This window comes from Bos indicus x Bos taurus, chromosome 5 (assembly GCF_003369695.1).
Source record: "Bos indicus x Bos taurus breed Angus x Brahman F1 hybrid chromosome 5, Bos_hybrid_MaternalHap_v2.0, whole genome shotgun sequence".
Classification (NCBI taxonomy): domain Eukaryota; kingdom Metazoa; phylum Chordata; class Mammalia; order Artiodactyla; family Bovidae; genus Bos; species Bos indicus x Bos taurus.
Window position 1 is genome coordinate 53,948,631 of NC_040080.1, and position 144,179 is coordinate 54,092,809.

Genomic DNA, 144,179 nt, shown 5'->3' on the forward strand with positions numbered 1-144,179 from the left:
AGAGTACATCATGAGAAACACTGGGCTGGAGAAAGCACAAGCTGGAATCAAGATTGCCAAGAGAAATATCAATAACCACAGATATGCAGATGACACCACTCTTATGGCAGAAAGTGAAGAGGAACTAAAAAGCCTTTTGTTGAAAGTGAAAGAGGAGAGTGAAAAAATTGGCTTAAAGCTCAACATTCAGAAAACGAAGATCATGGCATCTGGTCCCATCACTTCATGGCAAATAGATGGGGAAACAGTGGGAACAGTGTCAGACTTCATTTTTTTTGGGCTCCAAAATCACTGCAGATGGTGACTGCAGCCATGAAATTAAGACACTTACTCCTTGGAAGGAAAGTTATGACCAACCTAGATAGCATATTAGAAAGCAGAGCACTACTTTGCCAACAAAGGTCCGTCTAGTCAAGGCTATGGTTTTTCCAGTGGTCATGTATGGATGTGAGAGTTGGACTGTGAAGAAGGCTGAGCACCGAAGAATTGATGCTTTTGAACTGTGGTGTTGGAGAAGACTCTTGAGAGTCCCTTGAACTGCAAGGAGACCCAACCAGTCCATTCTGAAGGAGATCAGCCCTGGGATTTCTTTGGAAGGAATGATGCTGAAGCTGAAACTCCAGTAATTTGGCCACCTCATGCGAAGAGTTGACTCATTGGAAAAGACCCGGATGCTGGGAGGGATTGGGGGCAGGAGGAGAAGGGGTTGACAGAGGATGAGATGGCTGGATGGCATCACTGACTCATGTACATGAGTTTGGGTGAACTCCGGGAGTTGGTGATGGACAGGGAGGCCTGGAGTGCTGTGATTCATGGGGTCGCGAAGAGTCGGACATGACTGAGCAACTGAACTGAACTGAACAGAACTGAATGAGTCTCAAGTGGTATCAGAAAAAAAAAATGAATAAAATGTTTTGAAACTGGAGGAAAGAATTTCTATATTAGGTAGAGGCAGAAAATTTGACAAGTCAGTCATCTTGCTTCTTCTTAATGCTGATGATAAAATGTGAGAGGAGAGAGATAAGCTGAAGAATATACGTACAAATGAGCCAGGGTTTGCCAGGTTTGAAAAATAAAATCACTTCTCATTGCTGGCCTTTCTGAGATTTTCAAATCTATAAACAGTTTTGAGCCAAAGATAGTTAAAGAAAGGGTGTGATAATTGTTTAAGTTGTGACCTTTCACTAACACTTCAGGAACAGTTAAGGTGGCATCTCAGAGATCCTTTCAGATAAAAAAAACTATGAAGGATATGAAGAGGCTTCCCCATTGGCTCAGATGGTAAGGAATCTGCCTGAAATGCAAGAGACCCAGGTTTGATTCCTGGGTTGGGAGGATCCCCTGGAAAAGGAAATGGCAACCTACTCCAGTATTCAATGCCATGACATGACTGAGTGACTAACGCACACACACAAGGATATGAGGGTCATGTATCTCAGACAGTCTCATTAAATGACAGGCCTTCCAATAATCTTAAGGGCAATATCCTTCAGAAGACTTCAATTCAGTTCAGTGGCTCAGTCGTATCCAATTCTTTGCAACCCCATGAATCGCAGCACACCAGGCCTCCCTGTCCATCACCAACTCCTGGAGTTCATCCAAACTCATGTGCATGAGTCAGTGATGCCATCCAACCATCTCATCCTCTGTCGACCCCTTCTCTTCCTGCCCTTAATCCCTCCCAGCATCAGGGTCTTTTCCAGTGAGTCAACTCTTCGCATGAGGTGGCCAAAGTATTGGAGTTTCAGCCTCAACATCAGTGCTTCCAATGACCAGGACTGGTCTCCTTTAGGATGGACTGGTTGGGTCTCCTTGCAGTCCAAGGGACTCTCAAGAGTCTTCTCCAACACCACAGTTCAAAAGCATCAATTCTTCGGTGCTCAGCCTTCTTCACAGTCCAACTCTCACATCCATACATGACCACTGGAAAAACCATAGCCTTAACTAGACGGACCTTTGTTGGCAAAGTAATGTCTCTGCTTTCTAATATGCTATCTAGGTTGGTCATAACTTTCCTTCCAAGGAGTAAGCGTCTTTTAATTTCATGACTGCAGTCACCATCTGCAGTGATTTTGGAGCCCAAAAAAATGAAGTCTGACACTGTTCCCTCTGTTTCCTCATCTATTTGCCATGAAGTGATGGGACCAGATGCCATGATCTTAGTTTTCTGAATGTTAGAGGGAGCCAAAGATTAAGCACCTGTCTAAAATGGGTTTTTAGTGTAACTTTCGTCTAGTGGGTAAACATTAATGTGATTCATGGAAAATCCACAGTGTATTTATGATAATTTTTCTGGTGGAAGCATTGCTAAAAAGGACAGTAACTATATAAAATTAAAAGACACTTTTGGACTGGGATGTGGACTAAGAAAATGACTCAGCCATATACATGGGCTACAGTTTACAGAAGATAAAGGGTAATTCAGAAGGTGGAACCAAGAGTCAGAGGGTAGACCCAAGTGCTGTGGAAAATCATTCCAGGAAGAAGGATGAACCTTAATCAAGGATCTAAGAATATGACTCTGACTGGATTCCAGAATTATTATGACCCCAAACAGTTATATGTCTCTTATTTTTCTCACTCTTTGAATGGAAATATCTATGAGGTTGTTCGATGCCTTCCAAAATTGTATGCTCAATGCCTGTCCCAAATTATACTTGCTTTAGTCACAGGTCTTCAGAATGGTACTCAGATGGTTGCACCCAATGCCATAATGGGATAAGACTTGGATTCTGAGTAAGGGGTATAAGAATATTCTGCATAAAGGATGAATATGAATCATATTGTACCTAAAAGCTAGATTATGGAAGATTGTATTTTCCCAAAAAAGCCCTAATAATAGCTCCAATTTCACTTTTTCTTTTACAGTGTAGCATTGCCATCCTCTATCAAAATGTGATAATCTGTGGCTTCTGAAGCTAGGTTGTTAAAGCAGATAGATCTTCTGCCTAGTTATTTTGAAAAACTCCTCCTGGGTATCCAACCGCCATTGTATAAGGAAGCCCACACTTCCCAGTGGAGAGTTCCATGCTGAAATTTTTAGCCATGTAAGTGAGCCATTTTGGAAATGGCACTTTCAACCTTAGATGGGCCACCCCAGCTAACACCATGTACCGCAGAACCAAGCTGTCCCCACTGACTGCTACCAACCTGGCAGATATGTGCTATAAATAAATGATGGTTGCTTTTGAAGCCATTAAGTTTGGGAGTAGTTTCAGGGAACTCAAAACTGGTGCTCTGTGACAACCTGGGGAGGGGAATGGGTAGGGAGGTGAAAGGGAGGTTTAAGAGGGAGGGGACAATGTATATCTATGGCTTATTCATGTTTATGAATGGCAGAAACCATCACAATATAATAAAGTAATTATCTTCCAATTAAAAATAAAATTAAAGAAAATTCAGAGGTGGTCTGTCATATAGCAACAGATCATTGGAACACTTAGCAAATGATGGAGCTCACATTTGAACCCAGGCTCAGATGGCTAACAAATACATGAAAAGATGTTCAGCATCACTCATTATTAGAGAAATACAAATCAAAACTACAATGAGATATCACCTCACACCAGTCAGAATGGCCATCATCAAAAAGTCTACAAGCAATAAATGCTGGAGAGGGTGTGGAGAAAAGGGACCGCTCTTGCACTGTTGGTGGGAGTGTAAATTGATGTTACACCCTGCCCAGATCACCTGACAGGACTGAAAGGTATATTCACTCCAATGCTGGGAGTGTTTCCCACCAACAGCTCTCAGCTCTTAGGCCTCTAAAGGAATTGTCTTTGGCTAAAAATAGTCACCTTCCCCAAGGTCATGACTCCCTCCTTGGGCAGCCTGCATGCAACATCTGGCTTATGCAGGGATATAAAACCTCAGCCTCCTTCCCTCAACTTGGGCCAACTCTAAAGGGCCACCCCAGCTTCAGGACTCCCTCTGGGGTCATTTAAGGCCCTGTTGCTGCTGCACCACAGCCCATCTTCTCTCTTTTCCCTTTCCGCTCCTTAACACTATTCCTAACAGTCATTAAAATAGTAAGAGTAGAATTCAACATCTACAGAGGTGGTAAGCTTGAAGTATTCAAGTAGAGGCTCTTGAAGGGAGTAGGACAGAGGGCAGTTAGTCTATGTAAACAAATTTTATTGAACGACTACTACATGAGAATATAAAGATAAGGGACTGTCTATATCTAGAAAATTTTACCACCTAATAAAGGCTATAGATAAGGAAATATGAAATTACAATATCACATAATAAATACTATAATAGAGTAGGATCTTAACTGGGCCACGGGAACCCAAAGGGCTGGGAAAGGTGTCTCTGGGCTTGGAAATACAGAACAAGCTGCTGCTGCTGCTAAGTCGCTTCAGTCGTGTCCGACTCTGTGCGACCCCATAGACGGCAGCCCACCAGGCTCCCCTGTCCCTGGGATTCTCCAGGCAAGAACACTGGAGTGGGTTGCCATTTCCTTCTCTAATGCATGAAAGGGAAAAGTGAAAGTGAAGTCGCTCAGTCGTGTCCGACTCCTAGTGACCCCATGGACTGCAGCCCTCCAGGCTCCTCTGTCCATGGGATTTTCCAGGTGAGAGTACTGGAGTGGGGTGCCGTTGCCTTCTCAAGAGCAGCATATAAAGATCCATAGGCACTGCTGAAAATACAAACACAGGTGAGAAATGGTAGGTGATGTAGGTGTAAAATTTGGCAGGGGCTGGACCATGAAAGACTGAGCATCCTGGTTAGTAGAATGTGGTTTACTTTATAGGAGTCATGAAAAAGTTTCAAGAAATGAAATGTGGGCTATATCCACATTCTAAAAAGATCACTATGACCACATCTTGGTAGATGATTTTAAAAGTAGAAAGACTGGAGACAGGGAGAGCATTTAGGATTTGTTGTTGCTATGATCTTGATGAGAAATTATGATCTTTTCTATTATTATTCAATGGCTCCAACTAAGAGAAATGGGAATTTTGTACCTCTTCCCCAACTCCCTGCCAAAGGCTAAACCATTTCATCTGGGCAGTCTATTCTGAATGTGGCTGCCTGTCACTGATTAAATTGAGCAATTAGCTGATTAATCCTCTTCTCCACCGAGAGGCTGAGAAAACAGAAGAAACATCAATGGTTCAGCAGTTTCATGGGGGCAAATTAGTTCCTCTATCCCACCCTACCCTAGTTCCTCTATCCCTATCCCACAGAAACAGCACCAGTTCCTCAAAATGAAGACTTATGTTAATTAGACATTTCTGTGACATGGCACAGCCCAGCCAAATATTGAGACATTCGAGTGCCACTAAGGACTGACTTCCCTGCCCAAGAGTATCATGACCACTCAAAAGAGTTTCCCAAAGATGATAACATTTCTGCTGGCAGTGTATTATCAAGAATATCTAGTCTGGTTTGGGCCATAACTTATTTGTTGTTTGCGTTTGTCTTAAAAACATTCATCAACCACCATTTCTTTGGTTCCCAGGAATGCAGAGACCTGTGAAAAATGCAACAGAAAAATAACGCCTGGTTAAGTCACTTTTATGATGGTATTGAAATGAAATCATACCAACATGAGAACATCTAAGAGCCCCAGAAAATTACTGGAATCCTTTGAGATTCAATTCCCTTGAGATTAGAATGAGGGAATGGAGGTAGGCGAAGAGGTTTCTATTTTATTAACTACTATCTACACACACATACACACACAACTACAAGTTGCTTGAAAATTTAATTTCTTAAAATATGTTCTAGATGAACATATTTAAAAATTAGACAGTGAGTGCATGTTTCGTGCTAAGTTGCTTCAGTCATGTTCGACAATTTGCAACCCTATGGACTGTATGTAGCCTGCCAGGCTCCTCTGTCCATGGGATTCTCCATGCAAGAATACTGGAGCGGATTGCCATGCCCTCCTCCAAGGGATCTTCCCAACCTAAGGATCAAACCCGAGTCTCGTATGTCTCCTGCATTGGCAGGTAGGTTCTTTACCACTAGTGCCACCTGGGAAGCCCAGACAATACAAAAGATTATAGTAAAAAGGAAAACAAAACAAAACAAAACAAACAAAAAAAAAAATATATATATATATATATACACATTTCCCTTTCACCTTGTCTGCCTTTTCTTTCATCCCAAATTTCCATGCCAGAGGAATCACTGTTCCAATTTCTTCTTCACCCTCCCAATGGTACTTTCTGCACACATAAGTATATATATTTCTTAGACCCACATCTCAAATCACTTGCCCTCAAATCTTTGTCTCAGAGTTGACTTGCTGGGAAACTCCCTTAAAAGGTACCCTCTACAAAGGTTGTGATAGTTTTCACTTCCACCAACAATTTGTTTCCCATCCTCACCTCAATCCCACCCCCACTCCAACTCACCAGTAGTTTTGTTGTTTATTTAATCACCTGTTCATTCATTTAGTAGACGCTTGTTGAGCATTTTCTGTGCCAGGCCCACCTGAGAAAATGCTCAACAAGCCTCTACTAAATGGATGCAATACAGAGCCCTGGAGATCAGACATCTCATCACCATCACCTGCACCCCTCCTCTTTTAAAGTGACATCTAAACATCTTTTTTTAAAGTTAAGTCCAATATTCTTCTACAACTGGAGCAAAAGCATTGAATGTGCATAATCTTGACTAAAGCAACACGCAAAGTGAAGGGATCCAACAATCTGCAAAGGGCAACAAGCAGAGTGATGATCACATCCTTTCCAGGTTTGCTAGGGGATGGAGTTGAAGAGAATAGGAGATGTCAGACCCTTGAATTAGGTCAAGGGGACCTAGGACAGAGGATATTTTTCAGAGATTTCACATGTTGATCTAGACAAGGGTCTGGTCCAGGACAAAAAGAAGCTGTGTACTGAGCAATTTTGTCATAAGGCTACAAATGTTCTGCCTTTGTGATTTATGGACATGTTTTTGTTTTTCAGGCTGCCTGTTTTCATAGTAAAGAGCTTTATTCCCGGAGCACAAATTAATGGAGGTATTATTGTTTTTAAAAGAACAAGAAGGAAAGTCACCCCTATCCTGGATGAATGCCACAGTCTGCCTCGTCTGCTCCTAAACCAGGGCTGCCAAGCTCTGCTGGGAAGTCCCTCTGTTCTATGATCATGGACTCCAACCACAGCTGGGCCCCTGATGCTCTGAATAAAACTTCTACTTGTCCACAGTAAACTTTTTCTCATTTTTCCCTACAGTTCTTTTAAATCTTCTCCTTCCTCTTTAAACTTCCCGTTCTACTTTTCTCCTTGCTCTAAGCACATTAACCTCTTTTCTATTTTAGAAGGAAAACGAGGCAATCCAAACAGGGATCCTACATCCACAAACCTCTCCACGTCTGCTTCCATTCCCTTTCCTCAGTTACTAGCCTCTCCACCTGAGGACCCCAGCTGTTTCCTCTGGTCCTCTCCAATTCATCACTCTAGGGTTCCCTCCCTGTATCTTCAGCTTGTCCAGGCTTCATTATAACCCTTTGTCCTCAGCAAATAAACACGCCTAAATATCTCCTGTCTTTAAATAAAGAGGCTTTCCCAGCCACTCTCTCTAGCTGTTCCCTTCTCTCATTGCTTTAATAATTTAATGCCTTGAAAAAAACCATCTACTTCACTGCTTCCACTCCTTGCAATCCTAATTCCCCTCACCTTCTAGTGCCTGCCACAATGCAGACACAGTGTTTTCCTTTCCCCTTATCAAATCTTGCCTTATTCAAAATCTCTATAGCAGTGTTATTCAAAGGCGGTCCCTAGACCAGCAAAAGAAATTACCTGGGAACTTGTTAAAGGCTTGAACTCTTGGGCCCCACACAGACTTTATTGAATTAGAAACTCGGGGGTGGTGTTCAGCAATCTGTGCTTTAACAAGCCCTCTATGTGACTCTAGTGTATATGCTGAGTTTGAGCTCAATACTGCTAACATCTTGTCTTCCTTAAAATTCTTTATTTGGTTTCTGTGAACTTAATACTGCTCTGACATTTCTTTTTAGCCTCCTTCTTCTGTTCACCCATAAATAAGGTGTTTTCAGTGCTCTGTTCTCACACTATCTATTCTGTCCATGTGATGTCATCTATTTACAACACTTCAGTTACAACCTGTATTCATCAGGACTCTTGGTTATAAGTGGCAGAAAATGCAATTCAACTTAAGCAAATCTGAACAAAATCAAACAAAAGATTGAATGTCTAGTCTCAGTGTAATGTGCTTGTCTTGACCCAGGATCTTAAGGAATGTCATCATTTTGCCTCTTAGCACTGCTTCCTTCTGAGTTGACTTTGTAGTCCAGGTTCTTCTGTGAAGCCCCTTGAAGCTCCAAAAGCACACGCTTACAGTTCTGGGGCCATGGTGGTTTATGTTTCCATTCTAAACTAGTCGTTGTCACCAATGAAGTAGAATATGACAACTTTTCTTAAGCTTTAGCTACATCACCACCCCTGAAGGTAGAAGTCAGGTCAACCTTGACCAAATTGGCACTGATTTATTTAACATACATGAAGCACTTACTACTTGCCAAGTGCTGCTCATGGTTCTGGGAATGCAACAGTGGACAACAAAGTCAATAGGCTCATGGAGTTTATATTCCGTAAGAAGACATAGGCAATAAACAAATAAAACAAACAAACAGAGATAAGCATGGGAAGATGAAAGACATGGAGAATGATGAGGCTCCTGGGGTGGGAAAGGGGTAACTTTTCAGAGAAAATCAGAATGCTCTTAATGAATTCTAGGTGGGCTAGGTCTACATCTTTAATTATTATATCCAGTTACCTATTAACTCTGTCACTTAATAGGGCAATTGAAATGTTCCAAACTGGAAGTAGCATATTCTCTAACTTCCTACTTAGTTTTATTTGAATTGATTTTCTTTCTAAATAAATAATTTTTTAACTAATAGAGGTTAATATCATCTCTCCACCCCTCACACTGAAGACAGTAAATAGTAAAGTGTAGTAGGATAAAAGCGACAAAAATAGGAGTAGAGAGAAGCTACAAAGGCCATTTTTGAGAAGTCTGAAGTAGGATGCTTGTAGAAAGATGGTTAGGGAAGAAAGAAGTGAATGGCCATATTAAAAGTTCCCTTCAATTCCCCAGTGAAGCACTCTGAATAAATTTCTTAAATTTAAAATGACTTCATTTGTGCATTGCTTCTAATTTCTACCCAATGACTCATGATGTGAACAAAGCTGATTACCTAACTGCCCAAGTTCAGTTTCACTCACCAAATCATGCCAGTTCTACCTCCTAAATATTTCTGGAGAGTATGCTCTGACCTCCATGCCTGTGACCGCCTCCTTAGCCCACAGCCCATCATCTCTTCTGAATCTCTCATCCAAATTCTACCCAGTTTTTTGCATGTAGTATTCTCCACATCATTTCTGGAAATGTCATGGATTTCCAGGCAGTTCAGTTCTGAAGGTTGATTTGATGTTTGAGGTCAAAAAAATCTAAGTGAGGCTGTTCACCTGATTATGTGTTTTCTTTGGCCACATTCAGCTGCCCAGGTGCAGGTATGGTGCAGTTGACAGAGATTTGGAGTTAGTATTTTGCCAGACAAGTACAATGGGAGGAGAGATGGACAAAGTATATGAACACAAGAGAACGGATTCAAGTGATGTGTCGTGGAATTTAAGTTGAGTAAAGAGGGAGGCAAAGGCATGAGGAGACAATACACAGGAAAGCATGGTAGAATGAAAGGGCTAGAGATCCCAACGGGAGAAACAATGGTTAGAGTAAGAGGACTAAAATAAGTGAGCTGGAAAGGCAGAAAATGTTTCACAGGGAGTGAGGTACTTGGAATGAAGATTTTGGAGACGAATCTTTTTTTCTTCCCTGAGACCATGCTTATCTAGTGTATTCCAAAAATCAATGTAAAATTGAAGTGAACTTTGGGTTAAGGTAGAAGCAAGCACACTTCAGCATTGAGATTTTTATGAGATAATATTTGGTAACCTAAGTAAGGGGCAAAACCACAACTGACTGCCAAACCAGGACTTGAACCCTGGGCCCTCAGATTGAAAGTCTAACATTCTATGGACTGAGTTATCCAGGCTAGAAGAAATTCAGTTAACAATGATTAAGGTATGAACCTGGAGGAAAAGATGATTGGGTGCAAGGAAGTCAAGGACTTCAGAGGCCAAGTTGTCAAATAGTCTGTGCATATGAATGCTGAAGTCCTCAAGAATGGCGTCAGAACAATGGTGGAAAGGAACTCAACAATATAGAGAATAAATCTTCAGCAAAAGAAAGGGAATGATCAGGAAGACTGGATAATAGCAACAAGGTGGGAAAGAAGGTGGCATATTCTGATAGCTTGTGGTCCAGAGGAACTGGAAGTGGAATAGCTTAGGGAAGAGACAGCAAAAATGAAGTATCCATGTTGTGCTGTGCTAAGTCACTCCAGTCATGTCTGACTCTTTGAGACCCTATGGACTGTAGCCCTCCAGTATCCTCTGTCCCTGGGACTTTCCAAGCGATAATACTGGAGTGGGTTGCCATGCCCTCCTCCAGGGCATCTTCCCAACCCTGGGACTGAATCTGAGTCTCATGTCTCCTGCACTGGCGGGCAGGGTCTTCACCACTAGTGCTACCTGGGAAGCCCAAGGGACACCCAATCCATCACGTTGTGTCCCTGTTGTTCATGAAATACATGAAAAAAAGAAAATGGTCCCAAGAAAAGGCTAGGGAAAAAAAAAAACACTGTCCTGGTGAGGCAGGTTGGAGTCTGTTAGAACAAAAAGCGGAAGCAGAAGATGATGAAGAAATGGGGGATTTTACTGATGACATGTCATGAGTTTCAGAGGAAACAGCAGAAAAGGCATAGAAGAGTAGTCACATTAAGAGATGTATAGAGAAGTATAGAGACTCCCCATGGTGACACGAGACCTGGGATCAAAAGCATAAGGAAGTCAGTCCGTGTGGTCTTTTAGAAGAAAGTTAGTAGCCTTCTTTCTGACACTGGTCTCTGAAGCAGGTTTCAGTGATGACTTGGGAAGTGTTGAAAAGCAACACTTGTTCTTGCCAAAAAGTATGAGGACCTGCATTAGCCTTATTTGGAACACCAAAGCAATTCCCATTAAGCTCTGGGTAAATGGTAATCTTTCCACGGTTGTTTATATTTTCAAGGGAAGTTGTTTTCCTCTAGCAGATGAAAAAAAGAGGTTTTGAGCCTCTGCACCTTGACTCCTCTGACCAACCTTTATGCATGCTCCCCACTTCACCTCAGCTAATAGTCTAGAGAGGTAATATGGCAGAACAAAGGTTATAACTGCAACTCTCCCATCATTAAACCACTAAAATCAGATAAATACTTATATCTGATGTCATGTCTCTCGAATTCACAGCTGGTAGATATGACAGAAAGATCAATGTAATTACTTGTAGTTTGAATACACTTTCAGAGTCAGAAATTCTTCTGGGTAGCTATTTAGGTTGAGTTTTTAGATTTGGTTTCCACTATGGCTTGATGAAAGAGGTGGTAAATTTCATAGTAGGTGATACTTCCTAAGAACTTTGCATTATTCATGTTAGCTGGATTATTCCTCAAGTCTTAAATAAATTTGGGACTACCCAAAGCAGTTTGAAACAGGTCACCTTGACCTTGACCCAACTTTTCTTCCAAGGAGAGGTCATTAGACAAACTCTGTATGCAGATAACACAAAATATTTTCCAAGTTGGACAATTTTACAAGCCAATTGTTAATAGTAAATATGTACAAACATCCTCGCACTGATAACATCTAGTCTATTGGCACTTTCTGTGTGCTCAATCTGGGAAGTAGGTATTCATATACCAATTTTATAAGTAAGTAGTAGGCCAAAGAATGAATAATTTGCCCAAGGTCACACATACAATCAGTGATGCTTCTAGGATTCACATCCCAGTCTGTCTCATCCTGGGATTGTAGAAAGGGATGCTCAGGGAGGATGAATAACTTGCCAAGGCCATAGAATTATTCAGTGATATTCCTATGATTTAAACCCAGGTCTTGTCTCAACTTTGGTGACACTTACTTTGGGGGATGTTTATTTACTCTTTCTCACATGATGCTTCTACTCCCCATCTACACCATCTTTAAGCTTGGCCTATCCATCCAAAAATATGTTTCTAAGCTTCCTTTCTTTTAGTGTTTCCTTTCTTTTCTGAGGCACACAAATCCAGAAGAAATGCTTTTTCCAGGCAGGTGCCCATTGATATGTCCAAGAAGCCTTTCTGTTTACCCTTTGACTTTTCTACAAAGTGCCATATTAGTGAACATGTTTGTTTTTGGTTAGTCACTCAGTCATGTCTGACTCTGTGACCCCATGGGCTGCAGCACACCAGGCTTCCATGTGCATCTCCAACCCCTGGAGCTGCTCAAACTCATGCCCATCGAGTCGGTGATACCCTCCAACCACCCTGTCCTCTGTCAGCCCCTTCTCCTCCTGCCTTCAATCTTTAGAAAAGACTGATGCCAGCACAAGTGTCTTTTCTAATGAGTCAGCTCTTCACATCAGGTGGCCAACATATTGGAGCTTCAGCTTCAGCATCAGTTCTTCCAATGAGTATTCAGGGTTGATCTCCTTTAGGATGGACTAGTTTGATCTTGCAGTCCAGGGGATTCCCAACAGTCTTCTCCAACACCACAATTCAAAAGCATCAATCTTCAGTGGTCAGCCTTCTTTATTGTCCAACTCTCATACCCATACATGACTACTTGTGACAGTTGGACATACTAGTGAACATATGTAGCAAAAATACACATTTTTTCATTCTTGTTCTCTTGCCCAGTTTGGATCACTGTACCTCATCATTCTGTACACTATCCCCCCTCAGATCTTACTTTGATTTCAATGAGATATTAAATGAATAAGCAGTTGGACCTGAGATGGTCCCTAAGGTCCCTCCCAATTCTAAAGTTCCATGAGTCTATCAATACTGTACTCCTGATTCTTCTCTTGCAACATGGAACATAAAGCTCTAATGTTCTTGTTGCTCCTCTCCTATCCCTCCCAGCAAAAATATGCATAGTGATTATTTTAAATGTTGGATTTCATTTCTGTAGTTTCTTCTTTTATGACAAGTAACAAGGTTTGATCTTGAAGGGAGAAGATGGTCATGGTTTTCTGTCGCTGGCCCTTAGAAGTTCTAAGTACTCAGTAGTAAGATGAAAAGATGACATTGATTGCCTTTGTCTTGGAGGCTGATGATAGATATATATTTATCAAGTAGTTCATGTTCATTTAATGTTTACAGATCAACTGTTTTAAAAAATCATCTTGACAGTTTACTAGTTGACCTTTGTCTACTGCAGCTTCTGATTTTCCATGAGTTTTCTTGAATAGCTATCTACCTACATCTACCATAATTTTGGTTCAGTTCTACAGCATAAATTATTCCCTAAAAATAGACTAAAATTATTGTTATAAATCAGTTTCATAGGCACAGTACCTAATTCACCAATAATTTGTGTTCTCAATGTTCATCCACTCCAAGAAGTCTGAGCTGAATGAAGAAATTGAAGTTTAGGGACACTAATCTATTTGCTAGACTATTGGCTATGATGTCTCATTGTGGTACACAAGTCATTGATTTTATCTCAATTTTCCTTTTACTCTACCTAATTTTAAGAGCTGTCTTATTTTTCCCTAAATGTTTTATTTCTATCCAGTTGGAACCAGACCTTTAGGAATCCTGAGTGCTAATAAACTGTGATTTCCCCTGCTCTCCATGACAATAATTTTTAAAAATTAAGTGGGAAAAAGTTCAACAAAATAATGCTTGTGGTAAAAAGAAGGAGAGAAATGAGGTGGCAACTAGATGGGGAAGTAGAATCAAGATGGGAGAAGGGCCAGAATATTTATGTGCTGATGAGAAGGAGGCAGGAGAGAGAGAGAGAGAAGAAATACAGGAGGGGGCAGGGATTTCTAGAGTGAGGTCCTTGCACAGGCAAGAGGGAATGCAAGCAGAGGTTGGCCTCAACTATAAGCATGGAACTTTATGTCTACTAACAGGAAAGAGAAGAGTATATGACCAAAAAAAAAAGAATAGATATTATGGGATGAGCTTGCCAAAATCTCTTATAATTGTTCCTATGTCTTTGATGAAACATGAAGTAAGGTCTTCAACTAAGAGTGAGGAGGTTGTAGAGAATTAGGGTAAGGAGAGACGATCTGACACAGTTACCTACAAAAGGAGGTGAGGGAACAGACAAGAGAAATGCAGTAAGCTCACCAGGGAAGGTCCAGGGTCCATTTTCCTCTCTCTGCCCACCACAGTAACACACATAATTTAGAAATTGATCATGTGTTTAACACTTCATGGCTATATCATCTTTGATTTGTGTGTGTGTTTACTGTCTCTAAAGTAAGATAGCAAGCTCCTCAAAGTCATTGATCATATCATGTATTTGTGTCTTTATAGTGACTCCCAAGGGAGTGGGCACAGAGCAGAGGTTTCATGAATACTCACCACATTCAATTAGAACCACATCTGCTACCTATATAGGATCAGAAACTGACATGGTGTGGTAAAGCTTACAATCCTGATGCTAACACAGAAAGGGAATGTGTTTTAGGATGCTTGATTTTGAGCTCCTTGACCTTTATAACATAAGAGATTTTGACTTGGGGTGGTCATTAACTAGGAGGGCATCAACTGGGATACAAATATCCACACTGGAGAGCTGTCTGCTCCACGTGGACTTCAGACCACAGAGGTCGCTTTGGAAGACTTACTTGTGTTTATTATAATGTTGCCAGGCAAGCATGATGAAACCTTAACTGGCTCAAGGCAAATACAGTAAAATCTTTATCTGTAGCATTTAGATGAGTTAACTGAGGTTTATTCTTAATCCATTTGCTTGCTCATTTTTCAAGAACATTTGGATATTTGTTTCCTACCTCTGTGCTTTCAATTTATAGAAACTACAGTTTCAAATAAGGAGAACATTTGATTCAGCTTATAACACTAAGCTTATTCTGCCAGCTAAGAGATTTGAAGCAACTTGAGATGTTAGTTTTTATTATTGCTGCTTTAAACCATGATTGCTGTAACAGGTAATTTTTGCATGCTCATTTTTTTTAAAAAAAGAACAGCCTCTAGATTCTTATATTTCTAGTCTTAGTTCAACATTAAATTAACTACCATCTCTCAAGTCACCCTGCATTAAAAAATTTATTTTGGGCTCATGTTGTTTAGTTAAAGCCCACAATTAGCGCCCACAATACACTCACTTTTTGTGTTTCTAAGAGGCATTTTTTTCAAAGTGGGTCAAGGTCACAATCAATTAATCCAGGTGCTGGGTAGAAGAATACATGTAGAAAATCCATGTAGAAAAACATAGATTGTATTTTTAGATCTTAGCCCGTTGCGTATTATGCTCAGTAACTATTTCATGAATGAAGGAGTAAATACATGAATAAAAATCTTCATATGACAAGTGCATATAAGAGAAAAAAAGATATGGGACAAAAAGATATGGAAGTTAATGGGATGAATCATTACCTCTAGCTGGTGCAGGAGTGGAGGTGCGAAGAGATGGCAGAAAGATTGAGAAAGACGAATGTGCTGAAATTTTCAACCTAAAGAGCTAGCATTGAGGTGAGGGTGAAGATACTTTATCAGGAACTAAAGGTTCAAATGGGGCAAAGCATGTGTAGTAAGAAGGTCTCAATTTGGCCAGAGGGGCAGACGAAGTTACGTGATGATGAGGTACATTTGTTCACAAAGATCAGTTCAAGCTGGATTGTAAAGGGCTTGGGAATTGTACTGACTCCATAATAACTTCAGCCAAAAAGTTAGTGTGATTCAATACACTACCCTCCAGGATAAAGCACACTGTGAGGCAGATAGCTCTGGTCTAAAAGTCTGAACACTTTTTTAAGAGGATGCAGTAGAGCTTGCTTAGAACGAATTCCTTCTGGAGGAGATTCGGACCATGCAGGACACTGAACGGTCTGATTCTTCAAAGGTCAGTTACTCAGTGATCCATTCAAGCTGATCTACATCTGCATCCACTTTCCGTACCCCCTGGACCTTTCCAGCGAAGGCTGTTTGACAGTAGAAATGAGCATAGCCCTGTGAGGCTAACCGAGAAAAGACAGACCTCAGATGGCAAGGTCCTATAGAATTGCCTTGGCTTGCTATTTTTCTTGTTCTCTTTCTTCCTACTCTACTTTACATGTTTGTTTTGTTTTGCACACTTCCATCTATCCAACTGGAACTTGGGATTTAGCCTTATAATTCCAAATGTATCAGATTTCCAGTGTGTCTCTCTCTTAATTACTAAAATCAGACTTCCTGAGCAAGGAGAAAGCCTCTACTTTGCTCCTAGCGAATGATTAGGACATAATGAACATCTGGAATGTATACTTGGCTTCTTTACATGATTACTGATAGACCCAATCCTGTCGCATTCTTCCAGGACTATAAAAACGTGTTAACACGGTTACATCACACACTTCAGCTGGTTTGTATAAGGCAAGATTTTGCCACATGATATGTATTTAAGAAAGTAAATAATAGACCCATTTAAGGTCATGCTTTAGCTCAGGGCACCCATGTTAGCCCAGCCCTGGCATTTCCTGCCCATTTTCTGGACTTAACCAAATTGCTTGACACTGAGCTGTGTAAACTTACTCCCCAGGCAGCGATTTAGTAGTTCTAAGAGAATGATGTTTCCTCTGGTCGAAAGTGACCCCAGGTTTAGCATGGGTAGTTGGACTGCCCCAACTCATGAATTGTATCTTTCAGTCATGTGTTTCAGGAATGGCTTCCCTTCCTTCACAGAGAAAATTCTCTCTTATGTAGGATCACACAGTCTGGGTTTGGCCTGTTTGGGACATGGTTGCTGCTGAAATTTTTCAAAGGACTCAGTGAAGATCCTGTGGAATTGTTATTTATAAAGCATAAAAGTGTAGATTTATCAGCACTGGTGCTAACTGCTGATGATTGCTATTGTCTGGTTATTCCTGACTGCACTTACTGTCTGTTCTTGGTTCTTCTCTCCCACTGAACAGATTCCTTTCATTCTGCCAGGAGTTTGGGGGTTTATGTTTTGTCTGTTTTGTGTCTGGTTCTTGAGAGTTACTTGGGTTTAGATCACAAGATCCCTGCCCCAACGAGGCTGTCCAGAGGGGCAACACCTGGCAAATTGCCTGCAGTTTGAAAATCTTTGTTTTATTTTCAAAATCCATAAAAGATAGTAGGTCAGAGAAGTTCAGATAGTGGAAGACTTGACCTCTATAGCCCCTTGGGAACAACAGATATCCTCATTTAACAGTCCCAGTCTCTCTCCAAACTTTGCAGATGCTATAATTGCCTCTGGATTATCTCTTGCTCTCCAAAGCAGTGGAGTGAGTTTAACAAATTTGGCACCTTGCAGAGAAGTTAGGCAGTCCAGAATGTGGGATTGCTACCTTGATGGGAACCCAAGCTGAAAAGGAGCCTGCCAGTTGAGTTGGCAGTGCTCTAGCCCCAGCAAGGTCCAAATCTGAAGTCACCATTTTCCTTGTGAAGAATCTTGGATGTAAAGCCAGAGAGCAGTTGATTAAAAGGAATTAGTTCAGCAAGCATCCAATAGCCAGGGAAAGAAGGGAGCAGTAAAACAAAACGAATGCAAAGGATGACTGAGAGCAAAAGGCTAAAATACTAGTCAGTGAGAATATAATCTGGTCAAACCATCCTATCTTGAATTGGAGCAAAGTCAGTAAGACTTTAGGAACTGTCCCCAGTCTATCATAGTTCCATTTGGGAATTGCCAGACAGGCAAAGCAATAGCTTTTGAGAACCCCCAAGCTGTCCCAGTTCTAAGGCAAATTGAGAGTGGATTTATATGTCATTTCTTCCACAACAACCTGTAGAGTCTTCCCTAACCTGAGGAAGTATAGACACCAAAGACTGAGCTTGCCCTAGCCTCCAGGACTCTAAGAAGTAGAGCATAAATTGTCACAGAGTGGGAAAGGTCAAAGTCTTTATGTCTCATCAGAACAAAGTTTATCTAAATCACAGTGCGGTTCAGTTGATTGATGTTTGCAAAGTGTGAATTGATTTTACTGCCATTGCCCACATCGCAAACTCTAGGAACACTACACCCCAGAAAATCTGTCCTTTGTTCTCACTGTGATTGAAGAGGATAAGTGGCTTTCCACTTATGAAACAGGCTCTGCCTGCTTCTGGCTTAGACTCTTGTATATCTTGTTTCTGGAGAGTAACTGTCTCTTCCTGCAGCTTTGGTTGCTTACTTTGCTTTATTAAAAGCAGCAAGGTACAGAGAAAAATCTGCAGGGAATTGATTTCCTCTCTATGTATTCTGAGGTAGTAGTGAAGGCTAGAAATGGTAGGAATGAGGACCAGTAAGTATAGTCTCTCATTGATAGTTCCCCCTAAAATGTTCCTAACATAGCTGCAACCCTAAAATGCTCCAAACATGGCTGTAACCAGACTCCATCCTAAGTGCTCATCTCTGAAATTTTCAGGTTGCCTGTTTTGAAAGTGAACTTCACAATTATTCTAAGCTCATGTTTAGAATTAATCATTCCCTTAGTGAATACAGGTGAAAGTCCAACATTGTACTGTGGGGAATGTTGGAGGGAGTACAACAAAATATTGAAAGAGATTACCCATCTACCATGCAGTGATGTGTATTAGACCAAACTGAATTTGAATCCTGGCTCTGTAATTTACTAACCATTAGACATCAGGTAAATCATTTAACTTTTCCCAGCTCAATTTTCTCTTCATTCACCCAACAAATATTTTTGAGAATCTGACATGCTTCCAAAACAGCAGCAGGCACTTTAAAACAAAAGTGGAAATTGAGGTATGTGAGAATTAAGTGAAATCATTAAATAATATAAAATAAAGAATTGAATATAATATATACTCAATAATTTGTTGTTGTTCTTCAGTTTCTCAGAGGGGTCTGACTTTTGGGACCCCATAGACTACAGAACACCAGGCTTCCCTGTCCTTCACCATCTCCCAGAGTTTGTTCAAGCTCATGTCCATTGAGTCAGTGATGCCATCCAACCATCTCATCCTCTGTTGCCCACTTCTCTTCCTGCCCTCAATCTTTCCCAGGATCAGGGTCTTTTCAAATGAGTCGGCTCTTCGCATCAGGTAGCCAAAGTATTGGAGCTTCAGCATCAGTCCTTCCAATGAATATTCAGGACTGATTTCCTTTAGGATTGATTGATTTGATCTCCTTGCAGTCCGAGGCACTCTCAAGTCTTCTCTAGGACCACAGTTCGATAGCATCAATTCTTTAGCACTCAGCCTTCTTTATGGTCCAACTTTCACATCCATACATGACTACTGGAAAAATCATATCTTTAGCTAGATAGATCTTTGTCAGCAAAGTGATGTCTTTTCTTTTTAATATGCTGTCTAGGTTTGTCATAGCTTTTCTTCCAAGTAGCAAGTGTCTTTCAATGTCGTGGCTGCAGTAAATGTCTGCAGTAATTTTGGAGCCTAAGAAAATACAGCCTGTCACTGTTTCCATTTATCATTATTAATTAACAAATATTTAGTAAGAACCAGTTAAAGACCAAACACTAGGCTGGGGCAAGGGATGTACAGGTGAACAATCACAGGGCTGTGAAGAAGCCATGATGGGTATTAGCAAGAGAGAAGACTGCTGAGTAAGAATGGCTGAGTTTTGAATGGCAGGAGGGGACTTAGATGTGACCAAGGGACTCTCAGGAGGTGTAACATGAAAGTGGTGTTTGAAGAAGATGATTCTAGCTAACTGAATTGGCTAGATTTCGTCGGTGGCTCAGATGGTAAAGAATCTGCCTACAACGCAGGAGACCAGGGTTCAATTCCTGGGTTGGGAAGATCCCCTGGAGAAGGGAGTGGCAACCCACTCCAGTATTCTTGCCTGGAGAATCCCATGGACAGAGGAGCCTGTCCACGGGGTTGCAAAGAGTAGGACACGACTAAGAGACTATCACTTTCACTTTCTTTCAATGAGGGAAGGCTGGTTAGAAGCCCATGCAATAATCCAGGGATTCATCAATCCAATCTAGAACAATGCTGGGCAAATTGAGAGGAAGAGCTGAACTTCAAAGACAAAGATATGACAAAGGAAAGTGGGGGAAATGAGGGTGAGGTTTGATGAGCAAGTGTGTGCGGATGCCACATAAACAATCCAAGTCAGAGCTGTTAAGCATAGAGGTTTAAGCTTTGAAGAATAAAGAGGTAACTAAGTCACTAAACATACATCCACATAAACATACATGTATAAGCTACATTTTCAGTTAATACTAAGGACAGATAGCACTATTCAATGATGTTTTTAACAACTGTCGACTATAAAAGTAATACCTGCTAAATAGAAATAATAACTAGAAAATGCAGAAAAGTATGAAATAAAAAGTTAAAATCACTTGTCATCCTGCTACTCAAAGGGTCATGTGACCCCCATTAGACCAGGCATAGAGTGGGTCTCTCAGGACAAAAGCATGTGGGAAAGAAACTTCTTCCATTTGCCAAAAAGCAGGACATCACCCTACTTCAAACACCACCTTATGCCTGAAACTTCTTTCTGTTGATCAAAACTACAATTTTTCAAGTAAGGGAATGAACACACTTCTTATCTGGAGAAGTTAAGTGCAGATGTTCACATGTGTGACTATGCATGTGTTTGAGTGGCCGGAGTGTGGATGTGCACGAGCATCACGTGTACACTTGTTCCCTTAGCGGGAGGAAAAAACAAAACTTGTCACCAATGAACAGAGTCATAAAATATTAATGATATAGTCAAGGCAAGGTTGCTGTGACTTCTTTTTGGCAACCACCAAAGAACAGTAAGCTCAAGATCTGAAGTTTAATGTATGGGAGGAAAACTGAGGATTGGGAGATGAAATTGATTGAGTTTTCTTTTCTGTAACTATCCTGACGGCTCAGTTTTTGTGCGGGAGGGCTAGTGAGTGTACATTTTGAGAACCACTTATGTGATGGTTAACTATACAGGTCTATTTGGCCAGCCCACAGTACCCAGATGTGTGAGCAAACATTCTAGATGTTTCTGTGAAGATGTTTTTAGATAAGATTAACATTTAAATCAGTAGACTTTGAGTAAAGCAAATTATCTTCCATAAAAATGGGCCTCATCTAGTTAGTCACTTTATTAATAGAAAAAGACCAATCACCCTGAAAGAAGAGGGAATTCTGCCAGCAGACCACCTTAGGACTCAAACTGGAATTCTTTCCTGAATCTCAAGCCTTCTGGCCTATCCTGAAGAGTTTGGACTTGCTAAACCTCCTCAATCACATGAGCCAATTCCTTAAAATATATTGATCAAGAGAAGGGTTAATAAATACACACTATTATACATAAAACAGATAGTCAACAAGGACCTACTCTATAGCACAGGAAACTCTATTCAGTATTCCATAATAACCTAAATGGGAAAATAATCTGAAAAACAATGGATATATGTATAACTGAGTCACTTTGCTGTACACCTGGAACTAACACAACTTTGTAAATCCACTCTGTGCTGTGCGGTGCCAAGTTGCTTCAGTTGCGTCTCTTTGCGACCCTATGGACTGTATCCCGGGCCGGGCTCCTTTTGTCCATGGGATTCTCCAGGTAAGAATACTGGAGTGGGTTGCCATACCCTTCTCCAGGGGATCTTCCCAACCCAGGGATCAAACCTGCGTCTCTTATGTCTCCTGCATGGGCAGGCAGGTTCTTTACCTTTAGCATCAATAAAAATTAAATTTAAAAAGAGAGAGGAGACAGATAGATATGTAGATAGATCCTATTTATTCTGTTGTTCTGGAGAACTCTGACTAATGTAACTGGGTTTAAAGATTTATTCTGAGCTCTGGAAGAAGCTGAGGGCTTTACCAAGGTGTTATAAAAAGGAGTAAAGTGTGCATTTCTACGGCACTGAACCCTCAAGGGTCTGTGTTGGGCAGAGGATGAGGTACAGTCTCCAAGGATATATGCTCCCCATATGGGTCATTTCCAAGGGTTCCCCTGGATTCTGTGTCTCCTCCTCAATTGATTACTCACACTTCTGTTTACTCAGGAACACTCACAGGAAGCAATCTGAAACATTTCTCAGCAGCCACCTTTAAGTAAAGAATGGAGGCTGGAGGCTGTGTGGCCTGCTCTCAAAGGGGATGATAAAACTGCCTTAATTGACCCAAAGAGTGGGATGCTCTAATGAACCAGCTTTTCCAGGAAGTTCAGGGTTCACCAGAAGTAAGATCTTTTTGCCTCAACCTTTCTTGTGGAGAATCTTTATCAAGTGTAATCATTTCATTTTTTCCATTAAAATCTGCTTATCAAAGATAAACACCGCAGTTAAACCATTCAAAATGGAATCTCTGGCAAGACTATTGGGTGATCAGTCTCCACCTTCGTTCCCCTTTACCCAGCACTACTCAGATTGACCTGGGTTATAATGTAACCCGGGTCTGCTGGTGCGTATTTACTTTGAGGCACTGTGCCATTCCCAGAATTAATCACAGATTCAGTTACATACAGATCTTTGTTTACAAGGGAATCATGAGGGAATTAGACTGTTTTCTATTCTTGCGGGTCTGTGAAGGCTACTGATGGGGAAAGGAGAGACCAAAAAGGCCTCCACAATGCAGGAGTCTGAGAGCATGCCCTCAGCCTTAGCTCCCACATCACAACACTAGGAGGGTTGTCACTCACGGTCCAGTGACTAATATTTTGCATTCCCAATGCAGGGGGCCCAGGTTCAATCCCTGGTCAGGGAGCTAGAGCCCACATACTGCAGCTAAGAGTTCTCAGGCTGCAACCAAGACCCAGTGCAGTCGAATAAATAAATGCATATTTACAACAACACTGAGAATCTCCTCACTTCCATGGAACATGTTTCCTCTGCCTGAAAGAGACTTTACTGTTTTTATTACCTTGGACATGAACTCATACCTCAGGAAACATAATTAATACATGTATAGGGTGGCATGTTTTATATACAGGGTTTCTGTTCCCTGCTTTTTTCACTGTGGCTATGTTGCTTTTTGTTTTTTCCTAATACATAGCACGTTACACAACAATGATGCCCAAACATCGGAATTCAAACACCAAGTACACCATTTTTTATCGTAACTGTCTGCCATTTGTAACATAATTTACTTACTTTAAAAATATATTTTCTTAACTTGACTTTTTAAGACCTAGAAATACATATTTTAAAACTAAGCTTTAAAATACCTACTTCAAAACCAGCACCACTAGTCCTAAATAGAAAGTATTATTGAAAAGGAACAACATAAAACAAAACAGTATTATTAAATTCTGAATAACACCACTGCATGCAAAGACTTGTGACTTAAGATTCTTTTTTTTTGTTTGTTTTGTCTGTTGTTTTGTCAAAAAAAAAAAGTGATTTGTAACTGTCAGGCACTGAAGACAGATACCTACCAAACTGAGACTTTTCCCTCAGCAAATTCAAGCTAGAAAGAGAACTAAAAAAGGAACCACTTCCACTCTTACGTGATTCTTTAATGCCATGTCTTTGACCATCAGTGTTAAACGCACATTTTGAACCCTGCTTGGAAGAAACAGCGGAGGACAGACTAAGGGGCTGGATTTGAGCCCAGCGTGCAATCTAAATTTGTTACAAGTCTCTTTTCTATTCACCACTCCCCCACCCCTCATTTTTCTTATTTATAAAATGGAGAAATTGGTTATTTCGCTCTCAGAGAGTTTATTGCCTGTTTATGTGAAATAGTTTACCTTCATTATCATTATTTTCCAGACTTGGATTCAACCAACAAATCTTATTTGGAGCCCAAGAGTAAGCACTGGGAGTAGAGTCAAGGAGATGGCATCCGTGCTCTCATAAAGTTTATCATCTTTTCTTCTTCTCTTAGTACCCTTATCTTTTAAAAAACTAGAGTGAATTAAATACCTAGCTTATTTGTTTCAAAAGATTAGTGCAATTTAAAGTATATTTGAACCCAGAACTTTTCAAAACGCCCCACGCCTACCAAACTCCACGCATCAACGGTTAAGATTGCGGTAGCAGTTTCCCCACAGTCCACTAGAGGGCGCGCACATTTTTCGATTCCAAAAGAAAGCGCTCTTTGGGTACTTGCCCCAGAAATTTGGAACTGGTGTCTCCTTTCCTTACTTTCTTTTCAACTTGGGGCAGTTGTGGTGAGCCCTTGGTTCTCTCCCTCCACCAGGCCATCCTCGCCCCATGCAGTGACTCCTCGTCTGCCATTACGGAGAATTCTTTTGCTCCCCAAACCACAGAAGTTTTGCTTCTGACTGTTCTCAGCATTTGCCCTTTTGACATTTTAGAAGAAATAAGATCCAAGTTTGATGTTGAAAAGAAAGCATTGATTTCTCTAGTGGGAGGATTTCTTCTCCCTATTACTGTTTTCCCTAGCTGTGGGGGAAAAGCGCCTCTAAGGATTTAAAGCAGTTCCTTTGAGCTGAAGATTTTTCTGCGGGCTCACAGAGCTGCTTCTGAGCAGTTCTGGTGCTGACATTAGTCCCCTTGTTCAGCAGCATGTTGTATTTTTGAGGCCCAGCCTTTTCCTCGGAGTTTTACATTCTGAATTGACAAGATCTTGATCTCAGAAACTGGACCATACACTCCCAGACCAACCTGCCACACAATCCGTGAGCCAAGAGATAGGTCCAGCAGTTGACCCCAAGTTCTCTGCCTGCTGGATGGCCCCAGAACCTTACACCTCACCCTTTATTTGGTTCCAAAGTCCTCTTACCTCCAGATACCCATCCTGAGCTTTTCTCAGGAGTCAGCACAGACATCCATGAAAAAAGCTGTAAGTCTTCCCCATTGCACGTGGATAGGAGATTACTTTTTGAATGGGCAGCTCTGCAGATGACATGGGGAAGACTGGAAACGTGGCTCAAGCAAAAAGTGTGGAGGGTCCAGCACCTCCCATTTCTGTGAATCTCAGTCAGCCTGTGCTTTAAGGAGATGAACAACTTTTTTTTTTTAAAGAAAGGTGTCAGAAGTCTTCTGAGATTGCAGCTTTATGCAAATATACTACTCAAGAAGAAGGCTTTAGGGGAGAGTTATTTATAGCCCACAGGCATTGCACAATGCAAAAGGTGAAGCTGTGAATCTCTGCATTTCCAGGAGTGGATGTTCTCATGATATGAGCACATCCTTGCTATTTTGGTGGCACACCATTCCCATATCTAACTGTCAGGTTGTTCCAGGCGGGAGACGACATAATCATTCAGTAATTTTAGAACAACCCTGTATGTTTCTCTCCAGTAGGGCCTCTTGATCTGAACTCTTCCTGAGGATTAGATTTACTACCACTTTGGACCCTCTGGTAATAGGTGCCTTCATCTCTTTTTCTCCTAAACAGGTGCAGACTCAGTCGTTAAAGAGTCATCACGTGACACATTTAGTGCCCTTTGGCTTTCAGGTTGACTCCTGGAATTAGCCAAGAAAATGGTCATTTCCTTAGGAATGATTGCTCTGTTGCTGGCTCACCCTACCCAGAAATCTAGACCATTCTCTGCACTGAAGTGTACAATAATCACTTCAGGAAATTGCTTTCCCTATTGGAAACTGAGAGCTCACATCGGAATGTTTCCACAGTACAGCTGATGATAATTACGACTCACTGAAATTTCAGTTTTCTTTTGATTGTGACATAAAAACTAGGACATAAATTAAAACCCAATTATCCTTTAAGGGTAATTGGGGTTATAAAACCAAGAGACTGTGAGTCAGTGTGTCGGTAGCGCAGGAGACCTGTGTCAGATGGAATGGCGTGTGTTCTGTCTCCCGAAGCAGCCTTTCCCACGAAATGGTTGGGGATAAGGTGATCTGTGCACACGGCATTCCAGGATAGCACATCAGACCAGGGGGAAGCCTTGGAGAGGGTAGTGAGCTCCCAGGACACCTTGGAATGATTCAAACAAGTGAAAACTAAATGGGAACGCCATGGCCTTCTACAGGTGAAGATGCCCAGCAGTGGAGCGAGGCACTCGTTGCCAAGACTCTGCAGGCATGGAAATCGGAGATCTTTCAACCTGTGAGGCAATCTGCATCTTCAAAGTCTATGAGAGGAGGCTGGGCTTTTTTCACAAAAGGTGTGATGTGCTAAAGGTGAAGGAAATTAAAAAAATAACCCAAACCCCAGATTTTTAGTGAGCAATTCCTAAGTTAAATGCATGAAGCGGGGCTCATTAAAGGAGGTCTTGGATTCTTCTCAAAGTACAGGACTTGCCCCCACACCTGAGATTCTCCCCAGCCTACCTCTTGATGATGCATATCTCTAGACTCTTCAGGTCAAAACACATCCCCTGAAAGTTCCCAACTTTGCATTTCAAAGCCTCTCATGACACACGCCTCCTCCCCCATCCTGGATCCTCAGTAGTTTCACTTCCCTGTCTTTCCAGAGAGAGTGTGCACTTTTCATATTTTTAAAAGCACACATCCCACCACATGACAGTGCTGTTTTCCTCTCTGTCTCTGCCACTTGGTTGAAAGCCCCTGTGATGTGTGTAACTGAGCACACAGTAGGAACGTACTCACTGAATGCTGAATATAGTGCATTGAAACGGCATCACTTCTCATGTCTAACTTGTCTTTCTCAAAGGTACACACTGCCCCACGTTTAATCACAGAGAAGGCTTGAGTAAACTCAACCCCCTTTCAAAACCAATCAGGTTTTCCTTTGAGGGCACCCACCTCTGCAAACAACTTCCTGGCCATGGCCATAAAGACCCAGACAAGAGTTTCAAGCAAACCTTTGTTTTTAGTCGAAGTGTCAGGATCACTGTGTCCCCTGAGAATCAAGAGGGAGAAATACAACATCCAGGCTATTCCCACCATTCCAGAAAACCATGCCCCAATAGACCCCAGGAAAAGTGGGATGTCTAACCTGGGCTTTTGCAATCTTATTTCATAATCCACTTTCTTATCTCCTCCTTCACAAAACTGATGAGAAATTGGTACAAACTCTATCGACAAAAGATCACAACTTGATCCTCAATGGCAAAGGCAAATATACATTATAAATAGCAAAACAGCTGGCTTGGACCATGTTGCTGGCCACTCATCCAGCTGAGAGATTTGAATGACATCATAACCCTTGAGAGGGTATTGCTAGCCAGCTGGTGTTATTTAGAATACACAAAAATGGGGGAAAGAAAATGCACTCATGTGCACACACACACAAATACACACACACACACACAGGTTCAAGTTATGCAGAAAAATATGAACAATGGAAAAATCATTTGCCCCTCAGATGCCCTTCCCCTGGGGTGGGGTGGGGGTCGGGGTGGGGGCCAAGCAGCAGAGTAGAAGGAAGGAAGAAAAAGATTTGATTTTATTTTTTCAGTTGGCTTTACAGCTCAGCAAAATCTTTGCCCTGTCGTGGGCAAAAAGCATGAGACAGTGTCCTGAGGGGAGCCAATTACAAAGCTGCCTGCCCCTTTCCAGGTTCTAGGAAATGAGATCATTCCCCTCACTTGGCAACCAGGACGAGGGGTCATCCCAGCGCTGTCTTCCATTCTAGTTTACCCCAGTCGTTTGAGGGTTAAAATCATAGAGTAGGCTTGAGATGGTCTTTTTTTCATTTCTTGTTTTTTAAATTTTGTGTTGGCTCTGGAATATAAAATTGCTCGCCCATCCTCCACGAATATTCCTTTCATACGGGTAAGGTGTATTAGCAGATGTGTGTGTCTTCACGCCCGGTAGAAAGTTAATCAGAGGACAGCATCAGTATTTTAATGTCTGCTCCTCTTGTCACTAACACACATTCTTTTAAGGGAAAAAAATGCTTCTGTGCTCTAGTTTTAAAATGCAAAGGTATGATGTTATTTGTCACCATGCCCAAAAAAGTCCTTACTCGATAACTTTGCCAGAAGAGGGAGAGAGAGAGAAGGCAAGCGTTCCCCCAGCTGTTTCCTGTCTACAGTGTCTGTGTTTTGTAGATAAATGTGAGGATTTTCTCTAAATCCCTCTTCTGTTTGCTAAATCTCACTGTCACTGCTAAATTCAGAGCAGATAGAGCCTGCGCAATGGAATAAAGTCCTCAAAATTGAAATGTGACATTGCTCTCAACATCTCCCATCTCCCTGGATTTCTTTTTGCCTCATTATTCCTGCTAACCAATTCATTTCCAGACTTTGCACTTCAGAAGCAATGGGAAAAATCAGCAGTCTTCCAACCCAATTATTTAAGTGCTGCTTTTGTGATTTCTTGAAGGTAAATATTTCTTACTCTTTGAAGTCATTGGGGAATTTTCTTTAAATTGTGTACTGTTTGCTTCTGCTTAGAAATGTTCTTCACTTTAGAATTTTCATTGTTTCGGCACTGGGAGTTATTTATAAATTGCTGAATATGCAATTCTGTGGGATCTGAAAAAATAGCTCCGGGAGATAAATGCCTTTGCACAGATATCTGTATGAGTAAAAACTATTGCAAGGTACTTATGCTAAATCCTCCACTTCTTCAGGGCTTGAGTGGTGTCATTATAGAAGATTCCTTTAAATCCTGTCTATGGTTAAGGGCTATAGGGCATGGATATGAACTTTTGGATTTTTTTTGCAGGTGCAGATGTTTTATTTTTAAGACCATGTTCATGTGTATGTAGGACTGTGTGTGGTTGTGTGTGTGTGTGTGTGTGTGTGTAACTTGCCAGGACTTTTGATTACAAGGCATGCCACATACAAAGAGTTACGTTTTAAATGATATTAAAGCTTTTAAATATGATCTTTGGAGCTAAGGTCCCGGAACTCTCTGCACTTATGCCCAGAGAGTCAAAGTTAGAGTGAAGTTTCATTTGCTCTTCTGAAAAAGAACTCCTTAAGAACTCCTGCTGACCTTGCATATTCGGATAATTTAAACAAATGCACACTGTATATGGAAAGCGGAAACTTTCTAGCAACTGCTATTCCAAGTTTTTTCTTTTGAAGAGGACTCTCAGGGGCGAAGTTTGGACTTGGGGTTTTGTGTTGTAAAACGCGGATTTTGTATTTGGGATTGTAAAGTCTCTTTAGGTAAATTTGGCTAGCGTTGTCAATGCACTGACTTCGCCTTTCCAATAACTGGCCCTAGTTCAAGTTTCCATTCTCAGCAAAATTATATCTTTCAAGACTTGTATTTTTCCAATTTGCAAGCATTTTTAAGCTGCTGTCACTGGCTCCCCGATGCAATTGCCTGTGGGCTCAATTCATGATACGTCCCTACCGCTTAGTCCAGCACTCGTTTGCCGCTTTCAAGTACTCCACCACTACGACTTTTCTTAGTCAAGTCAGTGGCTTAGGAGTTAAGAATACATCCTTGTCGGGCACCTGATCCTGCCGCCCTTGAGATGCCAAGATGCACACTGGCTACCTTGCTTTTAAAAGAAATGAAGTCAGTATACACATATGCTATATGGTCTGACAGCTGGGGATTTTGTCTCCCTACTTAGACGATCCTAAAAGGGGCTGTGTGGTGTTATCTCTGCATTAATTACAAGTTTGGAAAACTCCAAATGAACTTTCCATGCTGTGTATGCTGAACTTTTCAGAAGTAGAGCTAGCTAGCCATAAGTTGTTGCTTTTTCCTGTACTTGGAGCAGGAAGTGGTTTCAGGGAGCTACGTGGTTCTTTCAAATGTAATTCAATGAGTAAAGGTGTCTGCCAGGCAGAGCTCACAAGCTGATTGTACTGTGAGTCTCAAGATATTTCCAAGTGTTTGAGTCAGAGGGAAGAGGGCACAGGGGAGGACTGGAGTTTCGGCCCCTGTCCAGGACGGCTACAATAGGCACACGATGGAAATCGGTGGCTTGATTGGGAAGAGAAGATTGACTCAAATCCCAGCCGTGCAATTTGTTTATTGTCTGAATGGACAAAAGGCAGTTTACCCAGGCTCATAGCATACCTGCCTGGGTGTCCAAATGTAACTAGATGCTTTCACAAACCCCACCCACAAAGCAGCACATGTTTTTAAGTCCTCAGTTTTCTATTCACATCAGTCTCATAATACCCACCCTGACCTGCTGTAAAAGATCTGGAACAAACAAAAATGGTTACACCTACAGTGAGTATTTTCTTGACTATTGCCCTCAAATTTTGCTGGGCATTTTTATTATAACCCAGACATCTGGAACCAATTGATATTCCATTTATTTAAGATAAAAAGAAAGGTTTTTAGAATTTTGGATTTGTAAATGATTTTTGAGAAAGAGTGCTCTGGAATTTTTTTTCTCTCTCTTCTCTTTCTAGTTCTTCTTTCATTTCTTTCTTTCAGATCTCTCCTTTCTCTCTCTTCATTTCGTGTTTAGAAAAATAAAAGGCCAAGGAAATGATGAACATATGGGGCCACTCATTTCAAACTTTTTAATTCCTAAGCAAGTTCTTTATTGTTTTCTTTTGGGGGAACATAATGTGATAAATTCTCTGGTTCTCTGTGGGTGTGATGGACTGTTTCCTGAACTAAAAGAAAATGCACTAGAGGTTCTATCTTGTCCTAGAACTATAAGTGCTGATATTTATCTGAGAACATAACTCAGCAAAAAGGAGAAAAAAGGAAGAAACAAAAGAGGGAAATCTGTAAAAAATAAATATTAAATTCTTAAATGCTAGAGACTGATAGGTATTGCTGAGTTTAAATGTGTTACACAAAAGAAATAGCTATTAAAAGTATAATGTTGACATCTAACGAAGTTCTCAATTCCCTAAGGCTTTAAGTTGAGTTCCTTTTTCCCTGGATTTCACAACAACTGAAGAACCTGAATGCATCTACAGTTGCAGGTGCTTTGCCTTAAGCTTCACCATTAACTCAATAGAGAAGGGAGCAATGGAGAAATAGGACTGGCAAAATAACATACGTTCTAGAACTGGCTGGTTGCCAGAGCGTGGGGCATGTTCTGTAAGATCAATTATGAGTGTTCTCTTTTGAAAAGGGCAAGGAAGTCCAGTTGGCTTGGACTTGTTGAGATTTCCACTGGAAATACTGAAAGGGAAAACTCCCACCAATTATTTTATAACTAAGAAAGATGAGGATTGGATGACAACTTGTTTCTAGCAGTCCCTGTGGCTTTGGCTATGTGGGGGTGGAGGGTTTCCATGAACAGGTCCTATGGAGAAAATGGAAGAAATTCTCCATCAAGCTTTCACCTCCTCTTCTATTTTATGTCTATTATTTATGATGATTTGCAAATAGAGGACGCTTTTCATCTTCAACTGTTTCACAAGCATTAACTAAATATTTACATTGTGTTAACGAGAATCAGGGGTTTAGGTTTTTCCCCAATTGCTGAACTTAAAGTCTGGCCACAAAAATGGAAATCTTAATTACAGTGATGGAGCAAACTTTGCCACTGATGTAGAGAGCCATTAAGAGTCCAGGGAGGGCAAGGAAGGTGGTCGGAAAATAAATGACTGATCCTGTTTCTTTGAAAGTGATGGAGTTGAATGGACCTGCCACCACTGGGAGGTTCAGAAAAGCCTCTTTTCATAATGATAGTTTCCAGTTTAACTCTATGACCTTTTGATAGGGTCCCTGATTTAACATCCTGTCACTGACTCTGCTGATGCTGCTGAAAGTAAATGCATCTGAGAGGGATAAAGCTACTCACCTTGGGAGGCTTCCTAGAAGAAACCACATCTTTGTGCCACAAGTAGCAATGTGGAAAAACTTAATGATCACCTTTGCATTGTTTCACTGCTGAGAGCAAGGATGGAGACTTGAGCCACAGGAATCCTGCCTCTGGCAGGGCTGACAGTTGGCTGTCTGTCACTGGCTAAGTCAAGCCAACCAGGGGTCTCTGCTATAAAAAGGATACAGTGACACTTAAGTCCCTCCAACAGATGAAGTCAGAATTCCTGAGACTTAAAAAAAAAAAAAAAGACTTTTGCAGGTTTTGAGCCCAGTTCCCTGTTCGTGGAAGGCACTGCCTACACGTGTGTTGATCTGACATTGAGCTTGACACAAGGGGCTTTAGAATGCAAAAGGAGTCGGGTTTACTTGCCATACACCAGTTTCATTCTGAAATTCTCAGATGTTTCCTGTTCCTGGTTTTTAACTTTTACTTGTAGTTGTTAACTGCTGATGTTCTTCAGGTAAGAAATCTCTCAGTCTCTCTTTCTCTCCCTCTGATTCTGTCTCTGCCTCTCTTAAGTAGAAAAAAAAAGCTATAATGATATATAGTATTTTCACAAGTTCTTTTTCAGCTGCAGTAAATTCTCTTTAATCAGTAGCTGGGGAATGACGTTCTGGTTAATTTAATATTCTGGTCAGTAATGGATGCACATGCCATCTGTGGATGGCCAATTTGAGAGAATTTAAATTAATAAAACATATCTGGTGCCAAGTCTGGACTGAGCACAAATTAACCTTTGATGATTCCAGCGGTTTACCAGGATCTCTGAGTGGTGTGCAATAAAAGCATCTTTCACCTTCACACATTAAATGTTTCAGGACATTTATCTCATTGAATTGTAATAGGAACCCATAAAGAAAGGGTTCAAGAAGGACTTCCCCAAGGTTTCACAGTAGCAAGAGGATTAAACTCAGATAGCATGATGCCAAGACCTGCTCAGAGGTCACTCACACACCTTGTTGCACTCCTGAGGGCATAGTTTTGATTAATAACAGGAATGCAGAGCTGGGGTAAAGGCACCCTTGACTTGCCCCCACTCCCCTGGCAAGGACCCAGGAGGAAGATGACCCTCCTTCTGCTTTTTCAGCAGGTGAAGATGCCCATCACATCCTCCTCGCATCTCTTCTATCTGGCCCTGTGCTTGCTCGCCTTCACCAGCTCTGCCACGGCGGGACCCGAGACCCTCTGCGGGGCTGAGTTGGTGGATGCTCTCCAGTTCGTGTGCGGAGACAGGGGCTTTTATTTCAGTAAGTAGCCTCCCTCTCGCTGCTCTGTGGATTTACAACTGCCGGAGTGTGCGAAGAACTGAATGACTGCCTGTGGCTGGCAGCCGTCCTCAGTCTCCGAGATTCCTCACCTTAATGCGAGCCTAGTGTTTCAGCGGGGCCGTGGCACGTTTTGCAGATTTTGGATGGAATTTTCCTCTTTAGCAGTTTGTCTTTTAACTACTTCCCACTAGGCTTTCCCGCAACTATTCTGCTCTGCCCTCACTATTCCATTCCTTCCGGGGAAAAGACAGGACAAAATGGCCCTGGGGGGTTGAGGTTTTGGTTTTCCAGATCTGTGGGTGCACATAGCAACGTATGTGAACGTGTAGGGATGTTTTAAGTGCCAGGTCACTTGGAGGAAACTAGGAAGGTGGACTTGGCAAAGGGGCACATCCCAGATGTCTCCATGTGACATGAAATCACCCCGAACAGACAGAAGGTGAAAGTCGCTGAAAGGCACATTTGCAAAGACACAGGCTCTTGCTCAATGCAAACTGAAATGCTGAGTTCATTTGCCCTCCGTTCACACTGACCTTGAGGCTTTGTTGTTGCCTTCCTTTGATGTCACCCTTCTCTGGGGCTCTCCAGTGATGTCTCCATCTGGAAAAGGGTTTCTGACAAGTGCAAGGTCACTTATCCCATAAGTAGGTCTCAGGTGATTAAAAAGTCAACAGTCAATAAAAAGTAGACAGCAAGTCCATGCTTGCGGATAAATAATAAACACACACGGGAGTCCCTGCTGCTTGAGGGAATGGATCACTTAGAGAACACACCTCAGAGGCATCTGGCTCATGTATGTTACAGGACACTGAGTGATGGAAAGCCAGATGCTCGTTCTGTTTAATTCTTTGCAAGTTTAGAGAGTTTCAGGAAACTGACACTCAGGTCTTCAGGACCGTGAATCATTCTTAGAGGTTCATGTGGCTTAAGTGTAGACAGCTTACCTCAGTTACCCACTAGGCTTTGAATAGCTCCTGTGATGACTCACACACTTCCAGTCTCTCTCTTCTTCCCAGGAAGGTGTGTGTGTGAGAGAGAGAGACTGGAAGGAGGTGTCTGTGAGTGTAGCAGTCTGGGATGGGTAGGGAGAAATGGAAGGAAGAAGTTGATAGGCATGTTGATGGTCTGTACTCATTGTAGATTCGGTGACAAATGGCTTTTCAACAACTAGTGACAGAGAGTGAGACGTGCTTTCTACTCTTTAAATGGGCAAATTCCCACTCTCTGTTTCCAGCCAACGCTTTGAGTGAGTTCATTTATTTTTCTGGCAATAAAGCAATTCTATCCCATTCTCTGTTTCTGTGCAGACGAATGAGTTCATTTGGTGAGTGCTTTTCGAATAGCAGACCTGTTTTACCTTCAGAATATCTGGCAGAAGGCAAATGTGTCACATCGACATCACCCAGCGATGGCTTGTCACTACTCTTTACTTTGCTACTACTGATCCACATTTTAAAAAATGGATAAGTGGGTCTCAGTTATTATGCCCAAGAGGACCTTTTTTTTTGCTTTGATAATCCATTTGTGCCATTTCCTTTTATCCAGTTCACTAGGTGATGGCCGAGCCCCCAAGTGTCTTGGGTTATGTGCCAGATTGAATTGCCACATTTGATGTGACATGCTCCAGGATTTCCATGCACAGTGCATGGAAACTGGATCTTTCTATGACTGTGATGCTTACAGTTAAATGACAAAAAAATGAGAAAGAAAAAAAAAATTTGATCCCAAGTTACCCTTTGATACTTATATATGTTCACACAAAGAATTAAGGGTATTGGACAACTATGATGGAAACTGATTTCAACTCACTGGAAGGCATTCTATTACTCAAATGATCAGATTTTATAAATGTGTTTTAATTCTATCTTAATAATTTGAAAGGGGAAGGTTCTACATGGCAACTCTTAATGTATAGAATATAACTTTGGATAGAAGGTGGTTTTATAAATTGTGTTTTATTATTGAGAGTCTAGGTTTCCTAAGTTCTGGTTTATAGCACTCTGTGACAATGTAAATTATTTGTCTGACATAAACTGTCATGCACAAAATTGTTCTTGTTAATTTTCTAGTCAACTGGACTAGCCTTTTTGCCCAAGAGAAGTTAACCCCTTTAAATCATTTAATTCAGAACATTGATGGAACCTCTGCTATGTGTAAGACACAGTACAGGCATGAGTGAGATACCTAGAAATGAATGAGAGATTAACTTTGCCTTCAAGGAACTCACAGTCTAGTTAGGAGGTTAAAAAAAAAAAAAAAAAGTATTATCAAGTATCATAGAGGAAAATAATCATGGAAGAAAAATGCAATCCTTATGCTTTTCCTAAATACTTTTCCCATTTTTAAAATCAGGTGACCAAGATCTACCCTCTCAATGGGCTCCTTGATACCAAAGGCCAGATTGTTTACCATTGAATCCCAGTATCTAGCTCAATGCCTGGCTGATACAGCTGCGGCTCAAGTTTGACTGTTGAACTGGCAGGACTGAATTGAATTGAATCCCATTGAATGTAATGGCATGACTTGTTAGGGATCTTAGTCTTTAGAATCATCAAGAATTAAGTTTGTCAGGTACTTTGGACAATCCTTTCTGCCTCATATTTACCCAACTATTCGATAAAACTTTATATCTTTTCAACTGAATACAATGTATACCAACAATGACTTAGACGAGACATTTAGATCCTCCCTAAGCTACATTGATGGTCTGTTTCATGTCTGAGCCAATTATTCTTCAGGCATTAACTGTTGTCAACAAATTTTATTGAGTTTCCTTTTTGTCCCTTGAGATTTACTGTGTGTGAAGAAGTCAGCTTTAAGCATTTACAGCCTTTGAAATACTTTCTAGAGGAAAGCAGTCTTCCCTACCTCTACCCACTGTCAATTGACTCTTATTATTGTTTTTACCCCTTTCAAAGTTTTGTTGTGGCTGCGTGCTTCATTTTAAGCTGCTTCAAATCCATTTTGAATGTATGGATTTTTTCTAACTGTGGAAGGGGGTTTCTGATCTTAGTTTGAAATGCAAACATTTAAAAAAATGTTACCTCCAAAACTATCTTTTTTACTGGGCCAGAATATTTAACAAGGGGAATTTTTAACCCTATTAAGAGGCAGAACTGTCCTGAATAACTTTTTCTTTTGGCGGGGAGGCCGGGGCGGGGGGGGGGGTGGGGGGCGGTAACACTTATTTTGTGTCGATCAACCCAATGTTCTAAATGAGTTCCTATTTCTCTACAAGCCTAAGCTCCACTAGAGCACAGAGCATGCCACCTTCTCAGTTATCTGTTTTGTAAACATCTTCCCAGCATAAGTGCAAAAGTTCCTCTATAATTAACACAGCTTCACCAGACATTACATGCAATGAAAGTTGCAAAGAAGAGCTAAGTACTGATTCTTCCCTATATATCATAGTAAGAGAGCATGTCAACCAGTCTTGTACTTTCATAGTCTTGGGAGAAAAATGGTGGCCTAATGGAGTTGGCACATTGGGAAAGAGCTAGCTATTATCTTTCCAGATTGATGGAGGAGGCTCACAGAGAGCAGTTTGTCACAACCTTGCTGTGCATGGACCAGAGCAAGAGGAAAAGAGCTTCAAGGAAAATAGGAAAAGTTCAGCTTGCCATAGATACTATTTTTGACAGTCATGGTGATTAACCATTTTAACATATGCTTTAGAGGCTTGTGGAATTTCTCTCCTTGAAGATACTTTAAAAATTGACAGACAACCAACCACCTGGAATGGTTTCAATTAAGAGCAACTAAAAGAAAGCGAGTTTCTGGGGTCCTTTTTAGTTTTAAGAGTCTATAAACAGTCCCTTAAATAAACTGTATATGCTTTATCTCCACGGTCTGGGAAAAAGGAGAAGTAAATCAATTAGAAAGGAAAGTTGGATACCCTTTTGGTTAGTCCAGATTTATAGCTTTTGTAAAATATACTTCCAATGCATACTTATTAAGAACAGGTCTGAATAAATGAATGGCATTCTTCATGTGTTAAACCATACTGTTTTATAAAGAGTTTAAGTAAGACTTTGCAATGAATTTCATTGTTATTGATTGCAACAACCTTCCTAGATTGAGGTTATTATTATTAACTCAAGCTTCTTTCATTTGAAATATAGTGCTCAGAAAACTGCTCCCAGACCTGTCATTCATTAGCTGTATGACTTTGGCAGGCATTTAAACTTCCTGGGCCAAAATGTCCTTGTCTATAAAACAAGGGGATTTTGTTCAAGTAAATGACCTCTTCTAACTTTTAACAGACTCATAGTCTAGGTTGTAATTAACAAGGATTTGGTACTATTCAAGAAAGGAGAATCTTGGATTCAAATAGTGACCAAAGAACATTTTAGACTCCTTTATCTTCTTCACATAGTTTCTGTTCATCTCCAGATAGGGGACCCCACCTACTTAAAGCAAGAGAAGCCAGTGCCTTTGTTTTATTTTTGTTTTAAGCTGAGTTCCAACCCCTCAGGGATGGAATACAAGCTCAGACATGACCAAATACATGCAAGTCATCTGGCCAAAGAAGCACACATCTCGTGAAAACAGATTGCCATTTTTCTTTGCTAGGAAGGACTAACTGACAGTTCTCATCTTCACGTTTTTTCAGTCTCCTGAAAGTAAGGACAGTTAAGTAGGTCAGTTTTTAACTGCTCTTTATAAATTAGAGGTGCAGATTGAATCTATAGTCTTCTAAACCTTGACTAAAAGCCTTTTCCCGGGCTTTTAAGACTGCCTATCCAATTAAAGAAGAGAGTACAGCACTGGGAACACCCAAAGACACACTCAGCCACCATTAGCATTGAGTGGGGCATTAGCATTAGCTTTGAGTGGGGCTGGATTTGAGCTACACCATTTGCATTCCTTGGCTTGGCACCCCTTAGACCTCCAGCTATGCACTTGTGTGACAGCTGGTCAAAGTTAGAGGTACAGTCACTGGCTGTGACTTTCTCTTTGAAGCTAATTGGAACATGTGGGATTTGACCTTGGCCCTGGGCTTCCCTGGTGGCGCAGAGGTTAAAGCGTTTGCCTGCAATGCGGGAGACCTGGGTTTGATCCCCAGGTCCGGACGGGAAGATCCCCTGGAGAAGGAAATGGCAACCCACTCCAGTATTCTTGCCTGGAGAATCCCATGGTCGGAGGAGCTTGGTGGGCTACAGTCCACTGGGTCACAAAGAGGCGGACATGACTGAGCGACTTCACTTTCACCTTCACTGGTCTCATTAGCACCACTAAGCTAACAGGCCACAAATATTCTTAAAGAGAAACAGTGAGTTTTCATATTGACCTTCACTAGTGGCTACTACTCTTTAAATATGCCCAAGAGGACTAGTCTGGGCAACCAAGGGACTTCTAAGAAAGTGATGATTTCTGTGCAAATTTAGAAAATATTGCAATATTGCAAATGCAATAATTTGCATTTTTCTGATATGGTCAAGCACCTCAAGACCATCTTCTCCCTGATGAACAGTTACAAGAAGCAAGAGAGGGAAGGAGTCAAGGCCAAGTGTGGTCTCTACTGTCAAGAATCCAGGATGTGAATTCTAGCTCTGTAACTTACTTGGTGGGTGGCATTGAGCAAGTCACTTAACCTCTTTGTTCTTCAATTTCCTCATCTCCAAAACAAGGACTACCTCACAGAACTGGTTAATCTATTAGAACATATTAAATTAGAATAGTGCCTGGCACATGGTAGGCATCATAAACACATTAGCAATTATACTTATTTATTCTCTTCTGGGATCAGTTACAGAGTCTACTGCAAATGTCTGGGCAGCCCAATTCATTACACATTCATTTCTCTTGATGTGTGCTAAGTTGCTTCAGTCATGTCCAACTCTGTGAAATCCTATAGACTGTAGCCTGCCAGACTCCTCTGTCCATGGGATTCTCCAGACAAGAATACTGGGATGCATTGTCATTTCCTCCTCCGAGGGATCTTCCCAACCCAGGGATCAAACCCGGGTCTCCTGCACTGCAGGCAGATTCTTTACCATCTGAGCCACCAGAGAAACCTATTTCTCTCTATAGGGGCAGCCGATAAAACCTGTTGTTAATAGTAACACTTACAGTAGTATCAGTAGCACAAAGGATGTCTTATGCTTGACTAGTATTTGCATTTTTTCAAAATCCAATTGTAGCAGCTCTCTCACTTTGTCTTTACCCCAGTCTTAGATGGTAAAAATCATTGCTTCACTGGACAAGTGAGAAATGTGAGACATAGAGAGTTTGTGGTTTACCTTACTGGGTAGATCCAGAACCAAAGCAAGGTCTCCTGCGTCCAAGAAGCACGTACATCTGCCCATTCACATTGTTTAAAGGTCCAAAGTGTTGCAGTGTAGAGATACGCTTCCAAAAAGCCTTGGCATCTTCTGGGAGAGCAGGAACAGAACCCCTGGGGGCGCAGTTGATTTTGAACTTCTTTGAAAGGAGACTCAAAGGAGACATCCATGGAATGACCCTACAGTTTACCTTCTAGAAAAACTTAGGAAATACTTATAGAATTTCTTCAGGCTGCACAAGAAAAGTTTCTTTGATTAGAAGCTGCTGCCATTTGAGTCCCTTGCCTTCACAGACTGGACTCCACTCAGATGGCACACTGCAGCTCCCCATTGAGCACATGGATATGTCTTATGATCCAGGGGACTCCTTCCTCTGGCCAACTTCAACTTTTCTTCTTTCTTGGCCACCAGACCTCCAGTGCTTCTTTCCTAGTGGCTATGAGTTCTGCTGTTTTTCCTCAAAGACCTACTGAAGAAGAACTGTTTGTTGGACCAGCCATCTCCCTCTGGGTTTTATAAGAGAGGTGGTAAAGGAGAAGTGGTCATAAGGCAACATAAGCCCGAGAGTGAGCCAGGCAGAAGTGTCTTCCCCAACTTGACCATGAAAGGAGCTGGGGAAGGTTTGGATGGGAGGCTTGCACCAGTGCAGGTGCCTCTCAACCAGTTACTTGAAGACTATCAGTATTGGAAGGTCTCAGATGTTCCTGGCTGGTAGGCTCATAGCTCCATTTTGGATCCAGAAGAGTGTTGGTGTTTTCCAAACAGCTGGGTCTCTGTATACTTAGTCCAGACATCATGGACCATGCCAGTATTTCTCAGGGCCTCTGTAAAGAGCCAACCTCAAGCCTCTAGCTGACTTTCTTCTGATTTCAGAGCCTACACCAAAGAATCAGACACTCTGCAAACAGGCAGGCAATTTTTCCCAAGGAGATTGCTCATTGTTCTTCATAATGGGCTACGAAACCTTTGCCCTTTTATGCAGCCAGAGTCTTTGACAACCATGGTGGCAAAAAATCATTCCTGTACTGAGCTGCTGCCCTGGCAGAGCTCCATCCTACACCTCTCCATGGAACATCAGCAAGCTCTTACATCACAAAGAATTACTTTTGGTTGCCTGGAAAGTTCAAGTCCCCAGGCCTTATTAGCTGTTAGACTAAGGAGATGACAACAGAACATTTCACTTGTCTTTATCTATATGTGAGATCATGTTTAAAACATAGCAAAGAGCTGTTATTTGACGTGTGATTCTTTAAGTGCAGTAAGTTGTATGCTTATTTAATGCATTGTTTAGTCTCACATTGGCTAAAGCCCCTTAAAGAAGCACTTGGCAAGCTCTGGCCTTTCATTCTTGGCATAGCTGCCCCTCTTACTTTTTCACTGAACCTTAAATGCCACGAAAAACCCTTCACTTACTTTACATCTGGCATATTACTTTATGCAATTGGCAAGAACTTTTGCACATGGCCCTCTGCATTTGTCCAAAGGTAATTAATGGCTTTGCAATATTTGATCAGCAGCAGCATGGACACAAAGAGAAGTTGTGCAATCAGCAGAGACCACACAGTCTTTTAAATGAAAATCTTTTTTGCATTAAATGCTCGGGCGTTGTGCAGGGATAAGGGTTTCCATGCCAAAAAAAAGAGAGAGAGAGAATGGGCATGCTGAAGTCCCCGGGAAGATACCCAAGAACCTGATTCTTGATTAAGTATATATCTCTGTAATAAAACTACCAAATTGTTCACAGAAAGTAAAATCGAAGATTGCTGTAAGCTTGGAAGGCCTTGAAAAATAATCTAGTCAAACACGAGAAGTTAAACTCAGAGAGAAGGGACAAGTCCAAGGTCATGCCCCTGCTAATTAGTGCAGAAGTAAGAAGGAGGAGATACTCTTGATTCTGTTTCCTGATTTCATGCTGTGTTCCACCTTTATCTGTGATGGACCATGCTTATGTCTAAGTTACCCGATAAATTTCAATGCCTTCAATCAGTCTCACCCAAATGAACATAGATCTTGGTGATGCTCTCATTCCAATAAATTTCCTGAGATTGAAGTTAGAGAGTTCAGAGAGTGAGAGACTGTTACTCCCTTGCTGTGGAAATGTGTACAAACCAAAGGTATCCCCTGCCTTTTTCCTATACCATACACTTGGCCTTTCAATGTGCCTGGGGCATTCCAAATCCACTTCAGGTCATGATTTAGAGTATTATTATATATTATATTATTCTGACTCTTTGGTCACTCTCTCCAATGTCAACTTGGGTAGAACTGCTTTGGAATGACTTAGCAAAGCTGTGCTCCTGGAAAATCTGAAACAGCCTGACGAGTCATTGGATCAGCTTCTTTTCTGGAGATTTCTCTGACGGCCCTAAGCCAAAAGAAATTTACACCTGATTTTTTTTTTTCACATTTCCAAGCAAATCCTCTATGAATCTCTTCAGATTTTTCTTCTTTCACCTGTGGTCTAGCTGAGGTCCTAGAAAGGCTGTTGGAAGGGTCTTTTAAGCTTTCAGATGGGTTAGTCATAGAGTCAATTCTGTGAGTGTTTCTGAGAAGATGGTCCTACCTCTGTGCCATTTACCCTGATGAAATGCGTCTTTCATCAGAGGCAAGTGATGAAGAAAGTCTGTGCTGAGCCAACCTACATGCAACCTACTCTTGATAATCTGTGAAACTAGGGAAAGGAGCACGAAGGGTGGGAATTCTGGATTCAGCTGACTTGGGACACTATATATATTTCAGCCTCCTCACTCCTCCTTCCTTCCTGCCTCCAGCCCCAGCCCTTTTGTAAGACCAAGTGGCATGTCTTAACATGCTACTTTATTCTCCCGCTCCCTACTCACCTCCCCCAGCAGTGCCATGGGCAACAGGATTTCTCAGCCTCAGCACTATTGACATTTTAGGCCAGATAATTTTTTGCTGGTGGAAAGGGACTGTCCTGTGCATTGTAAAATATTTAGCACCATGTTTGATTGACTTCTACCTTCTAGATGCCAGAAGTCCCATCCTCCAAATTGTGATAATCAAAAATCTGTGCAGGTGTTACCAAAATCCCCTGGGGAGGCAGGTGGTGCAAAATTACACCTTGTTGAAGACTACTGGACTAGAGCTGGCTCCAGAAGAAGAGCAGCCAGAGAGATGGGAAAGCCATGAGTGCAAGAGACACACAAACTAATTATCAGTCACTGGCTAATGGGGTCTGTGGTTCATTGCCCAGAGTAGAGCAACAAGAAGAATTACTGGAGTTTTGAAAGCTTCTCTCTGAAAATAAAGCTCTCTTCCTATAGGCTACCAATAAAAAAAGGTGTTTGCAAGCCCTCCTTTTCGTCTGATAGCTATGGAACTCATTTATTTTAGTAACAGCAGTATGGGAAGGCAGAAATGAGAAACATTGTGTGCTTAGAAGTTTGAGTATGACAACTTGGAGTAAATGAAAAAAAAAAGTGGTTTTTCTTTGACTTCAGTATTTGTGGCTGTTCCCTTCTTGGTCATAGGCTTTCAATTCAGAGTTTAAAAGCCTGGTTCCTTTTCCCTGCCTGTATCTTTCCTATTTGAGTACCATTATAGTCATTTTATTATCTATAAACAGACCCACCAGAAAGCAGAAACAGATCAATAAAGTATTGCTTTGGAAATCAGAAGTTCCACATTTGGGGCTCACCCAGCCCCCTTACTTAACAGCTGTACGCTCTTGGAGAAGCCACTTAATTTCCTTGGGTCTTATATTCCTCACTTTTAAAATAAGAATAAAAATACTCTACCACAGAGTTCTTTTAGGGCTCATCTATAGAGGGGCTTTGGAAACTGAGAGAGAATCCAAATATGTCACTGTTAGTGGACCGAATTGAATAGTGGTTTGACTTTAGCCTTTAGTGACTTTGAACCATTAGTTCAATGGTTCTGCAATAATTACAGTGGAGAAAAGTTCATTTGGTAGTATATCTTCTCAACCTAATTAATTAAAAATAAAAGCATGCTGGTATCTTCTATTACCTATCACTTTGAATTTAGACCACCCAAAAGTCTATTAATGGATCTTCAGAATGCTTACTCAGTATTACTGTTTATATCCTTATTGGAGAAAGTATTTAAAAAAACAAACAAAACAAAACAAAAAAAAAAAAATGGGACCTATCACTTTACCACACTGAGCTTGCTCAAAGAGTTAGTTTCCAGATAGTGGTTAGGTAGTCACTGAGGTACCACATGTAAGCAAAAAAGATTTCCATTCTCCCAAGTCAGCTACTGGTGATTTTTGCTTACCCTCAAAGAAGCAATGCTCAGCAGAGGGAATATACTCAGTAATCAGAAAAGTATCTTTGTACTCGCAGTATCTTTGTCCACCTCAACTGCTTCCTTATCACAGTCTGACTTAGAAGAATTGAATTTTTTGTTTGAGCATGGCTTTGGTGAAATAAAAGTTCTGAGTCTGATCACCATATGGACCTGTGAACATGTGGTTCTTCTAGCCCAGAGGCTTTACATACAGCCACTCCTAGAGACACAACATTTGATGTAGAAACCCACAGTCAAATACTGGTTACTGCTGCCATGAATTATCCTTTCTTTTGAGTTCTTTCAAAAAAAAAAAAAAAAAAAACCCAGAGACTAAGTTTTAAAAGTTTTTTTCTGTCCTTTGCAGCATGCAGGGCACTTAATGAAACTCCTTGACTTGATGTTTAAAAAGGCATTCCAAAAGCTATCTCCTTCTACCAGTCCCCAGGGTATACCCCATGACTTTGCATTTGCTACTGCCACCATTGTGGATCTGAGACTGAAGGTATAGAAGGAAAAATCTACCTGAGGTGTCACCCCTTGGGATTCCTTAACTGTGGCCCCAGTGGAAACTTCTAGATCAACAGTAAGCTAATTCTAGTCAACAGGGAATTTTTAAGAGCTATCATAGGATTCCGCACAAATAGATTTCACCTATGAGAATGGTTTTGAGAACAGAACCTCCATTCAATTCCTCTTTCTTACTTCAACTGAGGTAAGCATACTAAAAGGAGAAGTGGCAGGCAAGGGAAGATATGTAACAAATGGTATATTCCTGGCAAATAAATCCTAAGGTAGGTATAACAACAAGAGCACCAGCCTTCAGAGAACACAAGTGCTTTCTCCTTACCAAAGTATAACTGAAGAACTGGAGAGCTAGGAAGAACCATATAGAGCAATCTGGTTCAGTGTTCTCACTTCCCGGATGAGGGAAACAAAAATCCAGAAAAAACATGATGTGCATGAGGTCACAAAGCATGCTGATGGGAAAGCCAGGACTGTAATTCAGTCACCTCACCCTTCTGTTTAGGGCTCTTTGCATAGCTGGATGTTTTAAACTTAACCTTGGTAAACCCATATGAAGGTAGCACTAGTAACCACAGTTCATAAACTCAAAGTGAACAGCTATGTCATATTCTTCTGGTGTCACGCATCGGAAGAGTCTTTGAAAAGTTAAGCCCTTAACCACTCACAAGAACTTTTCCCCAATTTCTATCACCCATTTGGATAATATTATCAAGTCTTTTTATCCCAAATCTGATCAATCTGACTGTAGGACTATGGATCTTCATAGACTCTAGTAGTTTGATGGTTTGCAGGCTTAAAACAAACAAAAAGGGAAAGAATGAATTTCCGTTTTAGAGGCCATTTTAAAGTCACATTAGCAAGTTGATTGGTTGATGCATTTTGTGTTGCTTGTTAACTCAGAAGCTACCCAAAACAAAAGGTATTCTTGATGCATTATTTCTGTCTCTAAACATTCCTGACTTGCTAGTCTTCCATGAAGGCCTTCCATGAAGAAGCTTAAATTTTCCTACGTATTTTGAGTTTTATGTTTCTTTCCATTAAAGTTTCCAGCCGTTCATAGACATATTTAGTTTGGCAGAAGGTAGTGGTGACTCATGGAATGAAGAAATTTGAAAGCAAAGCTACTGAAATGGATCTAATTTCTTTTTTTGGGTAATTTGGGAGTGAGCAATTGATAATTTGTCTAATTTTTCCTGGTTTCATCAGCTGCCATACTGCCAAATATTTGTTCCATATGGATGCTTTGTTATTCCTGAAACATGTAACAAATTTCAGCTGCAACTATATCTAATATGGTCAAAGGGTAAGACTATTGTTGGCTCATTTTCTCATTGTTTTTGGCTGGACACCCTCAATCAATGGCTATTGAGTGAAAAAGCAGGATCATATTGAAACCATTTTCAGCATGTTCCTTCCTATGGATCCAACCATTTCACTCTGAGTTCGTCAAGCACAGCAAATGTTCTCTATTAAAGGGATGGTTATGTTTTAGGCATAGATGCCACTGCCAGCTAATTTCATTCACCTAATAATTCCACTGTCTCCATTTGGTATAGAGATGCTTTTGGCTCTCCAAAGTGTCCTTCTCTGAGTCCTGCTTCTCACTATAGAACAGATATTTGGGGATAGATTTTGAGAAGATCAATGACCTACTCCCTCTGTAGGCATTATTTCAGGGTTACTTTAAGAGAGACATCCTGAGAGCCCTGAAACATATGAATCATAAGACTTGTAAAAGTATTAGTGCCACAAATCTGGCTGGCATTTCTGCAGATTACCAGTACTTTGCATGCAATTATGGAGATCTCCCTTACCAGAGAAATCAGACAAGGATTCAGTAATGTTGCTCTCAACCACCATCAAAAATGGCTAAAGATACAGAAGGACTTATTTCTGGCTGGTTCTGAAGTAGGCACTGATCACTTAGTGTCTTAAAGTCATTCCATGGGTAATTGGTTTCAATCAATAAAAATGATTTCAATGCTGCCCTGCAAAAATAGCTAACATAATGAACAAAACAGTCTATTTCTTAGAATAAGCCAGACTTCACTGAAGGCCAGGGAAAGTGTTTTGTGACAAGAAATAATCTCTTATTAATGATGGGAAAATTGGGTTTAAGTAACAAATGTTACAGTGTCACATAGTAAAACTACAGGTTAGTGTAGCAGGATCTAGAGTCTTGCTACTCAAAGCCAACTGAGAGCTAGTTAGAAATTCAGAACCAGGGGCCCTACCCTCAACTAATTGAAAGAAAACCTGCATTTTAGCAAATACCCAAGAGATTTTATGCACATAAGGGTTTGAGGAGCCCTGGTCTACCGAATCACAGGAAATAGCAAATACCTGCTGACTGATAGCTCTCTCTCTCGTCTAAGAGAGAGAACACAAAATATTCAGATCTGGACTTTCACTAAGGAGTTGAAGAATGGTGTTGGGGCCAAACTTGCTTGTGATGGTTAGCAATGTATATGCTGATTCGACAGTATCAAGTCCTAATCCTCTGAAGTTGGTGGAGCCTTTCCTCAGAGGAAATATAGAACTGCTCCACGCATAACCCCACGGCCTGACCTTCTGTGAACTGGAAATTGGAACTCCTAATTGCTGTGGCTGCAGTTTCCAAACCCATCACTGGGGCCAGGAACTGAGGTCCAGGCCTTAAGATCTTGCCAGTTTCTTTTTCAATAGTTACATTTTTAAGAACAGCCAAGCAAGAGTCCTTTAAAAAAATATTTCTAATTGCATGGAGGGGAGAAATGTGTGTTTTACTCATATCGTATTGCTGCCTTTGTCATCCTCAGCCAGGTTCTAGCATTATTTCTTCTAACTTCAAGTTGATTAGTTCCATTAGGACTCCCATTGGGATGTAAGAGAAATAGTTTTAAACTAAGAAAAAGTGGGTTTCTGTCACTTACTGAGAGGTGAGGGGTAAACTTTAAATCTGCTTTTCAAAGGGACAGCTGGTTCCCCAGTTGATAGCCTTCAGTAGACCCGTTCTGGAGCTGGGCTGTTTCCCCAGGATGAGCCCGTTAGTGAAGGTCTGGTTATTTGAAAGACATGGCTTCCTCAGAAAGACACGATGCCTCAGCTGGGTAGGTAGAAGTGAGAGAAAGCCAGTTTGTAACTTCTCTTCCTTGAATGACACTAAAAGAAAGGGAGTATTTGCACCGAAGAGTCAAGGAATATTGGATTTACTCAGAGCTCTTCCAGGAAATAGCTTGATAAATTTGGTGATTAGTCCCACGAGTCTTCAAACCTGTCTCCACTGGAACAATGATATTAGGATGAACCAAGACAGTCTGCTTCTGAAATGGGATTATTGGGATCTCTTTTCACAATTTTCCAGGAGTGGGGGAGGGGAATAAGCCATGGATAGAATGTTCATATTTTTTCACAAACATTTTTCTTAAAATTTAAGTACCTGCCACGTCTTCACTGTATTCAACTCTAGGATAAGGTGGTATTTGACTTAGCTCACACATATATATATTGAATTCATTTAGACTTAAACCCACAGCATTTTAACACAACAATATTGCTGACTCTTTGGCACTCTACCCATTGAAAGAATGTTGACAAGATAATTTCTAAGACCTTTCCAGAACTGACATTTATTGTTATTTCGTGGAAATGTGTAAAAATCTTTAAGGGATCTAACTGGATGTGAATCATGTATATTGCCTTATTAGCATTCTTCTTTCATTGCTGTTGTTCAGTACTTTAGTAAAATGTATGGATGTAAAATTATAGCACTAACTAATCAATTCCATTATAGCATCATTGGCTAGTCATGTGCTCTGTCCTAAGCAATACCCAGGGGAGGATATAGCCATGCCTTCAAAGAAGTTTCATAATAGCAAATAAGGACTCATTATATATCAAGTAAAAAATATGTACTGGCATCCATTTATAATCACATCCCTCAATGTGGTTCTGCAAAGACTTGCACTGTAATAGTTTTTCTATCATATTCATTGTGCTATCAAATTGGTATCACAGTGGATTCTTTCTGGACTTGGACCTTTATGCATTTTCTCATTCTCATCTCTCATTATCATGGCACCATAATTGGGTCCCTGCAGAATTTCATTGAACTTATTATGAGATACTTAATATCATGACAACTCCAGATTAAATTGCACAGGAAATCAGCATTGTAAAAGGATCTTAAATAAAGTCCTAGTAAGCAACTTAAAAAATTATATCAATCAGACAACCCCAAGCTTGACTCAGACAGGAATAATTCTCCCCTATTTTATTCCAGTCCACTTGACTCACTGAGTGCTTTCTAGTTAGCAAAACATGAAATGATGAAAGGAATGAGTAAGCACTGCCTCTACCCTCATAGAGTTAATACTCTAGAACAGATGTCACCAAATGGTCCCAGACCCTACCCCCACCCCACCTGAACCTAGTCAACAAACACGTTCTCTTTGATCTACTTGATACGTTTTTCAAATTTTGAAATTTTAAAAATCAAGAGATTTTAAATAGAGATGAAGATTAACAGCTTCCCTTGAAAAACTGGGTGATCTAACTTTGCTGTCTGGTGTTCCTGAGTGGCAGCTATAGGCTAGAGCCTTCTAAGTGGAGTATGTGCCCCTCCAGCTGATCACAATTCCTTAGGGCAGGGATCCCCAACCTCTGGAATCTACTGCCTGATGATACAGGGTGGAGCCGATGTAATAATAATAGAAATAAAGTGCACAATAAAGGTGACACACTTGAATCATCTCGAAACCATCTCCATCCCCTGGTCCATGGAAAAATGGTCTTCCAGGAAACCAGTTCCTGGTGCCAAAAAGGTTGGGGACCACTGCCTTACAGGCTTGATTTATTCATCTATGTACCCATATGGCCTCAGCATACATCGATCCCTGACACTCATGTTCCGGATATACAAGATTTCCTTGGATACCAATCATATATCCTTCTTTTTATTCAATTCAACACTCAATTCTTGCTTGTATACTGTCACCCAGGCACTAAGATAGCCACTGCCAATGCATATGAATAAGATACACGTCTTATTTTTAACAAACTCTGCAGCTCTCCTCAAACATAGCAAGAGTACAGTTCAGGTAGCATTGAAAAGACAAGAAAATCCTCCTGGTAAAGAAAAAACCTAAATCTGAAAAACTGGACATTCAATAATTTAGAGATCATCAAAGAGATATTTCTTCAAGAGCAAGTGGAGTTTTTGGTCAGTGACCTTGTAAAGCAGGAAAGGCCAGGTTCCCAGCCAGAGCGATGGACAAGTTGCACAATCACTCGGAGTGTTTAGGACAGTGGAGACCATCAAACCCAACTCTTCAGACAAAGCGAGTTGTAGCATTGTAGTTTGTTTTGCACCAAGATCCAGAACAGCTGTTACCAATTCGCTGGAAGATTACACATGTGTGCCTCCTTCCATTCCCATCACTGTTGAGGTCCCCCTCATCACTCACCAAAACTATTGCAACAGCTTCCTCAGTGATGGCTTTGTGTCCAATAGTGCTTGACACCAGCCATCCCACCCATGAGATTAATCTTCCTAAAGCCCAGTCCTAATCACTTTATCCCTCTTCTAAACAATTTCCAGTGACCATTCGTGGCTAAGTAAATTGAATCCAAACTCCACAGCTTGATGGTAACGCATTTTATACAAGGCCTCTATCTAACTTCCCAAATGTATTTTTGTTTGTAATGTTTTGTTTCTAATGTCTATCTAGTGTTTCCCTACAGCAGTGTTCACAAACTGGCAGTCTGTAAGTGATATCTAGTCTCCAAAAGTATTTTGTGTGGCAAATACAGTGTTTTCATGAAACTGAATTATCTGTCAATATTTACTAGATGACTCTTTCCTCTAGATTGGCACATATTTTCAGCTTTACCAAAATCCTCACCATTCTCTATTACCTTATTCTGGTCCACTTCACTCCTTTATATGACTTGTGTGGCTCTGATAGGCATCTGAGTTTACATATGCCCCCCACATATTCCAACATCCGACCTAGATGATTTACTACCACACGTTTTATTTTCCTGAGATTTCCTCCTGTTCCTGTCTTAAATGTCACCTCCTCTGTAACATTTTCTACCAGATGTTAACTCCCTTTCCTCTGAATAGCAATAATATTCCTCTAACAACACATAATCTAGCCTATGTTGTGTGGGGTTTTTTTATTGAGTATTCATGCTTTATGCCGTCTAGTTAACTAAAAGTGCCTCAAAGGTGAAAGCCATTGAGTCCCACCTACCCCCCTGCACACAGATGGCACAGGCTGCGTTTGCACGGAATTAATTAAGTTGTCCATTTTCCTTTGGCCTGTCAAGCCCGTAGTAGTTGTGTGTACCCATAAGAAGGCAGTAACCCAGTTGACAGGCAGGCATGGCTGAGTTGGAAGACTCCTGTGGACTTTTAGGCATTTTCAAGTAGGGAGTGAGAAACACTGTCTCTAAGGGGAACTACTGAGGGAATGTAGGTAAACAGAACATGATCCTTTTCATTGGAAGCTGCTGTGATCTTCAAATTAAATCACTATCACATGTCTCACAAGGAACTTCAGCAAACCTTTTGTATGCTCATTTTGTGTCAGAATTACAGGAGTCCATCCATTCCTGGGGGCCTGGCTGAAAGAGTGAATTGAGCCAGCGCCAGGTAGAGAACAAATGCCCCAGGAAAAAAACAAAAAACAACAAAAACGAAATAGAAAGACCTCTGCATACTACACACTGAAATGTCTATTTCTAAAGTTACTGAATGCCTAGAAAGGTGTTCTCAGTCCTGCTTGCCTTGGCAGAAGGGCTGTCAACAAGTTACAAGATTATGAAGTCAAAACTCAGTGACTTCAGCAATGGATCCAACCATTTTGATCAAAATGATCAGTTGTAAACTGTGGACTAAAAAATAAGAAAGCCACTCTTCTTAAGCGTAATTTAATTCAGCAGTGTCTTCTGGACAACTGTGTACCCAAGATAGTGCTAGAAATCAAGAAAACTGAAACAAGGAAGCCAGTAGAGACAACCAATATAAATGGGCTAATAATTAATGGACAACTAATTTTAACTTATGAAATTCTCAAAGTATGACATCAAACCAGCCTTAAGGTTGTCTTCAACCTGCTTAAGAATGTAGCACTTACCCATGTGTAGGAGTCATCATCAAACAAATCTGAAAGCAATAAAATAAATAATAAATACAAACATGGCATTTTTTTTCCTATTCCTCCAGAACATGGCCGATTTCAAATCATGTCTACAAATGAAGACCAAGGATTTTCATTTTCCTCTCCCTATCTACCATCTTATGAGGTTTTCCACTGATATTTAAAAGTAAGGTGGAATTTTTCACTTTTATGTACCTTCTATCTGCCTGGGTTCTTGACTAGGTAGACGTATGAATGAGTTATATTGCCAGAGAGAGGCCAGAAATAAGGGCAAACAAAGTGCTTTGACTTTGAGTTGATGGAAAGCTCATGGAAGAACACTTCCTTTTGTGGAGTTCTTTCCAACTGATGTCCAGTGACAACCCAATGACAGTTCCATTACAAGTTCCACGCAAATTCTACCTGGAGTCATGAGTTTCCCCCTCCCACCTGATCCTCTGTATCCCCTAGTCCAGATAGGATCTGACCTAAAGAACATGGGCACCACTGATTCCTTTTCTTTCAGCACAAGAAATCCTCAAAGCAGGGATTTTCTGAATTAAACAGAAATTCAACTATGAATGCCTGGGTATACTTGAATATTTCTTCTGTTACCAAAGAGATATTAGGTATTAGAAGAAGCTCTGAATTCGAGGTGAAGAGACCCTGAAGAGACTTGGCTTTGTTGAGTATAACCTGGGTACCTTTGGGCAGTTCTCTTGCTTGTAAAATGGGTACAGTCAGCCCTTCCCTGCCTCCCAAAAGGGTTTTTGTGAGTATCAGTTTAGATAATACCCATGGAGTCATCACAAAATGCTCAGGGAATCAAGGCCAGCTATAAGCTTCCAGAGATAATTTGAAGGAAGTGTTGTTTGAATGGCTTTCCTGATGGCCTGCAGTGTGGAAAACCTAGGTTCAATCCCTGGGTCAGGAAGATCCCCTGGAGAAGGAATGGCAATCCACTCCAATATTCTTGTTTGGAAAATTCCATGGACAGAGAAGCCTGGCAGGCTACAGTCCATAGGGTCACAAAGAGCTGGACACAGCTGAGCGAAATACCTACCTGATCTAGACTGGAGTACATACTGAGGTTGCAAGTGGGTTAGCCAGGATGGCATTCAATTCCTGCATCCTCCTTGAGAGCTTCCTCTGCAGCCATTCCTTTTTGGGGCATGTGTGCTTTCTGTGCACTGGAATTACAAGGGCAGAAGCAGGAATAGCTGTATTATTGGTCAGTGCTTCTCATAATCCACCATCCCGTGAGTAAGGATAAGAGGTTAATTAAATATATCTCTCGGGCAACAGAAATGATCAAGGCTGTCCCTGGAACACAGTTGCTTCAGAAAGTAGGCTTTTGTTTCAGAGAAAATCTCCCACAGAGAAACATAGAACGCCAAAGAGAACTATAAATAGGACTATCATTTATGTCAATTATAAATAGATTTGCTCCCTTTTGATTAGAAGATTAATGCTAGCTGAAAGTCGGTAGTTGAACAGAAATGAGGGAAAAACTCCTGACAAAATATTATGACACGCTAACAGTTAGATTTGATACCTTTTCCTCCCTGTGGTATTTTCTCTGATTTTCCCTAAATGAAGACTCTCTTCTCATTTGAGTTTAGAATTTAGTTGTTAGTCTTTGAACTACATTTGTTCATACTTTAGCAGCTCCTCAGGATCTCTCCTTACCATCCTGATTAGAACACACACACACACACACACACATACACACACACACACACCTTTTTTAAAAAATGGAAAAATTGACTATCAAAGTTAGGAATTCAAAAAGGGCAAAACTCGTCCCCCAGACACCTCTCAAGAAGGTCACCACGCTCTATTACCAAAGTTCTCCTTTTCACAAAGGAGACTCTTTCCCGAGTTACTGTGTACATGTAGTTCCTCAGCTATTAACATATTAGCAGTGAGCATAATGACTAAAGGGGTAAAGTAAAAGATCAGTCTATGAAGGGTCCCAAACCACAGGTTGCAGTTACTGAGCACATGGTCAGATATGCGGTCATTTTCTCTCATTCTGGAGGGAAGAACATGCAGAGGGATCCCAGCTCTGCAGGCCTACTTAGCCAGCTCCTTGTCCTCTGCTTATGTCTATGACTCATCTCTTTCCAGGGCCAGGGAGAGAAATGGCAGCTTCCCATCCAAGCTGTCTGCCAGGTTCATCCTGGGACGAGGGTTTGTGGATGGAGCAGCAGGGTACCTCCATCCTGTACCAGGCGCAGTGGAATGCAATAGACTGCATGTCTCCCGCCTGCTAGGGTGAGGCGATGGAAAAAGTCTTACCTGAGTCCACCCACCTTGCCTCATGCAAGGTCTTGATGCCAGCTATCCAGACTCAGCATTAAGAAAGAGGCTGTAGGGAACTCTACTTAGTGCTGTGTGGTGACTTAAATGGGAAGAAAATCCAAGAAAGAGGGGATTTATGAATAAGCCTGGCTGATTCACTTTGCTGTACAGTGAAAACTAGCACAACATTGTAAAGCAGTTATACCTGATAAAAAGAAAGAAAGAGGCTATATATAGGTAGAGATAACTGGGAGGAAAGGGCAGATGTAATAAGCAGGGACCAGTCTGGGAGATTCCTCCTCTACTTCAAATGCCCAATTCTGGTTTCACTGTGGCATATTTTAAAGAGAACTTAGCTTGTCAACTGGAAATTCTTTGCCTGACCCAAGATTCAGGGGGAGATTTCTGGAAAAACACTAATCAGGGATTTTGAAAGCCTGGCTTCCAACACATAAAGACATCTATTGAATATTTTTAAAGATATAAAATTCTTAGAACCGTTGGACAGGTTTCTGTGTGTGACCACTCTCTTCCAAGTGGCATTGCTCAACAGCCCAGATCCCATCAGAAGGCTGACATCATGCAGTTGTGCAACTCCCAGGCATCACAATGTCACTTTGCTCACGGCACTTGCTGTGCGTTCACCACTGAGAAGCCAAGCAGCGTTAGGTTGTAAGTCAGAAGTTCTGAGTGGGATCATTCCTGTGAAACCTGAGTCCTCGGTTCTTCTAAAAAGTCAAAATACATTTGGATCTTGCAACTCAAGAGTGTCAGAGCCAATCATTTCTTTCATCAAAACCCAGGAATCGCACGGTGGGTGGCTGGGGCCATGTTCTCCCTTCCTCTAGTTCCCTTCCCCCACCCCTTCAGGCAGGATTCTCCAGGCTAGAGAGAAAGGAATAGAAAAGAAGCTCTCAGTCCTGAACCTCTCTGCTGAGCACTGCATTGTGCTGGATTCTCTGACACAGTGGGATGTGGAAACATGAGACTGAACATCAATTTGTTCCCAGACTGCTAGGTAAACAGAAAATAGGAAAGGCTTCTTCCCACGTATCCTGGCATTCCCCATCGAATATTTGGGGTTCTGTCCAACAGCCCAACTCAATGGCTAATGTTGACCTCTGACTCGGTTGACCCCTTGATGGGAAATGTTTTAACCAGTTGGGTGATTTCTCAGCCTCAACTATGGAACAAATTTCAAAATTGAGAAGGCAAGACTCTTTCCCATTCTAAAATAGGCTGGCCTAGAATGTTCTCAGGAGCATCATGAAGAGCTCTAAGTCCTGGCTTATTTACAAAGGTGGCAGTGGCCTTCAGATTGGGTTAATGAAACGCTGGCACGTGCAGGTGGCCAGCTTTAACTTGCTCCTGCGTGGCTGTCCCCTTTCAGGGAAATCTAGGACTAGCAGAAGAACAAACTGGCCCTTCCCCGAGTACATGCACTCCTCTCTAGGGAGACAGGAGGGAAAACCTTGACATTTCCCAGACCTCAGGAGTCACTCTAGAGGGTCAGTAATAGCCTCGGTTAATGACAAGTTTCAGAAAGGGAGCTTCCAAAAATTGGCCACAGTGCCTGTAAAATGTAATGAGTTTACTCCCTTTTGTCTGGAAGTCATATCTGGTATTTCACGTAGACCTTGAATAGATAGGGTTTTGATAGATGGGGAAACACTGGGTAGAGAAACCAAGTCAGTGGAAAAGCATATAAACAGAATGTAGAGGATTCTTGCAGGAGCAGACACTATCCAGTTGGGGGTCATGTGCTAGGGGACAGTCACTCAGGATAAGCCCCAAAAGATAGCTTAGAGCAGCATTTGTATTAAAGAATAATAATAGCACTTTCTGAGCTCTTACTGTGTGCACCATTCTATTCTAAGCACTGATATGTATTAACTCTTTTCATCCTCACAGAAACCTGTGATGTGAATTTTATCATTCTCCTCACTTTACAAGTGAGGCCACTGAGGCACCCAGAGGTATATAACGTATTTAAGGGCACATAGCTTTTTTTTTTTTTAAGATTTTTTTTTATGTGGACCATTTTTAAAGTTTTTATTGAATTTTTTACAATATTGCTTCTGTTTTATTTTTTGTTTTTTGGAGGGATTTTTTTGGCTGCAAGGTATGTGAGATCCTAATCCCTTACCAGGAATCGAACCCCCAGCCCCTGAATTAGAAGGTGAAGTCTTAACCACTGGACCACTAGGGAAGTTCCCACATAGCTTTTGAGTAAGACAAAACTGAAGTGTTTTCAGGCAGCTAATTCCAGGACCCATGGTCCATGGCTGCCTTTTCAGCTGCCTACCTACAGCATGCCTTTATTCTTTGCTTTTCCCCCTCATTCCTTCTTCCCTAGCTGTGGAGATACTGGCTAACCTCTAAGGCCAAGTTCATATATTCCTTCCTTAGTGAGACCTCTTCTAACTTTGTCAGCAAGAATTTATCTTTCCCTATTCCTGGCTTCTCTCTTTTACCTACAATGATTTTTTTCCAATCTTTTCTACATTAGAATTCAGGATGTTCTCATTTGTGAACTTCTTCAGGCCAGATTTGACATCTTATTCCCCTTAGAATCCTCAGAACCTGAAACAGTGCTTTGCATGTATCGAGTGCTCAATTCACATTGCCTGAATTGAACTGAGTATCAGAGTCCACTGGCTGAGGCCCCAAATGTCCCCTAATCCCACCACACCTCCTTAAGATCATCTTTCCAAATTCAAAACAATTTTTAAAAAAATCCTAAGACATCTTAGGCCTCACAGGGAACTCTCTCACTCCTGAAAACCTACAACTCATTAAAAAAACATTTGGAAAAGCACGATGTGGACTATCTTAGGCCACAGACCAAGAACACAATTCCAGGTTCAGTCCTGCTTGGCTGCAAAATAAGGCTAATGGTAACAGAACTTCTAAAGACAAAAACGCAGCCACCCATGGATGAAGTCTCTCACCAAGGGCTGTGGGGTTCCAGGGTTTCTGAGAAGGCTCCCTCTATCCTAATAAAGTTCTCAGCTTCTCAACCCCCCAATCCCAGCTCCCTACAGGAGACTCAAAAACATCCAATTTAATTAAAACCTCTTTTTTTTTCACATTGAAGTCACAAGTTTTCACAGGGTGCAACGTGTTGCTAACCTAGCAATTTCCAAACTAGACTGTTCAGCAAGGCAGGTGCTGTTTTCTTTTTTAGGGCCCATGTCCTTAAATTGCTTTGCTGCTTAGATATACCTGAGGGCCAAACTGCTCTGGCAGATTCTAGCCTATGCTCTTCCTCCTTCACCCAACTCTTCTCTGGCCTGCAAGATGTTGTTCTCCCATAGCCAATAGGAAGAGAAGGTCTTATTGTCTTTTAAAATTATACTTTTAATGTGTGTCCTTAATTACCTTGAAACTCAGATAGTCAGTGACAACAGATACTGAAAGACAGGGAAGCCTGGCATGCTGCAGTCCATGGGGTCACAAAGAGTCGGACACAACTGAGTGACTGAACAACAACAAGCACAGCACTCTGCCTTCTGGAAGGATGTCAAACAAACAAGCACGTAGAATGATCTACAATTTTCTAATTGGCAAGAGCATTATGCATATTGAGCATTATATTTCTGCAGATTTGAGTGCTAAAATAAAATGTGCTCAATGCAGAGATAGTTCCTGAGCAACTATTACACACAAGACTCTGGAGCAGGTTCTAGGAATATAGTGTGGAACCAGACTGTCAGGGCTTCTGCCTTAGGTGCTTAGAGTTTTGCCAGAAAGATACAGGATGCTAGTGCTAAGGGAGAATGAGGCTTGGTGAGATCCTTGTGCCTTGGATTTGTCTGGAGGAGACTCTACAGTACCAAGTTTTCTTTCCTTACCAACTGTAGGACTGTCTTTCTACTCAAGCTCCCATCTTCTCCTTTCCCCCTTTTCTTATTTTCTTATTTCTCTTGACAGCATGCATTGCCACTGATATAGTCCCTGGTTTTAGATTTCTTCTGTCAAGAAAGTCTCACTGTTCGGTTCAGTTTGAGCTCTTAATCTTCCCTCTTAACCCAGCCAACCAAGAGAGGCAACTTGAATTGTGTGACATGTTGGTTTCCATCTGGAGTCAGACTCATTGGTGCCCTCTGTTTTCCTACACGTATTGAGAAATTCCGGGTACACTGCAGTCTCTTGTCCTGGGAAGGTATTAAGGAAAGGACATCATAAAATCTCCATGGGACTATAACTTGGTATCTTGCTCTCAAACTTCCAGAAATTTATTACCAACTCTACAAACAAACAAAATAGAAAATGGTTTTTTTTTTTTTAAAAAAAAGGCAGTATTCCAGTTATTTGCTTGAGAAATATACAATTGATCATGTAGAAGGGAAAGCAATGGTCTCTCTGACTCTTGAAGCTCAAGTCTGTAAGGAGCTGTTTTTGATCAAACTTCGTTAATGAACCCAATCCCCTATCTAGGAGCCAACTGGTCTCCCTGAAAGAGTTCTCAGAATATAGAAACTAGACTACGTGTGGGGAACCACTGATCAAATTCCAGATATGAAACTGACTTGATATGGCATTAGGATGTATATTTTGACATTAGCTTATTTTCTTGCCAGTAACATTTCTCATTTTCGAAAATCCTTTTCTTTGCTCTCCTCTAGCACTAGTAGACTAACTTTGTACAAGAAGATGATAGGAAGCTTCTTTTAAGGCTAACTCTCAGCAATTTTGTATCCCTAGATCCCAAAGCCTGCAATAAATAGGAGATTAGGAGAAATAACCCAAGACCCTTCTTCTGAAAATCTACCCAATTTATTATTACAGCCTTACTCAAATTGGAAATAATGAATCAAAACTAGATCCACAGATAGAATAACATAATACTGACAAGCAGCATGTAGATTCTGAGAAAATGAAATTTAAAATATCAATAGAATTTAAGGGCACCAAAATGAGTTTAAGAGAAAGAAAATGTGTCCTTTATCTGTGTTTGCCAACATATGGTAATAATTATAGTCTCCAAATTAGACGGCACATTCCCTTGACCTTCAAATGAGGGGTGAAAATAGATTGAGGAGTCAAAAAAAAAAAAAAGACAGTATTTTATCAGATCTAATTTAGTCCTAGAGCTATCAGGAGTCCATTTGTCTCCAAGTGGAGCATTGCCTGGTGGCTATGTTTCCGCTTATGGTGAAAAGCTGCTGGGGCCATCAGAGCAAGAGGGACTTCACAAAGAAAGCCAGAAAGCGGGGCCAAAAGGCAAATAAGGTTCCTGTCACAACCAAAATGTTTCACTTAGCTTTTTGTGCTACTCCTTTACTGTTTGTAATGGAGCAATTTCTATGAGAATTGTGTAAAAATAAGGAGATTTTTCAGCTTTGAGCAACAAATGAGTGAAACGGGCAAGAAAAGCATGAAATTTGGTGAGGGAAAGAAACAGTGATAGGAGAATAATGTAAAAGCCCTGCGAAAAAGTGCCTCCTCTTTAAAGACTCTACTGTGTAAAACTCACACACAACTGTAACACAGGTATAACATCCAGATACACTCTGGATGGATTTTCTTAGTTCTGAGAATCCATCACTTTACCAAAATGCTTAAGTCTTCATCTCACAACCCCCATTCAATGCTGTTGAACATTTTCTTCTGGGCACCTCTATCTATTGTAGTGGAAGAGATGAAAAAGAGAATTCATGAGGTAGCATCTCTTGGAGGTCTCTGTACTACCCATGTTCATATTTTCCTTCTGCAAAGTACATATAATATGACAAAACCTAGAAACTCTAGGTAGTCCAGACAGTAAGAGTTTCTGTTAAGAATGGAGATAGAAGAACCACGGAATTATAGGGTTGGAAAAGACCTTTCAACTCATAAAATCTCTCTTCTGAGAAAGCAATCCCATCGTCAATGTCCTGACAGAATGCCTCTGCTGAAATCTCGCAATAGTGTGGACATCAGCGGTAGAACAACTCCACTGTCTCCTCTATTCTGCAAGCAGAAAACCATAGCAATGGAGTGCTAAAGGAATCCATGAGATAGTCGTCTCTCTCATGAGTGGAGATTCAGCAGAGTTTCTTCTCTGACCTTCATTGTATCTGTACCTGCTATGTCACTTATACTCATTCTGCTTTTTATGATGGGCTATCTCATCCCCCTGCAGAATCAGAAACTCTGTGAAGGCCAGGGCTTTGCCTTACCCAGCCATTGTCACATACTCTACAACACTTAGGACGGTGCCTTAAATATGGTAGGTTATTAACAGTTTTGTTTGCTTTTTAAAGTGATTTGTATTTAAACTGGATTTTAACTTTGCAGAAGACTATTTAGATTATAAATTATTTTGTCACCATAGATTTGAATTTCCTTAATATTTTCTAATATTTAATCCATCAAAAGTACGCCTACCAAATGGTATTCAGTAAATACATCTGTTGCATGAATTTCTGAGTGAATACATCCATGAATAACTACTTACAGAGGCTGCCCTCTTATCCCTGTGAAACTGAGGCAGTGTTGGGAGAACACTTTATTTGTATGACCATAACTCTCCTGTTTCAGTCTGCTGCTGCTGCTGCTAAGTCACTTCAGTCGTGTCCGATTCTGTGTGACCCCATAGACGGCAGCCCACCAGGCACCCCCGTCCCTGGGATTCTCCAGGCAAGAACACTGGAGTGGGTTGCCATCTCCTTCTCCAATGCACGAAAGTGAAAAGTGAAAGTGAAGTCGCTCAGTCGTGTCTGACTCTTAGTGACCCCATGGACTGCAGCCTACCAGGCTCCTCTGTCCATAGGATTTTCCAAGCAAGAGTACTGGAGTGGGGTGCCATTGCCTTCTCCGAGAAGCCCAGTACAAGTATACCCTAATCCAAATGAACAAAGCTATAATGACATTCGAGGCAGCAGGAGTCATTCGGTGACCAGTGAATTTTGTTCATTCAAGAAGTGGTTATCATTAAGATACTCCGCAAGTAACAGAGTTCTAGGATTATACTGGCTTAAACAACATGGAAGTTTATTTGTCTCTCACGCAGACATCCCAAGATACATAGATCAGGGCTGTTGAACATCAGCTCTGTTCCCCAAAATCCTAAAGGATCTAGGCTCCTTCTATTAATAGCTTTCTATGTCAACATCCTTACATTTTGGCCCCATCTGTATGGCCCACACTAGCTCCTGGAGCAGCTAGGAATAGCATTCCAGTCAGCAAGATTTTCAAAAGGTAAAAAAAAAAATTTGGTTGTCTTTTAAGGAAGGATTCTAGAATCTGTCACATAACACTTTCACTTATGTGCCATTGTCTAGAATTTCAGCAAATGGCCATACATAGCTGCAAGGGAGTCTGAGAAACATGGTTAACTGAAAATTCGGATTTCTGTTATTATGGAATGAGGGAAAATGTGTATTGAGCAATGAGTAGGAATCCCTGCCAGAAGGACCACCCCAAAATACAAGTCATACCGCTAGGTGCTCACGTACGCACCACAGAACCAAAAGTTGATCTAGTATCAGCCAGATCCAGATGCCAGTCCTGGCAGCATTACTTGATGAGCTCTGTGATCTCTGGACTATTTTCCATGCTATCAAGCACAGGTATAGGGACACTCTCTTTGTTCCTATAAGATGATATGAGGTGACCAGTGGTGCTTAGACTAGCACCTGGCACATAGTAGATGCTCAGCTAACATTTATTATTATTTTTATCATTCTGCTTGCATATGAGGCTGGCTTCGCTCCAGATTTTAAACTATTTAAACTTGGGTATAAAGCATCTATCTACAATGTGGGAGACCTGGGTTCGATCCCTGGGTCAGGAAATTCCCTGGAGAAGGAAATGGCAACCCACTGCAGTACTCTTGCCTAGAAAATCCCATGGATGGAGGAGCCAGGTGTCCATGGGGTCGAAAAGAGTCAGACACGACTGAGCGACTTCACTTTCACGTTTCACTTTCAAACTTGGATATAGAAAATATTAACAAAACTCCTGGTGGCCATGTTTCTTGAGCAATTTCATGCCCTATCTATTAACCAGTTGTATTAGAGCAAATGAATGGCTACCCAAGAGAATGACTTTATCCTCAGTTGTCCTTTCCTTTCTGCTTTTGTTAGATGATGTTGAACAAGACAAAAGCAATTAACAAGATTTTCAGCACCTTAAGAGATGACAATTAGGATCAGCAGAACTTAAAAAGGAGCCTAAAATAATAGAGGGAGGAGGTATATTTTTCATAATACAAAGATCATTTGTTTTCACATAACTTTATTTACTAAGCCAAACAAAATAATGTTAGAAGCACTCTGGAAAAGGGTAAATAAAAATATATCTCTTTTGGTACTATCCATGCTGCTGTATCAAGTAAATGGATTAAGAGGTATACTAGGCTTTATTTTCTAGTGTTTCATATTCAGTGCCTCTTTGAGAATGCTCTAAGATGCTCTAGGCAGGATTACTGTGGTAGAATGATTTAGTGCTTGGACAGACCTGAGTTTGAATTCTGGCTTGGCCACTTAGTAGGTAAATGGTCTTGCTGCTGCTAAGTCGCTTCAGTCATGTCTGACTCTGTGTGACCCCAGAGATGACAGCCCACCAGGCTCCCCGTCCCTGGGATTCTCCAGGCAAGAACACTGGAGTGGGTTGCCATTTCCTTCTCCAATGCAGGAAAGTGAAAAGTGAAAAGTGAAAGTGAAGTCGCTCAGTTGTGTCTGACTCTTAGCGACCCCATGGACTGCAGCCTACCAGGCTCCTCCGTCCATGGGATTTTCCAGGCAAGAGTACTGGAGTGGGGTGCCATAAATGGTCTTGAGACAAATCAATAAACTTTTCTAACACTCACTATTTTCACTGGTAAGATGGGAAGAATAGAATTATTACAGAATTATTATCTTATAGAATTGTTTCAAGAATTAAATGATAAACCAGATGTCCCCAAGTTTTCTAGTCTACTTGGGTTACAGTTTTATCTAATATCTATACAAAATGTCTTGTGACCTCCTTTCCACATTCCGTGGGAAATCCATATATTGCCCAACCTCTGAGGATTTGTGGTGCCAAGCTTCTCCCAAGTCAGTTCACACCATAGTCTGTTTTCCAACTATTTCCCACGCCCAGTTCTCTCTCTTGACTTCTGAAACTGCAGTCTGCTGTCACCTGCCTCATATGCCCTAGCTCATCTGAAAGATAAACAAAAGCAGAAAAAAGCTGGAGACAGAACAGTCATGAGTGCCTGGAATTTTCCAGGAATAGTGGGTATGGGCAGAAATTGGGAAATCTGTCAGCTATGATAAAGGAAGACTTGATACAAAATGTTGCCTCTCTGGACAAAAGGAAAAAGGAGAGAAAGTAGTCAAAGATGATTGTAGGATTTCGGGTCTGGATAAGCAAGTGGATGATGGTGCAGACACGGGCAAGTCCAGAGGAATATTTGACTTGGGTTGACTTTTGTTAAGGCAAGGAATTTCACTTTGATTCTAGAGATACTGAATAATAATGGGGCATTCAGAAGATAATCCCCAGGCTCATGAGTGGTGGTAGTCCAAAGCTCAGAGAGGATAGTCCAGACGAACAGGTTTGGAAATTTCTTTGCACAGGTGACAGCTGAAGCCTGACCATCCCCCACCCCAATGTAAAAATATTGTTATTTTTTAAATAAAAAGAAAGAAAACTGCCATTTTGGAGTCTCAAATAAACTGAGCAGCTATCTGATTACATCACAAATAATCTCCGCCCCCCCAAATTCATTCCTTTAGCCCAGCAACTGAGTTTCAGTTCACTATTATTTTGTAACCAAAACTTTAAATCACATAATCATAACATAGTGTATTGGAATAAGCCTTAAAATATTCCTGGTCCACTGACCTCACTGACAGGAGATGGTGACCTACTAGAGAGTAAGGGTGACTTGTATATACTCATTCCAATTGAATGATACTCCCAGGTATTCATAACCTGCCAGAGGAGTTTCTGCTCTTCCTTTCCTATCTTTTCACCTACGGTTAAGCTACTGCAGATATGGTTTTAGACATTCTATCTGCATTTAAAATATTCCTTCCAACTAATGTACAAACAATTAGAGTGGAGCCACTGAGGCATAAGGAAAAACAAGGTGTATATTTTAGTCCCAAGCAGAGAGAACTGGCTGCATGACCTGAAGACAGTCATTGCAGCTTTTGAAGTCTCCTCATTTGAGCAGCAGGTGATTAGACTGGATTAGCTCTGAAATGTCTTGCGGCTCTGATGTTCCTTGATTCTTGGAGGTATCAACTGTCTCCAACTGGATGCACATCTTCCAGTCCCACACAAGATGGAGAGCAGACCCGTCCCAGGATTTGGGGAGGCCCATCAGGACAAGAGCTGGCCTCTCTCTGTGGGGGCTGGAGAAGGGAAGCAGCTGAAGCAACACTATCAGTTTCCTTCCTATTCAGAAGAGAACAATTGAGCTCCTCCCGGGGGGAAGCCTTTCGGATTTTGACAGTGTGGGGTCTGTCTTATGACGGGAATGGAGGATTAGTGTAGAATGGGGTGCTTAGTGGCTGGGATTCTTAACACAGAATCAAAGATGGAAGGAAAGCCAAGAGGTCCTTAGGTCCAGTCCCCTGCTTCTATCTAAGCCTTCCAAGGCAGATGGTTGTCATCCTACATTTAAAGATCTCCAGGGCAGCTTCCCACAGCACACTGGGTCAGCGTGTTTCCCCCTTACAATCAAGAAATTCTTCCTGATGCTAAAGTAGAAACATTTTCAAAGCAGCACAAGTCTGTTTACCCCTGTCTAGTCCTCAGTGGAGATGAGAAGGAATACTCCATGTAATAACCCTTATTATACCTGCTGGTGAAGATTAAGTCACCTCTTAGTCTTTCCTTTTTGGGGCTGAATTTTCATTCTATTTTCCACCTAGTTAATCATTTTTTTTACTCCTATCTGGATCCTTTCCAGATTCTCCAAATGAGTCTTAAAATAGGAGAATGAAATCTGAGTTCCCACTCTAATTAAAACCTCAGCAATGCCAAGTTTTGTGGAAAGATTACTCTCCAGGATTTCATTTCATAATCTCGACATACGTCTACATTATATTACCATTTTGTTGCTGAACTTTCTCACTCAGAGTCCACAGGTATCTTGCCGTAGTACTTGTCTCTGCCAATTGAAGCCCATTTTTGTTCACTTTAAACATCTTCCTGTTTTTAATGACCACCCCCTTCTAAACTATTAAAGGTCACTTTAAATTGTAATCCTACCTCCTAATGCTTGAGAATCTTTCCCTGCCTTCGTGCAATCTGAAAAACATTCTAAGTATATTATTTCAGTCACTGAGAAAGGAATCTCAATTTACATCAATCCTATATGAATCTGAATATCACTCACTTCTCCCAATACCCACAAGCATGGTTTGAGCATGATAAGCAATGCAAACCACTTCTCTCCATCCATTTGACTCAACATCTTTTTGAGCCTTAATGAAAGGCACTAGGGATACAGCAGTGAACAAATCACAATTTCTCTATTCACTTAGTAGCATGCCATACCAGTGTATACCACCAAAATGTATTCATTAAGCTCGCACTGTTTGCAGGCCTGCAGTGGGTGTTGAGGCTACAGCAGTGAACAGAATATTATGGATCTTGCATTCCAGTGGGGGTGGGGAGGAAGGAGACAAGATACAAGTCAGGCAATAAATACACAGAACCCAATCAAATCTTGATAAATGTTCTGAAAGAAACAATGGAATGATAGATGTCCAGATGGTGGCTCTCTTCAGTGTGGTAGATTCCCCAAGGAGAAAGCTTCCCAAGGGGTGGGGGTGGCTCTGAACATCTTACAATTTAGCTGCTGCTGCTGCTAAGTCGCTTCAGTGGTGTTCAACTCTGTGTGACCCCATAGACGGCAGCCCACCAGGCTCCCCAGTCCCTGGGATTCTCCAGGCAAGAACACTGGAGTGGGTTGCCATTGCCTTCTCCAATGCATGAAAGTGAAAAGTGAAAGTGAAGTCACTCAGTCGTGTCCGACTCTTAGCAACCCCATGGACTGCAGCCTACCAGGCTCCTCCATCTATGGGATTTTCCAGGCAAGAGGACTGGAGTGGGGTGCCATTGCCTTCTCTGTTACAATTTAGCAGGGGTCTGCTATTCTGAACCAATCCCCCTTAGCAAACCAACCCTCTTTATAGTCTATTCTCCTAGACCTAGACTTCACTTTTGCTGGGATGTCGATGGCTGATAATGTATTGAAGTGAAGTGAAAGTCACTCAGTCATGTCCGACTCTTTGCAACCCCATGGGTATGGTCCATGGAATTCTCTAAGCCAGAATACTGGAGTGGATAGCCTTTCCCTTTTCCAGGGGATCTTCTCAACTCAGGGATCGAACCCAGGTCTCCTATATTACAGGCGGATTCTTTACCAGCTGAGCCACAAAGGAAGCCTGATAATGCATTATTCCTTAGTAAATTATTGACATTTCCAAAGGACTCTTTCATGTGCTTTAATCAAAAGAAGTGATAAATGGAAGGAATTTCAGGATACAGTTGCCTTAGTTCCCTAGGAATTTGATAGACATTTCTGGAAAATAGGAGTCCAAGGTCCATTAAATATAGGGAGAGTGGACTTCAGTACTATCAGATAGATTTTTTCACTATCGAATCTCTCACAAGCTTGAACAGGCTGGTGAACTTTCAGACTCTCTAAAATGGGATAATACATATAGCTGTTTCCTAAGCTTTTTGCGTGGCTCTTTGGTGAACACTGGGCTGAAGAGGGGTCTTAGATCCTATGGTGTCTTTTGACATTGACTGTAGCACTTGGTATATGCTGTGCAGGCCAGCTGGATGTTTGTGAAAGGTAAAATAGGAACACGACTGGCTTCTCTGCAAGCCTGGGCCTGTATTTCCCTACTTTCCTCAGATCATGGGACCTTCAGAGTGTCTGAATTTCCACTTTCCAGGAAAATCCACAAACACACATAATTACACACCATGTAGAGGATTGACAGGCTTCTTACCAAAACTCATCTCTGGACTAGAGGATTTCTAAGGACCTGTTTGGTGCTAAAGTTCTACTAAGTTTCTGCTCTCATGTTGACCTGTTGGTTCATGTTTCTTATTAACTTCTGAGTTTCTTGGGGTTACACCAACTGTTCTCCCTCTTCCCAAGCTCCTTCAGCCTTGATGGAATGCTCAGTACACAAAGGATGCTAATAAGTAACAGCCAGGGAGGGTGGGGAGACCCCTCAACACAGAAGTACCAGCCAACCCTGGGGATACCCAATTGGCTTCCCAATTAGTGAATGAGGTCATTTTCCCTCTGATGTTTTCCAGAAATAGATCTGTGAAGAAGGCGTGCACTGAAATGACCTCGCAAGGCAATGGGAAGGAAGTGACTAGAAAGGGAATCATTAAAAACCCAACTTCTTCTTTAAAGGGAAATGGAAACAGGGACCTGGAGGAAGGTTATAATTGCCAAGCCAGCAGTGGCCCCTGCTTTCCTCCCCCTGCTCCCGATATGGATTTCCTGCCTGCGGGGCAGCATTTGATTTAAAGCTATGGGAGCCTCACAGACGCTCTCATGAGAAGAGCTCGGCAAAGAAATAGAGCAGCGTTTGTCCTCTTCCTGCCACTTCTGCATGGAAGCAGTTGGATTAATTAACCCTGCTTCCTCAGCAGGGATGATCCTGACACTTGCTCAAGAAATGCTGATGCGTATGTGGAGCCTGACTGACAAATAACAAATTATGATTTTTTCCTTTTTTGCAAAAATGGATGCCCTCTGGTAGATATAACCACCTGGTTCTGTATTTCCCTTGCACACTCCTTTGCCATGAGTTTTGAATGACCCGTGAAAAGAGGTTTTGATGATGTGGTCCTGAGAGTGTGCCAAAAATCCACCCCCCCTGTTTGGCTTCTCTGCAGTAGCCTGGGAGGTTAAAGGGTGAGGACATAGAAACGATAGATGTGGATCCTTGGGAAGTCTGTTGTCTAGAAATAAGTTTTACAATTGAGCAGACTGGCTTGAATACCCACCTGACAATTTGGAAGTGTAAAAATAAATTGAACCTGGTCCTTAGAAGAGGCAGCTTTCCATATCAGAGGACGTCCCTGTGTTTCCAGCTTTCCACATGGCCAGGGAATTTGTTTAGGTTCTAATTTCCCTCCCTGCAAACTGGCTTGTTGTCTTCAGGTGCTAGCAACAGTCAGAATGACACAGACCATGCAAATAAAAAAGGCAGGGAAGGGAAAAAGGTCAACATGTGTTTTTTGTTTCAGAGTAGTTTCTTACTTTGGAGGGTTATGGTTTTTTTTTTCTTCTTGCCGTAAAACTAGATCTGCTACTAGACTAACATATGGTTACCTTTATTGGCCAATTATCAAAAGAGGTAGGAAGTCTTTATGGAGTCTTGAAAGGGTAAGGGGTCCTTCTCTGGATGTCAGTCCTCATTGGCCCTTTCCTCCTAACCAGCGCTCCTCCACTTAGTCATATATGACATCCTTATGTTAGATGCCTGTATCCCACGGAGACCAGAAACACAAGGGCATCATCTGAAGACTTGGAAATGCAGGTTTTCAGGCACCAGCTCACACTTCCTGATACACAAACTGAAGGTGGCCCCCAACAGTGTTGTTTAACCAGAATTCTGGATGACACTGATATATGCACAGCCTGAGAAGCACTGATACGTATCGCTGTGTAACCACCCACCGCGTGACGTCTGAGTCACCTTGGGCCCAGGTGGCTTCAAGAGTCCCCACAGGCATGTGAACTTGAAGTTGGTCTTTTCAGTGGGGATTAGGAGGCAGTTGTGTGGGTGGAGAATGTTTACCATTTGAAATGAAACAGAAAATAAAGACTAATGTATAGATTAAGTGCTAGTTTGTGACGCACAAAATAATCATTTTGCATTTTCAAAGAGGTTAGCGGGAATGAAACCCTCAGACAAGAGTTCTCTCGGGGGCTGGAAGGAAACTCGCTTGCTAGACTCAGACTCCAGCCACTCTGGGCAGTGGTCTTTGAACTGTTGAGGCCAGCATCTCTGCACTACAGCTTCCTTTCAGGTTGTCACAGGAATCAGGGTCATGGAGGGCATGGTGACCTGTGATCCCATTTTCATCTGTTTTGTTCGTGTCTTATCCTCAGGACTGAGAGCAGTGTCTAGAGTATAGTAGATGTTCAATGAACATTTGTGATGGAATGATTATAAGCAAGAGAGGAATAACGTAGTAAAAGGAGGACAGATGTGGTCAAATCTGGAGTTAGATGGGCTGTCAGGGGTATTACTCCCTGAAAGCAGGTTGAGAGACTCCAGGCTGGGCAGGACAAGGTATTCCAGAGAGGACCTGAGTTCAGAAGGATCATGAGAGCAGAGACTTTGCTATTTAGACCACAAACTCCTCCGCTCCTTATGGGGGTGTGATGCTGTCAGCGGCTATGCTCCTGGGGATCCCCTCCCCCCACCCCAGAGAAGAAAACTCGTAAGTACTTGATGATTTTGAAAACTGAGAACCAAGGTCTCTTGTCATCAATTTCATTTTTCCCGGTATTTCTTCTACTTGGCAAACTTTTGGACGCACTAGGAAACTGCAATTCAATTACTGCACTAGTAATTGAAAACAGAAATTGGTTCTTTTATTCTAATTCACAGGATGCAGGTAAGATTCCTGTTTATGCTCCACCTTGATGGTTTCTTTTATAATCCTGGGGGGAAATCTGGATATAATTCTCTGCTTTGGTCCTTATAAGAAACTGTGGGCTTTCATCAAATCAGGATTTTCTGATATTATTTGGGAATTTATTCTTACAAATGATCTAGAAGTAGAAAGTTATATGCACAGAGACACTTATTGTTGCATTAGTTAAAATAGTAATAAAACTGGACATAGCCTAAATGTCTAACAACAGGAAAATGGTTTAAAAAATAAATGGTGGCAAATCTACTCAAGCAAATATTCTTCAGCTTTAAAATTATAATTATAAAGATTATATAACAGTATGAAAAATGCCTACAATATAATGTTAAGTGAAAAAACACAAAAATACTACCTTGAATTTAGGCTGTGACTGTACCTGTGTCAAACTGATGCATGCATCTGGGTGAGAACTAAAAAAAATTTTTTAATTATGATATTTGATTTGTTGGGATAGCAAGAGTCTGGTTAACAATTCTCTTTTCAATTTCTGCTAAAGTTGTTATGACTTTGTGCAATTCAAGGGGGTTGGAAATAAGATGGTCTGGCTGCATGACAGAGCTGACTGCCCCTTTTGAAAGTGGAAAGAATCGCAGTGTACTGGGTGAGATGTGAACACCCAGCCATGCCTTAAACTGCAGGGCTGCCCAGACTTTTTTCTCGAGGGTAAAAGCCATGCATGACATTCCTTCTGGCACTCTCTGGAATACCTGGGCTAAACCTCTGTCTGACACACTAGCTCTAACCCTGGAGTTGGTGGGCTAATTTAGATACCCTTCCCCATAGCCATCATGGATTTTAACATTATGTGCCTTTGAGGATCCCAGTAATGGTATCAGCTTCAGAATTTTTCCTCATCTGAGAATTCTCCCACTTTCAAGGCATCCCCAGTTGAGATGAACTGGCTCGGCAATCTACTAGTTATATAATTTGGGTCAAGTTACTTACCCTTGCTAAATCTCCATTTCCTCCTCTGTAAATGGATACAGTAATAATGCCTACTCCATGCAGATGCTGTAAATGAAATAAGACAAGAAAAGTAACATTTACTATACAATTTTAATAGAAAGCATTCAACAAAGGGAAATTGTTGGTAATATATTATTGCAAAGGCATCCATCTGTTCTAAATGTGAAATAAATAAGTTTAAACATAAAATGGACAGAAGAATGAAATGCCCCTTTCAATCTCCAGAGAAACTTGCATTTAATGGAAAAGGTTCAAACCTCATTTTATTATACCTTTAGGTCTTAATATAGCTCCTTCTTTCTCACTAGCTAATCAATAGCTTCTAGGTTTTAGTGTTCCCAAGTGTTCTTGCACATGAAGATATTGTCTGCACCACTGTGTTTAAATCAAGGAAAGGAAGCTTAACTGAGCATCAAACCAGGTAGTATGGTCTGCCTAGTAACTCTGACACTTGAAGAAATGCATCATTTCAGGCTAGATAGAAGGCTAGAAGAAAGAACCACAGGTGGTGATGCCACAGATGACTAACCCAGATGGGGGAGATGAGAAGGCTGGAAAGCCAAGAGCCACAGCCAAGGACAAGAGAGGAATTTGGTTTGAAAGGAGAGTGTTAAGACATCAACAGCCTGGAAGAAGAAGTCCAGGGTGATTTGTGGCCTCTTGAGTACCAGGAAAAAAGATGTGGCAAAAGAAGGCACAGATGTTCTGAAGAATGCAAGGAATTTATGATGGTTCATAGTCTGACCGCGGGAAATGCCTGTAGAGGGCAGATCTCAGTGGGCCGCGGGAGCACTGGTTCATTGAGAAGATACAGGAAGACTAGGACTTCACAAACACCTTTCTCAAAGTATCATCCTGAACCAGGAGCAAAGGAGGAGGAAGAGGAAGACAAGAACTTGCTTGAGAAGAAAAATTAACAAATTTAGTAAGTCTTTAGAAGTAGATTAAAATATTTCTAGAGCAACAGCCCTCTTTTTCCTGTCACTCTTTCTTGTGAAAATCGTTATCGAAGACTTGGACTGATATCTCAACAATGAGGATGTTTGTAATGCTCTCTACATTCTCTTATCAGAATTCCTGCTGCTCAGAGTCAAAACGCTTCACTTCTCCTCCCATCCCTATTACACAGAAGGTGCTGCAAGACCTTGACAATCATTTCTTCTCATCAACCTAAAGGTTTATACATGCAGTTATACAATATTATACAATTAATGTTATACAAATAGGTATTTAATTGACATTGTGGTGATTATGGAGACCATACCCATTAAGAGGTCACTGGATTTTATATTCTCCTTTCTCAGACATGTGGGAGGCTAGTTATAGGATTATAAGGAAGCAAGTACTTGCTTGAAGGCTGGAAAGAGAGAATAGAGGCTGCTCTGTTGGACAGCTATGCATTTTGCTCCTGAACTTGGGCCCTGACTTTCTAATAGAGTTAGGTCAGAGCTAATCATGGTGGCTCAGTGGTAAAGAATCTGCCTGCCAATGCAGGAGACACAGGTTTGATTCTTGGGTTGAGAAGATCCTCTGGAGAAGGAAATGGCACCCCCACTCTAGTATTCTTTCTTGGGAGGTCCCATGGCCAGAGGAGCCTGGCGGACTACAGTCTGGGGTTGCAAAAAAGTCGGACATAACTTAGCGACTAAACAACAACAATCATGCCAAATATTAGCATCAGCAGTGCCTTCATGCAGGCTTCCCAAATCCAGACCTGAGCCAAAGCGAGCAGACAGAAGGCAAGTGTTGAGGGAAATAAAATATCCCACAAGCAGTTATCCTGGCCCAGTGTCCCTGCATGAAGGAGCCTCTGCAGCTGTAGGACACATCAGGCCTCATGTTGCTTGCTTCTAATGAGGCCAACTAATTCTGCAACCACGGACAGGTTTTGTGATAAATTGGGAAATGACTTCTGGGGCAATTGTCTCCAGTTCTCAGAAAGAAAATTCACAGAAGTGAGTGACTGGCTCAAAGGCCAAGAGGCCATTGCCTCTGAGTAGGGTCCCAGAGTAGAGTAATGTGGTCATTCACAAGTGTGTTTGAGTATGTGAGAAAAAATAAAAATGAAAAAGTTTGGTTTCTCCAGCCAAAATTACAAGCTGAAAATGTTTTCCGTTAGTAAAATAAATAAGAGAAGCAGAGATTTTTCTTGATTGATAATAATATTTACTAAAAGCATTGAATGAGGTTTGGAGATAACAGACATGATATTGATCCCAGAAGAAGTAAAGAAGAATCCTTTTAGCTTGGAGATGAGCCGCAACCTAGCCACACCTCTCTTTTTATTCATACTTCACTTGTTCAATTCAGAAAAATAATATTTGGGGGTAGGGAAGGAGATTGGGAGGAGTGGGGTGGCTAAAACTGAGTTCTTTGATTGTCAGATGACTAAGATACTTCTTAGTTGACCTTGAAGTCAACGTCAAGGACAGCTATCATATCCAAAGATATATGAACTTCTAAAATACAATAATTTGAGGAAAACTGTTGAAGTCTTAGTCATGTTTAAGCAAGTAAACATTAAGGAGGAGGGAAGAAAATTATGAGAGCAAAATTCTATAGAAAAAAAAAAGAAATACAGAATGGTAGGATGAGTCCAGATTTTAGCTGAAAGTTTCTGAGATAACATAGACAGAAAGAAAGTGGAAGTGAAAATCACTCAGTCATGTCCAACTCTTTGTGAACCCATGGACTGTACAATCCATGGAGTTCTCCAGGACAGAATACTGGAGTGGGTAGTCTTTCCCTTCTGCAAGGGATCTTCCCAACTGAGGGATCTAACCCAGGTCTCCCTCACTGCACACAGATTCATTACTGGCTGAGTCATCAAGGAAGCCCAAGAATACTGGAGTGAGTAGTCTATCCCTTCTCTAGAGGATCTTCCTGACCCAGAATCTAACCCAGGTCTCCTGCACTGCAAGCAGATTCTTTACCAGCTGAGCTACTAGGGAAGCCCCTAGATAATATAATCACTCTCCAAAGGAAACATTCAGCCTCAGTCTGCATACTTGCTTGATATTCTGATGAATCATATTAATGCTATCACTTGCTTGAGAACTCCCTGTACAGGTTTCAAAATTTTAACAACCTCAGCATTAGTTTATTTTATAAAAAAAAAAGTCTAGCACTTGTAAAAGCATGCTTATAATGCTCCTCTTTTTATTTTGTCCTCTGGGCAGATGTTGGATACCAATGACAGAGATGATGACCTGTCTGGATGCCCATTCATGTTACCAGATAAAATAACATGCAATTGTAGATGGAATTTTCTGGGGACTCTGCACCTGTCCCCCCAGGAAGGAATTGAATATCACACAGAGGATTCATATACCATAGACAGACACTCAGGAAGCCAGTGAAATAAAGTGTTACCCATACTGAATACTAGGAAGTTCAGTGCTCTGGTCAACAATATGAACAACCCTTCTAGGACTTATCACTTACCTTTAGAAGATACAGCTTTGTGATATGTTAAACGACCATGTCCAGTGATTTCTAGAAAGACTATTCTCATACTCATTCTGATTTCCAAGTGCCCACACAAGAGAGGCCACTTCCTCATGCCTCAAAACCTTTAGGATCTCAGTTTTTGAGATGGAAACTGTTTCTGTTTAAACAGCTCCAGCAGATGACTCTCTGACCTTTCTTAGCCTCCTAATTCATACGTGTATCGTGACTTTGATCTGGCTTCTGCAGTCCCCCTACATGGTCTTGTCGCCTTCCCTTACTCAAACGCACCTCTATATTGAACATTTCCTCTGCTTTCCTCCATCATACTCAATGCTGATCTCTACTTTTCTTAAATTAATCTGAAATATCAATCTTGTTTTTGTCTAAAATTAAACCTGACAAAGAGGAAAGTCCTAGTTCTTTCATCAAACTTTTCTTCAGTAGATTCTTCTCTATCATTAAGGAAAAGCAGGCTTCCCTCATAGCTCAGTTGGTAAAGAATCTGCCTGCAATACAGGTGACCCTGGTTCGATTCCCTGGGTTGGGAAGATCTGCTGGAAAAGGGATAGGCTACCCACTCCAGTACTCTGGCCTGGAGAATTCCATGGACTGGGCTTGTAAAGAGTTGGACACAACTGAATGACTTTCACCTTCAGGGAAAAACACTCATGCGCCATATATGCATTGTTGATTAAAAAGTGGGCCCCAGGGCCATCTAGATAATCCTTAGAGTCACATTGTTAGGAGTGCTTGATGTTACCCAGTACTTTGTCTACGTGAGAAAACAGAATCTCAGAGAATCTGTGTGACTTGTGAGTTTGCACAAAAAATCTGCGGCTGGAAGCCAATGTTGTTTTCAGTATACCATATTGCCTGCTTTCTTATTTCCTCTCTGCATATGGCACAGTGCTAGGTGCTATAGAAACACTCCCCAGGACTTTTCAATTCAGGAACAACGCTGTTGACACACCAGCATGAAAGGGACATCACATACAACCCAACTGGCACTGAAGTGCACACAGTGCAGTTATTTATATCCTGTAATGCTCTAACCATCTCTCCCTCCCTCTCTCCCTCCCTGCTTCTCTCCTGTGTTCAACCTGTCGCTGACTCTGGCTGTTGCTTCTCTGCAGTGATGCCAAGGGCTGTCTCTGCTGCTGTGGAGGCTATTTTCCAACAGCTCACTCCCTGATGCAGGCCCGGATGCCTCTCCCCACAGGGCCTCCACCTCCCAACACTCTCCCTCAGACACGCCAGACTGCCCTGGCAGCCGTCACCCCTTCACCTGCCATGCTGACCGTGTCACACCCACCCCTGGGAAAATCTCCAGATGTACCCTGTGCAAAACACAGAGGCCTGAGCGAGGAGACGGATGGGGAGTAGGGCCCCTGAGAACACAGGGCAGGTGCCAAACTGAAAAGAAAAGAGAAATGATAGACTTTAGAGTGAAACTAAAAATAAAGAGAATGTGTTTTAATACCCCTTTGGCTGATTCACCTTCCTGTGGCACGAGAAAGAGGGGCGTCGCCCTCTACTCATGAAAGCCTTATGTTTTGCCTGCGAGGCCTCTCTTCCCACATCTGAAAGGGTAAACTGACCGTAAGTTGTAAGTATGGGAGATAACGTGGTGGTGGCACGGCTACAATCTCTACCTTGGAGCCAGATTCATCTTACAATTTCCGTCACAGTCTTTCTCAAAAAAGTGAGATAACTCAGGTCCATATATGTGATTCCTCAACATCCCTTCTTATTCTTTCTCTTGTTTGGTCTGTTTTCATCTCATTCAGGCATGGGTCCAAGGTGGAGTAGAGATTAAGTGGGACTGGTGACATTGTATGCTTGCTGGCTGCTTATTTCCAAAGCATGGTTGGCAGGAAAGGGAGCCTTAGATTTCAGTCATTTCAGAGAGGGAACTAAACTCTAATTCTTACCCTACTGTGAACTCAGAATAACATGAGCTTTGGCTCTAAAGTGCACCAGTGAGAAAAAGCATGTCAGTGATTGTCGATAGCAGAAGATGAGAAGATATAGAGGAAGAAGAGAAAAGAAAGAAGGGAGGAATACATACATTGGTTGAAAGTGTTGGGGGGACTTCCCTGGTGGTCCAGTAGCTAAGACTCCCCAATGCAGGGAAGCCTGGATTCAATCTCTGGTCAGGAAATTAGATCCCACATGCCACAACTAAGACCCAGCCCAGCTGAATAAGTAAATTTGTAAAGGTTAAAAAAAAAAAAAAGAAAGTGATTGGGGAACTACTTCTGACCATATATTTTGTCTATACCTATCCCATGCCTTGCAGCATTGTTTTGAAATAAGTAAATAGTTACAAATGCTGAAAAACCAATTATTTTAGTGAGTGGATTATTTGGGAGAAATCAAAGGTAACAAGAGTTCAAGATAAGCCCATATAACTTGTTTGACTCAGTTGGAAGATTTGTTCTTGTAAAGTGCCTATTCCAGATTAAAACTATTCACTTTAATGGAGAACAGTCCTATCTTATCTGGAAAAGCCATCTCTTCACAAAACTTTGGAAAGACACATTTTTAAGAGGAAGAAAGGAGGAGCATACCTGCCCAGCTAGCCCTGTTGACCAACTCAACTCCATAACAATAGTAATTATAACAGCTAACATTTATGAGAATTCCCTGGTCATCCAGTGGTTAAGATTCTGCACTTTCAGTGCAAGGCGTGCAAGTTCAATCCCTGATTTCACATGCTGTGTCGTGTGGCCATAAATAAATAAACACAAATCAAAAAAACAATTGCTCTGGCTCAGTTCCTCATTAAAAAAAAAGGAACTAATGGAGTTTATTAGACATTGTACAAAACATTTTATATACATTCTCATTTAGCTTTCATAACAGTCTACCTAGACATTATAGATTACATACATTCTCATTTAACCTTCATAGCAGTCTTTTTTACATAAGAAGATCTGAGTCTTAGAAGATTTGGTGCCTTGCCCAAGGTGAATGATGAATAAGTGGCAGATTCCAGATTTGTCTGACTCCAAAACCTGTGTTTTAGCCACATGTTGCCTCCTTCACTGGTATGACAGATGTCACAGGCAGATCATACTCAAATCCTGCAGTATGTCCTAAATAATGAAAACTATGTAACTGGAAAATGGTAGCTAATTTATATAGCAGGCCCAACTGAAATAATTCAAACATAAAAATGACCACCTGGCATTTGATTATCTTTTACCTTAGACATTGATAAACCAAACCATTCCCTTAGGACAACATTTCTGTCCAGCAAAGCATTTCTCTTGCCAAAGTATAATTTTGCTGGCTACATCTGTCTCCTCCAAACCCTGGAATCAAACCTAAACTAGTAAATTCTGCTGACCTGGCAAGACGCTCGCCCTCCAGGGCATTGTCTCAGGCTAAAGTAATACATCACGTTGCTTCCCATTCTGTCGGCCCATTTCTCCAAAGAGCCCTAAAACAGTAATGTTTCTTCTTTGAATCTCTAGTTTTCTTGCCCGTAGGCCTTACGCTTTAGCTCCCTGGCCTTTGGGACACAGGCAGACTGAACAACAATAGTTTCACACCTGCCCTTGAGTTGGGGCTTCCAAAAGAAAAGCAGATTTGGAGAAAGGAGCAGCCTCACCAAGCTCTGCTTCATTCCTTTCCTGCCCAGAGATACACAAACATTGACTTGATTGGGTAATGGAAGACTTTGGTCTTTGGGGTTATGGGGATTTAGTAGCTGGGAACGAGTTGCTGAGTTGTGGGGGTGGTGGCAGGTTGAACAGGGCCACAATTCCTAGAAAAGATGATCTCGTCCAATTGAGAAGTAGTGGGACCAGCAAACACTGGCAATTAAAAATTAACACAGGCCAAAGTGAAATCAATGACGAAATCTGATAGGTTTTCAAGAAAAGTTTATGACATGCCGTTCATAGAAAAGAGGACATTTTCTCAGTGTTCACTTTTATAAATGCCAAAGGCCAGACCTACTTGGAAAGACCTGCAGAAATGGCAGAAATATACAGAGTCCACAAGCAACATATTAGGCAGGCAATAGGTATACATTTTGAAAAATTTCTTCAAAAACAATCTTAATTTTAAAATGTTTGACAGTAGTCTTGATACTGACAGGTAGTTAATTCCCCAATATGTGTTTGAGTATGTATGTGTATGTTGCTGCTGCTGGTAAGTTGCTCCAGTCGTGTCCGACTCTGTGCGACCCCATAGATGGCAGCCCACCAGGCACCCCTGTCCCTGGGATTCTCTAGGCAGAGCACTGGAGTGGGTTGCCAGTTCCTTCTCCAATGCATGAAGTGAAAAGTGAAAGGGAAGTCGCTCAGTCGTGTCCGACTCCTAGCAACCCCATAGATGGCAGCCCACCAGGCTCCCCAGTCCCTGGGATTCTCCAGGCAAGAACACTGGAGTGGGTTGCCATTTCCTTCTCCAATGCATGAAAGTTGTGTGTGTATAGACCCTTGCTATTCTAAATGCATTATGATGTGGATAGTCTTAACAGCACTGAAGGCATCTTTCCATATCTTTACTAAGTGCATGACCACATATATCTCAATGTTTGTTTCAATTCAAGTGTAATTTCTATAGAATTTTTAAAGGCAAATATTGACTCATCAAAAGGCTTTAATTTAAATGCAAATCCTATGAACTCAGGAAATACTGACCATTCAATGTATTTCAATCGGGATCTAGGTAATGGCCCTATCACAATTTTCCTTACATTAGGAATTCATGAAAGGAGTTGTTTTCCCACATAAAGCCATAAAACAGGAAAGACTGAGAAGTCAATCTCATGTTTCCACACATGCAAATAGCAGTTAAAATGCTAACATGGAGATAAATTTAAGATTACTCACATTTTACCCAACTTTCCTACTAGCACCCCAAGTAGAATTATGTCAACTGGATGAATTTTTATTAGATAAGGTGGTTCCATGGAGCATTGCTGCCTAAGAAACTAATCATTCTGTGTTATTCTAAATTGTATAAATTTAGAATTTTCTAAGTTTTCAAAACATCTAGAGGTTTTGGATAGATAGTTGGTGTAGGAAACCTGTCTGACTTCTACACATATTAACTGTAGTATTTGATTGTGTGATCAAAGTTAAATGCAAATTTGTTTTTTATTAGTTAATAATCCATGTGTGTTTTCTACCAGACACATAAAGGTGAATTTTCTAGGAATAGCCCTGAAAATACAACTTGTATTACTTCTTTCTTTAAAAAAATTTTGGAGTATAGTTGCTATACAGTGTTGTGTTATTTTCTGCTGTAGAGCAAAGTGAATCACCTATGTCTTATACATAAATCCCCTCTTTTTTGGCTTTTCTTCCCATTTAGGTCACCACAGAGCACTGAGTGGAGTTCTCTGTGCTATGTAGTAGGTTCTCATTAGTTATCTGTCTTCTACATAGTATCGGTCATGTATATATCTTAATTCCAATCTCCTAATTCATCCCACCCCGACTTTCTCCCTTGGTATACATATGTTTGGAGAAGGCAATGGCACCCCACTCCAGTACTCTTGCCTGGAAAATCCCATGGACAGACGAGCCTGGTAGTCTGCAGTCCATGGGGTTGCTATGAGTCGAACACGACTGAGCGACTTCACTTTCACTTTTCACTCTCATGCATTGGAGAAGGAAATGGCAACCCACTCCAGTGTTCTTGCCTGGAGAATCCCAGGGACGGGGGAGCCTGGTGGGCTGCTGTCTATGGGGTCGCACAGAGTTGGACACGACTGAAGTGACTTAGCAGCAGCAGCAGCATACATACGTTTGTCCTCTATGTCTGTCTCTATTTCTGCCTTGTAACTAAGATCATCTATGCCAATTTTTTTCAGATTCCACATATATGCATTAATATACAATATCTGATTTTCTGATTTGCTTCACTCTGTATGTGAACTGCCTTACTTTTTTTCCTGTTTTCAAAATACAATCAACTTTTCAACTTCCCTCTTTTAGCAGTTTCTAGAGAATAGTTTTAGTCCTTGGAACTCAAAGAGTAACAAGTGTATGTCTTCAGAATTGAATATCTCCCTATTCGGAAAATGTTTGCTTTTTTCATTATTTAAATACTGATTCTTCAAATCAGTGTCTCTTCTTTCCAATGACATAGTTAAAATAATTAAAGGAAAGCTTTCTCAATAACCAAGAGGGGAAGTTTTAAAGGAAATTAAAGTTGAGTACGATGTCCCAACTACAGTCTCAGAAAGCTATAAGAAACACCAATTTATGTAGCACCAATAAAGGCAGTACTGTTTGTTTTTTTTTTTTTAACCAATGATGAATGACCAGAGTTCTTTGTTCCAGAAGTGATGACCCCAGTTTAATCTCAGTATTACCCCTTCTCCTTCCGAGATGGAGGGAAGCATCTTGCATCCATGACTAAATGTGACACTCAGCTAATTGGGAGGGTTTTGATGATGCCGCAATTCTGCCCCAAGCCCTTATAACTAGCAAGTTTGCCCTGAAGATTATTGAATTACTCCACTGACCATGCATTATTTAAAAGGAAGTGCTATAATTATAGGAGCCAGCTGTTTAATCATTGGAATTCTGTCTGTTGGCCAACTTTCAAGATAGAGTAGAGCGCTGTGATGGTACTTTGTGTCAGTTTATGGAGGACTCAGGCCTAGTTAGGTGGTAGCCAACTTGTCTGCTAAGCAGCCTTTGGTCTGCATGCTCTGAAGCAAATCTACTGAAAAATAAATACATAAATATATAGACTTCCAAAGTCAATACTTCATCATCAAGGAAAATTCTGTGAAATTCTATACATACTTGTTCACTCTAACAGTTGAGGAAGTATATGGACCTTTCATAATGTTGGCATAACAGAACTCTGGGAGTACACTTAGTTGTAGAAAATATTTATTATCCCAGTCACCTGTCTTTTGTTACAGTATTGAGTACAGAAAAATGGTTTGAGCATCTTCAGGAACTCAAGTGAGAAATGGAGAACACATTTTAACCTTCTAACTTAGAAAATATTTGGACGTCTTTCTTGAAGACAATGTAAGTGGCTTCCAATCATACTGAACATTTAGTTGGCCTCGATGAGTTTTCTCCATTTCTTTACATATTGCCGAATGTTTGGAATAGAAAGGACCATAGCAGTCAGACACTGTTCAATACAGGAATATGCTCCTAGGATCTCTAACAGGTGTTCATACAGCCTTTACATAACTGATTCCAGCAATGGGACATTCATTACCTTTAAAAGAAGTCAGTCCCATTTTTTAACACTTTTGAGTTTAAATTGTTAAACATTTTTTTCTTATATCAATCCAACATTTGTTTCCTGTTCACCTAACAATTCTGCCCACTGGAGCACAATTATTGATAACAAGTGCTTAATGAGGAGTTTTTAAAGGTAAGGATTCCTTTAAAACAGTTCATTCTGTCTCATTTAAAAATTGCCCATAATGACAATAGGTGCAATTTTGAGATCATTAAAAATCTCTGTTTTTCTCAAAACTGATATTGTTGCAAATTATTTTACTGCTTTCCTGGAAAAACACATTGCATCAGGCTCCCAGTTCTAGCCCATAGCAACAAATATCTTTATTTTGGCTCTGGAAAAATAAGAAATATGAGGCATTTGAAGATAAAGAGAAAAACTTTGACCCTCTAACTCTGGCCTCTCAATTGGTGAGAAATTTTTTTTTGTTGTTATTAAATATCTTAATGTAGAACCAGAAATCAAGCCTATAAGATACTTCAAAGGATCGATTAAACTTTAAAAGGCAAGGTAAACACTTGTTATATTCATATATTTTCAATGAAGTACAATTAGTCCATTGTAGACATTATGAATAGACAAAGCATCTTTCTAGGATTGCGGTGGCTAGAGATAACTGGTAGTTACGTTTATGTCAAAATCCAAGTCTGTAATATTTCAACAATATTAAAAAACAGATATAGACATAAGGTAAACTTTCTTTTTAGAGCATTACAGAAGAGTCCTAAATTTCTCTGTTCCTAAATTCACTGATCTATTGACTAAAAAGCACAGCTATTTTACAGACTGAGCCATGTTGAACTCTGAGCTCATCTAAGAGGTGACAAACCAGATGCCTGGTGTGTACTATTATTTTTTGCTGTGCTGATGATTACCTTCTGTCTCACAAGAGGAAATAAACCTGTGGTGAGTTTCATGCCTGTCGACAGTCACAAAGAAAGTAATATGCAATATACACAACGTTTAATGGTTAAAGTCTTCCTCCAGTGGCATGCAAGGAACTCCAGAACCTATGGAGTGTCAGGAGGAAAACAGAAGGGATGCTTAAAACAGAGGTGCAAAGTAGGTCCTGGGATCACAGAGATTATCCTTCCCCATCTTCAACCCATAAGGATAAATTTTGAAATTAGTCATTTCTAAGTTAGCCAAGTTTGAAGTTTTCTGAAACCACTTCTGCCACTTTACCTCTAAACCTCAAATTATCATTCCAAATTCAACAAGTGAATCTCAGTTATATCCCATTAAGAAATGTATTGTTTCAGCAAAAAGCAATTGTTACCTGTGGTGGATGATGGGGACAGTTACCTCAAAGTAGGCTGAGTCACCTTGCCCTCTCTCCCACCCCAAGAGAAAGCCAAAGTGTATCAGCTACTCTCCACTGGCTGACCTCTTCAGTCTCTTGAAATGGCCACTGAGTTAAAAGTATGTAGAAGTCCTTTGTGGGTCACAAAGAACCATGTAAGCCCATTTGTGTCTTTAATTTATAGTTCCAGGAAAATAGTATGTAAACAAACAAAAAACAAGAACAATAGCAAAATGCATTGCTTACATTGCTCAAGGGACCATATGAGTCCTGGTTTGCCCCGGCTGGCGAGCAGAGGCAGAGAGTCTTCTGCACTGGGCAATCCTCCGATGGCAAGTGAAAGCACCATTGAGGTTCCAACTGGGCACAGCTGCCCCGTCCCTTCCAAATCCCTCAACCCTGAGGAGCCCACAGGGTTTGCCCTGAGCAAAAACAGCACACCCCACCCAGAGAGACCACAATTGAACCCTCCTGAGTTTCTATCCCCAGCTGCCCTAAGAATGACAATAAACCTGCCTTAAAGGGAGGAGGCATCCTCACTTTACAGTGCCAAGCATCAGGAACACATTTGGATTCTTAGAAGATTCAACGAATGGCTGGCCCCTCGGGCTGCAAGGCGGCCAAACTAGTTTGGTAGCAGGCCATGACCATGGGTCTGATCTCCTTCAACTAGGGAGTTCAAAATATATATAGGGATTTTGACTCTCAAAACTCCACCCTGAAGTACAGCATCATTATTACATGAATGTAAGAATTTCTGTTTAAAATATAATGCTGTCTTCTGTGTCAGAAATTGAGATTGAACATACATCACATTGACTAATTGGATCCTTCTGGGTCAATGTTTCACAAATTTTCTTCCATGAAGCCTGGATATCAGTGAAGAAGACTGAGGCCCTCCACCTCCCAAGGGAGGAAAGGGAGGCAGAGAAAGTCAAGATCCATGGCTTTCTTGCATAAGCCATGGCAGTTTCACTTTTGTCTATTTTGTATACTGATGTATAAGTAATATTTGTTGTAACAAAAGTCCTACTATGACAAAAAGTTTACAAAGTATTCAAGTATGTTTTAATTTAGTTTCATATAACTTGTTTTGCCCTCTTTTTAATTCTAGAGCCAGGGAAAGTGTGGCCAAGTCAAAACAAAACAAAATAGAATCAAACTAAAACCTACTTGCCAAGTAAAGAGGCCTAATTGATTTGCAAATATCAAAAGAAATTTGATTCATGGTGTTCCCTCTGGGCAATCAGAATCAAATGAAAGGTGGACATTTAGTTCATTCTTAGTCTAGTGATTATTCTATCAGAAAACAGAGCTGATGGTTCTGGTCCCTCTAAGGTGATAGAAGAAGTCCTATCACATTGGTATTGTTATCAGTTCAAGTTCCAGAGCTTCTGGATGCGGTCAGTAGCAATGCTGTCTCTTCACAGACCCTATATGATCCTAGAAAGTGATGCTCAAAGCAAGCTAACATATATTTAGGATCCACTAGGTGTCAAGTAATGCACTTAGTACTTTTCATACAGTAGGCTATGTAATCCTCAAGCAATCATTAGAAAGAACATATTAACTCTCCTTTACAAATGGGTAAACTGAGGCCCGGGAAACTTAAATGACTTGTCATTTGTGTATGTCACTCCCAACTCTGAGTCGAGGTTTCCACATCAGTTAGGTGATGAGACCTTCCCAGATTTAAAACCTCTTTGATTTTCCGTCTGATGTCATAATGGAAGCAGATAAGACAAAGAACAAACACTGGAGCCATCCTGTGCACAAAAACCATGCAGATTTGCTAAAAAGATTAAGAAAATGGAAAACATGATCTTTTAATTAATTTTCCTAGCAGCCTCCCAATTAAGCCAATATATAAGGAGAGGTGAGGATTGGGCATAGACAAGATCCTTGACTACAGGTGGCTAAGAATTTGAGGACAATTAATACAAATAAATGAATGATGAATGAGCTCTTGCCAATGAGAGTGGCACTGACTGCTGGAGACATACTGGAATCTGGAAAAACCTGGGAGGGTCAGGAGTTGTTGGAGGAGCTTCAAAAGAAGACTAACTTATAAAGGTGTGGGTTGACATGGTGTGGGGAGAGGAGTTTTCAGGGGCTGGGTGGAGCAGTGAACACAGCCTATTATCCCACTCTAAAGCTAGGCCTCTCTCTGTTTGATCTGAACAGACAAGCCCACGGGGTATGGCTCGAGCAGTCGGAGGGCGCCCCAGACAGGAATCGTGGATGAGTGCTGCTTCCGGAGCTGTGATCTGAGGAGGCTGGAGATGTACTGCGCGCCTCTCAAGCCCGCCAAGTCGGCCCGCTCAGTCCGTGCCCAGCGCCACACCGACATGCCCAAGGCTCAGAAGGTAAGCCTGCCAGGGGTGGCGGTGAGGGTCGGCCATCTTCGAGAGATCGGAGTTATGAGGCTGAGCCTGTAGCAACTTAGCAGCAGCAGCATCCGAAGAGTAATTCATACCCTCATAGACTTCTGGTTCATAGGGTCAAAAGAACTCCATTCTCCCCTGAGAGGTCCATCTTTTCTGTCACTCCACATTGTAAATTCTCCCTTCCACTACTGTGGCCCATCTGATCACTAGAAGATTACAGAGAAGAGTGACTAAACCTGGGCTTTGGCATCAGACAAAACTGACATCCTAGCTTTGCCAATCACCAGCTGAGAGCCCATGGCCAAGTAGTGCAGCCTCCCAAGCCTTTGCTGATGAAACTATCAGTAAAGATGGGATAGCAGTACCATTTACCTCTTCAGGTCATTAATGTGCATGCAATGCTTTCCACACTGCACAAAGTAACTGTCAGACAAGTGTTAAAGTTCTGTCATAACTGTATGAACAAAGCATGTGACCTTTCAAGTCCTGATATTCTGTAAACATGCAAAGAAAAATAACACTCTAAAATTGGAACTAATAGAAATTCACATTTAGTGGCAAATACAAAGAAAAAAAATAGAAATTTCAGTTTGGCTCTGAGAATAGCAAGAAAATTCTAATGATCAAAATCTGCAGGTGTCTGTTACTAAGAGCAAGACTTTAAACAAGCCTTAGAGGTACTGTCTATGCCATCAAAAATATGTAAATCATCTGATCTGATGCACATTGATCACTTGATAAACCTTTGCTGAGTGAGGGAATGAATGGGTGAACAAATGTATGTAGGTGATTACATTTCCTTCACTAAGTAGAAAGAATGAGAACTAAAGAGAAGGTGAAGAAAATGAGGAAGAATGAATAAGGAAAGTTAAATGCTCTCTGGGGACTCTTTTGAAAAAAAAACCAACTACTGGTTTTAATCTTTGGAGTCAAAACTAGCATTGTGCAGAGGGCACATGATAAGCGATCAAGAAGCTCCTAATGACACCTTTGCTGCTTCTTGGTCCTCATTTGCAGCTGAGGCTGGAACAGGCGCCTTCGCAGACATGTGACCCCAGGGAGCCACCCTGAGTGATGGAAAGGGACTGGCACAATCTGATTCAGAGAGAACACAGGAGCCAGTCGATGTGTCAGGGAGCAAGCCCTACATACCTTTTAGGTGAATGTGACTGGGAAGTGTGCTCAAGGTGAGCAGAGGCAGGTTAAATCTTTCTCTTTCCAGGTGACCCAATGCCTTTCAATTTCTACTTTGGGAGGGGGTGGGTGGTGTCAGAGATGAGTCCCTAAGTTCTGGAATGGCAGGTTTAATAGTGACTGAGGTCCAGACACCTCTCCAGCACCAGTGCTGTCTTCTGCAGCTATGGAGCCAAGGCATTCAAAGGCTCTGGTCTACGGGGACACCAAGGGGACCACCTGTTCTCAATGCAATTATTTTTGTGATGTTTACAGTATCAGCCCCCATCTACCAACAAGAAAATGAAGTCTCAGAGGAGAAGGAAAGGTGGGCCAAAGAAACGCCCAGGAGGGGAACAGAAGGAGGGGACGGAAGCAAGTCAGCAGATGCAAGGGAAGATGAAAGAGCAGAGGAGAGAGACTGGAGCTAGAAACTGAACACAGGCAAGAAAGGAACACGGAGGAAAGAAAGACTAAGACAGAGGTGAGGAGGCCGAGAGAGAAGCAGACAGAAAGAGAGGAAATGGGAGATGCCATAAAGGAAAGGAAGAAAAGTAGGCCAGCTGGAGCTAGAGAACGCTTGGGACAGAAGGGGGAGAAGAAACCTGTTGTAGGAAGTGGCCGATAAACATGGAGAAAGGGAAAAGTAACATATGATGCCTGAGAAAATCCAAATAAAGACAGTGGCAAGAATGAAAACATGAACAAAAATTACGAAAGAGGGAAATAAAGCAATATTCCCTTCCCCACGGAAAAACAAGAATTAAAATAAAAATCAAGGTTTTTGTATGCATTTTAATTTTTTCTGTGAATTTTACAAGAATTTCCATGTCAGTAAATGCCCAGAGTTAAATATTAGCCCCAAATTTTCAGCAAGACTGAATTGTGTCATAAACATTCCCAGATTTCCTTCCCTACAGTGTGACTGGAGGCTGCATTTCTTAGTCAAGCTCGGGCCAAAGGGCACCCAATATTTGCCTAAAGGCCCGTGAGGCCTGAGAGCTTACCTATGAAAGGAGGGCACTGAACTTTGTGCGTGTGCACTTTGGAATCAGATATGAAAGATGTATTAATGTGCTAGGGCTGCCAGAATAAAGTACCACGCCACGGACTAGGTGGCTTACACAACAGAAATTCGTTTTCACACATTCCTGGAGGCGGGAAGGCCAAAGTCGGAGTATTGGCAGGATCAGTTCCTTCTGGGAGCTGTGAGCGAAGGATCTGTTTCAGGTCTCTTTCCTCCACTTGGAATTGGCCTTCTTTTCCCTGTGTTTTCACATCATCTTCCCTCTGGACAAATCTCTGTGCCCAGATTTCCTCTTCTTATAAGGACACTAGTTGCTGCTGCTGCTAAGTCACACACTAGTTATATTGGATTAAAATATGATCTGCTAAGTCGCTTCAGTCGTGTCTGAGTCTGTGCGACCCCATAGATGGCAGCCCGCCAGGCTCCCCCCAGTCCCTGGGATTCTCCAGGCAAGAACACTGGAGTGGGTTGCCATTTCATCATGATCTTATTTTCACTTAAGTTACCTGTGTAAAGACCCCATCTCCAAATACAGTAACATTCTGAGGTACTAGGGGTTAGGACTTCAACTTGTGAATTTGGGGCGGGGGCGGGGGGGAGTCAGCCCTAAACCAAAGACTCCTGATGTCTGACTACTGCCCTATGATTCCATCACCTATAAACTTATCTCTCTCATGCATGCACCCCCTCACTCCTCACCCCCCACCCTCCTAGATATTTAGACCTGAAATCCTATGAGTTTATGTTCCATGAAATACCAGGACCATGCTATGTTAGGGCTGCAAAAGGACTCAAAAATTTGCTTCAGTCCCTTCATTTTAAAGATAAGGATACTGAGATCTAGAAATGGCTGAAGGATGGCTGAAATGGCTGAAAATGGCTTGGTTTCTAAGCCACACCCTCTTTCTGGCCAGCAGAGAACAGCACAAAATCAACATGGACTAAGAAAGAATTCCGAAAGGCAAAGATGGGAGTGAATGAGAACAAAAGCACTCAATTTTCTTGAGGGTAAAGAAATGCCAGGTAGAATCACAGAATCTGAGTCTTAAAGATTTTCCTCCTTCAGTTTCCTTGATTTAAGCAGTAGGGTTAGTATCTTCATAGATAATAAAGCAAAAAGTCTCAAGATCATTCAAATTGTGAATTAAAAGAGCTAAGGGAGGATGCAAGAGAGACAACACAGGGTAAGAAGATGATAAACCAAGGAGTGAAGCATTTCATCCAAATAGCCCACTTTGAAGATGTCAAAGTATAAAGGAACATCCTTTCTACTTGTCCTTCATGCCCCAGCCATTCTTTCTACTTCAGGATCATCCTTTGTCCATGGTTCACTGAAAACCCAGGATATATGATATATAGATGTGCCCAAGTCTCAAGCCAGGAGGAAAAAGTTTGATCACAAGCTTGTCAGAGTATCGTATGGGAGCCAAGACACTGCTGTTATGGTTGCAAAGTGGGTCCTGGCTTATCAGAACAGATAAAAGCCAGGCTGGAGCCTGAGCCCATCTGGCCAGCCACCTTCTTCAGGAGACTCCCTGTTCTTCTGTTAATACATCTATGGTTTGGAACCAGCCTCAGGTATAAGCCTCAAGCATAAGCCAACACCTACTGTTTCTACCACCTGAGAGTAACCTGCAAACTGAGATGGCTTTTCAAGGGACCACAGTTTGGCAGAAAAGTAACAGTGTCCTGTGGGATTATCCCTTCCCTTTTTCATTGATGATCGGATCAATACCATTATAACACAGGGATAAATGACAATTATACCCAATAATGAACTTCATTCAAGAAAAAAGGCAAAGACTTTAAAAGGAAAAGAAAGCAATAGAACTTTCCAGTTAAAGAATGCTTCACCATCAGACTATTAATTAAAACCCTGCTTCCTTGGTGGCTCAGACAGTAAAACATCTGCCTGCATTGTGGGAAACTGTGTTCGATCCCTGGGTCAGGAAGATCCCCTGGACAAGGAAATGGCAACCCACTCCAGTACTCTTGCCTGGAAAATTCCATGGATGGAGGAGTCTGGTGGGCTACAGTCCATGGGGCTGCAAAGAGTCGGACACAACTGAGCGACTTCACTTTCTTTCTTTCTTTTTGCAGTGGGTTATATTAACTCTAAAGCAGTCATCTTGAATGCCTACATGTGATTTCTAAATAACATAAATTAAGTAAACAGAAAGAATCTATTGCTGTCTTTCATCCCTTCTACTATGAAAATAAGCACTAGTGATACATGGCACATAATGATGAATGAAAGGATGGATGGACAAATGAGTGAGATGGGGAGGGGAAGAGTGGTAGGGAAATAGACCATAAAAGTTAAGTAGCACTGTGTGTGTGTTAGATGCTCAGTCATGTCTGACTCTTAGCAAACCCGTGGACTGTAGCCCACTAGGCTACATGGAATCTCCGGGAATTCTGTCCATGGAATTCTCCAGGCAAGAATACTGCAGTGGGTAGCCATTCCCTTCTCCAGGGAATCTTCCCAACCCAGGGATGAATCCTAGGGTTCTTGCATTGCAGGTGGATTCTTTACTGTCTGAGCCACCAGGGAAGCACTGCTGAGATGAAATAATTCCTCTTGTCCTTGCCTAAGACAGTGATGCAAGTGCGGAGTCAAAGAGGGAAGGCAGAGGAGTTGTGCTTGCACAAGTTTTTGCGTGTTTGGAATTTCCTATACTCGAGCCAAAATTGAATTCGTTCAAGGACTTATTGCTAAAGGTGGAAACCAGTTGAGTATTTTATAGTGAATGTTATGTTCCCTATTCATCCCCTCAATGCTTTCTTGAATGTAGGCAGAGTATTCATAATAATTTAAAAGCCCTCTGTTTCAACTGTTTCTTTTAGGGGAAATTGATGATTGTGTGTAAAACTAAAAGGAATATGTAAGGACTCCTGATCCTTAAATTGTTGAAAAATATTTTTACTGAGTACCCATGATATGTAAACCTCTGTACATGAAGGAGAATGATAAAGATAGGAGAGGCAATACTACATAGTGGTTAAGAGCGCAGAATCTAGAATCAGACTGCCTGGTTTCAGACCCTGGCTATCTCACTTAACAGCTGCATGTCCTTGGGAAAATAATGCAATTTACCTGTACCTCAGATTCCTCATCTGCCAAATGGGAGTAATAATTGAATCTACCTCATAAGAGTTGTGAGAATTTATGGAGATTGTGTGTATGTGTACAAATATAAATTATAGTATTTAAAATGGTACCTGGCAAATAGTAAGCACTATTAAAGTTTTAGTTGATATTATTTTTCTTAGTTTTTAAAATTAGAGCCATCTGAAAAAGAAATAGGTCTCACCAAGTGGAAGTGAGTCCCCTATCACCAAAAACTTCAAGCTTAAGCTTACCAACACTTTCCAGTGGTGTGGTAGTGTCTTTCAAGCACATGATAAGAGAAAGAGAATTCAGTGACCTAAGACCCCTTCCAACCCAGAGAACCCCAGTTCTATGAATTATTCCAACTTCAGTGGAAGCTCGACTGTCCTGTATGAGGAACTGTTAACTTTTATTCTGAGGTTGTAGAAAAGAACTTTCAGAAAACCACCATTTTTCTCAACCAGTTAAAATCAAATGTAATATGTGTTTTCATTTCACAGTGCCTGAGGAAAATTTAATTGTAGCATGAACTCCAGCCCTTACTAGTTTAAAGTAAAATTGCCAAAATAAATAAAAATGTGGGATATTTCCGGGCTCACACAGCTTCCGGGACATTTCAGTTTCTAGGGCTGCCGATTCAGTGCCTCTCACAAGCATTTGATCTTCTTTCAAACATCTCTTGAAAACAAACAAAACCTCATACAGCTTCTCGTGTGCGTGCTGTTAGGATGTAAGGGTGGAAAAGGAGGCAGAGAAAGCAGCTCTGGGAGAGCCCCTCCTCCCTTTCCCTTCCAACTCCTGACCCTCTCCCTCCCACCACTCACCGACAGGAAACAGTGTTTTCCTAACTAATAAGGCTTGCCATTTCTCAAGTCCACTTACACACCATGGAGGAAGATGAAGTCTGTTCTCTTTGCTTGCCTGTATGAAGGGAATAGGGCTTTGAGCAATGTTTATCAGACAACAGAGAGCTGACTTTTAATCCAGGACAAAACTGATAGTCTAGAGGTAAAGTGGAAGCCTTTTGCTGACAATGAAAAGATAAATCATTTACAGTGATCTGTGGTGACCTAAATGGGACGGAAATCTAAAACAGAGGGGGTATATGCATACATATAGCTGATTCACTTGGCTGTACAGTAGAAACTAACACATTATAAAGCAACTATACTCCAATAGAAAATAATTATAAAAAATAAAAATAAAGATAAATTGTTTTAAAAGAAGCAGAGTGCCTTTATGAGTTTTTAAATATCCACTATAGAATTCTCCAGTGATTGAAAGCCCAGCTCCTGAATCCTTTGAAAATCAGTGACAATATGTATTGGCCTAGGCAAGATAAGTCTATTTTTAAAGAAAGACCAGGCAAGGTTAGGATAAGTTTTTCAGTGGCCATTAAATTTCCAGATCTGCAAGGTCAAAATCAGTATTTTCATCCTCAGAGCTCTAACTGAAATCTGAGCACCATTCCCTGATACTCATCTACTTAGGACTCCTTCTTTAATGGGACTGCTTTAACCCCCTTAAGGGGGGCTTCCCTGGGGGCTCAGATGGTAAAGAATCTGCCTGCAATACAGGAGACCTAGGTTTGATCCCTGGGTCAGGAAGATCCCTTGGAGGAGGGCATGGCAACCCACTCCAGTATTCTTGCCTGAAGAATTCCATGGACAGAGGAGCTGGTGGGCGACAGTCCATGGGGTCACAAAGAGTCTGACGCAATTGAGTGACTAACACTTTCATACCCTTAGGGCCACCTTGTTTTTATCTTGCAACCAAAAGAGATGGTTTAGAAATATAGACTTACATTTAAACTCAAGTAGAGAGAAATGGAAATTGAGAACAGCAAGGAAATTATGAGAGATGTGGGACAATGGGCATATGAGCTCATGTCTGGTACTAATAGACAGCAGCAAAGAAACTTCTCACCACACTAGGAACTCAGTCATAGCTCAATGGGCTACTGCTCCATCAGTAATAAGAGCTAGAAAACATTTCCAAACATTCCCATCTATATTATTCACTGATGAGATTATAGTTTTAAGATCCATTTGGTCAGAAAACTAAGTCTTTTGAAAAAGTGAAGGTTTGATAGAAATAAGAATGCTGAAGGTCCAATCCAACTTTAATTCCAAATATCCTTGGTGGTAACTTACAATCTGTTGTTAACTACAGCAAATAGTTTTGGGAGAAAGAAGATTATTTTCTCTTCTTTACTTTGTGTGTGTGTGTGTGTGTGTGCGCGCACACAGTGGGATTCACATGCCAGAATTTCTTACAAAATTCTCTGTAAAATATATAAACATTCACATGGAGCTTTCTGTCTGGCCAGCTCCAAGAGGTCATGTAATCAAAGACCAGCCAGCTCTGCCATCCATGAAAATATGATGTGGTATTTTCACAGCTGTAGATGACAATTATGGCAAGACAAAAATTCTAAATGATTAGGAGTAAGACCATGGCAGGTTGCGGGTTAGATAAAGAATCCTATTGTAGACTTGAGAATATGTAATATTTATGTCACAGTCTGAGTGTGGCAAATTTGAATGATTCATGAGGCATTGGAGGACTAGAGAAAAGTGAAAAATATAAAAGGAATCAATAAATACATAGCATTATTTTGTCAGTATTGATTGACCAAGGCCACTACTGGATGCTCTGGTTTGTCTCTGTCAATAACGATACTTGTTTCCTTCTTCAAAGAACACTAGGATGCAAGTAAAAGTACTTTGGGCACAATTCTGATTTTTTTTAAACTGTATACACACATGAATTGTTCTTGCGCCGTTTTCTGTCTTGGAAAAGCACTGGCTGGCACCATGCGTGTTTACTTTTATATGCTGAAGACTCACGTCAATCTCAAACAGATGCAAATCACTTTAACTTGTCGTAGTGTTATTTTATTCATCCTAAAAGTTCAGAAAAGCCTTCCAAACTTGCAAAATTTCTCTCAATTCAGAGGAGGAAAATTCAGAACACAGTATTTGAATGTTCTGCCCAGATTTGTCACACACACAAAGCATGAGTGAAAGAGGGTAACACCCTTTCCTACTAATCTCTGAACTCATCACTATTGCATTGAAATGATACCAAAAGGTAACAACCCTGAGCCCCACATGGCCCCAGAACATTGGAATATAAATTACTGCATACATGAGTGTAAGGACTCCAACGTATGTTTTATGTCAGATGAAACAATGCTATTTTGGAGGCTAAAGAGAAAAAAATAATCAAATCCAGTTTTTAGGTAAAAATATGCTGAATCTTTAGCACATATCAGTGAAATTGCTAGAATCTGGTGTTTCACTTTTTTAAATACCACAGTGGTTGAACCTTTCAGCAATTCCAAAACCAACTCCCTCTGGGAAAGATAGTGTGCTTAAAGTGTAGTTGTTTTTGTTTTTGTTTTTTTTTAATTTAAAAATGTAACACAAACAGCTAACAAAACAGGCTGCCCATAAAATCAACAGCCTAAGCAGCCCTGGAGTATTTTACAACATCCTTCAAGACTATTAAAGGCAACATAAATAACTCTTGCCAGTAAGGGAAAATACCCTTCAGCTTTCTTTTCCCTTTCCTTTTTCTTTTTTCAGGCTTTTAAACCATTTTGGTAGTGATTTGTTACATCACAGACAAAAATACTTCAAACAGAGTCAGGTGGTATCCTTTGAAAAGTAAGGAATTGCCAAGACAGGATAATCTGTGAATAATTATAGGATAAACACATTCCCTAAACTGGGGGATTCCTAGGGATGGACCTGTCACTAGAAACAAGAGTTATGCATCTTCTAGTGCAGCAGTCAAGGGTGCCCTGGGCACCCAGTAAGTAACTATTACCCCCCCCCCCAGTCAGAGAAAGGGCAGTACTCAAGCATGGGGTGTGCTTTCCCAACAGGAACTATTTCTAAAAAGACAATAGTAATAGCTGTTATTTATTAGGCACATGCCCTGAGTTAAAGGCTGCCACAAATCACCTCCTTAATCTTCACTATTAGCCTGAAGGGTAAATGTTATAATTATGCCCCCTCCCACACTGTACAATTAGAAAACCTGGACTAAGGGGGCTAAATGTCTTGCCAAGGTCTTGCCCTAACAAGTGGTCAGACCAGAATCCAAACTCAAGATGGACTCCAGCATGTGAACTATGCACTGTGATCTCTCTTCATTTCTTCACTGATATTTACTGTACTGCAATCTGCCCGCTGTAAGTTCCAAGACAGGACAGGGGCTCTGTGCACAGCAAGAAGTAGGAAACCATGTAAGGCTTGCTGTCAACCTGAACTCTATTCCACCATTCCTGCAGGAGATGCAAATCAATTTAACAAGCTTTTCCTGGTTCGCCACTTTGCTCACACATCCAAGGAGGAGATAGAGGTGAAGGGACTATGCTACCTGCCCTCAAGGAGTTTACTTTTTAGTGGGAAAGCAAACACTTAAATAATTTATTCCACAACAAAGGCAGACCCAAAGTGGATTCTGACAGCACAGAAGCCAGGACAGCTCTTGCCATCAAGTTCACAAATGAGAGCTAAACCAAGGGCCCTTGAAACAGCTGGCTCTCTTGCACACAGCTACGGTAGGTAGATGTGTAAGGGTGATCACATGTAATCATCACAACATTATGAGGTGGGTGCTCTTACTCCCCCCTTTCATTTTACAGCAGGAAACTGAGAAGGCGAGGACAACGTAACAATTGCCAAAGGTCACACAGTTCTGTGTTGGAAGCTGGGATCCAAGCTAGGTATATAAATCCAGGTTCTCTGAGAAATGTATATGATACTGGGTTAAAGGAGCAAGGGTTTGATGAGGGGAAATACCCATGTGAAAAGCAATAGGAGAGGATCAGGGAAGCCTGAGCAAGCCAGCAGAATGCAAGTGCAAGTCTGACCTCAGTGAAACCGAGGAGGAGAGATGACTGGGGAGAAGCATCCTAGATGGCTGTACTGTCTAAAGAAAAGTCAGCAAAGCCACTGAGGAGTCCTTGAGCCAAAGATGGCCAATAAAGAAGTCTTGGGTTTCCCAGAAATTGGGTCTGCCCTGATGTCCCCACTACACTCTTGAGCTATGGGAGGGGGCTGTGGGGCCCATCTACCATGCATGGTCAGAGGAGACGATCATGTTGGAAAAAATGTCCTTTCCCACTCTAACCACATAAAAGATAGGGTGAAGTCATTTCCAGAAAAACATAAATAGAAAGGGGGCTGGGCAGACCAACACTGTGCCCAGACTGTTACACCTATCTCTTTGCTGAAGAGGCAGTTACTCTACCAGGAGCATACATCTCTTGAAAAGTATACCTTGTCCTTCGGTTTTAAAAGTCACATCCCAGAGCACTGAGTTGATCTCATGACATTCACTCTACTTGGCTCCCAGAGATGAAAGACTGACCTCACTCTCCTGGAATTCGGACTTATAATCCCCCGAAATAATGAGATATCAAAGTTGATATTAGGACATTTAAATCATCATCCAATATTTCACATTTCTCCAGGCTAAGCAAGCAAAATAGCCAGGGCAAATCCTTTTCAACAAATTGACATCTGGGCCATCTCTTCAATCATCCATTGCCTTTTTTTTTTTTTTTTTTTCTATTTTGCCCTTTTTAGGAGAAAGTCAATGCTGAGTTAGAACTTTAGGCTGTACAATAGGCTATTAACATTCCATGATGGGCAGTATTTTCCCAGCATTTTTTATGGGGTTCCAGGCTTTTCTTCGAGTTTATGTCATACAATTCTTAACTTGTTTGTAGTGGGTGGAGATGGAAACATAGTCTATTGAAAACATCAATGCTTCCTCCCTAAAATTTAAAGGGGCTATTATAATCCTTTTAGATTCTGCCTCTCAGGCAATGTCTTACAAAGATAGGCGGGGAGAAAATAAGGGCTTATCATATTCACATGGTTAGCTTTTGCTAAATGAATATTGTGCTACTAGACCTCCATTAATAGCATACAAATGGGACTCAGCTCACACTGGGATAAGGGAGGGTACCTACTTCCCTAGTTTACAGTCTTGCCTTACCTTCTAAACCAGCATCTGCCACCATCTGGGATCATGGGCAACTCATGACATGATCAATTACTGTTACTGGAAAGAGACTTGGGTTTTGCATCACCAGATACTGGTCTACCTCTTTGGGAGGCATCATGGTCGAGTATCTATCTGGTGAGCTCCAGGATCAGAAGTGACTGATACAAATCCCAAACATGGTCACATCTTCACTGTAAGAAATCAGGCACGTTGTTTTTTATTCATATTTCATGAAGGTAAACTGGCTAAGACAGTAGTACCCATCTCTGAGAGAACTATGAGAATTAAATAAGAAAATGTCTACAATTAGCACTTACAAGACAGTGACCAGCACATACACATGTTCAACTGGTGGAACTGTTATTCTTTTATGAAAATAATAGGTGGTTTTACTATTAGTTCTAGGTCTATCAGTTTGTTCCTATGTGACCTCAAGCAAGTCACTAAATCTTCAGGAGCCTTAGATCGTGAATGATACCAATGCAAACAACGTCATCTCCTGAGGTTGTTGGGAGGATTCATGGAGATTACTGTGTAAACTGTAAAATGTGTGCAAATTTTAATCCAGATAACTATTATTGCCATTGTCGTTAGCTCTCAGGGAACTTAAGTTTGTGGACAGTTTTCCATTGGAAAACTAAGAGCTAGGATCGCCAAGAGAAAAATGGGGGAATGTGAATGATCCCTTCATGGCATTTTCCAGCTTCCTATATATCTGTGTATGGCATACACTGTGTAATAATGTATATCACAAATTAACCCCTATCAAACCTATTCCCTCATGAGTCAGTTAACCCTTCCTTCAGAGGGTATGTTTCCTCAGTCAACCCCAGTGAGCTTGAGGACCAACTTTTTTTTTTTTTGGTAAATAATCTTACCTTCTCTGGTGTCAATAGGAAACAGTATTTACTCACTACTGTTTTCCTTTCAAAAATCTGTCTAGTTGCATAGTAGACACAGTTTTAGCTGGTTTGTTTGTCTTGGACAGGCTGTTGAAGTGAAAAGTTTTTGCTTGACTGAATGTGGGACAGTTTCATAACCCCTTCAAGAAGTGCACTGAAGGAGGGTGCCAGCTCCGACGGCTGCTTCTAGCAGGCCTCCACTTGCCACCCATTGTCAAGGGTGGCCCGCGTCATTAAATTAAAACAATGAGCAAAGCAACAGATGCAACTGAGACTAAATCCCTGAGTGCTTTTGTTTTGTCACTGTCATTGTCTGCAACAAAGAAGTCACATGTGAGAGCCTGGGAAGAGAGCCAAATGCAAACCAGACGACATCCCAGCTGGTTCTGAATGGCCTCCATCATACGCCTGTGTGCATGGGAACCATGCTACTTGGAGCAGTGTCAGCTTTATCAAGTGAGTTTCTGCCCAGGACTTTGCTGTGATGCAGAGACAGTCCCAGAAGAGAGTCCAGAAGATCCCTCCACTCAGACTTTACACCTTACACTTCTGCTTTGAGAGAAAAGAAAGAATCTCTGAATTGGGGAAAGGGATAAGATCTATATGATTGGCCAAACTAACCTCAGTTCTTTTTGCTACAGCGATCATGAATGTGAAGAGAGAGGTATAGAAGATACCTGAACTTTTTATCTGGAAACCTGTGATTAATTTGGCTTGAGAAGAAGACTGGAGATTAAATACCTCATGTGCTTTCTTGTTGCTTGTAACCATTTCATTCTGGAGTGTTTCCTTAGAATGGGCTTTATTCAGATTCTTTAAAATCCTTTTTCTAAGCTGTCATACCTTGTAAACAGAAAAAGAGGTTAAAACCCAAATTAGGGTATTTTTAGTCCTGTTAACTTGGTTACTAGTTTGATAGAGCAATAGTGTCCTTAATAATAGTGATTAAGGGGGTTTGATGAGCCATATACCATCAGCAGGGTCTATTGAGAACTGAACAGAAATGTTTCAAAGAGTTTGGGACAATAGTATGTCTACTCTGTAGCTGCATATGTCTTTCTTCCATTTTCCAGAGAACTCCTTTAAGAAGCAGAATAAGGTGTAAGGTTAGAAATAAAAACTTTACCGGTAGCTTAACAGCTGATGCTTTGTAGAGCAACAAATGCATGTCTAGTGAACCTGGTAAAAGTTGTATGATATTAGAGGGGAAAGTGCCAGGATTGTAAACAGATAGCATCTCAAGCTCTCCTACATGAATGCCCATTTTCTTCCCACAAAGATTTTTTCAGTGGCCACTGAGCTAGATATTTTAATAAACATTTTTACACAATGATGTCATCCTCCTTCTTTTCAGGAGGTATAAGATATTTTCACCATCAACGTGCAAAGTACTAACTTGCTTTTATAAAGGACTTGTTGATCACTCTAATGTTCCAGGTAGAGCTGAAAATATGTGTAAGAAAAATGATCAAATCCCTATGGGTCTGAGTCAATAGGTATCATTTCCAGGGATTAGTAGTTGACTCTGCCCCAGCTTCTCACCCTCTCTAGTTCTCAGGTCTGAGTGGTCTGCAAGCTCCCTCACAATGGTCTTTAAACATCTTACAGTGATTGTGAGAGTGATCATTTCCTTAGCCAGAAGGAAGGATTTGGAGATTCCAGTGCCCGTGATGAGAACCCTTGGTTTTGGTCTGGATGGAAAATGTTCCTGGGAAAAAGGAATCCTTAAACCTCATTCTGTACCAATAATTATCCATTACATCCTTCTCTAAGGGCCTCCTGACTAGAAGGAAAATCAAGAGAAGCAGCACCTGATGTTTCTGCATGTATATGTCATTTCCTTCTGGATTTTATTTTACAGCTTATTTGTCTAAATAAATGTTGGTATTTAAGTAGGTTCAAGGATAAAATAATAATTACAGAAGAAGTATAATGACTTGATCCTGCACATTATCAGAGGGTTCATTATATTCATTCAATAGGTATTTATTGAGCACCTGAAATGTTTTGGGCATTGCTGTAGACATGGAGCTGTAACAGTGAGCAGAGACATGTCCCTATTATTATAGGGCTTCTATTCTAAGCAAAACTCAGTATTCCTTGGATAACAGAACTGGTTGTTGATGGGTGAATGGTAGCATCAAAACAAGGAACCCAGGATGTTTAATCCAAGAATAGTTCCTTTCCAATAAAGATTGAATAATAATAGTAAATAACAATTGGTAATACTTAGGTAGTGTTCACGGTGTTCCAGGCCTATTATAAGTGATTTTATATCCTAATTTTTTAATCCTTAATCCTAAAAGGTAGAAACTATTATTATCCCAGTTTATGGATGAAATTGAGACACAGGAGATTGTCACTTACACAAGTTCATATGGCTAGAAAACAGAAGAACCAGGATTTGAGCACAGCTCAGAATGTCTGTGATTTTGTAGATTCCAATCAGCTACAAAACTTCCCAATCTTCTACTTCAAAACCTCTGCCTCTCTCCAGAGGAGAAAAAGAAAAAAATGAAAAGTTATCTCCTTTTTACAGAAACTAAAACAGAACCAAAAGCAATAAAACAATGGAGGATGATCCCAGGATGTGATTTTTTTTTTTTTTCCACTAGGAAAAAGACGTTCCAAGCCAGAAGACTGGATTTTAAAGGATCCCCTTCCTATCAAGGAACCTGTGATAGTGGCAGATGAATAAACACATATTTTTGTGTGATTACAAAGCAATTTGTGGTCCCCATGCCATCAAGGGAAAATAGAAGTAGCTTTAGTGAGGTTTGTCTAAATTAAAAACTCATGGTCATCCACTTGTTTATGTCTTTCTCAGAAAACCCTGGCCCAAGTTGTCTATTAAACTGACTGGTGAGACATAAGGTATGAAGATTGAGATCCAATGTTAGAAAGAGATGGGTTGGATACATAAAAATTCATCAAATTAATGTCACTTTTTCTCGCTTATTTTTAGGAAGTACATTTGAAGAACACAAGTAGAGGGAGTGCAGGAAACAAGAACTACAGAATGTAGGAAGACCTTCCTAAAGAGTGAAGAATGACATGCCACCGGCAGGATCCTTCGCTCTGCACGAGTTACCTGTTAAACACCAGAAGACCTACCAAAAATAAGTTTGATAACATTTCAAAAGATGGGCATTTCCCCCAATGAAATAAGTAAACATTCCAACATTGTCTTTAGGAGTGATTGTTCAAAGCTTTGCACCTTGCAAAAATGACCCTGGAGTTGGTAGATTGCTGTTGATCCTTTATCAATAATGTTCTATAGAGAAAATATATATATAGATCTTAGTCCCTGCCTCTCAAGAGCCACAAATGCATGGGTGTTGTATAGATCCAGTTGCACTAAATTTATCTCTGAATCTTGGCTGCTAGAGACATTCATTCAGCAGGCTTGTCTAAGTGGTTTATTAATTTTTTTATTTGCACTTCTTTCTACGCAACACAGGCTGTTTGTTTTACAGTGTCTGATAATCTTGTTCCTCTATCCCACTCCCTTCTCCATCACCTTTATATTTGCTGAATTTGGCCTCCTAAACAGCAGCAGCAAGCAGTTAAGTAGCACACCAGTTTTTAACCCACAAGATTCCATCTGTGGCATTTGTACCAAATATAAGTTGGATGCATTTATTTTAGACACAAAGCTTTATTTTTTCCACATCTTGCTAAAAGATGCAAGTAGTTACAACTTTGAGGCCAATCATTTTAGGTGTATGTTTTAAGCATAGAAAGTCTCAAACTCTGAATGGTTCCTTCAAGAGATGAGTTAGTGTGTGACCTGATCAGTACTTCTCTCTTTTTATTTCTTCCATATAGAGCACTATGTAAATTTAGCATATCAATAATACAAGATATATCAAACAGTATGTAAAACTCTGTTTTTTAGTACAATGGTGCTATTTTGTAGTTTGTTATATGAAAGAGTCTGGCCAAAACGGTAAAAGGTGAAAGCAAAACTAAAGAGGGAGCCTGGAGCCAAAGGTGACACAGAGGGGAAGGGTACTCAAAACTCAAACATTTGGGAAAGAAAAGCTCCCCAATTATGCCTTCCAAGAAAAATAAGACACAAAGTCCACTGATACAAATTTGTTTGGCGAGTCCAGAGAGGAGTAGAAAAAAGCAGAAGGCTAGGAATTTAATAATCCTGGTTTCTTATTCTCGCTGAAGAAACAAACATCTGACGACTCTGCCACGGACTCACCACTGTGTGACCTTGGGCAAGTCACTTCACCTCTCTGTGCCTCAGTTTCCTCATCTGCAAAATGGGGGCAATATGTAATCTACCTACCTCACAGGGGTGGTATGAGGATTAAAAAGATAAAGCTCCAGATTTTTATCCTGAGTTGCTATGAGGGCATCAAGATCAGAGCCCTTGAGTTGCTAGGATGCAAAGAATTCTATAAACAACCCATTCACAGTATAGCTAGAAAATTGATAAGCTGAATGCTCTTGACATGCCAGTTCTTGTCAGTGAGGCTATCCAACTAACTATCTGTTAAAAGCTAACAGTTCAATCTCTTTTAAAACACTTTTCAAAATAACTTAGAAACATTTGAATCTACAATTTGATTTTGAATTCTGCATTTGGATTTATAAATATAAAGTGAAAGAGGAGAAAGGAAAAGAAAGGAGAAAAACAAAGATTTCTACAAGTGAAAGGATGGTTACTCCTTTTGTTAGCACGTTCTGACTCTTCCAGGCATTTACTAATAATCGAATAATTTGTTGTTGTTTAGTCGCTCAATCAGTTCTACTCTTTAGCGACCCCATGGACCACAGCCCACCAGGCTTCTCTGTCCATGGGATTTCCCAGGCAAGAATACTGGAGTGGGTTTGCCACTACCTCCTCCAGGGGATCTTCCCAACCCAGGGATCGAACCCACATCTTCTGCTTGGCAGGCAGATTCTTTACCACAGAGCCACCTGGGAAACCAAATCTAATAATACTTATTTTAATATCATAAATGAGACTATTCACTTTGAAAGCCACAGTTATTTCCTCTCTTTAAGCCCAAGATTTCAAATCCTGAAATAATAACTAATAAAAAGTCACAAATTTACTTTCCTGAATATATTTTGTTCTATCCTTGGAAGTATATCCATAAACATATATTTTTAAATTTTTTTGACAAAAATATGCTTAACTAGTGTTGCAAATTGAGAGGCAAAAGTTCCTTTCACAGCTAGAAATTTTCTAGCTCATAACTCATGTCTGCTTAGAAGAGTGGCTTCTAGTCCTCCATGGATGTATCTTATCCATTCAGTTGAAAATTGGTATCAAGAAAACCCAATGATAAGAACAAGTCCATGCTGACCTAGAAAAATATTTCCTGTCTATATATCAAGGTTTTCTTACTAAAACAACAAATCATTCATCATTCATATCTTTTTATCTGCCTTAGAATTTTTTGGTAAAAAGCAAGCAGACTTGATTATTTCATGTAAATTATATCCCTTTTATTCTTGGAGAGTGTTCATGCAAAACAAAAATAGCATCTTTAGTTTTCATCCCTCTGGTTCACCTCAAGGTTCAGAGGCCAGAAAAAAACAGATTTCTTGTATCTCCAAACTTATGCAAAACGAGGCCTCTTTAATGGATGTCCCTTTCAGCCAACCGGTATTTTAACATCAGTCCACAGTGTTATTTGAATTCAGCACCTCCAGCATGCTGAGCTGTGTTCTGATCACTGTGGACAATGTAAAAGAAACCATAGGTGGTTTTGCTCTTCATCTGTTTTCTAGACATATGGGTTCTGTGGGTTGAGATAATGGATCCATTTTCCCAAAATGGCACTTTTGATTTTTATTTCTTATTCCTAATGTATATCTTTTAAAATTACTGGCTACCAATAACATGTTACATGCAACCTTCTACAGACTTATATGTTTCCAGACATAGGTGAATATGTTAATTCTAAGAGTGTCTTTTGACTTATTTGATTCACTAATAATTCTATTCATAACCAAAAATATCCCAGTGAGGAAAGTTTAAATATGGAAAGCCATATTACTTTTCTTAATTTTTTCTAACACATAGTCCTATTCAACTGTATCATAAATCAGCTAATTAAAAATTAGCTAATTATGCTAACCCTCTATCTTATTTTCAAATGATTTAAAACTAGAAGTCAAATTGCTGTCAACTCCAAAAGCCAGCTGATCACTATATAGTACAGCAGAATGACCCAGTATTGACAGAAGGAAGCACATAAAATCTTACAACTCAATTTGTAAGCTTTACTTTAGAATTTTAAGATGAGGCAATATCAAGATATTTACAAAAGAACTATAAATACGTGTAAGAGTGAGCTTCCAATTTATGGGTTGATTTCCAGTTTAATTGACAACACTGAATACCTAGGTCAAATGTCCACTCCCAATTCCTCAAATAGTATAATTGTATTATTAGAACATTTTAAAATGAGGAAGACCCACTAAAAAAGTGAAAGCATCTTTCCATCAGAATCCACTCATTTAGAGATAAGGAAAAACTCTCCCAATACTCACCCTACTCACACACACACACACACACACACACTCATCCTAAGAGTCCAATGGAATATTGAGGAGAAATCACTTCCTTGAAAAATCTTTGGGAAAAAAAAAAAAAAGCCTGGTGTCCCTTGAGGATCCTTCCCCTCCTTGGAATGTCAATGTTTGTGTAGATGAAACCATCTCATGCACTGTGGCTTCAGGGTTTCTGTTACTAGTTTATGCACTTGGGAGAATGCTTTAAAATGGAAGATGTAGCACATTTTGCTTTCCCATTTATTGTTTGGCCAGCTATGCCAATGTGGTGCTAATGTTTCTTTAAGAAAGTACTTGACTAAAAAAAAAAGAAAAAAAGAAAAAAAAGAAAGCATAGACATATTTTTTTAAAGTATGAAAACAACAATTCTATAGCTAGATGGCATAAGAAAATAGCATTAGGTCTAGTCACCACCACCTTTCAACTTTTTATCACTTGCAAGTAGTGTACTGTTCACCAAATTGTGAGTTTGGGGGTGCAAAGGCAGAAGATGAAAATTGTTTTAAGTTAGAAGGCTCCATTGTTTTGTTGGCTCTCAAACTCAACAAAATTAGCAATATATTATCCAATCTGAACACTTTGATTCAGGAGCATGGAGCATAAAAGGGAAAGAAAAAAGAAAAAAGACCTTATAGGCAAATGGCAGAATTGAAAAGATGATTGAGTTACTCATTGCTTTGTGTGTGTGTGTGTGTGTGTGTGTGTGCTCTCTGCTCTAAAACATACTCAGCAAGTGGAGAAAATAAAAACAAAGAGAAAAATGCATAGATTCACCTGCTAAAAATAGCTTCTGCCACATCCCCCTTGAGTAGTTATTTGGCGTCGACTGGTTTAATAGAAGATATTCTCCCTTTACCTAAACATCTCAAAGAGCAGTAGCTCTTATAAAAGCAATCACTGATCTCATTGGGAAGTGTTGGAAAGTATTTCCTTCTGAGATGGGGGTTATCTACTGATAAGGACAGAGAAGAATTTATGAGAAATCGTTGAAAGAGATGGCTAACAATCTGTGAAGATTTTTTTGTTTTTGTTTTTTACTTTATACAGTCTTTATGAATATCTTAATGTTCAAAAATGACTTGTTTTTTTCTTCTTTTTTTATATTGGAATAAGGGATGATAAGTTAAACCCACATAGACTGACTTTTTAAAACTATAGGCTAGATAGAAATGTATGTTTGACTTGTTGAAGCTATAATCAGACTATTTAAAAATGTGTTTGCTATTTTTAATCTTAAAAGATTGTACTAATTTATTAGAGACAGATCCTATTTGGCTCTCTTCATTAGAAAGAGCATTTCCCTTCAAATCACCTGGGCTTTCCCATCGATGCTTTTGAAAGAATAATCTGATTTATACATCATTATGGCATCATTTATTTTAAAATTTTAAAATAAAATAAGTGATTCTTCATGCCCCTCTCCTGCAATGCTCATAAACTCCAAAATCTGAAAGGGGCAAAAAACAAGAGAAAATTGTGTTGGTTCTTTGTTTTGGGTTTGTTTGTTTTTGATGCTAGTGTTTAATCCTATAGTAGATATTTGCTTATTGCTATGTTAATATTTTAAAAGACTTTTCTGTTAGGTATTAGAAACTGATACATAGATATCTTTTTTGTGTGATTTCTATTTAAAAAAAAAAAGGAGATGAGATGACTGTCTGAGCTTTAAGTGCGTGTGGTACAGGATAAAGATACAAATTTAAACAATCAAATCCTATCTGGAGCAATACTTTTTGTAGAGAACCTCTCATAGATGAGACAGAGGCCCAGGGGAGTTTTGAAACTCTTTTTTCCCTCTTAGTCCTTATTCATTTAGTATCTGTCTCAAAATTTTGTAGAGGACTGACCAAACTGAAACCCTGAAATGAAAGGGACCTCTTTCAAAATATACATTTCACCTGTTTTCTTAATTTATGAAGCCACATTGATCTTAAACATGGTCCCTATTTCTCCCCATTCTTCAACTGTCATTGATAAGGTCTTTCAAGAAAAAACCACTTAAAAAGAGAACACAAAATTTCGTATGTCACTGCCCAATTGAAATGTAAATTAAGATATAGTTTCTTCTATTTAACCCCTGCTGAATCTCACCTGTCACCTTCAAATGGCCTTCACTGTCCTTAGGATATGCCTTTTTTTTAAATTGCCCAGGCCTAAATGCACTGATGTAAAAGTAGGAAAAATGAAAGAAGAACTCAAAAATCCCTTCCAAACCACCCACTGGCCCTGCTCACTTACCCATAGCAAAATCACTACTGTTAATCCCTTAATCTGATTTTTTTGGATATTTATCTTGTACCTGCTGCTAAACACACTGCAGGAGGGACTCTGAAACCTCAAGCCACCTACTCACATCTCTTATCTGTGTCTGTGTATTATTAAAATGTCTATTCAAATATCAAAAACTTTCAAACATCATGCAGCTTGTATTCAGTTTATACAAAGGCCCCAAGTACTATGTCTGATCTCTTTTTGCTGAAAGAGCTAATGAAGCTGAAACCTGGGATTACTTCATGTGTTTTGCTTCATTTGTTTTTATCACATTTATAGGCCAAGTGTGATAAGGAAACTTATAGACACTGAATTAATCTTCCCTGCTACTCTGAAACCAGAAAATGATTGGTTATTATTCATTATATCTGTCTTAGTTCAAAACATATTTTTTATTAAATTAACTCTGTATTTGAAATTATTATTCAATTCATTTATGGCAGAGGAATATCGATCCTAATGACTTCTAAAAATGTAACTAACTGAATCATTATCTGACATTTACTGTTTAATAAGCATATTTTGAAAATGTATGGCTAGAGCGTCATAATAAAATGATATATCTTTCTTTAGTAATTACATTAAAATTAATCATGTTTGATTAATTAGTTCTTTTGGACAATGTTGGTGTAATGTGTCATTCCTTAAGAACTATATTGTAATGTAGCGTTTTTATTAAGATCATTGCAGCAAATAAAACATGAAAACTTACCCAGAAAATAAAACTAATCATACACCCAGAATGGAGCTATCTTACAAAATTTACAGGTTATATTTAAAAATAAATGTTTCAAAGAACTTGTACAAACTATGTCAGAGATGTATGAATTGTACGATAGATGCATTAACAATAAAGCAGTTTAAGTAAGCCATCCCACTCACTGGAATCCAACAGTGAGTTACAAATACCAAGCATTTGGGGAAAACTTCTCTATCACGCAGGGTACATAATATACAAGCAGCATTTAATACACTCCCATATGGAGAGATGTTATAAGAATGTGATCTCTCAACACTGAATTTTTGTTTCAATAAATCTCATTCTTCACTGAATAGACGCTGTGAATATCAAGCTCACAGTAGCATTTGTGGAAGCACCAGGTGGAAATTAGTATTGATAATTTCCTTCTTGTTGTTTGAAAGCATCTCATTCTGTTTTCCTTTACTTAAACCCTCCATGAATTATTGGGAAATTTACCTAAATGTAAAAAAGGCTCACAAGTTTTACACTTGATTTTAAGAAACTAATAATATTACTAAAGTTTCCTGTATCATTTTCCCACATGGGGCTCACCTTTACACCCAATTTCATTCACTCAGAGTCTCCATGGTTCTTCCTAGGACCAAAGCGAAGACTAAACTTCCTCATTCTGCTTGTGCTCAGAACTGTGCCTCCTGTGACCATAAGCGTCTAAGTGCATTGTGTACAGCATGTGACGTGTGTGGCTCATCTGGGTACAGCCTTTTCATTAGAAGTTTTGTGGATGGTGAAGTAAGAGGGCAGAAAGACGTCAAACCTAACTGTCATCTTAGTAAGTTCCCTTCCTCTCTTCTGCAAACTCTCTCAGAAATTACTTCCTTTCCAACCCTTCATCTTCTCCCCTTGAAAGAACTTGCAAGAAAATTCTACTACAGTTCTCCACCACAGCTTTGCCCGTAGTGGGAACTGGGGCAGGCCAGCTCACCTTTTATCACTGCATATGCCCCAAAGTTGTTTCTTTCCTCAACAAAAGAGCAATTCTGTCCCCAAAGAATTGTCTTCTTTCAAGATCATCAAGGTCAAATTATAGTCTCTTTTTAAAAATTATATTTTTCCTTCCTATAAGATCTGTGTGAGTGATAAATTATCACCACCCCAACAATGGTTAATATTTTCTGAGCACTAACTATGGATCAGTCACTACACTAAGTAGTTCACCTATATTTTATCATTAGTCTTTATAAAAACCCTATGAGTCTGGCACTATTATGAGCCCTATTATACACACGAGGAAATGGAGGTTCAAAGACATTATTTAACTTGCTGAAAGTCAGAGACAGGCAGAGCAGCCTCGAAGCTGGGTTTGAAGACCTCAAAACATGTGCTTTCACTACTTCATCATTCATGCCCCAATCCAGATGCAAAGACAATTCTATACACTGATGCATTTTTGTTCATATTTGGTTTTATGAGGCAGAAATAGAGCTAATTGGATGTTTGAGAGATAAACTATTTTTGAATATGAACTTAAGATGAATCAGCATTTCTGCTCAATAATCAATATATCTAACCGGGCTTTTAACCTTTACGGCCATTCCTCTACAGTCCACGTCCCAGTGTCGTTTTGTGATAGCCCTTCCCATCATGCATGTAATACCCAAGGGTAAATCAGTCTCAGCCAGGAAAGGTATGTCTTGAGTCCTTACATAATTCAGAAATAAACTCTTTCTAAAAAAGTAAAACCAGAAACTGATCACAAAGAATCTTGCCAAGAGCTCCGGCAACAATACACCTATTGTTCTCGTGACAGATTGTCAAAGTCAGTGAGGTCTCAAGAAACATGGTTGAAGCAAGGCTTCCACAGACAAAAATATGGACTCCCAGAGTCCATGTTCCTAGTTTCTATATCCCTGGCCTTCTAAAAGGCCTTGGTTATCCCACTCTAGGGATTCCCAGTGGGTATAGTTCTAGCCCTAGATGGCATTTGGGAAATGTTGAGGGACATTTGGGGTTGTCAATCACAGTGATTAGGGGGTATTATGGATATTTATTGGGCAGAGGTTAGAGTTCCAGACACTTCATGCAGATGATAAACCTGTTTATAATTACCTAAGCATGATTTTAACATAAATTGAATTTTCCAGGAATGCTACCATTGTAAACTAAGTGGAAGGTGGTAACTTATTTCATTTGTAACTTTATCAAGCATTGTCCACTGTTCCAGAAAAAGCATCATTGATGGCAGTGCTAACTGTGCTATTTGAATCTCTTCATTCTCTACCTGTATCAGTCCTCTTACAGCTGTCATGTTCATAATTTTCCACATGGGGTGAATATCTGACCACTCACTATGTTTTCTAATAGAGTTGAGCCTTAGCATTTCTATTTTGCAGTGCATGTTATTTTGCTACAAACTGTTTTCACTCTACTTTATATTACAGTTCAGGCATCACTTTTATTTTTGTTGAACTTGTGTATGTATTATCTATGAATTTCATTTTGGGATATTAAAGAGTATATCATAAAAGTTTGCTATAAAAAGGGGAGCTTTGGGTATGATACGGCTGAATACAACAATTATGATCTTACCTGAGTCATGATGACAGATGGATGGCAGAGCCTTTGCCTTCTTCCCAGGGAGGCATTTAAAGTGTAGAGCTGAGCTGAAAGCTTGTATCTCCCTCACCTGTTTATGGATAGAGATAAACCTCTTTGGGATCCAATAAAGGATAATGGTTATGGTTAATACAACATCTGTTTTCTAAATGTTCTTTCCTTCACCCTGTGATGGGATGAGATGATTTGGAAAAGAATAAAGCAATCAGTGAAAACAGAAACATATGTAAATTGGATTTGAGACAATAGCAGCAATACATCAGAAGTAAAATTTGACCTTGGATTTCAAGCAAGGTCGGAAATGTGGCCTAGAAGGGAGGTTTCTCTTTATAATGGTTACTACCAGGTAAGTTAAGAGTAAGTAACTGTCCTATGACTTTCTAACTCTACTGCATTTATTGAAGTCAGTGGCTCCCACTAGTCCCCAAACTCCTCCACTTGAGGGAACACTGGGGAGAGGCTCTCCAAGTGGAAATTTGGGGGATTCATAGTCTGTAATCACAGCAACTTCTCTACATAAGTGCTGTGGCTGAATCCTCCATTCTATCCTACAAACACAGAACTCGAGTCTAAGTGTCTAAAGGATGTGATAGACAAACAGAGATGGAGAAAGTGCCCCCCTAGAGAGGGAAGGAGACAGCAGTAAGAGAGGCAGAAATCATAGTCAGGATTGTACAGATCTTCTAATTCAGCCACTCTTCTAGAATCTAAAATATTCAGATAGGGTTACTCCAGGACCAATATTCTCTCCCTATTTTTTTGTTTTTTCTGTCTCTCTCTCCTTTAAAGATCTTTTGGAAATGGAAACATTTCCATTCCTTTCCTGAAGTGAAAGTGAAAGTATTAGTTGCTGAGTCAGGTCTGACTCTTTTCGACCCCATGGACAGTAGCCCGCCAGGCTCCTCTGTCCGTGGAATTCTCCAGGCAAGAATACTGAAGTGGGTAACCATTTCCTTCTCCAGAGAATCTTCCCGACCCAGAGACTGAACTTGGGTCTTTTGCATTGCAGGCAGATTCTTTACCATCTGAGCCATTCTCTTAGTTAATATTGAAAAGTTTTTTTCTGGTATCTCTAGTCTTCCTTGCGGTAGTAAAAGATACAGTGAAATAATTTAATATATATTTATGCTAGAATGTACTGGATGTTCATCTATTTGCTCTCATATCCATTTCCCAACGTTCTATTTATCTGCTCTGTTTCACAAGGAGCTACATTTTCTAGCTCCTGTTTCTCTGATTTCCAGGTAGGTTTGGCTAACAGGAGGCACTAACAGCAAGAGAGATCAGGAAGAAGGAAGAAGCCAGGGTGTTTCCTCCCTTTTTCTCTGCTTCAAGTAGCATCTTCAGCAGTAATTGCAGGCTCTGCCTCCCACTTGGAGCAGCACACTGTCCCCCAGGTAGACCTAAATCCATCCACGGCTTTTCTCAGATGGGAACATGACTTCCTCTCTGTGTCTCCCCAGTTCTAGAGATGGTAGTGACTTCCTGATGATGTTGATCTCTGGATTGACTCCCTTCTCTTATTTAACTACTTGTTTCTCCCATCACCTGTATTAAATATCCTCTGATTAAAATACCTAGAATCATTTCTGCTTCCTTCTCTGGACCTTAACTAATCAGTTCAGTTCAGTTCATTTGCTCAGTCATGTCTGACTCTGCGACCCCATGAACCGCAGCACACCAGGCCTCCCTGTCCATCACCAACTCCCAGAGTTCACCTAAACCCATGTTCACTGAGTCGGTGATGCCATCCAGTCATCTCATCTTCTGTCGTCCCCTTCTCCTCCTGCCCTCAGTCTTTCCCAGCATCAGGGTCTTTTCCAACAAGTCAGTTCTTCACACCAGGTGGCCAAAATATTGGAGTTTCAGCTTCCAAATCACTCTTACCAATGAACACCCAGGACTGATCTCCTTTAGGATGGACTGGTTGGATCTCCTTGCAGTCCAGGGGACTCTCAAGAGTCTTCTCCAACACCACAGATCAAAAGCATCAATTCTTCAACCCTCAGCTTTCTTTATAGTCCAACTTTCACATCCATACATGACCACTGGAAAAACCATAGCCTTGACTAGACGGACCTCTGTTGGCAAAGTAATGTCTTTGCTCTTTAATATGCTGTCTAGGTTGGTCATAACTTTCCTTCTAAGGAGTAGCCATCTTTTAATTTCATGACTGCAATCAACATCCACAGTGATTTTGGAGCCCAGAAAAATAAAGTCTCTCACTGTTTCCACTGTTTCCCCATCTATCTGCCATGAAGTGATGGGACTGGATGCCATGATCTTAGTTTTCTGAATGTTGAGCTTTAAACCAACTTTTTCACTCTCCTCTTTCACTTTCATCAAGAGACTCTTTAGTTCTTCTTCACTTTCTGCCATAAGGGTGGTGTCATCTGCATATCTGACGTTACTGATATTTCTCCTGGCAATCTTGATTCCAGCTTGTGCTTCTTCCAGCCCAGCGTTTCTCATTATGTACTCTGCATATAAGTTAAATAAGCAGGGTGATGATATACAGCCTTGACGTACTCCTTTTCCTATTTGGAACTAGTCTGTTCTTCCATGTCCAGTTCTAACTGTTGCTTCCTGACCTGCATGTAGGTTTCTCAAGAGGCAGGTCAAATGGTCTGGTATTCCCATCTCTTTCAGAATTTTCCAGCTTATTGTGATCCACAGAGTCAAAGGCTTTGGCATAGTCAATAAAGCAGAAATAGATGTTTTCTTGGAACTCTTGCTTTTTTGATGATCCAGCGGATGTTGGCAATTTGATCTCTGGTTCCTCTGCCTTTTCTAAAACCAGCTTGAACATCTGGAAGTTCATGGTTCACATATTGCTGAAGCCTGGCTTGGAGAATTTTGAGCATTACTTTGCTAGTGTGTGAGATGAGTGCAATTGTGTGGTAGTTTGAGCATTCTTTGGCATTGCCTTTCTTTGGGATTGGAATGAAAACTGACCTTTTCCAGTCCTGTGGCCACTGCTGAGTTTTCCAAATTTGCTGGCATATTGAGTGCAGAACTTTCACAGCATCATCTTTCAGGATTTGAAATAGCGCAACTGGAATTCCATCACCTCCACTAACTTTGTTCGTAGTGATGCTTCCTAAGACCCACTTGACTTCACATTCCAGGATGTCTGGCTCTAGGTCAGTGATCACACCATCGTGGTTATTTGGGTTATGAAGCTCTTTTTTTGTACAGTTCTGTGTATTCTTGCCACCTCTTAATATCTTCTGCTTCTGTTAGGTCCCTACCATTTCTGTCCTTTATTGAGCCTATCTTTGCATGAAATGGTCCCTTGGTATCTCTAATTATCTTGAAGAGACCTCTAGTCTTTCCCATTCTATTGTTTTCCTCTATTTCTTTGCAATGATCACTGAGGAAGGCTTTCTTATCTCTCCTTACTTTCTTTGGAACTCTGCATTCAGATGTTTATATCTTTCCTCTTCTCCTTTGCTTTTCGCTTCTCTTCTTTTCACAGCTATTTGTAAGGCCTCCCCAGACAGCCATTTTGCTTTTTTGCATCTCTTTGTCTTTTGGGGATGGTCTTGATTCCTGTCTCCTGTACAATGTCACGAACCTCCGTCCATAGTTCATCAGGCACTCTGTCTGTCAGATCTAGTCCCTTAAATCTATTTCTCACTTCCACTGTATAGTCATAAGGGATTTTATTTAGGTCATACCTGAATGGTGTAGTGGTTTTCCTTACTTTCTTCAATTTCAGTCTGAATTTGGTAATAAGGAGTTCATGATCTGAGCCACAGTCAGCTCCTGGTCTTGTTTTTGCTGACTGTATAGAGCTTCTCCATCTTTGGCTGCAAAGAATATAATCAATCGGATTTCAGTGTTGACCATCTGGTGATGTCCATGTGTAGAGTCTTCTCTTGTGTTGTTGGAAGAGGGTGTTTGCCATGACCAGTGCATTTTCTTGGCAAAACTCTATTAGCCTTTGCCCTGCTTCATTCTTTACTCCAAGGCACAGGAAAAACATAGAGGTAAGAAGCATGAGTGCTAAAATCAGGCAGATGTGGGTGTGTGTTGTGGCTCTGACCCTTCTAGCTGAGTTCTCTAGACAAACAACTTCTGTGAGGCTCAGTTTCCTCTTTTGTAAAATGGTATTAATAATAACAACAACAACAACATTATCTACCTCCTACTGGTATTTGAGGATTAAACACTATCATGCAGCCGTTCCTCAGTTTCTAGGTTTCTCAAAATTGTAAAATTTCCAAAAATAAGAGTAGAATTTTCAAGAAACTGAAATAGGATGGCAAAGTCTTTATTTGGTTAAAGTAAGGACATTTAAAAAAAACAATCATTATCACCATGTGATTCAGAGGGAATCATTTGAAAACATGACATGAATATAATCTTAGGCTAAAGAGCAGTCTGCTAAATGTAATCAAATAATCTTTATGGTAAACTCATCACATCATCTCAGTGGATCCGTTTCATCTTTTTGGTTTCTCTATGGCGGAAAACACTGGCGCAGTCCAGCACAGTCAGCTCCTCAGTTCTTGTTGATACTTTCGTTGTCACTACTTCTATTCTTATTATTCGGAATGACAGTACTTATTAAGGATATGTTATTCAAGGCACAGTTCTCTCCATTGGCTTTGTCACACCCTTTTCCATGTACACTCTGACTCATGGCCCCAAGTATTCTGAACAAGTGACCACCTCCTCCCCTAATTTTACTCTGACTTAGCATTTCAGGGGGAAAGTAATGTTTGAGCCAAAAAAAAAAAAAAAATCCTTATACTACAAAAGCAAATGTAAAAGTTCAAGTCTAGCATTTTCTTGCTGTGTCACTTTAATCCTTTCTTGTCATTTTAATCCTTTGTCTTTCCTCTCCCTAGCCCAGCCCATCCCAGTCAGCACAGCTACAAATTTTCCATATAATGATTTTTAACTATTATATGATATTTTCAGGCCCTTCCTAAATAATACCAAAACATTTAATATAAGTAATTCAAAGAAACAATGCAAATAAGTCAGTTACTTGTCATCATGCAAAATCTCCATTGGCTTTGTATTTTTCAATAATTTCTCAACCAGTTTTACTGGCTTTTTCAGCACATACCTTCAATTATTCTGCCTTTTAGTTTTAGTCATATTTGTTCCAATCCATATTCTTCTAAGTCATCACGATTATTCTTAGCAATTGCTATTAAATGATGTTTGATGGTCTGGTCTCTTCTCAGTTTTTTTCAGTTTTCCATAATATCAAATAATAGAAATATCCCTCATGAGGCAAACACATCCCTGAAAGAGAAGAGAATATATTTTTAAGTTCTTCTTAAGTTGTAAGAATTTACTTTTTATCTTTCATTGTGTGTGTAACATTATTCCGAATCCTCTTTGGGGTTACTCCTGCAGGACCCAAGGGGTGTATCAGTCACTGGAAAAGCAACTTGAGAATCTCTGGGATTGATTTTTGAAAATGCAGTATCCACAGAAACAGACCTCAGATGCTATCCCAGCAAATGCTGGCAACCCTACACTTCTGTGGAAGATGCCTTCTGTGGGTTTGCCCAACGGCTGTCTGTGGAGACCATCACTCTTTTAAACACAGCACATTCTATGCTGTATCCTTGTATGACCATTGCAAGAATTCTGAGTGTAGAGTTGTATTTCCCAGAAAGAGTACATAGCAAGCTAAAAGCAGCTGGATAAGATAAGGAAAATCAGTCAGTGAAAGGTTTGCTTAGAGGCTCTGGGGCATGTTTAAGCCCTCCAGGGTTTATTTGTATAGTGTTAATAAGCCAATTCTAAAAGTCAAACAGATAAAACTCTAAAACTCATAAGTAAACTCTTGCACTGAAGTACCACATATCCCTGGATCAGTACACTGCTTTTCACCTAAGAAGTCAATGAATGTGGGAACCAGATGTGGGTGGCCATCAACAGGACAGTTTCATGTGCATTTGGTCAGGCTATTGCCTCTGAAAACTTGGTCTCTGTCCCATGAGCTGAGGGAGGAAGGAAGACTAAGCTTTTTGAAGAAGCACCCCAGATAAACCCACGTGGAGCCATTCTTCCAGTAGTTTTAATGACTTGCAAACAACCACTCACACTTTCTCACTGGGCCCCCTGGGGACCCATGCTACATAGTTTAGAGACAGGCAAACAGGATTAAGGGTAAGGTCTGTGAACCATGGAACACAATTTTCCTCTCCGTGAAATGAACTGGCCCTTCTGGGGATCAAACCTATGACCTTGTGCTCATTAGCACTCTACTACAACCATGCCCAAAACAAATACAAGTTTGAAGCCAGAGGAACTTCAAACCACACTTAAGAATGTAATCAACAGAGCCACAGGGAAACACATAAAGTAAACACTTTGTATATAGGCAAAAAGAACAGACGTTTTGGAAAGTGCCTACATTTTCTGAATCCCTTAGTCATCTGATGGCTTACTGGAAATTTCCACTTGGATATCTTCCATCATTTTGACTTCAACCATTTTCCTCCCTCAGCCCCCACCCCTGAAAGGAATTTACCATTTGGAACTTTCAGTTTATGGCACCATCACTCAGTCAACCAAGTTCAGAAACTTGGAGCTGTCCTTAGCAACACATTTGATCATCCAATGCATATTTAGTCCAAAACAAAATTCATTAAGGCCTTTATTTAAACATCTCTCATATCTCTTCTCCTGCCTATCCCCAGAAGCATCACCACAATCCAAACCTCATCACCTTCTGGATATTATGATAACTGCCTACCAGCTGTTGCTTCCCTGATCCATTTTATATACCATTTGTAAAATTCTGCTTTGTACGCCTTCTCAGAAACTTCAGTGGCTACTGTTCCAACTTGATATCTTATATTTTCCCAAAATCTATTACAACTAAACTATTTCTATTCATCCCCATCTTTGCATATGCCCCTCTTTTCTAAGTATCCAAAGGCTAGCCACCATTAAAGACACAGTGCATATTTCACTTCTGGCTTTCTAGGCTACTTGAAACCCTATAGATCTATCTCTTTTGAACTCTTGGATCCTACATTAGCAGTACTATTCATTAGGACTTTAATTCTCTAATAATCTATCATGATGTTATTTCTTCTTCTATGGAACACTTGTCTATCAATCATATTGTAAATCTCTGAAAGCAGAGATTTGGCTTTTAACCCACAGGTATTTACTGAGCCTTAATGTATGAGCAATACTATCTTGGGAATATAATAATGAACAAAAGAGACTTACACTATAAGAGGAAGATGGACAGTAGACAAATATATGAAAAAGATACTTTCAAATAGTAGAGAAAACTAGAGAGCAATTCAAGAAAACATGGATTGAATCAGTATTACTAATTCATCTATTTTCTGGGGCCAAGCAATTCAATGGAGAAGTCGAATTCTTACAAAACAAATTACTATCCCCTTTTGCTTTGGGTTCACTTTTCCTCTAGCATTCTCTCCCTTAACAAAGTCCATCCTGTCATCTGGTTTTCTCCACCATGAAGATGATGCTAGACTGATCTCTTTTCTGGAAATCAGTCATTATAATCCACTGCCTGACAATCACCTCCACCTAGAACTGTCCAGTACAGCAGCCACTGGAGAGCAGGTTGAAATTGGGATATGCTGTAGGTATAAAATATGTACTAGACTTCAAAGAGCATGAAAATATACTAGTATTTTTGGCATTTTTATATTAACTAAGTATTGGCACAATAATATTTTGGCATTAAGTAAAATATGTTATCAGAATTAGTTTCATCTGTTTCTCTTTACTTTTTTAAATGTGACTGCTAGAAAATGTTTTAATGACACATGGCTTACATTTGTGTCTTTCATCATATTTCTATCAGACAGTGCTTACCCAGAAGATCTATGAAACATTCAAAAGATATTGAGCACTTACTGTATACTAGGCATGATTCTATTTGATACCTAACTTCTAGTATTGCTAGTACTTCAGTTCAAACTAAAGGTGTCTTTTCCTTTCCCCAAGGTACTCTGTATGTTGGCTTTCCTGTGTATTATATGTGTTTTGTATCACAGGCTCATGGACTGTAGCCTGTCAGGCTCCTCTGCTCTTGGAATTTTCCAGGCAAGGAGAATACTGGAGTGGGTCGCCATTTCCTTCTCCAGGGGATCTTGCCTACCCAGAGATTGAACTCTCATTTCTTGCACCTTCTGCAGTGGCAGGTGGATTTTTTACCACTAGTGCCACCTGGGAAGCTGATATGTTGGCCTTCCTACCTTTGTTAATGATTCTGTCCCAACTTTTCCAAGTTAGGAAGTCAGGTATCTTTATCCTTTTTTTCACAGCTCATCATTTGCCAAATCTTGTCATGTTTCCTCTTTAGCACAGTCTCTATTTCCTCCCTCCCTTCTGTTCTCATACCACTGTTGTTGATGCCTCTCAAAGAATAATTTAGTAAAATTTCTGCTCCTGTTGGGCTTCCCTTGTGGCTCAGAAGTAAAGAATCTGCCTGCAATGCAGGAGATGCAGGAGACATGGGTTCGATCCTCTGGACGAGGGCATGGAAACCCACTCCAGTATTTTTCCTGGAGAACCCTATGGACAGAGGAGCCTGGTGGGCTACAGTCCATAGGGTCACAAAGAGTTAGACACGACTGAAGCAACTTAGCTTGCACGCTGCTCATGTTACTGAAACACAAGTCCGTGTGCCCGACGAACAATGAGGCCAAGCAATACCAAAACATCCGACTTTGGGGCAGAGAAAGTTTACAACAAGGCCCTGCAAGGAGGTTTGTAGCTCATGCCTTAGAAACCCCTGAACTCCCCACAAGCTTTCAGCAAAGCCCTTTTCTAGGAAAGGTGAGGGAGGCACATGAGTTGTAAACTTCTGCCTGTCAGATCCTTTGTTCTTGAGGTCAGGTCATGATCAGGTAATGATGTTCCTGTAAACCTCCACCAAACAAATGTTATTCTGTTCTAACAAGAAAGGGCAAGGTTCCAAGGGACAGCTTTCACCCCACAATGTCCCAGTCCTAAGAGAAGGCAGATCTCAATTGGCAGCTTCCTCAGGGCCAGGTCCCCAGACCCTGCCCAACTGTAACAGCGCCTAGGACCCAAGTGGCCCTCAGACTCCACAGGCCACCCCACAGGCCACCCCACAGGGAGGGGAGGTGGGGGATGGCCAGATCCCACAGACTGCAACCGAGGCAGACTACTGCTGCCCTTAGGTCACAGAGACAGGGATGCAAGAGAAGTTCACCGCTCCCTCAAGACCTGGGCCAAGGCCAGTGGGCTGCCTGCTGCTGGAACATGCAGTCCCCAGCCTGCTCCCTGAAACACCAGTTCACCTGCTGGCCCAGGGCCCGGGGAGCTGGGGGCCCCAGGGGAGAAAGTCGGGATCTGCCTCTTACCTCACTCTCTGCTTGAGGACCACTATTCCACCAACAAATGGGACCACTAATGGTCGCTCACTGACAGTTGGTTGCTTGTGGGAGGGGCCCACTATGGCAGTGATCAGCGGCTGAAGAGGACCGCTAATGGTTGCTCATTGAAGTTGGTTGCTTGTGGGAGGGGTCTTCTGACAGGCATGGACCAATGGCAGAGCAGGACTACTAATGGTACTGGGTAACTGTTGCCGGGTAACGGGTGAGGGGTCGGTAACCGTGAACAGCCACAGCCGTGTGCTAAGGCCTTCCATCTCTCTCCATTTCTGACTCACTGGAAAAGGCCTGTTGCTGGGAAAGATTGAAAGCAAAAGAAGGGGATGGCAGGTAAGATGGTTACATAGCATCATGGACTCAATGGACATAAATTTGAGCAAACTCTAGGAGATACTGGAGGACAGAGGAGCCTGGTGTGCTGCAGTCCATGGGGTCACAAAGAGTGACACACTTATCAGAGCACACTTAGCAAATAAACAACAACAAATCTCCCCATTCCCATCTAACCTGTACATGGATACTATATCAGTTTTCCAAATCTAACACACTGATAACAGAATCAAAGAATGTTACAATTGAAGGAACACTGGGCATCCTTGTGGGATCCTTTCAAAATAATGAATAGATAAGTGTTATAGAGGGAGTACTGCCTATTTGCCATGAACACTTAAGTACCTCACATGTATTAGTGAGTTCAGTTCAGTTCAGTCACTCAGTCATGTCCGACTCTTTGCAAACCCATGGACTGCAGCACACCAGGCTTCCCTGTTCATCACCAACACCTGGAGCTTGCTCAAACTCATGTCCATTGAGTCGGTACATGTACAGTCACATTTAATCATTCCAACAACCTTATGTGGGAGATATTATTAATACACCCATTTTGCAGATAGGGATCCCAAGGTCCAGAGACATGAAGTAAATGCTTCAAAACACAACACCCAGTTGTGAGCCCCGGCCTATCTGACCCCAGAGGCCCTGCTCTTAATTTCTATGCTGTATTATCAAAGTGAATAGGGAAAGTCTTCATAATCCTGTTCCCCTAAACTTGCTATTCACTCCATATCAGGAAATGATACCACTACTAACCCAGGGGCTCAGGTAAAAAAACTTAAGTCCTTTTTTATATCTGTCTCGCACGCTCCAATCAAATTCATCAGCAAACCCCATTACCTCTCCAGTACAAATATATCCCAAGTTCGCTTTCTCACTATCTGCATATATATATCCTCATGTTGTAATTGTGGTTGTGGTTTAGTCACTAAGTTGTGTCCAACTCTTGCAACCCCATGGGCTTCTCTGGTAGCTCAGATGGTAACAAGTCTGCCTGCAATGCAGGATATGTGGGTTCAATCCCTGGGTCAGGAAGATTCCCTAAATAAGAAAATAACAACCAATTCCAGTATTCTTGCTGGAAATTTCCATGGACAGAGGGGCCTGGCCGGCTACAGTCCATGGGGTCACAAAGAGTCGGACATGACTGAGCAACTAACACACATACACACACCTGGTCTGTAGCTGGCCAGGCTCCTCTGTCCATGGGATTTCACAGGAAAAATACTAGAGTGCGTTGGCATTTCCTTCTCCAGGGAATCTTCTTGACCAAGGGATTGAACCCATATCTCCTGCATTGGCAGGTAGATTCTCTACCACTGAGCCACCAGGGAAGCCCCATATATCTTTATATATGTTTTAAAATATAAAACAGCTTGTGCAGCTCAGTATTAAAAAATAAACAATCCAACTGAAAAATGGACAGAAGACCTAAATAGATATTTCTCCAAAGAAGACATACAGATGGCCAACAAATACATGAAAAGATGCTCAATATCATTAATTATTAGAGAACTGAAAATCAAAACTATGAAGAAGTATCATCTCACACCAGTCAGAATGAACATCATCTAAAAATCTACAAATAATCAACACTGGAGAGGTGTGGAGAAAAGGGAACCCTCCTACACTGTTGGTGGGAATGTAAATTGGTACCGTTATGAAGAACAGTATGGAGATTCCTTAAAAACTAAAAGTAGAGCCATCATATGGCCCAGTAATTCCACTCCTGGGCATATATCTGGAGAAAACCAGAATTCCAAAGGATGCATACACCCCGATCATTGCAGCACTATTTACAATAGTCAGGACATGGAAGCAACCTAAATGTCCATCAACAGAGGAATGGATAACAAAGATGTGATACATATAAACAGTGGAATATTACTCAGCCATAAAAAAGAAGGAAATAATGTCATTTGCAGAGATGTTGGTGGACTTAGAGATCATCATACGGAATGAAGCAAGTCAGAGGAGAAAAACAAATGTTGAATAATATCACTCATACGTGGAATCTAGAAAAATGGTACAGATGAACATATTCACAAAGCATAAATAGAGTCACAGATGCAGAGAACTTATGGTTACCAAGGGAGGAAGAAGAGGGTGGGATAAATTGGGAGACTAGGACTAACATTAATATATACACTACTATATATAAACCTACTGTATAGCACAGGGAACTCTACTCAGTGCTCTATGGTTACATAAATGGGAAGGAAATCCAAAAAAGAATGTATTCTTATATGTATATCTGATTCACTTTGCTGCACAACAGAAATGAACACAACATTGTAAAGCAACAATACACCAATAAAATTAATTTTAAAAATAAGTAAATAAAATATGAAATGTAAAAAAGTAGAAGTATCCAGTATCTATATAAAATTCCTGGAAGTCAATATAAAAATACAAATAACCTAGTAGAAAAATGGGCAAAAGATATAAACATAGAACTCATGGAAATAAACATACAAATGGCTGTCTTTTCTGTGTTGAAAAAAAAAGTGTTTGAAAAAAAAGTGCTCAATTTCATTTATAAGCAGAAAAATAAAAAATTAAGCAATGAAATAGAATTTTTACTCATATTGACAAAATTTTTAAGTTTGGTAATACCAAGTATTGACTAGAGTATGGGAAAACAGATATTCTCATGAGTATCCTGCTTATGGATGGTATAAGCTGATTCATTGAAGGGCAAGTGGGTAATAATAATTAAGATTTTAAATGCCCATATCCTGTGATCCATCGATTTTACTTCTGCCCTAGAGAAGTCCTCTCACCCGTATGTACATGAAGGAAAGAACAAGGATATTCACTGAAGTGTTGTCCGTTAGAGCGAAAATCTGTAAATAATATCAGTGTCCACAGTAGGAGGAACAATTACATAACAGTGAATGTATTCATGGTCATGAACACTATGAAACCGTTAAAATAATAAGGTAGATCTCTGTGAAATATATGATCAGATTTTCAAGACATAATGCTAAATAAAAAAGCAAGATTTAGAAAGATATGTGTAATAACATATCATGTATACAATAGCAAAAAATACATTTTCTATGGAAATGATTGATGGATGTTAGATGTTAAAGTTGGTACAAATGTAATTGCAGCTTCATACCATGAATTTTAAATCATTATAACTAGGCTCAAACACATCTTTATTAATCAAAATAGGAACCATTACAATCAACACATTTTTACCAATGAGAAATAAATTTGCTTATTCCTATAGCAAAAAATCCATGTTTCAGGATTCAGTGAACTCTTGGAAAGCACTTTCTGCATCCTGTTGGTTGTGGAAGCGTTTTTCCTACAAAAAGTTGTTGAGATGCTTGAAGAAGTGGTAGTCAGTTGGCGAGAGGTCAAGTGACCATGGCAGAAGAAGGCAAACTTCGTAGCCCAATTTGTTCAACTTCTGAAGCCTTGGCTGTGCAATGTGCAGTTGTGCATTGTCATGGAAAAGAATTGGGCCCTTTCTGTTGACCAGTGCTGGCTGCAGGCGTTGCAGTTTTCAGTGTGTCTCATCGATTTGCTGAGCATACTTCTCAGGTATAAAGATTTTGCTGGGATTCAGAAAGCTGTAATGGATCAGACACACCAAATAGTGACTATGACCTTTCTTTGGAGCAAGTTTTGCTTTGGGAAGTTCTTTGGAGCTTCCTCTAAGTCCAGTCACTGAGCTGGTCATCGCTGGTTGTCGTATACAATCCACTTTTCATTGCACATCACAATCTGATAGAGAAACGGTTCATTGTTGTTGAATAGAATAAGACAAGACACTTCAGAATGATGATGTTTTTGATTTTTGGTCAGCTCATGAGGCATCCACTTATCAAGCTTTTTCACCTTTCCAATTTGCTTCAAATGCCAAATGACCAAAGAATGGTCAACCCTGAGTTCTTCAACAACTTCTCATGTAGTTGCAAGAGCATCAGCTTCGATGACTGCTCTCAGTTTGTCATTGTCAGGTTCTGGTGGCTGGTGACCACACTCCTCATCTTCAGGGTTCTCATTTCCTTTGCAAAACTTCTTGAATCACCACTGCACTGTACATTCATTAGAAGTTCCTAGGCCAAATGCGTTGTATGTATGCGTTATCTCCACTGCTTTATGACCCATTTTGAACTCGAATAAAAAAAATTACTCAAATTTGCTTTTTGCCTAACATCATTTCCATAGTCTAAATTACATATAGAACAAACAGCAAGTAATAAGTCATCAGAAAAAAACATAAAGCAAGAAATGTGCATTAAATTGATGTATAATATAACCACATTTATTTAAGAATATATTCCAATATTGAACAGTGAATTTCAGCAATGCAAAATTGCAATTACTTTTGCAACAACCTGAGAGATAGATAGATAGACAGACAGATATCTGAGTTCATTTGAGCTGCTATAAGAAAGTGCCATAGACTGAGTGGCTTTCAAACAACAGAAATTTGTTTCTGATAGTCTTAGAAGTTGGAAGTCGGAGATAAGAGTGCCAGCATGGTCAAGTGCGGGATCTCTTCCATATTGCACACTGTGTCCTCACATGGCATAAGAGAGTAGGGAGCCTTGTGGAGTCTCTTTGATAAAAGCACTAATGCCATGCATGAGGGCTTCATGACCTAAGCCCTTCCCAAAGGCCCCAATTCCTAATACTATCATATTGGCATTAAGGTTTCATCATATGAATTTGAGGCAGCCATATGGAAATGACCCAGTAAACAAGGTAAAAGTAAAAAAGAAAAGAGACCAAAGGGAAAACATGAAGATGAGATCCAGACCCCAACAGATTAAAATTAAAAAATGGTCTTTGACTGGAGAAAGGATACTTCCTCAATGATAACAATACAGGGAAACAATGCGGGGAAAAAGAAAAAAAGAAGTCGAGCTGCAGGCAGGTTTAAAAATTTGTAGGAAAAAAAAAAAGGTGTGCCTATGTGATGATGTTTACATTCTCCATGAAGTAGGATTCAAGATCATCATTTAAATTGAGGGCAGTGTGGGATGGGGAGAAGGGGCAGGGGAGGTAGAAGTCTGAGGTGGGAATAAAAGGTAAAAAATATATTCATTGTGGTGGGTAATTAGGAGATATCTATCTGTTGCAGAGGGTAGAAGGTCATACAGGAGAGAAACGCATTAGCAGACAATGTCTATTTGAGGGTGAGGATTGCAAATATATAGCGATACCAGTGTGACCACTTGTCTGTGGCTATCAGTTGCATATACTAGAGGAAAAGGTCAAATTCTTTGTTAAATACAGCATTAAATTTTACTTTCTTCAACCACCAGTAAACCCCTTACAGTCAGTCAAAAATGTGTATTCTATACTTCAATTAATAGTAAATTCTTCTTAAAGTGTGCATTCTAACTGGTATTTTGTTTTTGAGATCAAAGAATTACATGGGGAATGCTCCTTGGTAGGATTTCATTAAAACTGCTCTGGAAGCTTCTCCATCTCTTAAATGAGAAGCACCCTTTTGTTTTTATAAATGAACTGAGGACAATATGTATAAAGGCTCTTCTCTCTTCTTCACCCCCTTCACCACCTGTAAGCGTCAAGCCCTCCCATTCATTCTACCTTCTAGGACCATCCTTTCGCAATGTGTCCTCTTGTTCCATAACCACTTCTATTGCTTTGGCCCTACACAGTACAGGGACCAAAGCCAGCTATACATAAGAATTCTCAGAGCTCTACCTAAACTGGTTCAGAACTTCTGAAAATTAGGATCCTACAATCCCCATTTTTAACAAGTTCCTCAAGTGGCACTTTTTCAGTCAACATCAGCCCACATGTGGAACATACACTGCCACATGCAAGGTGTATTTTGGTGTTTCCTGACTTTTTAAAGACGCACTCCGCCACCACCACCACATGACAGAGAAAGAAATCTGAGGAAGTGAAATGAGATTCCCATTTCTGAACCAATACCTGATCTTCAGAGGTGACTGCTTGCATCTGAAGAATACAAGGCCATATTGTGTGTAAGAATTAATGTTTATGGGAAAAATAAGTGAATGGATAACAACTGAACCCAAGGAAGGGCTGAGGAGATGCTGCCTTGAGTAGCCATCTACAGGACTGGACAAGAACTCTGCACATTCTGTGTTGAAGAGCTGCCAGGGAGAAGAAATGCCAGGCAAAGGAAGAGTTGTGTAAGAGGAAAACTTAAAGAGGAGTACGGAAGCTTGGAAGGAATCACATATGAAATAAAATGTCATTTATTCTTTTCTAATCACAACTCAGTTTAATGAGGAGATTTGGCAGCAAGGGGACCCTCATTGGAATAAAGATGCTCTGTTAACCGAAGAAGCCAGTGGAGGCCACAAAGCCAAATAAATTATACTGGCCTTCCTTAATTTACCAGCTGTTTCCTTTCTGTTGAGTGGAAATAGAAAAATTAAACCTTCTAAACTCAATATGAAAATAATTCCTTCAGACTCTAGAGAGCATGATCAGGTTCTTACAAGAGAAACTATTTAGTGGTGACTTAATAATACATCTCCAGAATACAAATTCAAGGGACCAGACATGGAATGTTCATCAGCCTTTCTAATGACATTCACAGAGTTATTTTTATGCTTAATCAAATGAGTCTCAGACAGCTTTTGAATATGGAAAGGATGATACACAAATGTTTGTGCCAATTTCTGGTTATGCACTTTGCTTGAAAATTGACTTGGACTAGCTGAAATTTTGGCTGAAGGCTTTTCTTGGTGAGAACGCAGTAAAATATGTGGGCATTTCATCTGAGTTGGGGAGGGTGTCACATCACTGTGGGTCTCAGCATTGTAAAAGGTCAGTTAGGTGACAAAGTGACAAATTCTCTTTATACTACTTAACGAGATTTTATAGATTACACCTGGAAGTAGGCAATTTCCATTACCATTTCCTGGATGGGGACTACATTGAAACCTTCTATTAAAAGGGTAATAAATGACTTGAAACATAAAAATTAAAGCATGTTCTCTTCACTCACTTTTGCCTTAAAAACACAAATTCATAATATAAGATAATTTGGAACTAAAAGAGACATAAGAGAGCGTCTAACTCAAAACATTTGTTTCACAAAGTGAGAGAAGCTGTCAGATGTAGTTCAAAATTCGAGCACCTAACAGTTGACTGGGCTTATGCTAGCACTGCCAACTTAGAGCTTAGTCCAACAAAGAATCCTGCTTCAATCTTCCTATCTACAAATGCACTGGAAATAAAACCAGGGTTCCCGTGAATGGATGGTGGTCATTTCCCTCTAAATCCCGTCTTTGTATATTTCCCACAATGAGTTGGTTTCTAGGAAATATCTGGTGGAATAAAGCAAAAAGGGGAAGGGAGACCCCAGCAAAATCTTACCAAAACGACTAATTCATGCGAGGAGAAAAAAAATCATTTTTTCCTTGGCTAAAGTAATTTGGTTTGGCTTTCCACATGACCCAAATTCACCAGATAATTACCAGTTCTCTGTTTCTCTTCGTGCCGTTTTGGTCTGGCCTTTGAATCCTGAGTGTACCCACAGTCCAAGGGATTAACTGAAAATTTCCCTTGACATTATTAAACCCATATACCATGCATTTTATGGCCTGTTGCAGGACCCCAGATTGCCAGCACTAGGGACTGTGCTCAAGAAACTTGCCCTGGCCCCCAGATCAGATGACGGGAAAAGGGTTACTGAAAGAGAATAGTTGGGGTTACAAATTACAGGACAAGGATATGTGAAGGATACATCATTTTATCATTAGCACCTTCATAGTGCCTGACAGGCATATAGAAAGGGCTCAATAAATATTGGATTGGATAAAAAGTGCCTTCGGGTTTTTCCATACCATCTTACAGAAAAACCCGAATGAACTTTTTGGCCAACCCAATATTTCTTGAAAGCATATACAATGAATGCACAGAAAATCAAGTGAACAACCCGATAAAGTCAAGAGAGTTAAAATGTAACTTCTCTCTTGATTATTATAAAATACTGTCAGAGTTTGCCAGCTCTTTAACACACGCACACACACGTACACACGCACACACACATTTGCCCTGGTGTGGCTAAACATGGACAGTGAGAACAACTGTCAGTGACAATTATTGAACCCTACTATGTATCAGACATTGTTCTAACCAAGTCTTCCGTGTGTGTTAATTCATTTGATCACTGCAGACCTATGTAGCAGACATTGTGATTATGTCCTCTAGCAGATGAGGAAGCCAAGAGTTGCATAAATTTCTTCAAAATTTCCCAACTAATCAGGGAATTGAACCAGGAAATAAGGCAATCAGCCTGACTCCAGAGACCACAATCCTAATAACTGAGGTGTCTCTGGTGGCTCAGATGGTGAAGGATATACGTGCAATGGAGGAGATCCAGGTTTGATCCCTAGGTTGAGAAGATCCCCTAGAGAAGGGAGTGGCTACTCATTCTAGTATTCTTGCCTGGAGAATTCCATGGACAGAAATTAAATCTAACAAAGATGGCTGGGGATGAGTGCTCGGGGTTTCCCCACCACATCTCCATCCATCTTCTGGGGACTATGCCTGTGTTTCACAGCCTTTTATTAGTATCCTTGGTCTTTAAAGAGAATCATGTCCAAATAGGTAGCTCATATGGAGTTTAGCAAAATCTTGGGAGATCGTGGGGTATCACTTCTGATGACAATACATGAGTGCCGTGCAAGCAGCTGTTTATACAGAAGGTCCTCAACAGAAAAGACTTAAAGAAACAGCCAACATGGCCCTCCCTTAAATGGCCATGCACAGTCTGGAGGACACCCCACCCATGTGTGCCCACCAGCTCCCTTTTACCTGGTCCCCTCAGGTACAGCTGGCTCTTCCCAACCCTCAGCCCCCCACATCACCTCTCCCTTTCCTAATCAGCTAACCGGACCACCACCTGCCAGTTCAGAGCAGGGGCTCAGGGCCCAGTAACCTGGTTCTTTCCCTATTCTCTACGTCAGCAAATTTTATGTCATGGATTCAATAGTCTGTTTCCTTAAGAACCTTTATCTCAGATTCTCAGTGACTCTTTCCTCTCTCAAAACCTGATTCTTCAAAATCAAAAGTTCTGGCACTGAAATCCACACTTGTGTTATAAGCTGTGCAGCCCACTAGAAACCTACCAGTTTCTTCCTTTTTGCTTTCCTGATCTAAGAATCCTAGCTCTCCTCAAAGTAATACAGATTACTGGCTGTATTAGGGAAAACATACTGAAACTTAAAGAGAGATTAGTATTTCAAAAACAAAACCAAAAACTTCTCTTTCAAGACAGTCAACTACAGGCCACTAAGTTTAAGAAATCACCAAAGCTTCATAACTCACCTCATTAAAGTGTATTTCATTCCATTTTGTTTTGTTTTGTTTTGTCTTCTCCCCAAACCTGCAGAAGCAATTCTTGGACATGGCCCCCTTTGCTCTGGAGTGGAAAAGAGCCTTAGCTCCTGTCCTGTGCCCGCCATTAATTTACTGCAAAACTTGGGCTGGCCACTTCTGTGTCCTGGGTGACAGTCTCAGAAGCAACATTTACAGAAAACTCATCTCAACCACCGTTTATGAGACAATTACTATGGACCAGACCTCTCTGGGAAGCTGTACATGCATTGCCTCCTTTGACATCACAAGAATCCTGGAAACAAGGCAAGTATTTTTATCCCCATTTCACAGATAAGGCAGCCAAGGCCTATCATCGGGTGTAATGAGAAGTTCAGGATCCAAACCAAGGTTTTCTAGACTCTGAGATCCTTTACACTCTACAACTTTGTCCAACTCTTTGAAACTCCATGGGCCATAGCCCATCAGGGTCCTCTGCCCATGGAATTCTCCAGGCAAGAATACTGGAGTGGGTAGCCATTTCCTTCTCCAAGGGATCTTCCCGATCCATGGTTCGAACCCAGGTCTCCTGCCTTGCAGTTGGATTCTTTGCCATCTGATCCACCAGGAAAGACCCCCACAACTATAGTATCTTTTAACTTTTTACTTTGTATTAAGTATAGCCAATTAACAATGTTGTGATAGTTTCAGGTGGACAGCAAAGGGACTCAGCCATGCTTACACATGTATCCATTTTCCTTCAAACTCCCCTCCCATCCAAGCTGCCACATAACATTGAGCAGAGTTCCCTTTTTATACAGTAAGACCTTTTTGATTATCCATTTTAAGTATAGCAGTGTGTTTGACTACAGTATTTAGATTAGGGGTGTGTGTGTGTATGTTACTACAGAGCTGCTAAATCCATCACAGGGGAAATGTTCATGGGCAAATACAAAGTCTGAAACACATCTGTGCATGATACTGGAAAGAGAATACCAACAGTTAGACACCCCAGTTGAGGGGCAGAGCTCAGGGACCACCTGGTCCAAGAAGATACAGGCAGCACTTGTGAACAAATAACCGCATTCCCTTTGGTTGACCAATCTGGGCTGATTACGTTGTTGGGATGATTTCCCGCCCTGCTAAGGCAAAACCAGAGTTGCAAAATATTTTTCAAAAGGGCAAGGCAGAGACCACAAGCATTCTGGTAAAATTCTGGTTTGCTATCGCCTCTCACACCGACTTATTTCTGCTGAAAAGATAAGGATCCAAGGTAGGCTCTCTGGGTAGGAAACTCCAGTGCTCAGGGAGGGAGCCTAATCGAGAAACGGACAATGAACCATATGCAGACTGCCATATCCCTGACACAGCAAAACACTGCCTTTGCTCTGAATGGCAAAGTTGTTTCCCACTGTGCGCGTGGGAGAGAGATGACGCATGCTGTGACAGTAACTGTGAACAGGTGGGGGGAAAACAAGGGCCGCTTCCAAGAGGTCTGTTAAAACTTTCCCTTTTCAAAGTCTGAGGAAATAATAATGTGGCTGCCCAAGTGAAAATCTATCTGTTGCTATGCGTTCCATGTACACCTTGCTTATCCTCTCAGAACTCTCCATTAAAATCACAGCTGTTATTTGTGTGTTGGGTTCAGACATTCTCCCATGGCCATGGCAAAGGAACAAAGAAAAATACTCGTGTTGGTCATTACACCTGCAACTGGGATGAATGGCGGTTGATGTCAGCTGCGTTCATATTGTATCTGGGAATAATAATAATGCCTTTCATTCGCAGAAAGCTTTACAGTTTATGAAGCCTTTTATGTGCATTTCATGCATTCGTTAACATAAAACACGGTGTCTCCCTTACAGAAAACAATACAAAAGGATTTTTTTTTTTTTAACAAATCAGCCTCTGCAGCATGTAGATAACAAATGTTTCTGAGTGTCTAAACAATTTTTACATCATCATAGCACCTCAAGATTTCCCATTCAACAAATTTCTCCTCCATTGTAACAACAGCAACACACACACACACACACACACACACACACACACACATACACACACAGCATATTTCCTGTTCTTAGTTGAGTTGTATATCTTTTTTGCTTACTGATTTATAGGAGTCCCTTATATGTCCTTTAATTTATTTATTTTTAATTGAAGGATAATTACAATATTGTCTTGGTTTCTGCCATACATCAGCATGGATCAGCCATGCTGCTAAGTTGCTTCAGTCATGTCCGATTCTGTGCGACCCCATAGACCGCAGCCCACCAGGCTCCCCCATCCCTGGGATTTTCCAGGCAAGAACACTGGAGTGGGCTGCCATTTAGGTATACATATATTCCTTGCCTCCCTCCTACCTCTCGCCCTATCCTTATACATTACTGTTATGACTTCCTTGACAGATATAAGATTGTTACTCTCTTCCAATTGCTTATTGAGTGTGATTAGTACATTATTTGTTGAACTTTAGGTTGGAAAAATGGCTTTAGTTCAACTTCTTCATCCACAAATGAGGAAAACTGGTCCAGAAAGTTCACTTAGCCACTTAGTGGTAGCTTGATTAGAACTCTAGTCTTCTGACTTTTTCTCTTCAGTTCAGTTCAGTTTAGGCACTCAGCCATGTCCAACTCTTTGCGACCCCATGGACTGCAGCACACCAGGCCTCCCTGTCCATCACCAACTCCTGGAGCTCACTCAAACTCATGTCCATTGAGTCAGTGATGCCATCCAACCACCTCATCCTCCTGCCTTCGATCTTTCCCAGCATCAGGGTCTTTTCAAATTAGTCAGTTCTTCGCATCGGGTGGCCAAAGTATTGGAGTTTCAGCTTCAACATCAGTCCTTTCAATGAACATTCAGAACTGATCTCCTTTAGGATGGACTGGTTGGATCTCCTTGCAGTCCAAGGGACTCTCAAAGGTCTTCTCCAACACCACAGTTCAAGAGCATCAATTCTTTGGAACTCAGCTTTCTTTGTAGTCCAACTCTCACATCTATACATGACTACTGGAAAAACCATAGCCTTGACTAGATGGACCTTTGTTGGCAAAGTAATGTCTCTGCTTTTTAATATGCTGTCTAGGTTGGTCATACCTTTCCTTCCAAGGAGTAAGCATCTTTTAATTTCATGGCTGCAGTCACCATCTGCAGTCACTTTGGAGCCCCAAAAAATAAGTCTGCCACTATTTCCCCATCTATTTGCCATGAAGTGATGGGATCAGATGCCATGATCTTAGTTTTCTGAATGTTGAGCTTTAAGTCAACTTTTCACTCTCCTCTTTCACTTTCATCATGAGGCTCTTTTTCTGCCATAAGGGTGGTGTCATCTGCATATATGAGGTTATTGATATTTCTCCCGACTTTTCCTCCTAGGATATAGCTAATATTCTGCACTGGTGAATTCTCAAGTTGTCATAGTTATACAGTGTGATGTGCTGTGTTGTGCTTAGTTGCTCAGTCGTGTCTGACTCTTTGCGACCCCATGGACTGTAGACTGCCAGGCTCCTCTGTCCATGGGGAGTCTCCAGGCAAGAATACTGGAGTGGGTTGCCATGTCCTCCTCCAGGGGATCTTCTCAACCCAGGGATCAAACCCACGTCTCATGTCTCCCACATTGCTGGTGGATTCTTTACCATCTGAGCCACCAGGGAAGCCCAAGAATACTAGAGTGGGTAGCCTATCCCTTATCCAGGGGAACTTCCTGAACCAGGAATTGAACTGGGGTCTCCTGCATTGCAGGCAGATTCTTTACCAGCTGAGCTACTAGGGAAGCCCATATAGTGTGATACACTCATACAATTCACATATAGCAATTAAAAATAAAAAGCATCTACTGGCATATGAAACAACATGGATGAATCTCAGATAAAATGTTAAGTGAAAGGGTCAGACATAATAAGCTATAATTATGTGATTCTGTTCATATGAAGTTCAAAACTAGGCAAAACCAAACTATGGTGGTAGAAACTAGATCTTTATTCCTTAGGAAAGGGTTTGACTGAAAGGGGGCATGAGGAAGTTTCTCTGGGTGTTGAAATGTTCTATGTCTTGATGAGGGAGGTAGTTGCATGGATGGATACCTATGTAAAAGATTCATTGAGCTGTACGTTTAAGATCTGTGCTTTCTGCTGTAAGTTATACAGTAATAAAAAATAAAGAAGAAAACCAAAGCAGAGATTTAACTATTTCTCATTAACTTGATGGATATTGAGCAAAAGAGAATAATTCTGGCCCTCAAATGATTTTTAATCTGAATTATTCTTCCTGGCTGACTTTCACTATTACACAAACCACAGAGTTGCCAAATCTCTCCTTCTTTGAATAGTCTGGCTCTGCCTTGAACAACTGTGGGTTGAGCTAATTGACCTTCAAAGTCACTCCTAGGTCCAAATTTCTGGGATTTTTTGAAAAAGGGATGCCAAAACATATCTCTGAGCGGGAAGGAACATCAGAGGTTGTCTGGTTCTTGTCTGTTATTTTATAGGAGAAAAGAATGAGCTTAGAGGATGGAAATGACTTGCCTAAGGTTGCCCTGATAGTAATTCAGTGCAGCTCCTCTGACTTCATCTCAACTCAGGTCAACAAATATCCCTTGAGTGTCTGCTATGTGCCAGGTACTGAGTCAGACACCACATTGGGCTCCCTGGTTCTATAAAGCCAAAGGTGTCATTGTATTGCTTGGTGAGGGAAGTAGTGAGCTCATTTCCCACAACCTAGTGTGAGAGCACCAGCAGACAAAGTCAGAAGACTCAAAAAAGGGAGCAAGACAAAGTTCAAAGTGCCAAAGTAACATAACCACTTAATGTCTTTTCCCGCACTTGACCACAGAACTATCAAAGTCTCTCCTCATCCCAGGGTGGGGTTTCTGGGACTCTAAATCATGATAATGGTAAGCTGTAATTCTGGAATCTACTATATGAAAATTCTGATCATATGACTTAACAGCATGTGAACCTGAAATTCCCTATTTTATAAACTTCTACTTCCTTTCTGAAAAAACTTGTGTCTTTAAGCAAAGTTCTATTCTCCTTCAGTTGATTCAGCAAACATGAGGAACTAATCTATAGACTTCTTACAAAGTGGCTGTAGGAACTAAGCATGATGAATGTGAAATTCACCACTCAAGGCATGCAGAAACACAAGAATTCACCACTGTGACAACAGCTTAGTCAAGTAGACACAGGCTCAGAGAGTAAGCCAGGAATACGAGTCTGTCGTAATTTTACCACTGACTAGCTATGTGATCTTTGTCTCTCTGGGCAGTCACTTCGCCTCTCCAAGCCTCTGTTTCTTCATTTACAAATTGAAATGGTTGGACCAAAGAACTGCCCACATTTTTCTCAGCTCACTCTGGGATTCAACAAGGGCTGTGACTCACAGGCTCGTGAAAAAAAACTTTGGAGTGTTGTGAATTTTGGTGGTTGTCCCCAGGAGTACTGTTGATAATACTGAAGATGCAGAGGGTTAAAGAAGAGCGGAAAGAGATGAAGAAGAGAAAAAAGAGAAGAAAATGGAGATTATAAGAGGGAGAGACTTTCATTGAGTGTCTGCATGACCGCTTGCTAGGTAGGACCCTCAGGTGGTTCCTGACTTGACTTCTGACCTCCTTTCATTTTTCTTCATGCCTTTGCTCACAAAACATCTGATTCTATTTTGATCAAATTGGTCCGCTAAGGTCCCTGGACCTCAGCCTGGGGTGGTAACTGGCTGTTTTCCTAGAGTTTCTCTCTCACCTGGGACCTCTCCCTCTTCTATGCTATTGCGATCCATTGCAAGCTTCTCCTCTACACACTAAAGGCTTGATTAACTAATTTGATTAACTAACCCACACAACGTACTTCTTTCCATTCATGAAACTCAGGGACTTGGTTGAGGTTTTTACCTCTAACTTCTGAGCCTAACCGAGACTATGTGGATGTGTAATCCCTACTACCCATCTGCCTGTAGTCTTGCCTCCTTGAATTTGTCATGGCTCAGAATTTGCCGGTGGTACAGATGGGGATTTTTCAACCATAGGCACAGGATAGGTGTCTAATGCATCTCTGAAGAAAGTAACAGGAATACTCAGTGCCCAGATATCAGGAAAGATCAGTTTTCCTGAGGGGTCAGCTGAGACACTTTATGCAGACAAGCTCCCTGGAGAATATCTCTTCCCGAACATAAAGGAAGTACAAAGCAGATTGGGCCTTGTTTCCGAAAACTACCATTTCGTAAGAGCTAAACAGAAGTATGAGCTTGTAGGCGCCACCACACCCATTCTCTCTCCATCTCGTACAAAATCAAAACCAAACTCCTCAGCCTGGCATGGGAAGCCCTTCATAAACTTTTTGCATCTTCATCATAATTTGTAGCTGTTCATGTGCCTGCTTGACTGTCTGAAGCTCTGGTTCTGTGGTTCTGTGGTTCTCAAGCTGGGTACAGGAGTTCTCCAATTAGAATCACCAGGGAACTTTAAAAATTCAGATGCTCAGGCCACATCCCAGGCCCATTATATAAGACTCTCTGAGGGTGATACTCAGGCATCAGGAGTTTTTTAAGCTTCCCCTCCCTGCCCCGTGATTATAGTGTACCAAAGTAAAGAATCACTGCTTTCATTGGTTTAAGAATCATCTTTTGGGGACTTCCCTAGTGATCTAATGGTTAAGTATCTGCCTTCCAATGCAGGGAATGTGGGTTCAATCCCTGGTCAGGGAACTGAGATCCCACAGGCAACTCAGGTGGCACAGCACAACTACTGAGCCCACACACCGCAAGAAGAACCCCCCACACCACAGCTAGAGGAAAACCCACCCCCGCCCCCCATACACACACAATGAAGATCCAGCAGATCTTAAAAAAAACCACCATGTGCAATAGCGTCTTTTCACCTATTTGATTGGCAAGCACCAAAATTTTAAAAATAAAATCATCTAGTGGGGCTGTTAAGAGTAAAGATTGCTTAGGCCCCCACCCCTAAGACTCTAAATCACTAACTGTGAGATGGGGTCCTTGAAATGTGCGTTTTCAATAGGCTTGTAGGGGAATTACAGGGCAGATGGCATGAGAACGGAAAAAACACGGCTCTTGGTCCATGAAACTACTTCATCCAAGCTGCCTGAGTACAGCGAGCAGTCTCACTCTCCTTGGCTTTGATTTGGCTTCACTCTCTGCCTGGAATGCCCTCCCCTCTCCCTGACCTCTGAGAGAACTTTCGGTCACCTTCCAAATGTAAACTCTTCCCTGTGACTTTTCCTGACCCTTCCCAGGAGGAATTAATTACTCCCCCGTCTGAGTTTCCATAGCACTTGGTACATGCTTCTGCTGAAGCATTTATCACATGATATTATGGCTGTTTCTTTATGTGTCTGTCACACCCTTTAAACTATGAGTATTTTCCTTTTTTCATCTTGCCAGGACCTAGCACAGTGCCTGGGACATAACTCAAGTCAGTAAATGTTTATTGAGTTAAATGAAGCTGTTTGTAGAGCTGGTCATCATATTAGATATCCATCCATCTATGTGTGGCAAGACTACAGACACTGGGATAGGGCACAGGAAAGATCCTAGCGCCAGAGAGGAGAGCCGGCCATAACAACGCCAGGTAGGAGAAATGCCAGCCCTGGGGCTAGGACGAAGGCATGACTCCTCCAGCACAGAGGGCATGCATACAGACAGGCTCAGGTTTGCTTCCCTACATTAGTAGAGACAGGAAAATGCTTTTGGTGGTCCTTGAAAGTTAAAAGTAGACATGAAGCAGAAGTCCAAGCTCATGGATAAGGTTGGTGATCATGAAGAATAACTAGGTACTTATCATTTATATTGGGCTTCCGTAGTAGCTCAGCTGGTAAAGAACCCGCCTGCAATGCAGGAGACCTGGGTTTGATCCCTGAGTTGGGGAGATCTGCTGGAAAAGGGGATAACAACCCACTCCAGTATTCTTGCCTGGAAAATCCTTGGACAGAGAAGCCTGGAGGTATATTAAAATCAGAACACAGAATCTGAGTCAAAGTTCAGACCTACGATTGAAATCTCCATGAGATACACAGAGAACATGAACATTTAACAAGAACCTTAGGATCACTTGGGTTTATGAAACACCTGGTTAAGCAACTTTAGGAAGTACTGAAAATGGGTAGAAAAAGTTTTTAATGCAAAAGAAAGCCAGTGTCCCCAGACACAGAATGACCTTCTGTGGTGGCACAAAGTCCATATCTGATGTAGAGAAGGGAAAATTTGAAGTTTGAAAAGCACTGGCCAAGGGTCATCACTGGGTTCCAGGAGGCCAGAGACCTTTAGAGTACCTTAATGTGGGCTGCCCCAGCTGAGAAGTGGCTATTCCTCTCTAGTCCACCTTTCTTCCTGAAGTCTTGGAGTTGGGTAAGGTTGAGTACATGGTGAGGGACATTAGGAAGAGAGAAACTAAAAGTTGAAAAAGGCTGTAGAAATGAAGCCAGCAGAGTAGGCAGAAAAATAAATCAGAACACAAGCAAAGGTCAGCTCTGTCTCTCCTAAACTGCGATAATATAAAATTATGATTCCAATCATGTTTCAAGCTCTTGAAAGAGGAGGAATGAGGGGTGTCATTACCAGAGTCAGCCAAACTGCAGTATCAAGGCACAGTCTCCCCAGCTGCCCTTACTTCTCATACTAGCTGCTGGTTTGGGGGATTTCCCAAATCACCCCAGGTTTAACCATTCACTGGGAAGACTCACAGAACTCACTGAAAGCTATTATATATATGGTCATGATTTACTATAGGGAAGGGTTAGAAGCAACAAAAGGAAAATTCACAAGGGGCAGTGTTTAGGAGGATTCCAAATGCAAAGCTTCTGTTGTCCTGAGGATTCAGGAACACCCCCTCCCCCTGGCATTAGTGTGACAATACAGAATATTGCCAACTTGGGGAACTTAGCCTTGGAGTCCAGAGTTTTTATTCAAGCATCATTACATAGATGTAATTGGTTGATTGATTGCCCACATTATTGAACTGTCTCTGGTGGCACCTCCCCTTCCACAGAGGTTGGGCTAGAAGAGGCCTGAAAAGGACAGAGGGTCTGCTCTTTGCCTTCTTTGAAATGGAGTTGAAGTTGCAGAATCAAAAGTGGATTTTCTGTGAAGCTGTAAGACACCCATCCACACTGCAGACTCATAGGATCAATCAAAGAAAAGATTAGAACTAGTCTCACAGAGTCCGACAAGACTGAAGTGACTTAGCAGCAGCAGCAGCAGCTTTACTAAAAGTTTCAAATAGAGGTAAAGATATTCAGATACATACACATACTGACTCACCTAAATTTCGGTAAAAGCCTCAATTAGGCATCAATCAAAAATCTGTCAATCAATTGCTTTTTGTTTTTTAAAACTGTACTTACTCTGCACCCAACACTGAGATATTAAACTACTATTTGGGGAACACTATAAACATGAGATAAAATCAAGGATCCCAGACATTACAAGCTTTGGAGGTTTCCTTTATGTTCTTGCAAGTAGAGATACTTCCTGCTTTTTTCATGTCCATTCTCAAACCATGACTTGAAGGCCACAGTGAAGGTTTATTATTTCCACTCTCCACTCCTTATCCTATGCTTGCTTTAATTTCTCTTCAGATGGCCAGTGTTCCAACCGTGGAGTGACCCAAAACTTTATTCCAGAGAGATCTGAGCTTCCAGGGCTCCCTGGTTATAAAGAATTTCTATAGACCCCCCGCCCCTCTTAATTTATGCCTGGATAGGGCAGACCTAGGAGGTTTCTCTGAATTTTATTCATATTCCCCTCTGACTATGCTATGTATCAGAATCTTTGATAACCAGGATGGACTATAGCCTATATTTTCCCCGAAAGTGAAAGCATTAGTCGCTCAGTCATGTCCAGCTTTTTGCAGCACTGTGGATTATAGCCCACCAGACTCCTCTGTCCATGGAATTTTCCAAGCAGGAATAATGGAGTGGATAGCTGTTTCCTTCTCCAGGGGATCTTTCTGGCTCAGGGATCGAACCCAAGTCTCCTGTGTTGCAGGCAGATTCTTTACTGTCTGAGCCACCAAGAAAGCCCAACCTGGTGTTAAAAAGAACCTGGAGTGGCAGAGTAGCAGTCTCTGTTGTTGCCTCTGGTGGAAGCATTTCTTCTCCAAGTATTAAAGCCCATATATGAGCATTACCCAAAGTCAAAGGTATAATATAAAATGTAACTGTGAGAAGTGACATTCCCATTTCTCACCTTGGTCTCTGCATCCACTTTTTCTGCAAGAGCCTGCACCATCTATCAAACACAAGTAGATATCAGTGTCAGCTCTAAGGCAGCACTCCAATCCTTCAAGACATTGAGTTTCAGTTGGCACCATGACTGATTCTTACTTCAGTCATTCCACTGTTTTATACAGCCAGCTGCTTCCAAAACAGAGTTTAAGACCGCAAATTTCCATGGGCATCAGCACATTGTCTTCCTCTCCTAACAGGTAAAGTTCTTATTGAGAAGCAACATTGAGTAAGATACTGTGACAGTGAAAAAGGCATTCAGAATACCTACAGGTTATGGTTTTGGCAGAAGCATTAAGGGAAGAGAAGTAAATTCAAATCTTGTCTATTTTAGTAAGGACATATTGCTTCTCTCTCCACAAAGGAAGGAATCAAATGCTGTGAACCTACCATCAAGTGAATGACTAGCCTCCTTGGAGTGCTATCACTTGGGAAGGTCATGGTTGGTCACTTGAGCTGGCAAGCTGGTGATACTGGGAGAGCCTTGGTGAAGAAGTTCATATAATTGAGCTAGTATATCAATTCCTGCCACCATGGCCACTTAACTACTGAGCCCACTGAGTTCAGCTGAGGATAAAGAGCTATTAGCTTTCAAAGAACGGATCTTATTGATCATCTAAGTACTCCAGGACTTTTTGTGAATATTTACTATTCACAAATATTTACTATTTACTAATGAAACTCAGACCTTGTGGACCTATTTTGAGAGCATATCAAATTAGAGTGCGCCTGAACGCAGCTAAATGCATGATTTGGTGAATCAGAAAACATTGTGCATGGTTCCAATGTCTATACCTATTATTTAGTTATACGCATCAGAAACAAATGTTTAAGGATTTAGAGGGGAAAAATTATATTGGGTAGCTTGCAAAATCTCGAGGAAAGTCAGAGAACCAAGTTCAGAAGCTACCCATTCAGGGATCATGTTCAAATTTTGCTGCAGAGCCCGGTTGGGAAAGACATCATGCCTCCAGCAATCATAGCAGACCCATACTCCCATCGCTAGACACTGCTGACAGCCCTGGACCATTGCTGTCCCTAGGAACTGGATACAGCTACCAGTCACTTTAATGGATGGATCTATAGGGTCCTCAATGCTTGTTAGCTTGGTTTGGTGTTTGTGTTCATTTTATTAAAGGCTTGTCTCCCAACAGTAAAGTCTAGGAGGATAACATAGAGTTTATATCATAAACCAAAGAAAGGGGGAGAAGAGATGGTGAACTTACAGCCATTTTTGGACTCTAAAAGAAATTAGTTTAACCAGTGAGTGGGGTGCCAAAGACAATCTGAAGCAATTTGACTGGTGTTTATATCAAATAGGTCACCAAGATATGAAAAATACTCTGTCTCCTTCGTGGGTTCAAAAGCCCACAGAAGTAAGTGAAATCCGGGATATGTTCAGGGAAACCTAAGAGCTGAAGAAACCATTGCCCAGTTTCCCAGTGGATGGCCTGCGAGAGGAGAAACCTTACATGAGAGACTTAGGTTCAACATGAAGGTAAAATAGTGCTGACTGAAGGAGGTGGAGCAATGAGAAACTCATCAGGAAAACAGACCCTCCCCATGGCATTTTAAATAGAATCAACTTAACATGGGGAATTGGTAACATAGGTAATGAAAGAGCTAAAAAGCCAAAGGGAGGATGGTGAAGCAACTCAGATATTAGCAAGAGCAGAAAGCTGCCACTATCCCTAGGGCTGAAGGGACACAGGGAGGATGTATATTACTAGAGCCAGAACCAGAAGGCATTGGGTAAGAGTTAGCACTGTGGCAGGGTCTGTTCTGCAGGAGCTGGGAACCCAGAGGATGGGCTTGAAACTGCATAAACAAGCAAGCAGCCAGTGCTGGAAGCTTCTTTGGAAGCAAAAATGAGGAGAAATGCTCTGGTTTGTCCTGCCCTCCAGTCTTCCACCATTGGTCAAATCTACTTAAAGCCAGTTGTCAAGGGAATGTGGGAAATGTAGTTGCCTGCAATGCAGATGGCATAAGCTCTTCAGGGATCCCACCGGAAGGTACAGGAGTTCACACATGCGAACCCCTGAGCTCCAGGCTCTGGCAGTACTAACACTGCAGGCCTGGGAAGGTCAGAGCCAGGCAGGAGGTGTTCAGTCTCTCCTAGGCTTTATGACTGGAATGTGAGATATTATTATAGATGCACTCATGTGACTACTAATGATTATTTTATAGCCATGGCTAAAACAGCAGTGCAATGCTACTGCAACCATGAAGTAACCATACTGAGTTCTGGGTTGATGTGGTTGAGGGTCAGGAAGGTAGATAAAAGTGTTTTTCATTAGGATGTGTGGGTTTCTGAGAAGCCATGCCAGGAAAATACTCCTGTCTGATACCATCCTTAGGCTTGCTGAGACCTGTTCCCTGCAAGTTGACCTTCAGTAAAGTAGAACTCACATAACATGTATGCATGAAATGAAAAGTGAAACTGTTAGTCACTCAGCCGAGTCCAACTCTTTGTGACCCTATGGACTGTAGCCCTCCAGGCTCCTCTGTCCATGGGATTCTCTAGACAAGAATACTGGAGTGGGTTGCCATTCCCTTCTCCAGGGGATCTTCCCAACCTAGGGATCAAACCCAGGTCTCCTGCACTGCAGGCAGATTCTTTACTGCTTGAGCTACATGTACATGTACTGGTACTCATTTTTACCAGTTCTCAAACCTGTTCTCTGATGGAGTTAAGAAGGATTTAGTGGCTCCACCCTTCAGGCAGCCAGTGTTCCAATAACAGGTCTACAGCTGGGGGATGAAAGTAACAGTGGATTGTCTGTTGCTCAAGCCCATTTGGCTAAGAGGAAACTCATCTTCTTGAAGCAGTCTTTAAGATTCTCACACAAATTTGGCTTGCTTTTTTCTGGGGCAAGATCCCCCAAGATTACTTGGGCAAAGATGATGTACTGATGCCCGGCATTTTGAGAGAAAAAAAGGGAAAGCATCTATTGGAGAACTTCTGTACACCACATCCAACCTTGGTGGTGGTTTAGTCACTAAGTTGTGTCCAACTCTTGAGACCCCATGGATGTAACCCACCAGACTCCTCTGTCCATGGGATTTTCCAGGCAAGAATACTGGAGTGCGTTGCCATTTCCCTTCTCCAAGGGATCTTCCCAACCCAGGAATTGAACCCAGGCCTCCTGCATTGCAGGCAGATTCTTTACCATCTGAGCTACAATGAAAGCCCACATCCAGCCTTGGAACCTTTCCAATGTACCATGTCATCGGTTTATACAACCCCCCATGTGGTAGCGGTGGAGAAGGAAATGGCACCCACTCTAGTATTCTTTCCTAGAGAATCCCATGAACAGAGGAGCGTGGTGGGCTGCTGTCCATAGGGTCGCACAGAGTCAGACACGACTGAAGCAATTTAGCATGCGTGCATGCATGCATTGGAGAAGGAACTGGAAACCCACCCCAGTGTTCTTGCCTGGAGAATCTCAGGGATAGAGTAGCCTGGTGGGCTGCCATCTATGGGATCACACAGAGTCGGACACGACTAAAGCGACTTAGCAGCAGCAGCGTGGTAGTGGTGGTTCTCCAACTCATAGATGAGGAAACTGAAGCTCAGGTAAGCAAGGCAGACTCCTAAAGACATAAAACTAAGGAGTGGAGAACCAAGGTCATCCTCCCAGAAGACATTTGAGAAGCCCCCTCAGGAGAAGTGAGGTGAGGCAAGGGACACTTGGGCTCTAGTTACCCAAAGTGGGGAGACCAAATTCCCTAAGACTAACTCACGTGTGATGTGCTTGGGATTCATAGAGATTGCAAGGGAAAAGTAGGTTGGCATTCATGACACTGAATTGACAGAGGATCCTGGAACCTTGTCTAGCATTGGTTGTTTTCAAAATGCTTCCTGTATCTGATTTGGATTATCAGTGACCCCCTAATGTAGACTAAACAATTTAAATGTTTCAGTGAATTACACAACACAACTTAGTGTGATGGATTTACCAGGGTTCCACAGTACTCACCTAATCTGAGAGAGGCAGAAAAGAAAAAGAGGGAACTCCCTCGTTTGCACTCACTTTCCAGCCAGGATACCATACCTCTTCTGCCCCTTCTCTGCAGCCCCGCCCACATCTGACTCAGCTTCAGTGTTGTCTCCCTCAGTGTCCGATGGGCACCAAATCCAGGCAAGGCATTTTACCACCTGGGAGGGAATTTCAGGATCTCAGCTTTTAAGAGTTGAAGTTGAATGCCATACGGCTGGTTAGCCTGGCTCAAGTTCACCACTTTTCACTCCACACATTCATTTATTTGATAAAAGAATACTTTGCCAAGGGGGATGAATGGGGGAAAAGATTAGTTAAGGAGTTTGGGATGGACATGTACACACTGCTATATTTAAAATAGATAACCTCCCCTGGTGGTTCAGTCAGTAAAGAATCTGCCTGCAATGCGGAAGACCTGGGTTCGATCTCTGGGTTGCAAAGATTCCCTGGAGGAGGGCATGGCAACCCACTCCAGTATTCTTGCCTGGAGAATCCCCATGGACAGAGGAGCCTGGTGGGCTACAGTCCCAGTCTGAGGTCGCAAAGAGTCGGACACAACCGAGCGAGTAAGCACAAACAAATACTTACTGTATAGCACATGGAACTCTGCTCAGTGTTATGTGGCATCCTGGATGGGAGAGGAGCATGGGAGAGATAGGATACATGTGTATGTATGGCTGAGTCCCTTCGCTGTCTGCCTGAAACTACCACAACATTGTTAATCAGTTATACCTTAACACAAAATAAAAAGTTTAAACAGCACTGTTAATTCTAATAATATATAAATGTTTACAGACAGTGGCATATATTATCTAACCAAATAAACTGGTTTTTTTAAAGAGCCACCATAGAGCTTCGTCTCTTTTTCTTTCTTTCTCCCTCTCCTTCCTTTTTCCCCTCCCTTCCTCCTTCTTCCTTCCCCACCACAAAATAAATAAACAAAATGGATAACCAACAAGGACCTACTGTATAGCACAAGGAATTCTGTTCAATGTTATGTGGCAGTCTGGATGGGAGTGGAGTTTAGGAAAGAATGGATATATATGGCTGAATCCCTTTTCTGTCCACTTAAAAGTATCACAACATTGTTAATCAGGTACACACCAATACAAAATTAAAAGTTAAAAAAATAGCATGAGACGGCCTGTCACTGAGGGATGCATCAGTATCCTGTTAGGACTTCCTAACAGGCCTTCTCTTGCAGTCTCCTGCCTCAAGGACTTGGTTTTATCTCCTTTCAGATAGTTTGTCCCATTTGTCTCAAGTCAAGCTATTATATTATCCTATGAGAAAGGTTGGGCTTCCCTGGTGACTCAGATGATAATGAATCTGCCTATAATGTAAGAGACCCCAGTTCAATCCCTGGGTCAGGAAGATCCCCTGGAGAAGAAAATGGCTACCTTCTCCAGTATTCTTGCCAGGAGAATCCCATGGACAAAGGAGCCTGGCAGGCTACAGTCCAGGGGTTGCAAAGAGTCAGACATGACCGAACAACACACACACACACACACACACACACACACACATACGAGAAGGGTTTGGGCAGGGATGAAGGGGTGGGTGGGAGGTGGCGGGGGGAAGGAGGGACAGGCCTTGCTCTTCGGGTCCCTAGAGAAGCCTGGTTCTTTCCTGTTATCTATCTCTCCCATCCAGTCCCATAACCTAGGTCCTTTGAGAGGATGTCCTTTTTCCTGTCTCTTCACTAAACAAACTGGGATTCTCTCTGGCATTTGCTCCTGAGGGCTTTGTCTGCTGCCCTGCCTTTATTATGCATCCTCTCTGATCTCGTCCCTCTTCCTGCCTCGGATTTTCCCCCTCCTCCATCCTCAGGCTCACTTTTCCTGCTTCTACTCTTTCCAGTCCCTGACTTCTCGGGCTATTGTCCCAGGAATTCAGCCACCCTCCCACCATTATCTTTTCTACAAATAATCTTGGCGTTACCTGCAACTACATGTGGCACTGGTCTAGGCTTTTCCCTCACCTAGACAATGCCATTTTCCTTGCACATTCCCGGCTTCACCACCCACATCTGCATTTCAAAGCAATAGTCATTGATCCCAACCACACTAACAAAATACTTAAGACTGTACTTTTATATTTGACAAAACAGTTTTAGCTAATGATGACTAGTTTTTCAGGGGATAATCTATTCTTTCCTAGAGAGAACACTGGTAAATAAACATAGTAAATCAGAAATACTATTGCAAATATGTGTATATAAAATGTTTTGACATATTTTAGGTGTGTAAGTGAATAACAAGTT

At 41.0% G+C, this 144,179-nt stretch overlaps 1 protein-coding gene across 10 annotated transcripts; it reads left to right on the plus strand.

Moving 5' to 3' along the window:
* Positions 1-27,818: 27,818 nt before the first annotated feature.
* IGF1 (insulin like growth factor 1) lies at positions 27,819-108,808 on the plus strand. Of its 10 annotated transcripts, none has more exons than XM_027541960.1 (5): positions 27,819-28,164; positions 32,640-32,796; positions 84,102-84,283; positions 85,754-85,961; positions 99,511-108,808. In XM_027541960.1, exons 1-4 carry the CDS (start codon positions 28,102-28,104, stop codon positions 85,913-85,915), a joined length of 564 nt encoding a protein of 187 aa, XP_027397761.1. In that variant the 5' UTR covers positions 27,819-28,101; the 3' UTR covers positions 85,916-85,961; positions 99,511-108,808. The 10 variants fall into 10 exon arrangements, with proteins under 10 accessions (XP_027397761.1, XP_027397759.1, XP_027397760.1 ...); XM_027541958.1 differs by having other exon boundaries at positions 27,822-28,164; positions 32,637-32,796; XM_027541959.1 differs by lacking the exon at positions 99,511-108,808 and adding an exon at positions 99,373-99,389 and having other exon boundaries at positions 27,822-28,164; positions 32,637-32,796.
* The last annotated feature ends 35,371 nt before the right edge of the window (positions 108,809-144,179 follow it).

What these genes read in the sequence shown, in the direction of transcription:
- IGF1 (XM_027541958.1), top strand. Translation starts at nt 28,102, where the DNA reads ATGGGAAAAATCAGCAGTCTTCCAACCCAATTATTTAAGTGCTGCTTT. An exon ending in GCTTTTGTGATTTCTTGAAG is followed by an intron (nt 28,165 to 32,636) that starts GTAAATATTTCT and finishes CTGCTTTTTCAG; the next exon opens with CAGGTGAAGATGCCCATCAC. An exon ending in AGACAGGGGCTTTTATTTCA is followed by an intron (nt 32,797 to 84,101) that starts GTAAGTAGCCTC and finishes TGATCTGAACAG; the next exon opens with ACAAGCCCACGGGGTATGGC.